The following is a 144179-nucleotide window of genomic DNA, read 5'->3' as shown; positions in this document are numbered from 1 at the left end:
AAGGGTTTGGCCAGCTTAGGTTCCCACTCCCTATAAAAGGGGGCTTATTCACTCTTCTCAATCAGTACCTAGACACATTAAGTCCAGCCAATACCTGTCATACCAGCTGCTATGAGTTAGACTAGCCTGCCAATGCTTAGGTAGGGCACATTGTCCTCACATCAACGTGTGGCTGTTTACTTATTATCTTCTTTATTCACAGATAAAAGCCATCGGCCAGCCCGAGCTGAATGCCAGTAACCCAGAGGAGGTATTGCAGCTGGCTGCACAGAGGAGGAAAAAGACATTTCTTCAAGCAATGGCAAAACTGTATTTTTAAATCCAGACCCAAGAACCTGTCTATCTAGATTTATCTACACAAAAGTAAATAGCAACAGTTTATTTTGTACATATTTACACAATTTGTACAAACATTTTTTTTCCAAGATGAAAAATATACATTTCATAACATATTTACAAATGTACAAGTTATCTTTTGTCCTAAAACATACAGTGGTGGAAAGGCCTGAAATTGCAGGTTTTATGCAGGTTTGAGAGTTATTGATACCTAGATGTTAAAATAAAAAAAGTCACTTACTACTAAGACTACCTAGCAGCATAACATTTCATAACAGCACTGTGGGAGAAGTTTCACAGTATAGGAGAGAGGCACAACGAGGATTGGTGAAATTAAAGAGAGGTATTTAAATACCAAAACCCAGCCAGAGTTTTAGAACATATCCGAGAGTAGTATGGAGATTTGTTAAAACCTTTAAAAAGTTCTTCAATGTGGTCCCAATTTAAAATGTGCAACTACACTTTCATAGTACAGGCTATAAGCAGAGACAGTTTACCAGGATGTCTGGCTATGACTAATCAATCACCTCATCCTGTTATAACATTAAAGAGTAAAACACGTTTATGAAATAGAATGTTAGCTTTAGTTTTGGAGATCTTGCCCTGCACAGTATAAAACATCCACAGATTGTGGTTGGTCTTGCAGTTGTGTTCTAGAGGAAACTGATCCTCACCTTCAATATAAGCAGCAACTTAACACTGAAGGTCACCAAAGGGCATTACATATTCCTATTATAGGTGCGTTAGATTTGTGTATACACCAGAGTACATGACCCATCTTAAAACTCCCACGAAGAATAAATATATAATACTAAACGATTGATACAACTCATCGACACTTCTTCCTAGAAATGCTGTCCTGGCAGTTATTTATGATATAGTAACTTTAGTAAAAACACTAAGTGACTGTAAAACAGTTCTACATCCAGAGTCCCATCACACTGAGGAAGGGGTAATAAATAAGTTAGTAAACTACATACAAAAGCACTTAGGCACAGTGCAGGAAAGTGGGAGGGAAATTAAAGGATTGTTTCAGCTTTTTTTTTTTTATTTCCTTCCTCCAAGCACCGAAAATATTTCTCCATCTTCAGAGCACACAGCTCATGTAAGCTGCCAGGGTGGCACACTGCGTAATGGTCTCTTTACAGATGTCCAGTTATAACTGAGGCTTCTCTGTACTTTTGGGAGGAGTTAGGATACCACCAACAGAAACTGGAGATTGTCCTTCCAGCGGAACTGCATCCTAAGAAACAAAAGGAAAAAACAACATTTCATATTAGGGGAACAAGACATTTTTAAAGAGAGGATGTGCGTTTTAACAGTTAAGTTACAGAAGCCTGATGCATCTAAACTGCTTGTTCATGGATCCCAGTGTCTGCACATCGCTACTGTTCACACATTACAGCAAGATGCTGATAAGTAGAATCCACAGGTTATTCAATTTTTGAGCCCAGGTTTATTCCACCACCCCCAGCATGAGCAGCAGAGGTGAGCAGACACTAGAGACAATGCTGGTCATGCAGTAACTAACAGGTTTCTTCCCATCTGTTCCATTTATCCAATCTCTTCTGATCAAGCTTTAAGGCTTGGATACATTTGGTCTACTTTTACAAGGGACCTTGGTAGCTGCAGGTACTGTTATTGTAAACTAGAACACACTTATAATAAGCACATTCAGGCAGAAGACTGCTCTGACCCCTTATAGAGTCAGCCATCGCTATACGTACCAGCATGTCCAAGTAGTTTATGTGAGTCTGAATGTTGTGCAGCCCTTCTGCTGGGACTTTTTTAAACACTTTGAGTTTTAAAGGAGGATTTCTTTGCACCACTTTTGCAAAAGGAGTCATCCAGTGCACACATTTGGAAATGCTTCCCAAATCCAGACCTGTGTAAAAAAAAAAAAAAAAAATAAAGAATAATCAATTTACTCCATATAGACAAGACCTAAGCGAAAACTCACAAATGTAAAGGTCCAGGACGTTTTATGGCAAGAAGTAGAGATGTTGTTCAGCAATGTTAAAAACCTGCAATAATGCTAAAGTGCACGGACCAAGTCTGCACATAAGCTACATTGATCATCTTACTGTAGGGGGTTTGTAATACAGGTCATCCAATGATCAACCTATAACTATCCCATCAGGTCCTTGTACAGCTCACTGGTGCTGACTAGCATCTAACTTACATAGTTCAGCCTCAAGCAAACAGACTCAATAGCTTTAAGCCTGTAACATCTAGTCTGTATAGTAATAGGGGTATAGATCTTACCTGTAGCTTTTGTGACTACTTCCATTGAAGTATAGTGGTATAATGCTGCAGCTGCCAACATTCTGTACTGGAAATCCAGGGAGGTAATGTGTAGAGTGCACAAGTCCAGAAGCTGTAACAAAAAGATTTGAGTCTCATCAGCATTTAGACCCGCACATCCTGCAGCGTTTCTCCAACGTCCACGTAGTGTGTTTATAAACGCTACCGTGTGTGTGTGTGTGTGTGTGTGTGTGTGTGTGTGTGTGTGTGTGTGTGTGTGTGTGTGTGTGTGTGTGTGTGTGTGTGTGTGTGTGTGTGTATATATATATATATATATATATGCAAGAATACAACAAACAAACGTTGTTCTGAAGCCATAAATATAAAGCAGGAAGAGGGGCAGACTAGATGGGCCTGTATGTTTTGGGGGGTTTTCTTCTGCTGTCAAATTCTGTTTCTATGCTTGAGAGCTCAGGACAGTGTAAACATATCCCATCTGCTGTACTTACCTGAGCGATTTGGATGAACTGTTCCTGGGAATACTGAGGTAGAAGTAGTTTGGGGGAATCTTTCAGAGAAGAAACTTGGAGATAAAGATTTAACCAGGCAATCGCTGTCACTGGACTCAGGTCCCATTTCAATGCCTAAAAGGGTATAGGATAGAATTATTTGTGGTTAAAACAAAAGATAAAAATTAAAGCGCCACAATAAGACGGAAACAGTGTACTTTAATAGTTGGTTATATACCTTTAGTATGACCAATTCCATGTCAATGATCTCATCCTCACTGCATGCACCATCCGTGACATAGGCAAACTCATGAAGTTTAGGGGGATAGATTTCCTAAAGAAAAATGAAAAAGTGTTTGTGTTAAATCTGCTGCAGCACGACCACTGCAAAGGAAACAATATAAACTGGTTGTTCTGTGTAATATAAGAATCCTCCAATGTTACATATGAAAATTAATACTCCAAACAGTTGTCTCCTCTAAGAGTAACTAAATTGTGTGGAAAACGTCCCTGAACAATCCTTTATACAGTTTTATGCTATAAAACTAGTTTTCGGTGTACAGAAGAAGCACCACAAGGCCATAGGAGTATTTTATACAGGTCATACAGGTGACTGTACCCCCTTGCTTCAATTATGGATATTTAACAATGTTCCTTATAAATACAGACATAAAGGAGCGTATTCAATTGTTTGCCGTGACCGCCGAAAAACGAGCGCGTTAAAACTATTACCGTTTATATGGTAATTACTCACTCAATTTTAGCTCGCAGCTCCCTGAGCAGCGAGCTGAAATTGAGCAAGTAAATTACCGTATGAACGGTAATTACGCGCAATATTACCGTATAAACGGTAAGTTTGAGCGCTCGTTTTTCGGCGGTCACAGCAAACAATTGAATACGCCCCAAAGACTGCTTTTGCAGTGCCAGGTCTCCCACCCTCACTGATTTGGGTAGCTATACGGCTGACATCAGCGAGGATAGCTCAGGAGTATGGCACTGCTGCTCATAGGGTCATGTGACCTGTATCAGCAGATACTATGGTAAAGAGGACCAGTTTGGATGGATATATAATCAGCGTGTTCTAAAAGAATAACCAGATTATACAATTAGTTACATAAAGTTTCCATTGATGTATAAATGACAGCAAAGGATAATGCGTTTCAGGTAGTAATTGTACAACCCACCACGGTAGGAAGGCATACATACCTCTAATTTAGAAGCAATAAATAGGGTTGTGACGCCTATTAGTTGAAGCATACTTTTGCCAACAGACTTTTGTGTTAACATAAATCGATCAAAGAAGTCTTGAGCTAAGTAGAAGGTTTCTCTGTGGAGAGAGTAAACTTCAGACACCTGCAGGGGGAAGAATAAAAACGTTACACCACGGCAATGTGCACAATCCCCAGATTATATAATGAACCAATGCGGCAATTCATACAGGATGCAAATTCTACAATTTGCCGAAGACTATCAAAATGGAACTGTTGTGTTTCGGCTATCTTTGGCTGCTTTAATAAAGCAGCTGCAGAGCTCCGGAGTGCCAGAAAAAAATGGTCCAAGAGCCACGTCTGGCACGGGTGCCGGGGGTTGCCTACCCCTGATATATTAGCTTTAAAAAGTTTTCCTCTACATACTTTCTTGGCTTGTAAAGACCATAATAAGAGCTTGGATGTTATCCCTATGGTAGGGGATGAGAAAACCACCATAGGTGAACTTTAGAAGAGAAGACTCACCTCTAATAGCCAATCCAACAAAATAGTGCGCATGTCGGCATTTAATGAGGGGTGCTGTTGAAGTACACGACTCGTGTGAACATATTTGGTCTCTTTGCTCAACATTTTCAGCCACACATCTTTTGAACTGCCCCAACTGGAAAAAGAAAGCTATTGTTACATAGATGTAGAGGGGAAAACAATTAATATATTTCTACTTAGCCGAGTTTGTCTGTTTAACAAGCTGATGTGTGATTATGGCCATACAGTGGATGGGACTGCGACAGTACTGACAATGGCAATTCTAAATCAAAATCCTTCTGAGCGAAGTTCTGTCCTATTCATGTTTGGGGGAATATTCAATTAGGTTTCCGGTCCGCAGGAATGCGCCGCAAAGTCAATTCACGGTACCACAACAACGTACCATAGGGTTGCGTAGGAAAAGCTGCGGTTTTTACGGTACCGTATTACCAGCAATACTGCGCAGGTTCCACGGTAATACGCGTTACCGTGAATGGAAACCTAATTGAATATGCCCCTTAGAGTCATATGAGGTTAAACCATTACTCAATTTTTATTTTTAGTTTGGAACATAATATTCAAATGCCTCCCCAGGGTTTCAAAACTGGACAAGAACATAAGTGTCCCTTTGGATAACTTTTCTTCTTAAAGGTGAAGTATTCCACGCCACTTAAAACTCTTTCAATAACAAAGGAGAGATGGGCCCGACAGAAAATGGGTAGAACAGTTTGATGGTCCATACACACCTGAGGCCTGGTAGAGGAGATGGGCTTATGAAGAGATTCTGGAACCGGTATCGCGAGAACCTTGATACATCGGGAGACACCGATAATTCCTTTTGTGGAGTTTCAATTAGAACACAAGGGGTAACTGCTCCACCCGTTATCTGTGACCAGCAGCCCTAAACAGAATAAAGTGAACATTTAAGCATTGTGCATTATGACCAGTGTCGATGAAGTCTACCCCAATGAACAAAGCAATCAGCAGGAAGAAACATCCATAAAACCCAGGGACCAGCATCTTAAGCATATGGAAAAAAATTTATATTATCCACATCAGTAAACTAGCACGTTTTTATGGAAGTTAGAAACATATAATGGCGTTTATACAGGGAAACACTCAAAATAGTACAAATGGATAATATTAGTGTAAAGTTGTCAACTATTTTTTTTTTTTTTTTTAGAATAAGTTTAACCAAGAGGCTAATGGCTAATTGGGAACACCATTCCCCCCTGAAGAAACCCAAATGGCCTTAAGATTCAGCTTCACGTTGAAGAAATGGTAAGAACAGCCTGCACACTTACTTGGATCTCATAGTTGTGTCGTTTTGTGTCCTGTTGATGGTCATGTGTAAACTAGAAAATAAAAATAAATAAAATTGGCTTCATCAGTCACAAAATGCAGGGCAAAAGCAGTTTGTTCTGTTATCAACTTGAGTGCTGAGACCCTCAAGTCCTAAAAAGGCTGTTAATGGAGCACTGACTAACCTAAACTAGGGACGATTGATGTCTATGACAAACCTTGAGTGAACTCACCACCACGTTTTCCAAACCAGTGTGTATGATGAGTGTTCACAAAGTATAAAAACAAATACCCATGCTTAGATTAATGCACAGTTCACCAACCTCTACAGGGGTTGCTGTGAAAATGTTTGTGTGCCCAACTCAGTAGATACACAAGGCCAGATGAATATATTAATCCCTTTGTGACCGGAGAGGTCATAAAGGGATTAATTGCAATGCATTCAGTTACCAGGGACTAACGTGACTGAGCGAATTTAAATATTTTTGCTTTCTTTTTGGAATAAACTGGGCCCTGATTTGATATTTAAATACAAGGTATTATGAAATCCAGTTTGCCTGGATGTATTTGTGTAGGCTGACAGAGGCCCAATTGAGGCATTTGTTTTTGCCCTTCCATAGCCTGTCTGTCACCGTGAGGTTATACTACTCACAGGAGCTCCCTTCAAATGCTGACATGCCCAGCACTTCACATTAATAAAACATACAGCATTCAGTTTTTAGCACTGTGTACTGGGATTAAGAGACCGGAAATCGGGCAAGATGGGTTCTTATCCCAAGACTGGACCCCCAAGCAGTCATCAACAATCAGCTAAGCAGCATACTCAGCCACTTCATAAACACCCATTCTAGTAATGTCATATTGTGAACGTCCACTGTAAAGTTGTAACAGCACAGGTCAAGATTCTACTTACGTCAGCTTTCCTTTTCATTGCTGCAACTGTAGAAGGACATTCATTTTCAGAGTCGGCTTTTTCATGTCTTGCTTGTAGACGACCACTGTAGTTACAGAAAATTAAACATTTAATATGTTTCATTTTCAAACATCTGAAAGAATTAGAAATGATCTATCTATCAAGCATCAGGTCAGGAGATGGCCAGTCTTTTACAGGTATGACCATATGGACAATCAATCATGGCGGGTTGCTGTATGGAAAAGGAGTACTATCATTTCAGAAACTCCTGGATGGTGGGCACACCCAAACATATACAAGCACATTAATCTGTATTGCTTCACGCAACTGTACAAAAATATTGCACCATACTAAATGCAAACGACACCCCTTTAAGAAAAGTCCAGGACATATGCTAGTCCTGCGAACATAGCATTAATTTTTATTCAGAGAACAGGCGGAATTAACGCAATATTGCAAATAAACTGGTATTTAGTGCAGTGCTCCAAATCCACACAGAAGTAGTAAGTGGCCCTTTTATGCATTAGAAGTTGCATGGATGCGTTCTTGAAACCAAAACATAAAATCCTCAATAGTGTTGCCAATGTTAATGAAATTAAAGCCACCTGGCATACAAGCAACTTACCTTTTTCTTGACATTATTCAGGAATAAGGAAATTTCAATCTGCAAAAAAAGAGAAAAATAAAAATATATGAATTAGGAAAAACAATTATAGGAAAAAATAAAATGTATTGTTTCTGTCAAACTCAAAAGGACATCTTCCATAAATATAAATTTTCACTCGCACATCTTACAACAAGAATAAAAATATGTATATATATATATATATATATATATATATATATATATTCAACACAGAGAGACTCCCAAATGTTACTTTCATATGGCAAGGTCAGACATAAACAGGAGCAGGATGCAGAAGTGTAGCCACTAGTGGCAGTGTGTAGTACAACTCTCTTTACACAGCCAAGAAGAAAAACATCCAATAAAACACCGATATTAATAAAAGATGAGGGAAAGTTATTGATATATTACACACAGGACCCCCTATGATAGGGTGCAGGGCTGGGCAAGCAGCAGACCCCCATGGGACATCAGATCACCAGACTCCCGCCAAGCTCAGACACTGAACCCCCTTTGCCACAGGGGAGGAGGGGGCAGAATGCCCAGGTGTTGAGGGGGGGGGGTGTAGTGATCACCCCGATGTGTACACAGGGGGTGCCCTGGGCCCGGGCTGAGCGGGGTTTCTCCTACACAGGACGTTCCGCGCCAATTTATAGAAAGCGGCTGCACAGACCAGGCTGCCTTCCCTCCAAAGCCTGGGGTGGGGGTGGGTAACACACCCGGATCACTTGCTTACACCCTAAGCCTGGCAGATGGCGTTTACCCGCCACATCGTCACATTTCCTGATCAGTAATATAGTGGTGAGCCGGGCACAGAGAGGGGGAGCAGTGCAGGCTGGATCAGCCAGTCTCCCTCCAAAACACACATAGGGGCACCATCTGCATGCAGGGGGGGTCCCTGGGACCAGCAGGTGACCCATCCCCGGGACCCCAACTCTATACAACATATACAGGGGTCCAACCCTAACTCTAGGGGGGCCATTAACCCTCTCATTGCCAGCTCACACAGGAGTGCAAGGAAACCGCTCAATCCACATCGCCGGATTACATATAGAGAATACAGATGGGACCAGCCGTGTGCCCCCCTCTATCTGTGCCCCCCACCCCCCGAACCGAGAGAGGTAACCCGGTACAATGAGCGGGATCCAGACAGTCCTATCATAATGTCTAATGAATGAACGTGGCTCTCGGGTTCTCCTTCCTGCTGACATACATCGGATCAGAACCGATCCAGTACTATACCCTCAGTACAGTACTATACCCTCAGTACATTACTATACCCTCGGTACAGTACTGTGCCCCGTACTCACCAGAGATACACTCGCAGTCACTACACCAGCCCGGTTCTCAGCTGATCAGCTGGCGCCAAGCCTCTTTATACCAGCGAGGAGGGACTGCGCATGCGCTCAGGAGCTAGTCCTGCTCCCACTACAGGTTGCCCCCCACTGCACAGTACTGGGGGAGGGCTGGCAGGTCATTGTGACCTCACCTTACAGTATCCCTGTCCAGGGAGAAGTACAGTCACGTAAGGTGATAGATAGTGGGGGAGGGATAGGAAGAGAGACGGCTCATTATATAGATGGGGGGTGTAAAGAGGGCTAAGGTGACGGCTCAGCAAGACTTGGGAACTGGTAATACAGCGTTGTATACAGTCCAAAAAACTATATATCCGTCAGACAATTACAATTGGATCATAAGTACAAACCAGATTTGCATCCTGAGTGCTATAGTGCTGACACCTCAATTCTAACAGCCTCACTGTGGACATGGATTAGTGCAGATGTTTAGAACACTGAGGTTTAATTCAAGTATTTATTACCATGGAAACAATAAATCTACATGTACACGTCACAATTGTTTTCTGCAGGGAAACAGTTACCAGTTTTATGCTAAACACAACTGTATGTGCCTTTTATTGCATAGTGTGATACAATACATGCCACATTGCACAACGTGTATTATTTTATAGCGACTATAGTGCATATTATTGACAATAGGGTTAAACACACAGAGCATGTTTTCACTGTATTTTTTTATAAGCAGATTTGTATAATGTTCCATAAGGCTGTCAGGTTATAGACGTTTTGTGTGAGAGGTGCCATGATCTAGCATGTCACAAACTGTTTGCCCCCTCCCCTATTGTGCCCCTGCACCACTGCAGACATACAGAGCTGTAACTTCCCCCCAAATATTCTTCTTGTCTGCACTGGGCGGGCTGAAAGGTCACCACACTTCCCTTAGTTATATTATAAATCCTCCCGCATGCAGATGATCACACGAAGGGGATCCTAGCCCCAGTGGGGACCGTGGATCAGGATTCCTCCCCGCCGCCGCCTAGAACCTCTTTGTTACTGGGCTGAGCGCCGGCGCCCGCAGGGTAACCCGCTCTTTTCTGCAGCCCGACACGTTTTTAAATTTCCCGCTGGATTTTGCAGCTACTTTGAATAGACACGCCCCCTAGTGAGGCTCGCCGGCAGCCTCCGCCAATAGGGAGAGAGAAAGTCAGAACAACGTGGCCAGCTGGAGAATGTAAACACTGGGTGGAGGGAGCACGTGGCTGTCAGATGCTGGAGGACTCGCTGTCTGGCTGAGCGCTGCCTGCTCTGTACTGAGCCGCTGGCAGACTGGATGGGGGACGGGGCAGGGGCTTGGTTTACACTTAGGATAGCTCTGTGAGCATAATATACATGAGATCAGTGCAACATTTTTATTTAGGATTATAACGTGCTCATTTCTTATTAGTGTTTGGCTTCACAGGTAGAGAGAATATGCAAGATATTCTTCTGATCAGCTGTTCAAACATGGAATTCACCTTGAGTTGGGTCATTAGCCTACAGGTTTTTTTTTGTTTTTTTTTTAATTGTTCCTAATAGGCTGCTGAGCCAAGTCCACCACCAACAGCCCCCCCCCCCCCCAACGGCTAAAATTTGACAGTCAGCCCCTGATGGAATTATATGGACTATACATGGATAAAGCATGAGGACAAGCTTTTACTAACACACAAGTATGTCATCTGGGTTGTACATTGCTGATCCTCTCTGAAGAACAATTTTAGGAAAGCAACAATAAAGGGTTGTGTAATATAAAATATATATACAATGAGTTTAGGTAGCTCCAACACTACCGGATATACTTCTACAAGTTATGTATATTTAGTTCTGTTGTTTTGCAGAAGAGAATATATTCTTGTCTTTCAGAAAGTCATTCCAACGTTGCTCATTGCCATATTTTGTTTGAAAGTTTGCCTCACATTCCTAGTCACTGACGTTAGTTGTCAACAGTACAGTATACATTGCTTACAGCTAATTTTACATTAAAGAATATATCAGAATACTTCCATAATTACATGGTTTTTTTTCCTCTCATCAACTGTACCATAGCACTGCCCCCTTTGAGGCCTATTACTGAAGTGTTTTAACCGTGTTTAACACGGTTATCAAATTTGTTTGTTATGTGTATTTATAGCTCATCATAAGCTTCCCAATAGCTTTACATTCAGTAGATGCAAAATGGAATAAGCAGAGTCCCAAAACAAACACTACTGCAATGCATGCAATACACCAATGGATATGGCAACACCAGAAACAAAGCTTTCTATTGTAAGAGCCATTTACATGTGTTAAAACCATATGTAAAATGCATTTAAATGAGACCAATGGGCAGGAGGCCTAAGACATTCTCATGCAGAGCTGGGATTATTTATTCTATTATATTAGTAGTCAAAATGTGTAAAGAAAACCTAGCCAGTAGGAGAAGACAAACAAGCAACTAATGGAGATGTATATATAAAAATTTGTCATGTACACAGTTTCCAGGGAAGATCCCTGTAGATTGTCATGTTCAATAGTTACCAGCTGGTTAGTACCAGTTCTCATGCTGCTGTTGCCAGTATTCTTAGCAAGTGTTCTTGTACAATATAGAGCCACAGCTGTACAGCAATCTGCAAATAAGAGAGTTATATGATTAATCTCACGAGAGTGCCAGCTAGAACCATCCATGCATCAACCAACAATTAGCTTTCTTTTATGTCACACTATCTTCCATTTATTATATCCCAATGCACTGTACATTTGACGACATGCACACCTTATACATCTCACACGTTTGCATTCCAAGTAACTATTTGTAGCAGCAGGGGTGCACTATCATAACTCAGGAACATCCAAACATCAAATATACAAAGTGAACAGGCACTAACCATACTTGAAGATCTTACAAATATATCAGAGGATTCAATTATTCTGCAATCTTGGAATTTTTTACACTGAACCACAGACGGCCTGCGATTTATTTTCGTAATGAGCAAATGTTGTGACTATGCACACTGTGTATTATATTGAGGTTAGACATGGAATTCTTTTTTGATTACAGTTTCATACTATTTTAGCAGTTTTGCTAATGTTTTACAGTAATCGCTACCTATGCTGCTCTACAACTTTGACACTCTACCATATAGGGAACTGGGTGGGGTTTTTGGTTTGTTTTTTAGTGGTTTGTTTGTTGTTTGCCTTTTTTCCCATAGTGCATCCTGGTGCCATCTCTTTTCCAGGTAAACGATGCACACGCACCCGGCCATCCACATGATGTAAAAGAAAATGTGATTCATCAGACCAGGCCACCTTCTTCTATTGCTCCATGGTCCAGTTCTGGTGCTTATGTGCCCATTGTAGGCTCTTTCAGCGGTGGACATGTCAGCATGGGCACTCTGACCGGTCTGCGGCTACACAGCAAATTAGGATGCACTGTGTATTCTGACGCATTTTATCATAGCTGTCAAAGTCGCTCAGATACTTACGCTTGGCCATTTTTCCTGCTTCCAACACATCAACTTCAAGAACTTCTGTACACTTGCTGCATAATACATCCCACCTCTTGACACGTGCCATCGTAATGAGATAAGCAATGTTATTCACTTCACTTGACAGTGATTGTAAAATTGTGGCTGATCGGTGTACACACTCAGAAGCTGAAGCTGTTGTGTGTGTACCAGCTGCCTCTTATTTACGATTTTATCATGTTCTTGCAGAAAATGTATTACTTTCATGTTTTCCTGAGCGATGCATCTTGATTGCATATCACAAAGTGATCATCTAGCTATGACTAAACTGCAACTTATTGTTTATTTAATGCTGCCATAAAAAGTAATCAGGAGCTTCGTTTCAGACGATCTACCAGCGACCCTTACAAATTCAGTCGACAAATGTCAGCAGACAACACCACAAGGAGACAGATGGCAGACTTAACCAGACCAATATGCAGTAAAGCTAGAATAAAATCTCATCTTACCTGTGTATTTTTGGGAATATATATCAGTTACTGTGTTCTAGGCCTAAATTTAGGATCTAATAGTTATGGGCTAAGCCAAACCTTCAGTTCAGATACATGTTTCTTCATCCCATTCTCCCTAGCCTCGTATCATCCCTATTCCCTCTCTCGACTGTCCTATTACAAGTTCTCCCCAATTTTCCATCCCACTTAGTTGTCCAGTTTGGTTTGCTCTTGTACTCCTTTGTTTGCTACATCAGCATTCAGTTTGACATTCCTGACATTTTCCTTTTGGTGGAGTCATATTGTGACCTCAAATGTAAGATTGTCTTTCGTGCAAAAACTCAAGAAAATTGAGAATTATACTCACCGTTAATTTCCTTTTCTTGAAATACTCCATGGCAGCCCTTACAATGGGTTAATCCCTAATCAGCTAGTGTAGACAGGAAGAAATTTGTCCCACCTGGCCCCTATAAAAGGCAGCTCCTCCTCTTCCTCAGTGTCTTTCGTAACTTCCCTAGCCGTCCTATACATAACGGTCAGAACAAGGGTGGGAAAATATAGGGATGCCATGGAGTATTTCAAGGAAAGGAAATGAACGGCGAGTATAATTCTCAATTTTCCTTTCCCTACTCCATGGCAGCCCTTACAATGGGATATACCAAAGCAGTACAATAATTAGGAGGGCAATAAAACCAACACCTTAATAAAGTCAAACAGAAAATTTATTCACAGTGCTTGTTGGAGAATCTTTCTCCCAAACTGTGTTTCTTTAGAGACTGAAACGTCAAGAAGATAATAGCTAGAAAAAGTGTGCACAGACGACCATCCGGCTGCCTTACAGATGTCTGTTGCCGATGCATGTGTTCTATGTGCCCCGGAGGTTGTTACCACCCTAGTTGAATGTGCTTTCAGTCTTTTAGGTACCTCCTGCCCTTTCCGCCTGTAGGCCTGTGCAATCACTTCTCTGATCCACTTTGCCAATGTGGGTTTGGATGGGGCCTGTCCTTTGCGAAGACCTTCTGGAAGCACAAATAGTTGCTTTGTTTTCCTCAGATTTTTTGTTCTGATGATGTACGTAGATATAGCCCTTACTAGGTCTAGGATGTGGAGACGTGTTTCGTCATTATTAGCGGGATGAGGACAGAGAGATGGCAGAATCAGCTCCTAATTGATGTGGAATGAAGATACCACCTTGGGTAAATAATCCGGATTCGTCTTCAGAACCACTCTATCTTCATAGATATTCAGAAAGGGTTCTTCACACCATAAAGCATGTATGTCCCCTATTCGATGAGCCGAAGTGATAGCCACCAAAATGAGTACCTTTAGAGTGAGGCATCTAAAAGATATGTCTTGTAACGGTTCAAACGGATCGGCTGTTAAGGCATCCAAAACAATATTAAGAATGGTTTCCGTTTTGGGCGTAACCTCTTTAGTGCTTGAAAAAACTAGAAGATAAGACTCTGAGACGCCAGTTTGATATCAAGAAGGATGCTAAGGGCTGATACTTGTACCTTCAGCGTAGCATGTGCTAGTCCTTTAACAAAACCATCTTTGAGAAATTCTAACACCGGGCACACTGGCAGACATGGGATCCTTCGCCATGTCTCCTGCCCAACAGAATTTTTTTCCAGATTCTGTAATAAATAACAGAGGAGATTTTCTTCCTGGCGTGAATTAGAATGTCTAATTACTTCATCCGAAACTCCTTTGGATTTTAGTAATTGCCTCTCAGTCCCCATGCCATCAAACTCAGGGAGTTTGGATTTGGATGTAAAACTGGACCCTGATGTATGAGGTCTGGCCTGATCAGTAACGGCCATGGATGTTCCAGCACCATTCTCTGTGCTACAGCGAACCAGGGACACCTTGGCCCCGCCGGGAGGATCGCTATCCCCTAAACTTTCTCTTTCCTTATTTTTCTGAGTATCTGAGGGATGAGTGGAAAGGGAGAAAACACATACCCCAGTTTGAAGTTCCACTGTATTGATAGGGCATCTATCCCTAGGGCTCTGATGTCTCTGTGACGGGAGTAGAAGAGGGGTACCTTGGTATTGCTTCCTTTGGCCATAAGGTCTATTTCTGGTGTTATAAATCTGCATTGTACCAGCTGAAAGACTTCTTCATGCAGCTCCCACTTACCTGGGTGAACTTTGTGTCTGCTCAAGTAATCCACCACTACGTTGTCTTTGCCTGCTACGTGAAGGGCTGAGAGAGATCTCAGATTTGCCTCTGCCCACGCCATCAGAGCGGTTATTTTTGCCAACATTGTTCTGCTCTTGGTACCACAGTCCTGTTGTCGGAGAAGACTCGTAGATGCTTGTTTCGTAGATAGGGCTGGAAGTATTGAACCGCCCACCAGACTGCTCTCATCTCCAAGACGTTCGCCTGAAGAATTCTCTCTTCATCTCGCCAAGTGCGCTGCGTGACCATACTTTGCATGTGAGCACCCCAACCTTGTGCACTGGCGCCTGTGGTAAGGATATACCAGTCTGGTAACGAAAGGGTCACGCTTTGTTTTCTCAGGCCCAGGAACTGCCACCAATATAAGGACTGCCTGGCTGACCTTGAGAGATTGATTTTGGAGTCTAGGGACCCCACTGTATGATCCCACTGCGCAGAGAGGTTTGCTTGAAGAACTCTCATATGCCACCTCGCCCATGGGAGTATTCCTATTGTTGAGGAAAACATTCCTAGGAGGCGCAGACATGTTCTCGCTGACACACGAGGTTGGATTTGAATCAGGTGTGCCAACGACTGGATCTTGCCGGCCTTTTGTTGAGAGAGGCAGACTTTGTCCATACGTGTATTTATTTGCACTCCTAGAAATACAAGCTGTTGTGATGGTATCAACTGGCTTTTTTTCTATATTGACTAACCAACCGTGTTGTTGCAGAAACTGGATCACTTGAGATGTAGTTCCCCAGGCTGTTTCTTCTGATTTTGCCAAAACTAGAATATCTTCCAGATATGGACACAAGGTCACTCCTCTTTCCTTGAGCACCGCCATTAGCACTACAAGGACCTTGGTGAATGTTCTTGGAGACGTGGAAAGGCCAAACGGAAGACAAGTGAACTGGAAGTGATGCCCTAGAATGCAAAACCTTAGTAACTGTTGGTGATGGGATGTGACCGGAATATGGAAATATGCATCTTTTAAGTCTATTGCCGTTAGAAAATCTCCTGTTTCTAGTGCTTTGAATTGTGTTGACAGATTCCATCCTGAAATGTTTTGCTCGCACATAGCAGTTGAGAGCCCTTAAATCTAGCATCATCCTGAAGGCACATTCTGGTTTCTGGACAAGGAACCGTCTGGAGTAGAACCCTTTTCTCTCGTGGCGACGGTACTGATACAATAGCTCATTTTCACCAGGCCTCTGAGACTTTCCTCCAATGCCTGCCATTATAGGGAAGACGAGGTACTTCTTGCTTGAATGCATTTGTTGTCTACAGGGTATGTATGGAAGTCTATAGCATATCCCTTGGTGACTATCTCCTGGATCATTTGTCTTGTGTGGTCTGAATCCAAGCTTTTGCAAAGCGTGATATCCTGCCACCCACTGGAGTTCGTGGGGACTGGATTCGTAGATAGTCATTGGGGTCTTTGCTGTCCTTGCTTCCCCCTTCTTGGTCTGAAGGCCCAAAAGGACTGTCTTACCATACTATCCTGTTGTCTAGAATATCGTCTCCCTGACCTGTAGGTACGGGCTGTTTTGGAGAATAAGAAAAGAAACGTCTCACCTTTCTGTCCTGTGGTAACCCCTTAGCATTGCCACTTTCCACCTCTGCATAAGGTTGTCCAGTTTTCGCCAAGCAGAAAACTGCCTTCATATGGAAGCGTTGTCAGACGGCTTTTAGATTGGTGATCTGCCACCCACGGACGTAGCCAGAGCGCCCTTCTCGCTACTGCTGCTGAAGTCATGCTGCTAGAAGAAAACACAATTGTATCCAACGCAGCTTCACACAAGAAATAAACTTTTTACAGTCTATTTATCTTATCCTAAATATCCGTATATAGAGTATTGGCCCATAGTCTCAGGGCTCTAGCTACCGAAGCCATGGCTACCCCAGATTTTAGGGTTTATGCATGAAGAGATAATTTCCTGAAGGAAGTCTCCATTTTCCTATCCATAGCATTTTTTAATGGACTCACATCATCCCATGGGAGAGTGGTCCTTGAGGATAAGCCAGCTATAGCTGAATCCACTTTAGGCACTGAACACCATTTCAGCATCTTCATCCTGAAAAGGGTACATGCGATTTAGCCTTCCCATGTTAGGATTACTTTTGTCTAGAGCCTGACATTATAGTAATCAAATCTTCAACTACTTTATGCATATGGAACACTCCAGACTTTCCTCGGTGCTCTGCAAACACTGCATCCTGCGGTTTGATTGGTACTGCTGGCTCTTTAAAATGCTTCAGTATAATATTTATAGTATCCAAATTAAACATTCTGAGCTCCTCTTTCACCTCAATCTCACTATCGGAGTCCGAATCCCATTCCTGAGTAGATCTGAATGTTTTGGAGGACGGCCCTGGCCTTATTTCCTCCATATCTTCCATTGTAGGGACCCTGACCCTTGTAGCTCTTTGTTCTGGGGCCTGAAACTCCTGCATTGCTTTAGCCATCCATTGAAAAAAAACTGCCTGAATTGTTCAGGGGGGGGGGGGGGGGGGATGGGCAGGCTCCTCTACAGTTTCCGGGGTGCATGATACACATAATGGGTCAGTACAATCCTTCGGCAGCCTGCCATCACAGGCTGCACACACCCGTTTGTTCACTTTACATTTCCTTTTTCCCTGCACAAGCTCCACAGAGGTACTGTAAACACATATAAAAGAAACTAAGTAACCTATCCTTAGGAATAAAAAGGACCCCTTACTAATGGCTTACCTTGGGGTGTTCTTCTGCTTTTTTGGGGCGGGTTCTTGGTCCATAGTGCACTAATAGCTGCCAAGTCCTGCAGCTTCCAAAACTAAGCAAAAGACTGAACCTCATTGATAATGGGCTACAGCTGCTAACATGGTGCCTGCTCTCGACATCATCATAGTGAGTCTTAGCATACTTATCACCTGATTCTTTCCACAGGTGAGTGGCCAGAGAATCAGCGCTGCTGGCAACGTATAGCGAGTGCGCGCGCACTGTCCTCCATGCGCCTTGTCCTCCGGGCGCTCCTGTGTGCACAACCCTGGGAGTCTCATAAGATTCAATCAAAGAGAACACCCGTGCCCAGCTGAAACTGCCCTGCAGCCAGCCCAGAGGAAAAAGACAAAACCTCAGGTAAGCCCTCTCGAATAACATAACAAACAAAAATAACAAACACTCACTACACTATCCTGTCCTAACACTGCTAAGACAGGAAGAAAAGACACAGTGGAAGAGGAGGAGCTGCCTTATATAGGGGCCAGGTGGGACAAATTTCTTCCTGTCTACACTAGCTGATCAGGGATTAACCCATTGTAAGGGCTGCCATGGAGTAGGGAAAGGAATGAAAGTTTAAACAAAACAGGAGTTTGGCGAACATCCTAGGAAATGTGGAGAGCCCGAAAGCTAGGAAGATTAGGAACCAATGATGCTTTTCTGATAGGAATATGTAGGTCGGTGTCCTGCAGATAACCCCCTTTGCCCTATAGCCTTGAGGATTCAATTTACTGACCACATATGAGAAATACCTTGTCTGTACATGTCTGTTGATTCTTAGATGCAGGATTGTCTTGAACCTGCCCAATTGTTTTTTCACCATAAAAGTTTGGTATAATATCCGGAGCCTTGATGGTTGGTAGGGATAGGTGAAATTACTCTCTTCAACAGTATCTGTAGAATGTTGCACAAAGCCTCAAGATGCATTGGGGAGGTTGGGTACTTGGATTCCACAACAATGTTTCCTCTTGGAGCCTCTCTATAAAATATATTCTGTAATCTCTCGTCAGAACATTCAACACCCACTTTTCTTGATTTGTGAGTGTCCAAGTTTCTAGGTATCCTGAAGTTCTGCCCCCTATTGTATCTTCTGGAAGTTGTGCTGTTTCCGAGTCACTATGTACTTTTAGATCCAAGATTTCCTTGTCTGGATGCGTTGTGCCCAAAATGTCTTGTATTTTCAGGTTTCCTCAAAAGCAGTGAAAGGAGGAAGAGGATACAGAGCATTGGATGTCTTGTGGCAGAAATTAGGATTTACCACCTGCTATCTTCTGAATAATTAGAACAAGTTCGTCTCACAGTAATGAACCTTCTTAAAGAGTAGTTAATCTGTTCCTAGATTATAGATTTCCCGCCCAAGGCTTTAACTCTTCTGCCTATTGCTTTGGTTGCCATACTTCTAGCTAAAAATCATGGTAGCTAAATACATACAAAAACAAAATAGAATATATGGATATCATGAGATAAATTACCTTTGAGTGGCAGACTGGTGCTTACCTTTTTTTTTTTTTTTAACCCACTCAGAGCCATTATAAAACTGTGCATGTTTTACCCCAAAAGGAGCAAAAACAGACTCTCACTGCTGGTACTTACTTTTGACACACTGTGCAATGTCCTCTGACTTCTCCTTATAGAGAAACAGTATACCCCTCGCATTCCCTACTTTTGTACGAGCAGATAGTGGCCCAGAGAACCACCCCCGACTCGGCTAACATCCCAGGAGTGGTGAAGCACAGACATTCTAGGGTCCTTCCCATTAAAGTCCCTTAGAAAATAAACCTCTCTGCACTAGCATCTGCCTTGTTCAGCTGGAACGACAGGAAAATACATGTTCTGTACCTGGTGAGAGTAATATACGTTTTCCTGTCTGTTCAGCTGAACAAGGAGGTAGCCTACTCATGAGGGCGGCTAGGGAGTCTGAGGAGGATCATTTCTTATAAACCCTGTTGTAGCATGTTGAAGTATTTTCCAGGCCTGCAGAAGTGTATTAATAATCCTCACTGGAAAATCTTTTTTTCCGTAGGTTTAACCCCAGACACAGACTGAGGGGTTCAGGTGGCAAGTTAGAGCCTGCCATGTTTAATGCTTGAGGAAACAAGACCCTCCTTAGTCAGAAGGGTAGTACTACTATGATCGCTGCCTTCTCCCGCTTGATCTTCCCTAGTAATTATAACAATAGCGGTAGCTGATGGAATACATACCCAGGCTGAAATTCCATGGCCCTGTTACAGTATCTATTCTGTCACTTTATGCCTCTTTATACAGAGCAGAGACATCTTTGCATTCTCCTTTGAAGCCATGATGTCCATCTGTTGGTCTTTATATTTGTCCACAATTAACTAATATTTCCATTTTCTCTGGCCACATGAATTGCCAAAATTGAAGGACTTTCCTTGTATCTCATAATGGCCAAATGTTTTGTGCCCCCCTGATGGTTGAGGAAGGACATTACGGTTCTGTTTGACCAAGCCTTCCAGCTGCCCCTATTTTAAGGAGTCCTTCTGTTGTTTTTTGGAGCCCATACTATTGTTTTACTCTGTCCTTCCTGATACTATATGCTGTATCCTTTGCCTGGCTTTATAGTTCTTGCCTCTATGAAACCAGGCCTAAGAGCAAACTGCACATAGCCTCTCCTGCTCCTACTGTCCTGTGGCAATAGGTGTGCCTTGCCTCCTAACAGTTCCTGGATCATAGCATTCAGATTTCCTTTTTATGGGCATTAACTCTTTGGAGGCAGAGTTGGGAGTTGGTTCTTTGACTGAATATCCATAAAACTCTTCTCATAACTACAGCAGGTATGGTTCTGGATGAAAGAATGTTAGCGTCAAAGGATACTGTACACAGATACTCTTCTCTGATTGTTTTCCACTGCCTTCTAAAACAGTGTGTGCCTGACACCCTTCTGTACGTCTATTTCAAGGGTGTTTACCCAAATTCTCAGGCTACATAGGCAGTAGAAATGGCTGGTGTCAGTGTTGCACTGTAGTAGTGTGTATTTTCCTGAAACTGCTGCCCAGTTTTCAATCCATTGGGTCTTTTAGCGGATACCCATCTTCCAGAGGGATTGTTGTTTTATGGGAAGGCCTGAAAATGCAGCAATCATCTTTGGTACTATATTACAAATTATTTATTTTTCTTTAAAACTGTAAATTTTCTCCAGATGCCTTGTATTTGCCAATTGTTGACGATAAAGTAATATAAGCTTATATTGACCATCAATATAAGGGGGAGGGGGTATCTACCCAAGACATTCACCACACATTGTTTTTGGGTATAGCACCTGAATCGCTCTCCATCCAGTCTGTGTTGATCCAGCTTCAACCAACGCAGCTGTATGATTATATAAGCACTAGGGTGCTTGTCACACTCAAATTTTATACCACCTAGTAAGGCGGCATGCCCCTGCTCTGTACGTACCGATATCTAGGCAGTACCTCCTAAGACCAGTGTTATAAGGTGCTAGTGAATGCGTTCACATTGCCCCACTGCTCTGACTTCTCCTTGGGTCATTTGCAACTCCACCCCGGCAGTCATCCATTCATCGGGGCTCCCCTGGTTGGAACTTTGGATTTCCAGGTAAGTCCCTTTGGTAAAAACAAAAATCCTAGTTAGGGAAAACCTGCCTACTTTCAGCTAGACAGGAAAGAAAGATACCAGATTAAAAGGGAGTACCTGGTTTTATATGCTTACAGCATAGATGTTCCCTCCTTTGTTGGCCTTCAGCTAAACTGAGGGTTAACTCATTGGTGTCTGTCCATCATGGAGGGAGAGGAGAAACTGTACTTTGCTCACTTTCTCAGGATTGCAAAGTAACTCATAACACAATATCCCCACCCTGCTTTCTTGTAAACCTGACAAGTTAAACAGAGACCAACTCCCTAGTCACTGGCCAACTTGTTCAGCATTGGTCACACTGCAAAATGAACTCAGGCTTAAATACTTTACACTCCTCCCACAGCCCTAGCTTGATGGACAGGTGATACTCCCACCTCATCTTTATAGAGGTTTTCTTCAGGTGTTCTGCTTGATTAGCCTCACTGCAGACTCACCCTGTGCTGTGGCAAAAGATACCTCAAATCCACTTCAAAATATGCAAGTTAAATCACACTTTTTACTGTACTATTATTTTGTCACACATGTCCTGCACTTGTATATTTTTAAACTAGGTGTCTTGGATCAGGGGGTTGGAGGGGGGAGTGGAGATGAGCTGTGCTTCCACAGAAGCCCCCTGCTGGGACGCAGACAAAATGTCCGGACTAGTCCTATGTAGAACAGTTGATACTAATTGGCTTCCCCACCGCCAAAGATAAGGTAGCAGTCAGCCCCTCCTAAAACTAACTCCTTACACTACTTTGTGATATCACAGGGTCCCCAGCTGTTCCATGCTTCCTGTAGAGGAAGGAGGATGGGGGGGGGGGGGGGAATTAATGCAGCTCCAGCCCCCTCACCTGTATCCTAGACAGCACCTGATCCTTACCCATAACCCATCCGGCTTCACTTTTACAACAATGAACAACCACCTCACTTCCACATCATCAATATACATATTTACAATGAGCTACAATGTTTCCTTATCCATATGTCAGGAGACACTACAGTGGTATTCTGTTGAGCTGGGGAACAAAAGTACATGCTACAATCCACATTATGTGACAAACAGGATGGTTACAGTTATCACACTCGTTTCGTCACAGGCTGGTCCACTCAACAGTGGATTTCTCAATCATGTCCAGCGGGACCATCTTCGCAATCTCCTCTCTCACCTGAGTCCATCAGGTTTTGGGAATGAGATACGGCTTCCGCTTCACAACAACTCAGTGAGAGTGTTGTGTTTGATTAAAGTAGTGTGCCCAGGAATGGGAGAAAAGACATCCCTGGTTCGGGATATCATTTCCTCAGTCTGCTGGTTTTGCCGAACAGCTGTCTCTTTGCGAACTGCAGGCTTTTTAATGACTGTACTTGCTAATCGAAGAGAGGAGTGCTCACCATACCAAGGTTTAAGGAGATTGATTTGGTATATTTGTTCCTCCCTTCTCCTCCCCAATTGACGGATCATGTATTTAACAGGGCCAACAGGCTCTAGAACTTCATACGGACCTTGCTAGAGGGTGAAAACTTTGCTTTCCTGGTTTAGGATCAGGACCTTGTCCCCGGGATTGACAGATCAAACTAAAAAGTAGTTTTAGCAGAACTTATCTTTTGCCATTCCTGAGCCTCTTTTAGCTGTTGTAAAATGGGCCCTATCTTTCCCAACATAACATACATTTGTGACCCAAATTATTTGACTGTGTCCTTGATGCTCCAACCCTTATTTAAACACATCCAAGCCCCCTTAGCTGTCCCCACAACAGCTAAAAAGGATCAAACCCTGTTGAGGCACCTCACAGATTGCAGACAATAGATATGGGATAAGAGTGGCCCCAAGCTTCTTCCCCCCCCCCTTCCTCTTGCGCCATGACTTTCCTTATCATCTACTTTAATGTACGGTTAAAGTGCTCCACCAGGCCATCCATTTGTGGAAGGTACCTGAAGGTATGAAGAGCAGTCACACCAAATAGACGATACATGTCTTTCATTAACTTGGACTTCGCTATGGTGCTGGACTTTATATTCTAGACAAATATATTCCCACAAGCGAGTTCTCCAGTGGCCCCACAAGGTCCATACCTATATGTTCAAAGGAGACCTGAAATATAGGTATTGGTGGGAGCGTTGCCCTATACATGGGTTTGGGACAGGATCTCTGACAAATGGGACAAGACCAGCAAAACCCTTTAAATGCCATATGTACACCGAGCCAGTCTGTATCCTCACAGAGAGGCGGGGAGGGCTCATCCATGACAACACCAGTCAGCGCTGCTTTAGATTGTCCTGGCTTCCCCAAATAGTTACTTTCATGGAAGCCCTGTTGTGACCCCTAGGATAGCATTCTGGGTTGGTGCTTCCCAAAGATCAGGATACTGTGTTTTCTTGGGCAAATCCTTTAACACCAGACTTCCAACCATTAAATGTCATCAACATGTCCGGCCGGACGCTCACAGAGCACCTCTTTAAACAGTGGGAAGTTTCTCCCCAGAATAAGCGGATACAGCAGCTTAGATGCTGTGGCAGCCACCACCATAACAGTTTGGTTTTTAACTCCGCCTGGTAGAAGAGTGTCCTCATATTCCTCAATCATCCCATATATGCAAAGGACTGTCACCTTGGGGAAGCAAGTACTTTTCAGGCTGGACAGAGCTGTAAACCAATGACAGCTCACTCCCAGAGTAATTTAAAGCTAGGACTATATTTTGGATGCTAAGCTCAGTCACTCGGCCCAAACGTTTCCTGACTCTCCACATTCAAACTACTTTGGATTAGACATCTTTATAACTGGCCCTCTGCCAATAGCAGTTTTACCATTGGGTCGCATGGCTATGATTGTTAAACCTGGCTTTTGATGTAGCATCAGTTTTGGCATGAACACAGGTGTTTGATTATTTGCTGTAAAAGCACAAAACCTCTCTATCACGGTGTCAAGTTCTTCATAAGTCTGTGGGTTCGACTGCAGCACCCATCCTTGCAGACCACGGTCTAGCCCCGGATGCAGTGATCTATCGCCTAAACTTAAATAATTCGAGTTTGCAAAATCGTCTCTGGCTGCCGCCATTTTTAAAAAACTTTGGAAAGCTCAGACAGTTGTGCTGTGTCTTTTTTTTTTTGTCATAAAAACCCAATACGAGCCAATATCTCAGACTTTAAAGCACAAATAATTAGAGGACCGGTTCTCAACCAGATCCATATAAACTCGCCGAGCAAGCCTCCCAACCCAAACTTCAGGGGGGCAATTTGCCCTTTTTGTAACTCTCTCAAAAGATACCAGATAGACTTCTATGTCATCAGCTGGGGACATTTTATGCAGAACCAGACAGGTGGGACATTTCGGTCATGCCTCACCTGTGCCAACTCTTCCTGTAAGAGCCTGGTGTTTTCCTCATGTGCCTCTGCAACTCGTAGCACCTGAGCCCTGCTGCTCTTGTTGTGCAACGACCACATTCACGAGGGCTCTCAAAACTTCTTCAATGTTAATGCCTACGCAGGTTAGGAAGCGGAAACTTGCCTCCCTAAGAATTCCACTTCTAACACCACTTAAGACACAAGCACCCTTCCATGCACACATGACAACTCCTTGCTTGTAGTTTGCCTTTATGGTCAGGATGGTAAAGTAGTTCAACATACCACGCGCTTTCTTATAACTCTGATGCGAAGTTGAACAGAGACCAACTCCCTAGTCACTGGCCAACTTGTTCAGCATCGGGCACACTGGATAAAACTCAGGCTTAAATACTTTACACTCCTCCCACAGCCCTAGCTTGATGGACAGGAGACTCCCACCTGGTCTTCATAAAGGACTTCTCTTCAGGTGCTCTGCTTGATTAGCCTCACTGCAGAGATACCCCGTCAGCTGCTGTTGTCTATAGAAAAAGATACCTCTAAACCACTTCAAAATGTGCAAGTTATATCAAACTCTAAAACAGAGAGTACTCCAAGACGCATAGGGAAATGGAGAGTAGTTTGTAGGATATAAATATGAATGTAGCAAGAGAAAATTATATAACTTAGTTTAATTACACAAATACTTCAAAAAATATGGTAAATTCTGGCCAGAATATATAAATACAGTGTACACAAATTATATACCTAACTGATAACAATAAATAAGCATAAATTGCACAGTCCAATGACCCAGTAATGTAAGGTATATCAGTAAACAGCTCACATATAGAATCCATACAGTAAAAAGTAATAAATCTGCAAAACCAGTCACTTCGGTACGCGGCCATTGCGCTCTGCACATTGCCAGCAATTACAGTAAGAATCTCTGCTCATTCTTCCTCTGACATCTATGGGGTGCGAGGGAAAAATGAGCAGAGATTTCAGCCATAACAGCGGCACAAGGGGTCTCCGTGGATGATCCAGAAACACCTCATACCAAATGGAGTCTCCTCCTTAGTATAAATGTGAAAAAACCTATTTCTAAAAATGGACAATGAGAGTTAAAAAAAAAAAAAAAAAAATTGATTCAAAAACTAAAAAAGAAATTATATGGTCTTAGCAGAAATGAAAAAAACAATAACATTCTTAAATAGAAAAAATATAATAACCTGTCTGCCGGTGTCCGATATCTGTCCGTTACCCTTCTCATGTCTCCAGTGTGGTTGAGAGGAGGCTCTTGTGCCTATGGTGGGGTTCCATTTATCAGATGGTGCCTGAAGATAGTGGGCAGTAAGCTTATACTGAGTGGACTTCAGAAGAGCAGGCAAGTCAAATAATGGTAATCTTAGTTCTTATGTAGTACACGATATGGGGATGAGGTGGTATGCAGATAGCCAGCTTGCATCAGGGTCTCTTCTTAGAAGTACCACTGCTTCCTGGTATGCCAGATCATTCACCCGCATCTAGTCCACAGCTTGTGCACATAGCTGGGTAATGACTATTAGAAATAATATGAGGGTAATAAAGTGTTCATTCTCCTTTAGTAGAATGTAGTAAGATGGCAAATAGATCACTTAAGTAGAAAGTCCAGATGCAGCGGTCTGGCATGTAGGAAGGCATGCAGACAGCTGTCAGCATGCCACTGCATGGCCGGTAAAGCTGCATGTAAAAGTGAGATTAAGACAGTGTGTGGAACATCGCAAAAATACATACAACATATGCAGCTGGAATGGTAGAACTGAAAACTTGCATGTGCAAGAGGCAAATAAACCATTTATAACAAGACCTGTATCCTATATAAAAAGGAAAAGATAAAAAAAAAAAAAAAAACCCAAAAAAACCCCCCAAAAAAAAACAACCTATAAATGTTATAATTCACGGATCTAATACGTGAAGGATATAGTAATATTGAATGCTGCACAAGGAGGAGAGATGTGGACATATGTGTTTTCAGAAGTAGTGCAACACAATAGGAAAGTACAAACATAATATCTATCCTGAGTGTGGGCACTAAACAAAATGGAGATAAGTTAATGGACAGGAGATAATGATGAAATTCAGGGTCAGAAGTAGCTCAACAATTACTTAGGAATGTGCAGAGGTTAAAATCTAGATTCAACCCTTTGGGTGTAAGGGTCTGTAGGTCATAAATGCAGAGGGCCTCCTCTCTGGATACACGTTTAATGTAGTCACCGCCTCCACACTGGGGACAGTCTTAATGCTCATAAATTTTAAAAAGTAGTCTGATGCTGCCCATGATATTTAGAACAATGGTCAGAGGCACCGTTTGCCCTTTAATGGAGACTCCGACGTGTAGGCTAACTGGGGGTTTGCATAACACCCCAGGTAGACCTATTGAAACAAGCATAGGATCCAACATATCCCAGTACATCGACCAATTACGACAACCACTGGTAATACAGCAGAAGAGTTACCTGAAGGGCACTTCTGATATCTTCAGAATGGAGAAAGCTTCGCCTATCTTTTTGGAAGATTTTAAGGACTTCTTCATTCCATATATGCACTGTAGCACATATGATTGTTTGACACAGTGTAAATCATATCTTTCAGAATGAAACGGAGACAAGTTTAGGTAAAAACTGGGGATTGGTCCTTGGGAAAACCTTATCACAGATTAATGTTCACGTAAGGCTCCCGACACCATAATGTTCTCAAATCCTCCTGGCAAATGGAACTCCTATCAGGAAGAACTTGAAGAGATGCCCATCTAAGGGAAACTTTCTGAAGAGGTTCAAAAAAAGACCTTTAACTAAACCACTTGGCATACTGGTACGTTAATTGGTTATCGACAAAATAGACCCAAGTGTCTGTGTGGTAGAGAATGTGATTAAGCTTTAAGGGGCAAGAACTGCTATGAATAATTAAATATCTGTGAATAACTGCGTAATATGGCGGCACTATATAAAAAGAAACTATACATTTTGTTTATTTATGAAGCACTACCATATTACACAGCATTTTACATAATATACACATGTATGTAGCAGAATTACTACCTGTTAATTTAATAACCATGATTCCTTCCTTGACAGCTAGATACTAAAAAGGCAAACTTTGCATAGGAAGCATATAAAAGGTCTAATGTTACCCTCTTGTGGTATCTTCTGAGTGTTCTCTAGTATTACAAACAAGATCAGAAAGAGGGGTCAAAAAAAAAAAAAAAACTTGCAAAAAACTCAAAATGGGTATAAGCTAGACTGCCGTGGAGGGGGGGGGGGGGGGGGGGAAATAGGCAATATGTAATATTTCTTCTTTTCACTGCTCCTCCTCCGTGGCAGCTAGATACTAATGGGCGAGTACCCAAGCAGTTAATTCATGCCTATGTTGCTGTAACTAAAGCATGCAGCACTTTTTTCCCCATATTAGACTTATGCAGAGTCAGTTACATAAAGTCTGTAAAGTTTAGAAAAAAATGTGAAGCTAGCGATTACCACCACTTTACATAATTCCTCTGTAGCGGATTGTGCTTTGCCTGCCCATAATATATATATATGGCTCTGGTTGAGTGGGACTTCAAAATACTCAACGTCTCCTTCCCTTTTGCTTTGTATGAGCTTATGATGCCATTCCTTTTCAACCTTGCTAATGTATCTTTACTTGGGGGCTTGTCATTTGGGAGTCCCAGCTGTCAAAACAAAAAACAGCCTTTTAGAGTATAGTTATCCTGGGTCTGCAGAAAATGAGCCAAGAACTTATTTTGTCCATACATGCACTACATGGTCAAAAAGTATGTAGATACTCCTTAGCAATGGGTGTGGCTGAAATGTCCCATTATTTCAAATAATCAAGCATACAGCCATGTAATCTCCATAGTCAAACATTAGCACCACAGTGAGTCAGTCATACTGAAGAGCTCAGCAACATTCATAGAGTCATAAGAGGTCAGCTTTCCAACAAATCGGTTTGTCAAATTTCTACTCTGCTTGAACTGTCTCCGTCAATTGTAAGTGCTGTTATTGTGAAGTGGAAATGTATAGGGGTAACAACAGCTCAGCCACAAAGTGGTAGGGAACACATGCTCACAGAAGGGGCCCCAGAATACGTAAAAATATGTCCAAGGTTGCAACATTCACAGAGTTCAAAAATACCTCTGGAAGCAACATCAGCACAAGACCTGTTTATCAGAAGCTTCGTGGATTAGGTTCCCACGGTCAACCAGCCACACACATACCTCGCATTACCATGTGGAATGCCAAAGTCAACTGGGAATGGTGTAAAGCACAGTGCCATTGGACTAGAGTAGTGGAAACGCATTCTCTGCAGTGACATCACCATCTAGCAGCCCGGACAGATCTAAGTTTGTTGAATGCTAGGAGAACGCTTCCTACCCAAATGAGTACTGTCAACTGTAAATTTGGTGGAGGAATAATGGCCTGGGCCCCTTAGTTCCAGTGAAGGGAAAACTTCATGCTACAGCATACAATGACATTGTAGAGAATTGTGTGCTTCCAACTTTTTGGTAACAGTTTTGGTTAAGCCAATCAAAAAATGAGCTGCTAAGTTTGTTAGGTTCTGGACTCTGTGTGGGCCAGTCAAGTTATATCACACCAACCACCTTTGGATGAATTGGAATGCTTAGCCAGGCCTTACCACCCAACATCATTACCCGACCTGTGATGCTTGTGACTGAATGGATTTGAATCCCCATAGCAATGTTCCCAAATCTATCAACGGTATGGCGGTATCAACTCCATATTAATTCCCTGTGAAAGAAGATCTTCAACAAGCACATTTGGCTGTGATGTTCGGGTATCCATATACTTTTGGCCATGTAGAATAGTTTATTGCTGCAACTTAAAATTTGAGCAAGTTGAAATCCTGACTTTTCTCTAATCCCTCTTGTAGAAATTCTACAATTAGTACCATCGGAACCGATCTAGGACTTTTGCCCCTTTTGAAGGTGCCAGAGGGAAACATTTCTAAATTCTATTGTAGTATGCAGAAGTGTTTGGCTAACTATGCTATTTGGAAAACTTTTTACCCGTAAAATTTAGCCTTTTAACCTCCTCAGGCACAAACTGAAGTGTTTTGGTGACATAGTTGACCCTAGAACAGCAGATATCTGTGTGGTGACTGCCATATATCTTTACCAGCATGCTGTGCTTGAAAAACACATGCTCTGCTTGGTCAGAATGATACTGCTATGACCTCTGGTTTCACCAGTTTAGTTTTTCCCAGTAATTTTGATGCAAGAAGAGGGAGAGGGAAGACATACCCCAGTGTGAAATGTCATGGTCCCATCAGTACACCCATTCTATCTAAACACAGATTTCTTGAGGAAAAAGCGAGGTACCTTTGCACTCACGTTTTTGGCTTCCAATATGTGTTCACTGAAAAACCTCCCTGTTTGCCATTGTAGGACTTTGGCTCCCTCATCATGGTCCAAGTCTAGCTCCCTGATGATTGGTGGAAGGACAATATGATCTATTTGATCGTCATGGAATATGAACCTTCCAGTCACACATTCTTCATGGCTATCAAAGTACAGAGGGCCTTCATTCCCAACAAGTTTCAACAGACACATTTCTCACTCGCTTCCAATCTCCTTGAGCAAATCCTTTGCCTAGGTGTGCGCCCAACGTATTTTTTGTTTACATTGGTGTATAAGCAGAGATTATCTGTTTTCTTCAGACTCCCTGCTTGTTTAGGTTTGAGGATTGCCATCATAGATTGTCTTGCTGCAGGCATTAGGCAAATTCACTAGTGTCGCTTACCCTTTTTCCAGGTTGCATTATGAAATTAAGTTCTTCTGCATTTCTCTTTTGTGCAATTGGGCCCAATGTAATACATTTATAGTCCAAAAGAACAACCAAAGAACCACTAAACATGACCTGAGAACCACTTACTTTCATTATTCTCTGTTGCCTTGAATCTATTATCAATTCCAGAAACCTTCTTGTAGCATATAGGATAATCATCCCCCAATTGATTATTCATAACTGAAGGTTGCAATCAATTCCACTGTGTGTTCCTGAACCGATAGATGCATTTTGACTTTTACAAGGATATTGACGGAAGATTATAGTCTTCCTGCATTCAAGTGTGCTCAGGGCCGGATTAAGGGGATGGAGGCCCCTGGGCTAAGGGGGCCTCCATTCCCCCGTGAGGGCCCCCCCCCCCAGCACTTACCTCCTTCTCCGGCACGCTGTACTCTCTTTACTGAGGAGATCTTGTTAGAGTGAGACTCACGAGATCTCCTCAGTAAGGAGACTACAGCGCGCTGGAGAAGGACTGCAGGGAAAGTGCTCAGCAGTACTGATAGCGCGGGGGGCAACCCTGCCTCCGACCGATCAATACTGCTGCAGGGCACTTTCAAGGGCCCCCTGGATGCCATAGGCCCCTGGGCTGTAGCCCAGTTAGCCCTATGGTTAATCCGGCCCTGAGTGTGCTACCACCAGAAACTTTGTAAAACTGCAGGGAGCCGATGATAATCCAAAGGGGTGGTTTGTAAACTGGAAATTCTGATCCAGGAAATGTGAGGAATCTCAGGTGGGCCCTCAAAATCAGAATATGAACGTAACATCTTTCAAACCTACTGAAGTTATAAAATATCAGTTCTATGGCCACAAGGTACTCCATACACAATCTCTTACTTTGAAGAAAAAAAAACCTGTACATACCAGAGGTCTAATACAGCTCCTGTGTTTTTATTTGCAAGAAATAAAATGTGAAAATATAACTGTTCCTTTCTGGAAGAGGGACTTCTGCATTGATCTTGTTCCTCAGCAGCACTCAGAGTGCTGCCTGCTTGTCCCCTTCTAACTATGGTCAGAGAGGGACTAAATACATGCACGTTCAGTACCATTTTGAATTGCAATGAATAACCTTATGGTGGTCTTCTGCTTCCCTGGGGAAGCATGGACAGATCTCTAGCCACCCCTCTAGAGATGTTCTGACCCTCTGTGTCCACATTGCTTCATTGTGAGGCATATGAAGTTTGCCGAGTCTGATCTCCCAATCTCTGAAACCAGGCCTAGGTGGCAGGTTGCTGATAATTATTCCTGCTCTTACCTTGTGGTAGTAGTGACTTACCTGCTGACAATATTTGGATCATGTCATCCGGGTTCTGGCCAAAAAGTTAATTCCCTTCATAAGGAATAGTGAGAAGAGTCTGACTGATTCTGCAGCCCAGGGTCTAAGTCATAATACTCTCCTTACAATTACTACTAATGAAGTGGCTCCAACTGCAAGGTTAGTAGCATATACTTAGGCCATGCAGAGGTATTCTACTCCTCTCTGCGTAACCTCATGATTTGCAACCCAAATTATCCTCTACCCTGCACCCAGAGATCTGCAACAGAACCTGTTTGGTCCTTTCTTTTTTTGTTTTTTTTTGTGTGTAATTTTTAGAAAAATTAACACACATACACAATATTTATCTCATCACCACAGTGATCAATAGAGCAAAGTAGTTACAATACTTAAATGCTGGATGAAACAGTTGTATACTGAACACAGCATACACTTATGTAAAGTCAAAACTATGCGAGGCCGCCATATTAAACAAGTGCAAATTCCAGGTTCAAATCTGAAACCTGCCACCGCGATATATCCTTGATGGGCCAATGACACCAGACACAGGTGGAAATGCTTGCATTAACAAGCATGCTCCAAATTTAGATGTGTTTAGTTAGCATTGCAAATGGCTTGCTTTCATGTTGGGGTATTTCAATAAATCCAATAAATTTATTTTTTTAGAATTCCAAATTTGTTCTTAAATAAACTTTAAACAATAACCGTTGCTTTCTCACACTGGAGATAGAAACAAAAGTCCCACAAAATTGTTATGTTGTCATTAGTTCCAAATTAATGAATGTCTGTCAAAAGTATGGGGTCAGCCCATATAAAACTACCTTTTGTGTTGACCGCAGGCATATACAAATCACATGAAGTCTGAAAAGCTAAACATATAAAATACATAAATATACACACACACAGTTTAAGAAACATCAGCATGATATTTAATAGAAATGGTTTGTGTCCCAGTAAACAGCATGAACTCAATACAGGATCTAGTAATCCCACCAACTTACCTGACCCAAACAGTCCTGTGTAAATAAAACAAGAGGTATACAGATTTGTTCACTCCAGGGGGTATATTTACTAAACTGCAGGTTTAAAGAAGTGGAGATGTTGCCATAGCAACCAGATTCTAGCTGTCATTTTGTAAAATTAGAATCTGATTGGTTGCTATAGGCAACATCTCCACTTTTTTTTTAAACCCGCAGTTTAGTAAACATACCCCCAGATCTTACAATGTCTAGAAGTACATGCTAAGTGGTGAATACAGAACATGCAAATAAATACAGAAGAATCTGTATAGAAAATCGTTAAATTTCCTTATAGCAAGCTAGGATTAGTATTGGTATTTCTACATACTCCTAGAAAATGCAGCGATGATAAAACCCCCAAATGTTTCTTACAGGAGAAGACAATACAAGCTATGGACTCAAAAAAACACAATTACTCCAGATACAAGTATGTATTTAAAGAGAGATCGAAACAGTGAAGTTTTTGCTTTGGATTCTATTCACCGTTTATAGCACCTAAAAGCCTCCCATCTTATTTGAATAAAAAGTGCCTTCAACATAGTTAATTTAAATCTCTAAAAATCAGCAGCATTCTGCAAAGGCAGACTCCAGCTTTTGGCACCACAAACCAGGTGAAACAAAAAACAAGGAGAGGACTTTGGAATGATCAAATAAAAATGGAGAACACTGAATAGATTTTCCTCTCTCCAATGCCAATAGCTCCATTGACTTCAATGATCGTATTTTCCCCGTCTGCAACAATAGACAACACCGGGCCAGAGGAGACAAAAAATTCTGTATTGATCATGTTTAAATAATAGGATTCAAAATAATATACAAACTTTTCAGAGGCAAAACATTCCCCCCATAATAGATTGGGTAGTGTCCCAATTAAGGACTCCAATTTCTAAAATCGGGAAACAATGCAATATATATTTGAGGGAAAAGTGTGTGTAAACAAATATTTTGCATCTTCTAAGTGTTTGGTTTTTGTTTTTTTTGACACATCTGAGCTTAAGAATGATATCCTTTCCTTAACCTTGTTATGCAAATATATTTGTTGTCATATAGCTGTATATATGTCAAAAGTTTCGTGGGACACTTTACTGATGGGAGGTTCATTATCTGTAAGAACAGACTCCACCCTCAAATACAAAATCCATTGCACACATATACTTTGGGTATTCACCATGATTGAACATCTGCCGCTATGGACATGCCATGGATCAGTTTGAAGTTGCCTGCTGGTACACGTTATTTTAAGTTCAAAACCCAAGCTGTACACAGTCAACAACTGTGCATCATCTACAAATAAGTTCTAGTTTTAAAAAAAAAAAACACAAGTTAATGTAATCTGATATACAATCTTAATGTTAGGTCTGATAGAAAACATGTAAAAAGAAGACAAAACCAACTGAAAACTGTCATACAATACTTTATTTTGAGAAGAATGTTACATGAAAAAAAATAACACTCAGCAAGTTTAACACAACAAATTCAACATACATTAATTTGTGTTAGTTTAAATCATGCTACACACTTTTTTTTTTTTTGGCAAAGTGCTGTATTTTTTTATATAGATATTTTTAATTTTTTTTATACTCACTGAAACATACACAACCAATCTACACAAACAGAAATTCACTCAACTTGTGGAAAACACAACCTATTAACTGTTTCATAAGAGGATGTGGCTCATAAAAGAAGCTGCCGTCTGTGCATAGATACATATAGATTTCTTTTACATTGTACTGGAAATGTCCCTTTTAAATCTTCAAGTTCTTTACAGACAAAAACAATTGTGAATATAAAAACACAGACACACTCTCGCTTCTGGTTAAAAACAAAACTCACAGTCAAAAAAAACTGAATAAAAACACACAGGATCACACAACAGTATTTCCATTTATTTATTTACTAACCATCTGTACCAAACAAACCTCAAGATCTCTCATATGTGAAGCTGGCCATACACATTGTAATCCAGCAGCTGATAGCCGATTGACAGGATCACAGGCCACCGTGGACAGCACACGGCTGTCCAAACGGGACGGGATTCCGCACTTAACACGAGTGGTCGACCACTCCCTGTGTCAGTGGGGTTGGAAGATAAGTGTGCACACAGGCAGATAGCGGCATCTTTCAACCACGTTTACCAATATGTCCAATAATGATTTGGCTGAAATAGGATCATTATCAGTCATTGTGGTTGTTATGAGGACACACCTGCAGTCATACTGCAGAGGCTGTGGCCAACTTTAGTAATGCCATTTACAATTCACTTAATGGTAGCTTCCATTTCATGAGAGAGACCGCCACGGTAGTTTGTGTTTCCCCAATATAAAACCTTTTTTTTTTTTTTTTTTTTTAATTTAAAAAGACGGAGGGGGATAAATAAATGAAAAACTCTTCAATTGAACCAGTTTCAATATTGGACGGCCACAAATGGATGAAGCAGTGCTAACCAGATAAAGGTAGTCACACATGGCCAAACTTGTTGAAACCCAAATGGGTCAAATCTAGCCAGTCATACAGTGAGATTGAGTGTATAAAAGGATGATCTTAAGTTATATTTTGCATATCAACAAGCTCCCAGTCCACAGTAAAATAAAATACATGAAACTAGGTTTTCCACAAATATTTCTACAAAACCGAGAATTTTTTTTTTTCCTTCTTCTGACAAGTACGAAAAGAGTTCTTATTTTGAAACATGTCAACAGATGTAATGTATTAAGAAGCCACAAAGACCTACAGCTCAGGGAGGTGAATTACATAGAACACATGAACCCAGTAAGCAGTCACATGACAGCTGCGGCTGTAAGATAAATGCTCGCGCCATGTTTGTCTCCCTGTTGGCTGGAGAAAAGAGAGGCTGCCCAGGACTCCAGGTAGTAAAGCTGGGTACTGCAGCATCATACAAAGTAAGGCTTAGGTTTCCCTGTAATACTGCAACATACCTGATACTAACATTGTGTCTTAACCGACATCTGTCGCTAACTCTTGGTTCTCAGTAAGCAGTTTCTAATATGGCTGACTTATTATAGTCCTAAAAGAAACAAACAAAAAAAAACAAAACCAAAAAAACAACCCATAATAAAACCATTAGAAATAAACTACAGGATTCAGTAGAAAAAAAACTCCTTATTTCATTATTAATATAGGAACAAAGAAAACAATGTATAATCACACAACCACTACATTTCTCAATCATTTTACCTTCCATTCCATTTTTTTTTTATCAAAATGCTACAAAACATGTTGAAGTATAAATATTAGAAACAAAACTCTTATAATGCTATTTTCTGTACGAAGTGTGTACAATAGAATTTTGGATGTCAACATATTCCATATAGTTTTATGCATATGATTTGCATATTCAACCTGAGACTTATAGAAAATGCCAAGGAATCTATTTAGGATGTGGTCTTTATTACTTTGAAGAGTTCTTTAGTAATGGTTAAATAATAGCTATGACAATGCCACTGAAAAGAGCTACTACTGGGGTAATCAAGCTGCGGGTTTGAAAAAAAGTGGGGATGTTGCCTATAGCAACCAATCAGATTCTAGCTGTCATTTTGTAAAATGTACTAAATAAATGACAACTCTAATCTGGTTGCTATAGGGAACATCTCCAGTTTTTCAAACACGCAGCTTGATAAATTTACCCCCTGATGTTTTGCAGATTCCAGGTCCATATTTAACGCATGCGCTGTGACTCAATTGTGCATCTCCTTACCCACACATGTAGGATGACAATATGCATCGTGCACAGCATTCATATTCTCCACATAATCAGTTCTTGAAATGTTATATATAAATCAGCAATAAATGTATTGAAGATTCCCCATCTTCAAGACACATTTATTGTCTGCTCTCCTGTACACAGCTTTATCATTCTGACATTTGGTACAGGTTTAGTTATCTTTACCCTTGTATATGACAACTGCTTTCTGAGTAAAATTTTACCAGACGTAAAACGCATGTCGCAGGGTAATAGGAACAAAAAAAAAAATAAAAAAAAAAAAGCCCCTTCATATATGTACATAGCTATAAAAGCACAGACATACATTAGAAAGAAAAAGCTGTATGCTAAATAAAAAGTTGTAATAGGACATGTACTAAGTAATAAAGTAATCTGACGGTGGGAAATCTATTTAGAATGGCTTATGGGCAATTTTGAACACTTAGCTTAGTACTTGTAAACGTGTAAGGGGGAACCTTGTTCCCTGGCACTGTATTGTGAGGGGAGCACATTTTACATTTGGAAGCCAGAAACAGCCAGGGAACTTGCGGTGTTCAAAAAGGCTTCTGTGCTATGGCACTTGAGGTCAGACTGTTACTCCTCTATGAAAAGCAGTCACAGCAAGGGTCCAACATATCTACTTACATTTTCACACAGACAGAGGACAATGCAGCAAACATATGTAGTTGTCAAAACACACTGTAAAGGAGGTTTTCAATTACAACTACTATGACCTGGACCATAGGCTGTTGATTGCATAATATGGTACTGCTTCTCACTTAAAGTGCAGAGCCAACATGTATCCATTCCATGGTACATAATCTTATTTGTAACTCCAACAACACTAGAATGTTTATTATATTCTATTTTCCAAGTTGGTGGCATAAAAGTTCACAAGTTTCCACAAATAAAATGCGACTGCCATGGCAACCACAGTCTCATGATGCTTTGGAACACCCCTCTGAGCTCTGCCTGCACTATAAAATCCCCTCACCCCCCTGCCTTGAAAAGGACATGCTGACAGCTGCGAGTGCGTTACTGGCAGCCACACATGTCTGCACTTCGGAGGAATCTTGAAAGGGAGATAATGAATTGTAGGACAATAAAAATGACAATCAAATGCAGAAAACAAATCTACCTAACTTGATATTTACAGGAAAAAAAAAAAAGTGGGATTTCCGCTTTAAGCAGGATACAAGTGGGACACTTAAAGGCGGCATGAAAACCTTGTGCTACATACTCTTGCTGTAAGGGATGTACCCAACTAGGAAACTGCTTAAATAGAAAAGGGTTGCACTAGCAAAACAATATAAGTGATAGCATTCTGAAACTAGTCTATCCAAAATACGCATGGTGAGTATTTCAGGTCAATAAAAATAAAAATTAGAAAGCACACACACACACACACACACACACACACACAAATAAAAACCCTTTATATTTTATAATATCTCTATCTCAAATCATGTATATTGCTATAAGTCATTTACCAAAAATAATAGAGTACTCATCACAGAAGGGTAATGTAGGTGTGTAGTCTCCTTGGTAAAAGAGCAGATAGTACATGTAAGGTCACAGGGTCATAGCCAACGTAGCAGACATGCAATACTTTGCCAGCCTAGCCCCCCCCCCCCCCCCCTTCCCCCTCCCATATCAGCCATTGTATAAGAGCTGTGTAGGCATCTTACCATCTGCAGTAAGAGGGCAGAATTTTTTTTAAAGAAAGAAAAAGAAAAAAAAAAAAAAAAAAAAATACATTGGAAGGCTAAAAGGCAAGCTCTAACAAACTGCATTTACCTTCATATGTGAAAGTTCAATATTTCTGGGTTGTCTTAACCTGTATTGATCGTTGTGAGACAAATACAATAGTATTCATGTCTTCCAGTAATAAAAAAAAAACCAACAAACAAAAGTGGGTGGAAAGGGGTCTATGAACTTCACAAAATTTTGCCAAATCATTTTCTTGCATTTAGCCCTGTTTTTGCGGTAAATTAATCTCTAGGGGATACAAGAGGTCTGGTTGTAAAGCGGATGATAATTATTCCTGGGCCTAGTTTCACCACACAGGAGCAGACAAAGAAAGGAAGATGGGACTTCTATCTATGCTGCAGTTATGTCTGTATGGGCATTTACTGTCAACAGTTCCTCTACCTTCCACACATCCCACTAACAGGCGAAAAGTTCTCAAACAATATAAAACAGACAAGTACTGCAGACGGTAGAATAGTAGATGCACTGTGTGGCTCAGACACCCGTCAGTGCCTCCAGATCAAGCCGCCTCTGCCGATTAACAATGCAGGAGACATCCATCCTTTATGGCAACTTGACAGGTGTTAAACACAACTGAGCAAAAGATTTGGCAAAAACAACAAAAAAAACAAAAAAAAAAAAACAGCTCAAGATAACATGCCCTGGATGGGGTAGTTATTGTTAATTCTGCTGGAGATATCAATATATGGTCTAGTGAGAGATTAAAGCTCTCAGAGTATTGACAAGGCATGTCAACTAGAAATGAACAGTGAAACAAGATGCAATCTGGGTAATCCATCTCAATCTAGTTGGATTTTAAGTAAGGAGACTGTTCTAACAAAGTCTTAATAGAAAGATTTTGGGAAGACAAGATTTAGGAAGGCTGGTTCATTGATCAATAAAACCTGATCACATCACCAAGACAGTGGCCTAACATTTTTAGCCATCAAGCAATACGCCTGCTGATAAACAAGTCTAATTTTAGGACAGTGATGTCTATGTTAAAACAGTCATTTCAAACCCTCGGTTTCGGTGCAGATGTCTCTTCTTCTACTCCATGCCATCTGCTTGGAAATGTACGTTGAACAGGCTGCTCTATAGAATTACTCTCCATTCATAGAGAGGCGGGTTTATATAGGACATTCAGAGGAGGATCCAAATACCCCACTGTGACTCTGGACGGTTTTACATATCATTAATAAAGCATTATCCTCATAGATCACAACAAGGTCAGCTTTGCAGAAATTTAACATCCCTTTCATTGTGGTCATGTTTTCATTCTCAAATTCAGATTAAACCTAGGAGATATTATTCACTCATGTTAATAGAAATAAAAATTGTTTAACAATTTTGCTTAGACAAACCAAACACTGGTATTACAAAATTGCTAGAAACTTATATTTCTATTACAAGGTGGAGAATATCCTCATTTACAGTGTGTATGGATGTATCATATTTACTGACGGAAACAATTTAAATATAAAAAAGGTTTCTCATTACACTGGAACAGTCATGCAGTAGGACAATACAGTGACTTAGTAAATTAATTATACACTTACTTGATAAGCCACCTGCTGACATTGGAACTAATTGGCTTTAAAAACATTTACACAAACTTGTTAAATAGTGATACATATTTTTTTGTGTTCTTTAGCTTAGAAATTAAAGGAGCACCACCCAGCACACAAGAGCACAGGTCCAACACGGACTTCAGAGAGGTTTAAGGAACAGTTATTAGATGCCTATATGAAGGTAGATGCACATCACAGCTACTGTATTAATGACATCTATTGGATACATAGCATCTAATTCTTGGTTACAAATGAAGTATATCAGATAAACCCAGTAAGCCATGACAGATGTACTATATTTATAGATCACATTTATGTCAAACAGACAATAAAAATGTAACCAGTTTGATGTTTTTCTATGCACTTATTGATCATATATAACCATACGCTGAAAAATCACTAAGGACCGACAGGTTACATAGCTTCACCCGATGCTTCTGTGTTATAGCATCGAGTTACTCATATATTGATTAAAAGGCACTGCAGTGTCAAGGCTTCAGAACAGCACCATTCAGTGACCAGCTCTCCTATAAGTGGTATCAAACAGTGGTTTACCTACAGCTTAACTCATGAAGTTTAAGGTTTATATTGGTTATAGTTAATGTATGACAACCACTGTTATTATTCTATGTGCACTCAGAAAAGTCTACTAATAGAAAACAATTGCTATAAGAAACAAATACTCATTTTATTTTTACATAACAATGGTAAAATGTACAGGAAACATTTAGTACATGTTGCTGTGCAATAAGACCCATCTGAAATAACAATAATCTGTAAATTCAAGTATATATGGGTTGCAAAGAGACATCTTTGCCAGAAGATACATTTGGCACAGCACGATACATGTAATAAAAGAACAAACCCACACACAAATAAAAGAATCAGTAATTAATCAAACAGTCCATCTACAGCATAAACAGAGATTTCACCACTGCTCAAACACCTACACAGGCTTCATCCAAACAGTGTTTACGATAGGGGTTTATCCTGCTTAGAATTCCATGTAAGAGAATGGATATATATCTAATGCCTTTGAGCATTCAGACGTGGAAAATAGGGACTTCTTTAAAAGGACCAAAAAAAATTAGCCTGGATATAGCCTTAAAGTGAAGCTGAAATATACGGTAACCAGTAATACAAAACAGAAATAAAAATACACAAGCACCACACCGCTCAGAAGTATTTAATATATTGTAGCCTTAAGTACGAAGTTATTTAAATGTTTGTCTGAATTGTGATAACCCTGAGAATAACTGTTTATACAACGTCCGTAGAGACATAGAAAATGGTGGCACAGATATGGCAATAGGAAGTACTGGGAGATATAATCTACCACTGAGACAACAGTACTGTATGTTTTATCAAAGCCAAAGACCAGTTAGATAAACCAACTAATCCCTGAAATGAGGTTTATACTGCGAAACAAAGAGGACATTTGGAACGAAGGTTATCCTTTTTGTGGCGTCATTGTGACGCTTCCTGCGGTCCTTAGCCTGGCTCTAGCCATTGCATATTAAACAAGTTAAACCACATTAAAAAGCTTTTCCTTCATACTATTAAAAATAAATTGTTAAAAACCAAAACAAACACAACAAATAGCTACGTGCCTGTTCATTGAATGCATTGTTGCTGCAATCACACATTTATGGTGTACAACTGGCAATCATGAGCTGCTAGTACTTCAACCTGAACCTTTTGGCAACCCGATAGGTAACTGTACACAGGGCCCCAGTCAGGGACTAGTAAATTTATCTCAGTCAAGAAAAAGGATCCAGCCTTTTTAATTAATCCTTAACATTAATGTACCCTGTGGCATACTGTATAAAGGTTCCAACATGCCCTAGTCCTGCTTTTCTCTTGTCAAAGGGAAAAGTGTGTGTAATATAAACACTTTTTTTATTTTTATTTATTGTGGTTTTTATTTTTTTTAGTTTCTAGATAGCAACTTGTTACTTATTTCTGTAAGTATATTGTTCACAGTAAAAAGGTGTCTTGTGTATGCCACACCACAGCAGTCACTGTGTATGTCCAAGTTAAACCCAGTCCCAAAGTAAATCTTCCAGTGATCAGCAGGATGACTGCTATTGTACACTAGGGGTACAGTCATTCTACAGATTCAGCCCCTCCATACATGTGGTCCCAGTGTTTCCCCTTTATCCTTTTAGTCCCGCTCCCAGACTCAGTAACAGTGGGGAACTCCTAGAACAGCAGGTTAGGCATAGAGTCTTGAGGACATCCTTATAACAAGGGTGCCCCACTGGTGGCCATCCTCTGAAATCTGAGCCTAGCTCTACTGGGGGTGGATGGGAAAAATGCCCCCATATAAATGCACTGCCACAGGAGACACAAGAGAGATTCCACTGTGGTGCTATGTGCGGCTTGTTCCTGAAGATCACTAGGATAGCATGAGCCCAGAAAGACATAATGGTGCCTTAAATCAGCTCAAGCTTAATGTCGGATACCTGGGCTTGGATACTGCCTGGTTGGCAGGGGAACAAAGTAGGCTCAAACCCCTGAAACACAGGAGGCAGAGGACTGGAAGAAACTGCCTTTTGCTATTCAGGAGCCCCAGTACATCTGCTCACTTATAGTAATTTACTTATAGTTTTGTTGAGGGCAGTTGCTACAACAGTAAACTAGTCAAGAACTGGAACAGTTTTCTCCCCTTTTATTAAACCGTGAGATTTATATTATGCTGCACAAAATATCATTAGGACAAAGCTGCAAATAAGGCGATCTGCAGAGTCGGGATGGAAACAAACGAGATGACAGTAGAAATGCTCTATGTTGTGTCCAGAGCTTCCACAATAAAGCTGCATTGTAGGATTGGAGTGTGTGAAACAGGAGTGCACAGTGCAGAAAGATATTTAAAGGGGAACTATGTTCAGTCAACATTTTCTTCCAGGAAAATTTGTTTGTGTGTAGAAAAAAAATAAAAAAATAAATAAATATTGTATTGAATTCACAATAGTCAACAGCAAAAAACAAAAATCGGTGATGGCTACAGGTGGTGTTCCCCTTTATGTACATCATGCTAAAAAAGTATTCTTGATGCAATAAGCCTCTATGACGATTTCACACTCAAATTATAAAATGGTTATGCTTATCCAACTACGTAATGTCTATCCTATTCACGACGAGGGGAACATGGTGAAATGTATGATTTTTAGGATAGCTGGAATAACAGAATTAAATACTAGAGAATATAATTCTAACAGTCAACGTAAGCACAAGGTTCTCACAATTTCCCTTTCCTCAACAGCACCAGATTATAAGATACTATGGCTCAAGGGTCATGGGAACACGTGAAGAGCAGGGAGTCTAGGTACAGAGCAGGATAACAGGTATCTACACACAGCAAAGTATAATATACATGGGGCCCTGTCTATTAGGTCTCTGTGCCCCCCCCCCCCCCCCAAGATTACAGCAATAGCGACACTGTCCTTACATAGCTTTTCGAATGACCACCAAGAACTTAGAGATTTCCCATCTTTGCACCAAGACAGTTGGATACAAGAGAGAATGCAAGCAGCCCATGCCAGGGCAGAATGGAAACTTCTAACAGTATTAAAAAGTAATTCATTGTACAGAACTATGATTATACTCCTTTTAGTTAAGGCTACATGTCAAACACTCTTATATCAGCCAAACATCAGCACAATAAGTATACCCTGATGTGAATTACAATCTTCAAAGCCCACACTATGTGATATCAAATCCTATATTGTTTGATGCACAGCCTGGAGTTCTTTACATTCATTCCCTGACACAGAAGACATTGTTCACTCTGTACTGAATGTTTGCTGGATCATTCGTTACTTGTTTTGAAGAGAATCAATGTTGATGACGAGGTCATTTTGGCCAATTCAGAATGTAATTTTAATATGCATTATATGCACATTTAATCCATCCAAATACAAACATAAGATATAAAGGCCACTTATTGCCAGTGAATAGCATTCACTTATGGACACGGATATCCCTCTCTCTCACTAGAGAGTACATTTGTGTGTAAGCATGGATGAATGCAGCACACATCATGAAATATGCATCTATATGGAGATACATGGCAAGGAATGAATATACAGCTACAGTATAGTACAAGTATATACACACACAGACTTGTTGAAAACATAACGTTTACACTTCAGTCCGTCAGTAAGATCTACACTACTATTAATCAAGAATATTGGGTAATGGATACATTACTTCTAGCAGTGCTTTGTGGAGAAGAACTGCAGAGATCAGAGAGTTCTTTTTTAGGTTTTCTTAGATTACAGTGACCACCACCTTCTAAGGGTAGCCACACACTGACATTGGCTCCTACTGGACAGGGGTCTATCCACTGTATTCAGCCATTCAGTAACCAGGCCCCATGAAGCACAATCAGATGACGACACGCCGGATTAGTTCAGAGATTGCTGGTTTATCTGGGCCTATACACTCTGTAATATGTGGCCACATTAGGTCTACAACCTAAGTTACCACCCAGCTAATAGCGTGTATGTACACCTGAGCACTAATGGAATGCCTTTGGACTCTCTTCGTTCCCATTTGCATGTGATGCCAATGATAAAGCAGGGAGGTGACAGATGCGTTCACATATTATAATAAGGTTTTTGTTTTTTTAAATTTCTGATTTAAGGACAAATTCAATTCGAAGCGAGGGGTCTCTGGAACAGCCCACGGAGACGGGATGTCAAGAGTTTTTATAGAATATCCGCTCATTTTTCCCCTCACTTCCCATAGAGGGGTGCAGAGAAAATGAGCAGAAATGTATTGCTGTAATAGCCGGCAGTAGGCGCAAATTGAATCTTCCCAAATCTTAGGGGCATATTCAATTAGCTTTCCGATTCGCGGTAACACGCGTTACCGCGAAAAGTGCGCGTTCTTGCCGGTATTACGGTACCGTATTAACGCAGATTTTCGCACGCAACCCTATGGGCTGCGAACGAAAATCCATGTTATTGCGGTAACGTGTATTACGTTTCGCGGCTGTTCCGGCGCGTTACCGCGATTTGGAAAGCTAATTGAATATGCCCCTTAGTATTTAATTGAAGAAAACTACTTATTTACTTTAAAAGTACAGTATATACCTATACAAAATCATAGAGACAGATTGCATGACTTTTCAAAGTTTACAACTTAAGTGTTTCCCTAGAATTTTCTTTGAACGGAAGCAGTTGGTATAAAATGGTCATATAGTGATAAGAGTGACATTCTTGAAATATAAAGACTACAAATATAATGCATTTTATTCATTAAGCTTTTAAGGTAATGATAAAAGACGCCTTGCGCAAAAAAAAAACAACAAAAAAACAAAAAAAACAACAAACACTAAAATTGACCAAGCAATTTTGTTTCAATACAAATATTATACTACAGTTGATAGAAAATAAAATTAGGTTCTCATTTTCATGAAGAAAAAAAAAAAAAACACAACCCAAAAACAAAGACATTTGTTTTAAACCAATAATGTTCTCCCCACAATAATGTTCTCCCCAGCACCTATTTCCCGGGTGCTCCAGCCGGCTGTTTTTACTTGCCACCCGGCTCTTGGAGCCCAACAAAGTCCTATTATAATAGAATAAACAATTGTTGTTTCTACCATTATAACAGGCACTGTGTAAGAACTACAGCCAGCAGTGTGTGTTAAGACCTCTGACCAGTCCTGGCAGGTGTGGGCAGGGCCGGATTAACCCGAGGTCTAACTGGGCTATAGCCCAGGAGCCTCGGGCATCCAGGGGGCCCTTTAAAGTTCTCAGCAGCATTATTGATCGGTCCGGGGGCAGGGGCGCCCCCGGCCCGATCAATGCTGCTGAGCACCGTCAGTGCAGTCATCCATCCCCGGCGCCGCTCAGTAATCTGCTTACTGAGGAGCTCTCGCGAGAACTCCTCAGTAAGAAGCTTACAGCGCGCCGCGGAAGGAGGACTGCACTGACAGGTAAGCGCTTGGGGGGCCTCACGGGGGGCGGCTCACATTGGGGGCTTCACGGGGGAATGGAGGGCCCCTTAGCCCAGGGGCCTCCATTCCCTTAATCCGGCCCTGGGTGTGGGCATTAACCTCCAACATTTTTCAATATTATTGCAAAGTTTTACAACTGCCCCCACCCAGCTGACAACGTTTTCTGGGGAGAACACTGCCCATTGCGTGCACTTTAAAAATAAACTGACCCTATATTTTTAAATAAAGATCCCTCTGTATCTGTCTAATGTAAAGGATGACTATATGAAATATATATGATGCTGGTTAATTTGTTTGCCAAAGCCACCATTCAGTACAGCTGCCATTGTGTAGCTTCTCCCAGAGCTTTCCCGACAACCCTACTGAGGTGTGAATCCTCTTACAACAGCTCAGGAGTAGGGCCTTGTGTAAAGGAATATGAACAAAGTCATTGTGGCATTGTGCACAGATAGATAACAGTACTATGTGCTGTACACATACATTCTCATGTGCTAGGCACCACTAAGAAGAGCCATACTGAAAGGTCACGGTACCTTTTAAGAGAGTTTACTATCTGCTTCCCCTAAATGTTTAAAGGCAGGAAATTCCTATCAGGGGTTATCAGAGTGATTAACCAGACTGGCACAACAGTGAAGAGTTCCAAACAGATTGTTAGAATATTAGCCAAATATTGTATCTTAGATATTGCATAAACATTGGCTATATACATATTTATATACAATGCCCAAAAGGTAAAATGCCTGCATTTTATATATAAACAAGTTCTGAGATGGAAACAAACCCAGCTAGTCTGAGGATGGTACCAAACAGTGGTCGCCAGTGAAAGCTTTAGAATATTATGTGCTGGTAATCAAAACAATTGCTACAGGTCTTTTTAAAATAAAACAAAACAAAAAAAAAAAAAAATAAATAAAAAAAAAAATTCATTTATATCTCAGCAACAAGATGTTACACAGCCCTTTTCCCCTCCCTCAAGCATGGATATTATGAAGTTATTTAAAAACATTTTAAATGAAAAAAAAAAAAAAAAAAACAAACAAATGCACCCTCTAGTTTTTGGTTTCTGAATGACCAGACAGTGTTTGCCAAAACCTTTATCATGGATTAGAAGGTCCGGTGTATTCTTCTAGTTACATAATGGACTTGGAAAGTCACAGTTTTTATTGTTGCTCAACAGTGGCGGTTTGGCCACTACAACATTCAAAACACTGGCTAGTTAGCTCAAGACTCTGCTCGATAACTGCATTAAGAAACCGTGAGTACAAAATGAGATACACACTCTGTAAAAATGTATTTAGCACTTTCCATGCCAAGATGGCTTGTGCCAGTTGCCAAAAGCGTTTTAAAACAGTTATATTTTAGAAACCGTTCTCAACCTGCTGGTGAGCTTTAACAGCTCAATTGTATCCATTACATGTATGCATAAAATGAAGTTACACATCAACTACATAATTTTGTTTTGAAATGCAAGACATATCTAGGGCAGAAAGATATTGCATTGAACCAACTCGTTTTGGAAAAAAAACAAACAAAAAAAAACAATCATCTCGCTCAGGCATTCACTCAATAATTGTACCGACGCTGGCAAGGTTGGTGGACAAGGAGCCCACTGTGCTTGATCTGATGTGAATGGCGACCTCGAATGAGATTTTGGCGTCTAAGGCTCTTTCGGTTGAGAAGAGGTTTTTCCAAATGCCGTTTTGATAACTTAGTGCAGTGAAAAGTCTTGGTCTGGTCCAGACAGTTTGTGCGAGTGGCAAGAGATGCAACATAACAATGAACATGTGGACCCACTTTATGCTCCGAATTCAGCCTGAAAAAAATAAATAAAATAAAAATTTATTAAAATAGTACCAAAGCCCTGCGCTGTCTGAGCAGGAAAGAGCACAGAGAGGCAACGGCGGTATCATCATGCAATATGGTGGGGGCAATAACAGATTCCCTCTTGAGAATGACAACAATGCCCTTAGTGTTAGACCTAAGACAGTGGGGACCCTAAAGTGCCCCCTCCATACTTTAACCCAACTCTGCCCGCAGATGCCCTCACAAGCACATATTGTCCAGTGCAGGCTACAGTACTTTGAGCAGATGTAAAAAAAAAAATAGGGAAAATTGCATGATATAGTAGATTTAATCTAATATTTTTTTATATTCCATTAAATAAGAAGTTTACATTTAAGGAAGTTACAGATGTATATACATATTTGCTGTTTAGTTTCATTTTAAATGTGGCAAATATATACTGTATAACCAGTTACAAAATAAAAATTCTAGATCAGCAATGGGCAACCGGTGGGGTGGGGGCAGAATTAATCTCAGTAAGAAGTTAACTACATCTTGTAATAACATAACAGGCATTTTATACATGTGTTACGTAAAGCAGCAAGAGCTGGGAGCCACAGGTGAAGGCACGCAGGGGCCGCCTGTTGGCCCATAACCGCTCTAGACGTAACTTACCCTAAGCTGCTGGGGCTGCGAAAGTCTGAGTCACATGTAGCTGCCTGCTTACTGCAAACATTGCGAACAGCATAAACGGACATGCTCGGGTGTTCAATGAGAAGGTTTTCCAAAGGGCTGGTCTCCACCTCAATAGTGGTCAACTCTCCAGCAGTGAAACAAGGAGGTGGGGTAACAAACCAGCTCTCTTCCAGAGGACATGGATCGAAATGGACAAAGAAAGAGTCACTAGGATTTCCAAACCGTTCAAAGGCACCTGTTGTGTAGGACAAAAGCGGATTTTCATCAATATAATCGATTTCTTCAAATGTAGAGGCTTCTTCTGGTGTTCTAGGGCAGGTATCCACTTTGATGGCCAAGAAAGAAGAAAGCAAGAATTAAGAGGAGAGAGAGGGGGGGGGGTGTCACAAAAAAAAAAAAAAAAAGACATACATACGCTTAATAAGGAAAATAAAAAAACAAACATGCTATGTATCATTACAAATAAAATAAAGAGGGACTGTCCTATAAGAAATGGAAGTCATCACATTCTTTCAATAATGGACCACTTCCTGCAGGACATGTCCCCTTTACTCTACTATATTTAATTTTTTTCACCTCAAATTTCTAACATGTCGATAGTGCCCATAGAATGAACACGCTATATGCCAATGTATGCCCCCTATCCTGTTTCCACCAAGGTCAAACCTGCCACCCCCCAATCACACACACACGTTTCTGCAGGACATTTCGATAAACAATATATAATATTTATTTCCAGCATTTAATTTTTGACAGTATTGTAATGACAAATAGCATTTATTCCATTACCCTTAACATAGCAAAGTTTTTCCCTTATATTGCTTCACCCATTTAGTATCAGGGGTGTCAAGAGTGGGGGAGCAGGTACACAAGGTATTGGGGCCAAGGCCTGCTTGTGTAGTGGCCCAGGCCCTTAGTGGCTATGGAAAAGTCAGAACATTTCTCTTGATGGTCCTCTTTGGTATACAGCTATATATTCAGTATTTTTCTTTGACTTATTTCACTACTAGAAATATCAGAAAATTTCAAGCCACAGGCGAGATAATGATTTACACATTTTATATTTTCCAAATTTGGCATTGTAAAGGGACATACAAAAACCTGACCTAAATGTATCTCTCACCTGGCAGATGCAGCATTAGAATCCCTCTGGGAACCATTTATATGAAGTGGTAAATACACACACAGAATTAACCATCAAAAATTAATCCAATAAGGACTTTAACTACATAATAAAAACATTTGAGACGGCAAAAGTCATATTATATATAAGCTTGGGTATTTGGAGAGTGTGGGTTGTGTGTAGTTGAAGTGTGATAGCCATGGGACAAATTACCCCATTTATGTATTCCATAATCAATCCATACCGTCCTTTAGCATAAATGGAAAACTTTCAAGAGGATAACTGCTACAACATGGTAGTTCTGTGCTTGCATCAATATACATATCCCATTAACTAATACCTGCATGTTTTTGGGTTTTTTTTATGGGGGGGGAGGGGGCTTACAGGCTGTTCTTGGCTAGCGCCAGGCACACAGTTAATTGTAGACATGTTCCATTTTTGTCTAAGTGCACACTATACCCTGTAAAACAAGAGCAGCCTCGCAATTTGAGTACTACATAGATCTAGAGCAGTGTTTCCCAACCCTAGTCCTCATGTACCCCTAACAGTGCAATTTTTCCAGTTGACCAGTGATATAATTATACCACCTGTGGATCAAAATGTGTCAGTCAGTAAAGATTACACCTGTGCTCCAGCAAAGAGATATGGAAAACATGCACTGCTAGGGGTACTTTAGGACTAGGGTTGGGAAACACTGATCTAGAGCTTGGCTTACCCCCAGTACAGACCAGGGCGCTACTTAGTCTCCATATTGCTTCCCATTTCACATATTGCTCATGTATTTATGAATTAGGTGCTATTTACGATTAAAGTGCAAAAAGCCAATGTGGTGGTGGTCTCCATTTGTATGAGCCTTGTCGCAATGCACTGATCTACACAACGAGGTGCACAATCTGATCAATAAGAGACTCCTACTAAACACAGATTTAAATTCTCACCTATAAAGTCAACCAGGATCCATTCGTCATCTTCTTTTTCACTGAGCTCTGGATCTTTGCTCGAGTTATTATTAGCATCTCCCATAAACATACTGTTGAGCCTTTGGAACATTACAGAATATATAGTGTCTCCGCGATACAGTCCTTCAGACGTCACAGTGATGGCTCAGGGTTAGCCAGGTGGCACAGACAGCGATAAAGTGCATCAATTATGTCTCAGCTCAGGAGGTACACGAGAAGCATCACAACTTTATTTAACACCTGAAAAAGATGACAATATTAGGGTTATGATCAGTTTCCGCTTGTAAACCAATTATGCATCTTATTTGCAATTTTAAGATTAAGCAAAGCTTTTAGACTTGAAAAGTTATTGTACTGAGGTAAAGACAGACAACAACACTGTCCTACATAGCCATATCACAAATAAAATTAGTCTTGCTTTATATGTAGCTTTTATTTTATTGATGACTGCTGAATTATCATTATGTCAGTGGAACTTGAAACAAATAAAATTATATCACTTTTAGAACTTGGCTAAAGACAATGGAATCTGATCAGGACTGTGGCGACTTCCCCATGGTTCGCAACTTAAGGAGCAACCACTCCTGCCCCCACAATACAAGGTGCACGATTCTACACCCCGATGAAGACTTCTTTATGGGGGCATAGCCATATGCATTGCAGAAATTAGATACATGTGCAATGACGTCATTATGTGTACACAGATGTGTGGAGTACGGCCACGTGAGCAAGAGGATTTCATCTCACCCAATCCCAGCACTCATCTCAATCACATCATCCCCTTGGCAATGAGCAACTTTTTCTGCTGCCCTACACACAGAAAGGCTGCACACAGAAAGAGGAAAGTAACTACAGGTTGAAGTAATCAAGGTCAGAATAAACATGAATTTTGGTTCTATCTTGGGTAAGAAAATGCAATATTTAAAAAGGGGCGGCAACTGAAATGCAAGAGAGAATGGGAGAAAGGAGCAAAGCAGAGGCCAGAGGCAAGTGCGACAACAAGGCAGCGAGCCTGGGAGACGGAGGAAATTGTGGTGGTGTTGACTGCAAAGAAAATTTTAGGAGAAGTGGTGACTCTGGGAGGAGGAAAGATTAGCTTATTTTGGACATGTTAAGCTTTAGTTACTGTTCAAACATAAATATGGAAATATCAGACAGAGTTGGCCAAACAAGATAGTAGAGAATAGGTAAATTTGGGTGTTATCTGATGTAGAGGTGGTACAAGATGTCGAATGAGCAAATTAGTTCATCAATATAAAAGCATACATGAATACTGAGGGAAGGAACATTCTAATTAAAAGGAAGTAGAGCTGACATAAGAGGAATGTGTGGGGCTCAGAGTGGAGATGGAAACAGTTGTGAGGCTGTTCTAGTGTAGGAGGAAGTAGGGTAAACTAATAAAGAGTTGAGTTTTCAGACAGTCTTGAAATAATTGAAGGCTGTGGGAGAGAAGAAGGGAGAAAGTAGAATGCCTACTCTACCAACTTGTCTGTTCAGGTCTGGATGTGTGGATAAGGGAGAGTGCCCCTTAGGAGAGGGCTGCAGGAGAGGTGTCAGAGGGGACAAGCCAGGTTGCTGTAGTGGCAAGCAGGAAAGCAGGACGAGGGATTTTGAAGAGAATAGATTATGGATAGATGAGAGTTTGTTATAAATAGATCAAATATAACAAGTATTGGTGTGCACAGCAAAGTACAGTGTGGGTTTTGTGCATTAAGTGGTATAAAAATACACACTAGCCATGCAACATGATACGATACACATGTTTGTGCGAAATTGCATCCCCAGTTAGAAGCACTTACTACAGTCAAATAAGTATTAATTTAACCGTTTAGGGGACGCCTTCAATGAAAAATAAAATTGATGAACAATTCTTATACGTTGTTGTAGTTTTGACGTCCGTTAGCTGGACAGACACAGGGAGCAGTTTACTCACCAGGATAAAATCCCTAATTTTTTTTTAAGGTTTTGAGAGGCAATGTAATGTCTATGGCAGAGCATTGTAAATATATTATGTTTTAAAGAGGCTGTAACATAGTTTTACTTACTGTAAGTTTAATATGACATTAAGTCGGCTATAATACAAAGTTTCTATACAAAAGTATAGTGCTTTTCAAAAACTCTCCTGTTCCCCGGAGTCATTTTACCATGTATTGGTATTGGATCTTACACAATCATATTTTCTGAACTTTTTAGCAGGATGAATTATGTGCCCTTCATAGTAATTTCAATAAAACTGGCCATAAGGTAACTAAGGATACAGCAGCCCCAATCAGGCGAACATTTCATATTTTGGAAAGTTCCTTCATGACTTTCTACAAGGTTATATTGAGAATCTGACTACACCCTTTTATAAATAGAGTGTTAAAAATAAATAAAAATTCCATATGCCATTGAAAGAGTAAAAACTATGGACACGCACATCATTAAGTGACGGATATAATATTTCCCTGTGACTCTTGAAGCTTTCAAAAATAGTTTGATGCTTTTTTTGTAATAAAACATTAATAGGCAGATTTAAATCAATTCATCATGGGATCAGGATTGCAAACCCTTGATAATATTTTTACTAACAATATTCTAAAGAGTTTTTTTTAACCAACATTTATGCAATATGAAAGTAAAAACAAACAGTGTAGAGAATATGGGGCACATGTTCATCTATTAATATAGCGCCACTAATTCTGCAGCTCTGTACAGAGACCTCATTCACACCAGTCCCTGCCCCCTGCTCACAATCTAAATCGCCTAACACACACACACACACACAAACACAGTCTAAGGAGCAATTTAATAGCAACCAATTCACCTACCAGTATGTTTTTAGAGTGTGGGAGGAAACCGGAGCACCCGGAGAAAACCCACGCAAACACGGAGAGAACATACAAACAGGGGCAGATCTAGAATATTGTTTTAGGGGGGGGGGGGGGGGGGGGGAACGATTTAGTCCCAGACCCCTTTTTTGCACACTGTCTCTGCCGAACGAACCTGCACACAGTGTGCAGCCACAGGCAGCAAGCCCCTGCTAGGGGGGCGATTGACCCAAACCCAATCACCCCCCCCTGGATCCGCCAGTGCATACAAACTACACACAGATAAAGCCATGGTCTGGAATCGAACACATGACCCCAGTGCTTGGAAAGAAGCGGTTGATCATGTTAAACCACTGATGTGCTGAATACTAGGTAAGGTTTAAAAATGCCCACATCTAGTTCACGCATAGCTGACAACGCTTCCTCATTCCTGGGTCAACCCCAAGTTTAAAAAATGTGTCCCTACTTTTCAATAATTGCCAACTGTATAATGCAATTTTTATGCTGTATATGGGACAATTCTTATTACCTATGTTTTATAAGTTATTAAATGGGTATTGAAAATAAAATATATTAAAACCAAGTTTGGAAGAGTATGAATGACCACCTAGACAGTACCATTTATAAGAACCCTAATTGCTTCAGCTTATGGGCAAAAACACCAAACTTATTTTAACCAACGTTCCAGCTTTCACCCAAGCCCAGTTCACCATATATAGAACACAACTGACCTAGGACAAAAGAAATATGGATGCGTACTCTCACCACGTGAGGACTTAAATCTGCACTTACTCTATTTGTAAGGCTTTAGTTTAAAAAAAAAAAAAAAAAATTAAAACCCAAAAGGTCAAGTTTAAAAAAGTACCTACAATTATGAACTCATCATACCCATTATCAGCTGAAAAGCCAAAGAATCTCCAGAAGAGGTTGACAACTCCAGTTGTTGTGGAACTAGGAGTCCCAGATACTGGCAAGAGACAAGGAAACTCACAGTGCCGCAAGTTGCAATACGCAATGCAAAAGTCTATGACTCTACAAGACCATGAAAAAACCTAGAAAACTACAAACCAGGAGACAGCAGCCAAAGCACTGGATTGTATGTATACAAATATGAAAAAGCAGCCCTACAAGTTTGGAATCTAGGTCAGAAGAAACACAAACAAGTATAAGTGTTTACAATAAAACCAGAAGGTTTTCACATATTTTGTATTTACGCCACTAACCTCAGGTGCAAAAACAATTTCTTGTGGTGGCTCACAAACTTGTTCGAAGCAACTATTCTGACAATCAATCAATATGAGAAATGGTCCAACAGTTGCAAATGTTAACACAGAGATTTTTCTTTTTATTCTAATAAACATCCAACTCCTAAAACATGCTCACTAAAAAAATGGTCAGAACCCAACGCTCATTGGCTGTCATTCTGGCTAAACCACCTGCTTTCTATATGCAAACTGAAATTATGTGAATTAGATTTTATTTTTTTTTAATGCTTAGATTTCTGTAATATGCTTTGGGGGTCATTCAATTCTCAGATGAGCAGCCAGATATCACAACTATGTCTGGCAGGACTCATTACAAGGTACTATCATACCCAAACATCAATCATTTCTCTGCACACTTCTATGGGGTGCAAAGAAAAATCGGTGAAGATAAGACCACATATTTTGCCAAAATGCAGGTGGAATAATTGTGAAAATTATGAAATGAACACAGCCAGAATGTGTTGGCTTATGACAGGGAATTGAATTATCCCCATAATTTTACAAAAACCTAAGAAAAAAAAGAAAAGAAAGTACACCCAACTTGGTGATAACACAATACAGGGCCGTAACTAGGGCTGTGCGATAGGGGCAACCGCCCAGGGCGCAAAGCTGAAGGGGGGCACAGTTTAGGAATATTTTAGGTTCATTTGGTTAAAATTCAGGGCTAGGGGGGCGGCATCAGCCTTTCTCGCCCCAGGCGCTAGAGTTCTAAGTTACGGCTCTGACACAATCACAAGCAAATATTTATCAGAAGACAGGCACAAATGCAGTTTTGTTTCCTTTCTTTCAGAACTCATGTCAGAGAACATAGATTATAGCTAGATAGTAGAAGTTTCAAAGAAATGTTGTTATTTTAGGTAACCAGTGGTTTACATGCCTGAGAGAATCTGGCATGTTTTATAACTTTCCTAGGAACACTGCCAGAGAAATAGATCATCCGTTTGCCTACCTAGTGCCAGGAAAACAAGTGCTATTATTGCTTTCCGATGTAATTAGACACAGTGAAAATGGTTTACTGTGGGACAGACTGAGTAACCTGTGCCATCCACCTGTTGAGGAACTACAAGTCCAAGCAAGTCTGAGTGGCTGTCTTTGAATGGCAGGACCTACTAAACGTTGTAGTCCCACTGTAACTTGAGCTACAACTTACCTAGCTCAAAGCAAAAACAAATTAACCATTCTGTGAAAGGTTGTAATAGAGAAGAGACCCAACATTTCTTTCAGCTCCCCTATAAAATGCTGAATAAACCTGTTATCTACAGCAATGCACTGGGATCACCTAGGTAGAAGAGGGACTGAGGTGTGGACGTCACGTTAACAGTCCATTGCGTCACCAGTTTGAGAACGCACCATAGGCAGGGACAATGGGCGGAGACCTGTTTGAGTTCACTCAATCCAAAAAAAAACGTCATCAATGTCACACAAAGGAAGGGGGCAGCTACTACAGAAAACAACAGCACGGGCCGAGCGCTGTGAGCTCTAGGAGGATACTGCTCTACCAAGCGTCACTACGCGCGTCTACCTATAGCAACGGGTAAAAAAAACCTCTTTAATAAAAACGCTAACGTTCGAAAACGCTCCCTCTGCGGCGTACGGCAAGAAACGCCCAATACAACCGTTTATCCCCTACATTCTGCCTGCACACAGGTAACTGAGAGGTTAAAAAAAAAAGTTTCCCGCACACAACTGTTCAGACACAACTTACAACGGTCACAACCGGACCACGGCTACAAGAAACTAGTGTAACTAGACAGTTACTTACTCGTCCTTGGTTACTTTGGATTGAATGCCTGGTTTAGTAGTTTCCTTGGCGTTACTGAGGTAGATATAAGCACCCGTCTGCGGCAGCTAATGGCAATAGCTACAGGTGCGGCTGTGACAACACAAAGCGGGTCGCTGCTTCTCCGTTTGCTTCTCACCTCCCAACTGAAGCTTTTGTTGTTGTACAACTGGAGTTTGGAAACAGCTGATCGGGGGCCGTGACGTCACGAACACCCGCTGACCAATCGGAGTCCGCGGGCGGGCTGTCGTTAACGCACGTGACTCCGGCGACCAGGCTAATACACAAGGAGGGCTGTCAATCAAGAGAGAGTGGGGAGGACAAGTCCAGGCAGAGCTCAGAGTCACAGGCACTACAGTACCTTTATCTGGTGCACCAGATGGAGTGTGGACGGGTTTACCAAGGTAGCTAACACATGGGAAATTATTGCAGTATAACATTTTCTAATATAAATGGTTGTAAGCCTTTCTGCTGGGTTCTAACAACTGGCAGGAAACTTACTCAGTGTTGGGAAATATCCCCCTGCTCTTACCCCCCCCGCTCTTATCTCATACATTTTCCATACTGATAACCTACTCAAACTCCTATATAAATATTTGTAGTTATTATTAGTAGCTGTATGTAAAGTAACTTGTATTTTTGGTTGTGCTCCTAAAAGTGAGCCTGTAATTTGTCTAAATTATAAATGATGGGTTTGCTCATAATTTATTTTAAGCTATGTTTTAAATATATCAAAATGTGTAGCAAAAAATATTTTTTTTATTATTATTGCAGTACCGTGTTAGCCAGAAAAATCTATGGGATGTTAAATACATTCGTGTGTCCTTGCTTAGGATCTGGAAGAAATTGTTTTGTGTTCTGTATTTTAGTTAGTCTGGATAAATGACCAAATTTATCAAACTTGTACACTTTGTGGTCCCGTCCTAAACATTCAAAATCCATTCGGACCTGATTTGAACTGGCAAGATGGAAAATCTTGTGGATGTGTGTGAGGTTATTAGCTGGCCCTTACATAGTAGGTTCAAGTGGAGCCAATTTCCATTGCATTCCAATTGTAATGTTACTGGATTTTTATAATTATCCAATCAGATCACAGAGTAATGTGTGTGTCCAGCCTTGGAGCACTAATTTGACTTGTGGATTTAAATAACAAAAGTAACATGCTATAATGTGAAAAAAAACAGAGGAAGATTTATAATCTAATTAAATCAGAATTTTAAAATCTATACTTTAATGTTAACAAAACTTCCCCAACCTGCAACTCTTTCTTTGGCTCAAATATTTCTTAACTGGATTCTTCCAAGATCTGTGCATCTTATCTACACTCATTACCTGCTCCCATTCCTGGTTTCAGGACTCCAAACCTTCAAGCGTTCTACTCCACATTCTATTATACCCATTGTCCTTCTATACTCAATCATCTCTCAGACCCACAAATCATCATTGCTGTGTAACTGGATCACATAGTTCAAGAAAGCACTTTTCCCTTTACAATGTAGCTAGATCGGCGGTTCCCAAAGTGTGCGCCGCGGCTCCCAGGGGTGCCACGGCGCTGTCACTGGGCTGCCCCGCGCCAGCCATAGAAAAAAGAAAGAACACAAAAACTTACCAATCCGCGCGGCGCAAGGACCCAGCAGCCTCCTCTCTCCCGCAGCTGTCACTGAATATCGACGTCAGTGACAGCTGCGGGAGAGAGGAGGCTGCTGGGTCCCGACGCCGTGCGGATTGGTAAGTTTTTATGCAGAGTGAGAAGGATCGTGACAGCGGGGCAGCAGAGGGGGGCAGAGTGAGAAGGATCGTGACAGCGGAGGGGGGCAGAGGGGGACGGGGGCAGCATGGCAGAGGGGGGCAGCGTGACAGAGGGGGCAGCGTGACAGAGGGCTGCAGAGGGGGCAGCGTGACAGAGGGCTGCAGAGGGGGCAGAGTGCCTGGATGCAGAGGGGGCATTTTTGCATCCAAATAAGTATTTCTGTCCTGACCTAAATACTTATTACAATTTTTTGACCCAAGTACTTCTAAAACAGGACTGTTCAGTAATTATTTTGGAGGGGTGCCTTGAAAAAATTTGGAGACTCTAAGGGTGCCGCGAACTGCAAAAGTTTGGGAACCACTGAGCTAGATCAATGTGCAATCTGTGGATCGATGGTAGTCATTACAGCGTCTACCAAAACGCTGACAAGACATACCCCGACATGATGAGTGTGATGCTGTCATTACTGACAGAGTGTTAATCCCGACTGTCGAAAATGAGATGTGAAACAATTGCGACCAATGAAGATCCCGGCAGGGCAAAATTACATTACTTTCAAGCCCAACACTATCATTTGTGCTGTTAAAATAGTAATGTAAAGAACCGACGGCTGTACAATGTTTTTTACAAAATTTTCTACCTTGTAAGCCGGCGCCTCTTTGCATTATCATCTTAACAGCACGAATGATAATGTCGCCCATGAAAGTGACGTAATTTTGCCCTGCCAGGATCTTCATCTTCAATTGGTCGCAATTGTTCACGTCTCTTTTTCAAACAGTCGGGATTAATACTCTGTCGCTAATGACAGCATTGCGCTCATCATGTAGGGGTATCTCTTGGCGTTTTGGTAGACGCAATTAAATACCCAACTCCTGTGGATATCTTGTATCAAATTCCAATTTTCCAATAGATTTTAAGTATGCGTGCAGGGTCTGCTTCCCTCTTGGTCTGTCTGTTAATACCTAGTTTGTATACCTATTGTATTTATTCCTAACTGTAAAACACTGCAGAGTATGTCAGTGCTGCATAAATGATAATAATAATATGAATATTAAAGATTTTTGGGTGCAAATATTGTGTGCTTAGAGTCTTGCACTGGCTCTAACACTAGCATATCTATTAGAGCTCATGCAGGCAAAAGTCACATGGACTCTATGGGGTTGATTTAGGATGTGGGCAGCATGGTGGTGTAGTGGTTAGCACTTCTGCCTTACAGCACTGGGGTCATGAGTTCAATTCCCGTCCATGGCCTTATCTGTGAGGAGTTAGTATGTTCTCTCCGTGTTTGCGTGGGTTTCCTCCGGGTGCTCCGGTTTCCTCCCACACTCCAAAAAACATACTGGTACGTTAATTGGCTGCTAACAAATTGATCCTAGTCTGTGTGTGTGTGTTTGGGCTCAAGATATCGGAGTAAGTCTTGTCGGGGTACTCAGCACCGATATGCCGTACCCCACCCCTTCTATGTACCCTTAGCTGGGAAATGTCAGATAACAGAGGACAATAGCTTGCACTGAACTGCATAGATAATGGTAATACAGTGACAAATATCTAAGAGAACCTGTCATCAGATTCTGAATTGTTCTTTTATTTACTTGTTAAGCAAAAAGAGAACATAATCTATCGCCGAGCCCTCAGCTAATAGGTCCACAGCCGTGTCTTGCTGTCAGAACACTCAATGCTTTCTCACAGGCCGGCTTTCTCTGTACCTCATAGCTCTCTCCTTCATCATCATCATCATCATCAACATTTATTTATATATCGCCAGCAAAATCTGTAGCACTTTACAATTGGGTCTTATTGTGAGGTATCGAGGATACTGGTCCGGGACAACATAAAGCAATAATCCATGCATGCTTGTGTGTTCTTCTATTCTATGTAAGTACTTACTCATAAATAATGCATGTTTGACTCACTTGTGGCACAGCTAATCACACCCAAGTTAATAAAATCTGACAAAAAAGTTGCAGTCTCTAAATGTTGATAGGTTAATATTTGGCAAGTGCTAATGAATTCCTTGTCCTGCCTCTATAGCTGGTATTATTACTGCTGTGAAAACCAAACAATAGCAGTTGGTAATTTACGAGTGAAACTGAGAATACATATGTCTTGTGTTTGTCAATGCCCCTCCTTGTTTTGCACTTGTAGTTTTCTTTTGCAGTCTCCTTTGAGCCCTGTGGCAGCTGTGTAATAGGACAGTTCCCCAGGGTGCCTGGACAAGAAGAGATGCAAGTTTGAATGCATACTTTATTGCCAAGTAATAACCAGAGGCTTTGTGAGATAAATTATGGGCAGGCGTTTCTCCACACAGTTTTCTGTTCATAGCCACAGTGACTACTTGCAGTTGGAAATTAGTAGCAATTTTCTTTGGTTACTATGGAGTAAAAACTACCCTAAATGCCCGGCAAGGGCTGACAACATCTTCCCCTGCGGATTAGCACAAGTTATAGGCCCACAGTACAGCACCTTCAGAATTACTAACATCTTGCCGCTAAGGAAAGGGATGCAGGAGTAGCATACCTCCCATCTTTGGAGCTCTTCAAAATCAGGACAGTCTGTAGAAGGGGGGGGGGGGGCATGGCTACACCCTGGGAGTATGACCAGGGCTTCTGCATCTCTAAGCTGATCCTTACCCTCCCTCCTTCAAAACACTTGCACATTCATTGCCGCTATTTTCCACTATTACTCTTCATAGACAAACTTCATAACATTCTGATCCTTGGATCGAACGCCGGGAGAGAGTCCTTGAATTGGGACTGTCCCATCCAAAGTCGGGAGATGTGGAATAGTATGGCATTATGGCTCAGCAGTATAGTTGTGAATAATTCCTTCCTTAAAAAATCTGATGTGGGATTGATGTTCTGGCCAGTGAGAGCAAGTTAATAACTCGGCAGAAGTTTTATGTACAAAGGAAGCCTCATCCTTACCTCGGGACAATTGCCCACATGCTCCACGCTGAAAGACATAGATTGTACTTGCTGTCTGTGTGTTTGTTTCCCCTAAGAAGCTGTTTGTACTAAGATGAAAATTGTATAATTAATATAGCTGCAACTTGCATTAAAGACATCTGCACATCGACAACACTTTGCTGCATGAATTCATTCTCTATTTCAACATTTACAATGCTAGGTCCATAACAATAGCGAAAGACCCTTGGGCCCTGATGGAGGGGCTGACCAGAGCCCAGTTGTATAACCCTGCACCCTCACTCGGTAAGTGAAAAGAATATATCTAGGCTATCTTATAGATATTTAGACAAAGTGGTTGATGTCATTTCTTGTGTGGTTCTGCACTAGTGTACATGGGTTCAGCATTCTTGTCCAGTAGGCAGGTGAACCAGTCAAGGAGCTTTCTGTTTGGCAGGACTTGGCCTCCTCAGTAAGGTTAAATACTCAGGATTCTTGCCAATGTAAAGGACAGTCTGCTGAGCTTAAGTCTGGGTTCCTGCTCATGAAAAAAGCTGTGTAACTATAGTCTATATTCCCGGGAAAGTCTGCAATTCTCCCAGATGGAGAAGAGAGGGTGGATGAGGGCTGTATGAAGCAACTCACATCATTATAGCCCATCCAAAGCTGAGTGATTATGCCAAAGTGTCATTGCGTAGCAGTTGAGGCCTGTGGTTACATATATGATGTCATTACGCGCTTCGCCCTCTGATGCCACAATATCAGGCGGTGAGCACCATGACCTGCCTACTCTGACTATGTAGAGCACCATACTGTGTCTTCCACAGGGGAGTTCTACATGGTTAAGAAGGATACCCCTGAGGAAGTCAGCCACAGACTGTCGAAACGCATTGGAACTTACCAATATATCACATATATTATTCTAAGTAGCACATTTGCAAAATGTTTTTTTTTTTGCACCTAAGAGGCTCCCACACCTCTCGGGAATACAAATAGTGAGTGGAATTGTGAGCACGTGGGGCAGACTCTTTGCCTTACCATTACACTCAGTGCATAGAGCCAGGAGAGACTAAAAGCGCTATTGGCATCTCCAAAACTCTACATCTACAACTTACATGTGAGTGTGACTATTGCTTTTACTTCATGGAAATAAACTGCTTTTACTGAAAGAAAACTTTGTCAATTGTTAACATAACCACCAAGGGCGGACTGCCCAAGATTAAACTCTGATTGGCACCCACTCAAAACTGCATCCAGATGATAATCTCATGAAAATCATTCTATTTTAATGCACATTTTATTTTTTTATATACTTTGAACCTGCAAAGGGATTTTGTTTGTACTACTGCACTTTGTGCACTATACAATCGTTAATTTTGATCTACTGTACCCTGAATATTTGCTATAGCCACATTCAGTACAACCAGGGCCGTCATTCCGACTGGGCACGATGGGCAATTGCCCGGGGGCCCAGCGGGCAAGCGGGCCCAAGACAGGACTCTTAGAGGAAAGAAAAAAAAAACTTACCTTTTGCGGTCATCCGACCGTGCAGGTCAGTTGGCGATCCGGCTCCCTTCCTGGTCCCCTCTTCCGCACTGCGCTCGCAGTGAATGTCGGGTGTGATGTCATCACGCCCGACATTCACTGCGAGCACAACTCAACCTGCTGGATGCCCCGGCTGTGCAGTGTCTTCAGAAAAAGGCCCTTGCTGTCTGCTGCAAGAGACAACTCACAGGTTAGTGGTTTGGATCTAGCTACACCTCACAGGTCTTCCTGCATTGCTCACTAGGCGGCCAGGCGCTGCACCCGAGCAAAGCCTCCGCCCACTGTCAGAACTCCAGAGTTTGGCCCCACTCTCCTTTCCTCCACCCCACCTCTACTCTGAAGGTTCGGATTATATATATAGATATATATATATATATATATATATATATATATATATATATATATATATATATATATATATATATATATAATCACTTTTTTTTCTTTTTTTTTAACATATATATATATATATATATATATATATATATATGGGCCCCGGTGCACTGCTTTGCCCAGGGGGCCCATAATGTTGTTAAGATGGCCCTGAGTACAAGAATGCTAAGACCTTTTACTGTAGGTGTACAGGTTTTGTTTTTGCTTTTTTCTCCTCTTCTTTATCCCTCTCTTACACTCCATTATCACATCTTTTTGCACCATAATTTTGCATAAACCGGCACTCCCACATACACCCATATTTTACAAAACCACTATGCTTATACTTAATTATTCAGTCACTTCGCAAATGTGATCACTACTTACTTGCCTACGCTAGAGGAATGTCTGGGAGACTCCGACTTTTGGGGAGTCGTCCTGTAATAGTAAGCCACTCACTGACCTCACCCGACCTTCTTACAAAATGGGCGGGACCATGATGACTCATTGCACAGCGGGGGCAGGGCCATGATGACACAAAACTTGTCACATCCCATGCACTTGCTTCTTGGGAAGTAGGCAAATATGACATCACTAGTGGTATTCAGAATTACAGAATTTTGTAAATGCAATTCATTTACCTTTATCAATCAAGTAATAGGTCTTATAAAGTCACATGGTGTAACGGTCTGAGTCCTTACAGGTGCAGTACTGCATTTTCACCACCAGTGGCCACTAAGGGGATCATGTGCTCTAGAAGCAGCTGAGCTGCCTCCCTCAGCTCTAGCTGTTAATTCTGATGACTACCTTTCACAACCAGACTTTGTTGGATTATTGCAGTGCTTGGTTCCCAGTTCTTGTATGCTATCTAGCAATACTCACCTTGTTATACCTAGCTTTCGACTTCGGCTCATCCTGATCACGCTCCTGAATTCTGGCACCCTGACCCGCCTTCCTGCATCTCTGGAATCCTCACCCTAACAAGGAATTTCTGTTACCTGCCTTGCCTGGCCCTTCAGCCACTGAGATCCAATCCTGCTTGTTGTAAACAATAAATATCACCTTAGTTCACCTTAACCATTGTTTCAGCTCGTTAATACATTGTGGACACAAGAGAGCCTTGACATATGGACACAACTGACTAAATCACTGCTGTAAGATGTTTGTTGCACACAGTATACCTGGCACTTTTCCAGGAAGCGAGAAGCAGGAAGCACTGTTAACAGTACTTCCTGTTTCTGCAATGTGTTTGTTTCCCAGTACATTGATGTAAACAGTCCTTGAGTAATTCAAGTCACATTGGGGCTCATGTAGAAATGGATATACATCTAACTTTTGTGTAATCTACAAATTTCTTCTCACGCATGCCAAAATAATATGTATCCAGATTTTGGTGCATCTTATAATTACGAGTACTTAAATCTGGAGTGAGAGCGGGGAATGGCAAGCGCAGGCCGAGGAAAGTTCCGTATTTTTCGCTCCATAAGACGCACCTGACTATAAGACGCACCTAGTTTTTAGAGGAGGAAAACATACACTGGCCCCTTCACTCACACAAAATACACTGGTCCCCACTCACTCACCAACACACACACACACACACACACACACACACACACACACTATATTTTGCAGATGTATATGTCTACAAAATAGCTTGCACATGACAAAATACATTGCTCTTCTCTCCCTCCTCTGTATATTCATTGCTCTTCTCTCTCTCTCCTACTCCAGCGCACACACACACACAATATTGATAACTTACCTTATTCCCTCTGCGCGCGATGTCTTCAGCACTTTGGATCCTCCTGATCGTCCGTCCCTCCGCCTATCTGTGAGGACCTAGCTATCACATGGGATGTGCACCACATGACAGATGCCGTCCCATGTGATAGCTAGGTCCTCACAGATAGGCGGAGGGACGGACGATCAGGAGGAACTGCAGCCTGGCCGGGACTCGCTTCTCCAAGCTGGAAATGTAAGGTTTTTTTTTTCTTTCTTGCCAGCAGTATTCGCTCCATAAGACGCACACACTTTTTCCCCCACTTTTTTGGGGGGAAAAAGTGCGTCTTATGGAGCGAAAAATACGGTAAGTGTGTTTTCGCGTAATTGTGACTAAAGTATTGTTGCACCTGGATGTAGATACACCTGGTCCAAGATACACAATGAGGATGATGGCTATCAGCAACAATGGCTAGCTGCTTGTGATTGACCTCCCCAGCAAAGGGTACTCTAGTGTTGCAACTATTATAGGCTGATTATTTGCATTATTTAATTGACATATCCATGTGGACTAGTGCAGGAAAGAAGTTTGCCTTTTGATTTTTTAAAAAGGGAGACCACAGATGTCTGTATCTCGTTCATTTTGTGTTTGTATGTAATTACATATATCGAAAATGTGACTTTAGCATTTATTAACTGTCCAGACACATTTACTGCTGACACTGTTAAGCTATATCTCTATGCTATCTTGTAGGGTCTAAGTATACACACTTATACCTCTTACATACGCTTGGCACAAATGCTACTGTTGTATTGAACATATGAATGTAAATGTTTGTTTGTTTTTTGCATGAGTCTTTTCCTATGTACATTCAAGGCACAAGTGATTCCAACTCTACATGAGTCTGTACAACTTACCAGGGTGACTATTTGTCACAAAGTAAACCACGTCCATCCATGTTTAGAAATATGGATGCGTGTCATACATTGTATTAAAAACGCCCCTGTGGTAGCTGCTTTTGGATTCTATGAGAATGATTTACAGAGCTACAAATATACTGACATGCCGTTCAAGCACTTCTTTGTTTCTGTGCGATTGTGCTCGTTTCAATGGTAAAGAGCGCAGATCAGCACGTCAACATGGGGACCGCGGGACGCAACTTTTGTTCCATCTGATAGAAGCAGCTGGATAGGTTGAGACGCCTGTTGCTATATATGGGCTAGTCACAGTTTTGCATTTCCTATTGCATCCAAAAGTACGATTTTGTGTTGCAGAATGAGGTTCAGTGAGCTTCAAAGAATGAAGACTGTGTGTTTACAATGACGTTTTCTCTATAGTTAATGTCTTCAGAGACTTTTGAACACCGTACAACCACTTTCCCAAACCTTCACAGGTCCCGAGATTGGTTGTCAGACATTACAATTAATGGCCAAAAGTATGTGCACACCCATTTTAATTAGTGTGTTTAGCCATGTCAGCCACGCTCGTTGCTAACAGGTACATAAAAGCAAGCATACAGCCATGCAATCTCTAGTCAAACATTGCACCAGGATGGGCCGTACTGAAGAGTTCAGTGACGTTCAATGTCACATTGTCATAGGATGTCACCTTTCCAACAAGTTAATTTGTCAAATTTCTGCCCTGCTAAAGCTGCCTCTATCCACTGTAAGTGCTGTCATTGTGAAGTGGAATCATTTAGGAGGAAACACAGCTGAGCTGTGAAGCAGTAGGCCACATCCAGTGCTGAAACTTGTAGCAAATAAAAGCATCTGTCCTAGGTTGTAACACTCATTATAGTGTTCCAAACTGCCTTCGTTCCAGTGATGGGAAATCTTAATGTTACAGCATACAATGACATTCTACAGAACTGTGTGCTTACAACTTTGTGGCAACAGTTTGGGGAAGGCCCTTTTTCTGTTTCAACATGACAGTGCCCCAGTGCACAAAGCAGAGTCCATCAAACAATGGTTTTACCTATGTGGAAGGACTTGACTGGCCTCCGCAAAGCCCTGGCCTCAAACCAGGGCCGTCTTTCCGACTGGGCACGATGGGCAGGTGCCCAGTGGACAAGGGGGCCCGAGGCAGAACTCCTGTAAAAAACAAAACAAAAAAACCTCACCTTTTGCAGTCACCTGACCGTTCAGGTCAGGGGGTGATCCGGCTCCCTCCATGGTCCCCTCTTCCGTGCTGTGCTCGCAGTGAATGTCGGGCGTGATGATATTATCATGCCCGACATTCACTGCGAGCACGGAGGAGCGCAGGACAGTGATGAAGAGAAGGGGATCGGACTCTGAGAACAAGGCGATTGAAAGATAAGTTAAGGGGGATTTGAAAAAAAAAGTGATATAAATGGAGGAACAGAAGCATCGATTTCGCGATGGTGTATCCTTCCACCCAGACACAACAAAAATTACAGCTATCCTGAAACCAAAAAGGGATCTGTCTAACTTCATAAACTATCACCCATCACTCCATAAAGCAGACCTAAAGATCTTCACAAAAGTCTTGGAGACTAGGCTTATCCCTTGTGCATATTGATAAACCAGTTGATTGCGGTGTTTGTATGGGGACGGCTGCCCGAGACTAAGAAGTACTGCGTACTGCACTCGCTGGTTTACCGGTTCCTGACACACGGACCGAAGCTGAGATTCCCTCTTGGAGACCCTAATACAGATAAGCTAATTTTGCACTACCTTCTGGTACGCTTCCGCCTATTACACTGTTATTTGGTGAACTGTGATATTCTGCACACCTATCTCCTTCCCTCAGCTGTCATATTATTGGAAAACGTTGTGGGCTGTGTTGTACTGGTTCAGCCAGCTCTGTTTGAACATTTATTGCATATGCATATTGGGACATTAGAGTTGATTCTCTATACACTAAGTCTGTTATGGTTATCCATCCTGTCTAGCATTTGGATTTAAGAACTGGATTCATTTATAGAGTGTTGGACACCAACCCAGAGACCTAGATTTGATCCTTGTGCTTATTTCAATTGATCCCACTTGTTTAGCCTTATTCTGCTAAACCTCACCAGTGCGCCATCCTTCAGTTGTACCTATCTATTTTATTCCCGGCCCTACCAGCCAGAGTTTTGTAGGAAGGCAGCCTCCTTACGTGGAAGAGGTGGTTATGTGGGTATAGACTTATCTATCTATACAATACTGTTTTGAGCGCCAGTGTTTATATTTTGCATATATATATATATAATATATATATATATATATATATATATATATATATATATATATATATATATATATATATATATATGGGCCCCGGTTCACTGCTATGCCCAGGGGGGGGGGCATAATCTTGTTAAGATGACCCTGCCTCAAACTCATTGAACATCAATGGAATGAATTAGAATGCCGACTACGAGCCAGGCCTTATCTGCCTGACCTCACTAACGCTCTTGTGGCTGAATGTATGCGAATCAAAGCAGCCATGTTCTAAAATCTAATGAAAAGCCTTCCCAGAACAGTGGAGGCTGTTGTAGCAGCAAAGGGGGAGCCAACTCCATATTAATGGCCATGGTTTTGGAATGATATGGTCAACAAGCACATATGGATGTTATGTTCTGGTTACCACATACTTTTGGCCACGTAGTGTAAGCTATGATTACTAACAAATAGGGTTCAACCAAGGACGACCAACCAGCTTTCTGCTTTTCTTTATTGCATACCTCCTAGCCGTCCAATCAAAACAATTGTGACAAGAACTGGTTAAACCCAAAGCTTCAGAATCATGCCTCTAATTGGTTGGCCACTAAAAATTGTGACTGTTGACTATTTGGTATTGTAGCATGTTTACTACAGTGCTACTGAATAAGCTTTATAGCACTTCATAATATGAACACAGTATATATATATATATATATATATATATATATATATATATTTATTTTTATTTTTTCTTTCAATAACCCAAATAGCCCAGACCTCTTCCTGCTTTGGGCAACAATAGCTTTATTTTTTAGAAGTGGAACACATTTGGATAGGGGTTGGTCTTCCATCTCTGCAGCTACTATATATTCCTTGCCATGAATATTTACTTTACCTTCAATTAAAACATTGAGGTCCAAAGTTTGACCACCTTTCTCTACTCCCAATATACAGACAGGCAGAGACAGGTAAGGAGGTTTAGGGGTCTCCCAACTTCAGCTAATTCCTGGTCAAAACATTTCAAGCTACCAAAAGTGTATCTCAACATTTAAACATAAGGGAGACATTCCATTAAGTGCTAATTCATTGGTCTTATATCCCAACCAATGTCCATATATTTTTCTCACCTCCTGGCCACTCTGCTATTGAGACTGTCGGCAGATAGGCGACTAAAAATATATTTGGCGGTGCTGTTCAATAGCAGATTATCCTGGAAAAAGTAAGAGCCCCTTAATCGTTAACTAAATGATAACAGACCTCTGACACCTTTGTCTGTCCTCCTCAATGAACCTATTAAGGAGATTCGTAGCTGCCCGGTCTCAAATACGTGTCATTGTTTCTGACAAATTCCTTACATCTTTAATTTACAAGAACAGAAAACCCTTAATGTTTACTTCTAAGACACTCCTTTATTTGTCCTATATTAAAATAGTAAAAAGTAAAACATTTATTATGAACATGTAAATATGATGTTTCCTAGCTACCTTTGAACACAAGCGAAATGAACAAAGATCCGGATCACTGTCTCATAGAAACATACTTTCTTCTAATATGTTTAAAGCACATTTCATATAAAAAAAATCCTACGGTATAAATGAATGTTGCGCTTGTAGTTATGTTTCCGTGTCTGTCGTCTGGTATAGATTTCGGAGTCTGTGAAACTTTGAACCCCATTCACAAAGGTATTCGTAACCAAAGTCTTCATCGACATTGGAAGAGTATAGAGAACTGAGGCTCCCAGCTATTGAACCATTGCCTTCAGTAGAGTAAGTATGAAGCACATCTGGTGGGTGGCTTATCGTATCATTATCCATGGCCCAAACCATTTGGGACATGTACTGTTGAAAGTTGGGGACACTGGTCTTAGTGTGAGCCTCTTCGGGATGCACTGGTCCTCTTGATTTATCTGCATTGAGTAAATGGCCAAAACTATGACACAACTTTGAAGTTCTGGGCTCATTTGAGGTAGAACAGAGCTGGTGGGTATTTGCTCTGATTGGTTTTTTTAGTTTCTGTAGGTCATATCCATTCTGAAAAGAGAAACACATGGGATCAGTTATATCAGATTGTTATGATTATATTTATCATTTTCTTGTTATGCTCCTCCGTTAGGTTGAAGAGATCAGTTACACATTTAAAGCAACATATTAAAAAGGTACAGCAGCCAAAATCAGTGAAAGGGTATATTTACTAAACTGCAGGTTTGGAAAAGGTAGAGTTGTTGCCTATAGCAAAAGTGCATTCTACAAAATGACAGCTAGAATCTGATTGGTTGCTATAGGCAACATCTCCACTTTTTCAAACCCGCAGTTTAGTAAATATACCCCCATTTCAGTTAATGACCCCAACAGTAATTGGCAACCTTGCTGTTTTTCGTCAGTTGGGGCTGTACAAGAATGACGACAAACAAATAATTACAGAATACTGAGAAGTTGATTGGGAAAAATAAGAGAATTTAGGAAGATTGCTGGTTATTATTTCAGAATTCCTTCAACATTCCAGGGGTTCCAGATCTTCTCATAAATAACGATGTGCTTATTGAATGCTACAGTTTCACAGCAATAGTTGAAAGGCTCACAAAACCTAAAATACAAGTTGTCCAATATTAAAGATCCTCTATCTGTAATAATTTCAGTAGCTGATCAGATTGTGAGCATAGATGTGTTTTCCTAAGAACACCAGACTTCTCAGCTGTAACCCTACTGAAGGACACTGCATGACCTCTGAGTCTCAGATCACAGTCAACAACATCTCCAGTTCAGCCATTATTGTTGGATATTTACCTGGAAATGTTACAAGGCGCCCTTTCGCAATATATATTCAAATTCACAAAACTGATGTTCGCTAAAAATGCAGACGGTTTTCTTTGGGGGGGGGGGGGGCACAAATGCTGTTCACAATATGAATGACACATTCAAAAACAATCCTAAAAGTGGTCATGGCTGTGTTAATGGTAGAATTTGGGAATATGTCCTAACGTGGGTGGAAACACCTGGGCACAATGTATTATTTATCCCTACTGTCACTGCAGCAGCTGGGTGCTCCTGGCAGAAGAAAACATCCCAGGATTGGATGTGAGCACCACATCATTGGTTTCCATCCCCCTTTAAAGATGATTTTCAAGATTTTAAATAGTAAAAATATATGACATTAGGGAAACAGAGAGAGGTACTTACTGTATATAAAACCAGAATCCACAATTTATAATATACAGGGTCTTATTTACAAAGCGCAAACTAAGAGTGTGCTTAGGCTCACAGGGACCTGGAAAATCTAAATAGGAGCAAGGTGCACCTTCTCCACCTGCCACTGCCCAAATGGTGTCACTAAAACTATGGGATAAGAGTCAATCTCCGTCAACTCAGAGCTGGTAACAAAAAACAAAAACGTCAAGGTTTTTTTGCCGGGTGAGAACTGCTGTATGTTCTTTTGCAAACCATGGAACACCTTAAAATTACTCCCACTTCAACCCTTTATCTAATTTTTTGAAAACCGGGCACATCTCGTTCCTCCCAGCTCCTCTTATCGACCAAAAACACCAACATCTTACACCACATAACCATGCGCTTTGGTAGAAATCCAGGTCCACCTGCGCAAACTGAGGAGCACAGGACCGCCAAAGAAGATTTTGGATAATGCCTTGGAACGCCATATATAAACACATATGTGTGTGCATGTATGTATATGTGCAAAAACTTACTAAATCTGTTACTAAAACAGTAGTAAACAGTCCTTATTTTAATAGCTGCTATGTAATCAGATGGATCTGATCTAATGTACATTATTCATGAAAAATTATCAAAGAAAGCGTGGACAAATTATAAAAGTTATTTGTAAATATTTCTCTACATTTATACTAATGTGAAACAGGTCAACTATTTTAAAAACAAATATTTGGACCACTAGCAAAATCACTTTTGTGAATTTGAATACTAGGGGCCTGATTCATTAAGGAACTTAAATAAGAAACTTCTTAATTTAAGTTCCTTAATGAATCAGGCCCTAGTTGTACACACTTCCCTGGTGGCACATGTATAGATCATCATCACCATTTATTTATATAGCGCCACTAATTCCGCAGCACTGTACAGAGAACTCATTCACATCAGTCCCTGCTCCATTGGGGCTTACAGTCTAAATTCCCTAACACACGTGCAGACTAGGGTCAAATTGTTAGCCAATTAACCTACCAGTAGGTTTTTGGAGAGTGGGAGGAAACCGGAGCACCCGTGCTGAGAGGCAGAAGTGCTAACCACTTACCCACTGTGCTGACCATATAGATCCTTCCCAATGAGGGTTACTTATTAATAAAGTATGCAGAAACCAAGTAGAAATGCACTTAGATTGATATAGTGCATATGTCTGATTAAATGCTGGCCATGAAGCTTTCTGAATCTTTCTCCCTCCGTCTTGCCTTACATCATCATAGGGCTAAAATAACCATATGGTTCCGCTACTATTGTACCACTCTATTTCATGCAATTGTAGTAAGTGCTGAATACGCCAGTCTCTGCCAGCTATCATTTATCATGTGCCCTGAGTTTACTCCACCCACGCCTGTGCACTCTCTATCATGTTCATAGTTGGCCGTGTGCTCACCTGGTCACTCAGATCATGCAACTCAGGGTTGGCCGACTGTCAAGGGGCGGAGTCACAGCAAAGACATGAAAAATGGCTGCCTGCAGAGACCGGCAAGCTTGCATTTTCAGCAGGTATTTTGGGAAAACTGCTCCCCTGAAACATAAAATAAAGCCACAGCCTGGTTGTTTCATGAGGTGCAATCAAACAAACAGATTTTTCTTTAGGTAGAAATAATTTAAAGCAAATAAATATTCAGGTAGAGATGAGGCAGTGTCTACTTACAGTAACTCTTGTGTTATGGTTGGTTACTGCTCCACTTAGTCTGTCTGCTTTCTTCCAGCGCTGAAAATAACAGCAAAGTGTCCATTGCTCCTCTGTGATTTTTCACTTGTTAAAGTTAAAGGGCAGCTGTCATCTGTGCACAGTGGTGGCAGCTATTGTGAGTTACACCAATACTTATCATCATTATCATGATGCAGCCTATTTATTTACGAGGAACCCATAGCTTCTTGCTGAGCTGCATTCTGATGACTAGTAGTTCAGATAACAAAATAGCTGCCGTGATGGGTTCATTAATGGCATTAGTATATTGACACTGCGCAATATAAATATATGCATCATGCTTTTTATTCTTGGTGTACAAGGATAATTACTCATTACAGAAAGCAGCTGTATTATGGTCCATACCTGGTCATGTTCTCCTCCCCTCTCTTCATTATACTTTAGGACATTTGCCCTCATGTCCTCCCACCTCTCATGCTCTGCGGGTATGTGGTAAACCCCTCCTTTGCGAAATTTCGACCTTCCCCATTGACTCCATACTGTGTAGGAGACCAACAAGGCTGCAATGACAGGAACATAATTTACCGTTGGTGAAGGACGTTTCAGTGTTTTGCACATTTGGGTGAAATGAAACTGCAGGGAACTTAATTCCTGAAAATAATTGTTATTTATGTTGCATATACATAGAACTTTATATAACAATTAAAATATAGTGAGATCAGGAGCTGGCAGATAATACATGACACAGGAGGTGAGAGGCCCCTGTTCTTATCAATTTACAGTCTACGTGGAAGAGATGGCACACAGAGACTAGAAAGGGGTATACTCTTGTCCAGTGAGGTGCAGGAGTTTACACAAACCCTCTATTCTATGATCCATTGAACAGGTACAAAAGGAGACAAGTGATCTCACTTCTCATCAGGGCATGTGCGGAGAGCCTGAAGCAACAAATATGAATGACAACAGGATTCAGTGCTGTTGTTTGTTTATATGGGTGGCATGCGTTTGACGTCTAGACAGTTACTTGGTAGACTTTCAGAAAATCGACAACATTAGATCGACAATTCAAATGTTGATAGTATTATATTGTTAGGGTTAGGGATAGTATTGTCAACCTAATAATTCTGTCTGCTTTTCAAATGTCGACCTTCTAATACTGTTGATGTCATTTTTGTAGACTTTCCAACCCTGCCTATATTATGTTGTCGACCATATAATGTCGACCATGTAACTGTCGAACATATGAAACGAACATTTCCCACAGTAAAGTTCACATAAATACTCTCATTTTCATGGCTAATTAGTCAGTGTTTAGACCAGGGTTTCCCAAACCCAGTCCTCAGGGCTCCCCAACAGTGCAGGTTTTCTGGATCACATCTGACATAATTAGAACCACCTGTGGATCTGTTACAATGTGTCAGTCAGTAATGATTACACCTGTGCTCCAGCAAGGAGATATGGAAAACCTGCACTGTTGGGGAGCCCTGAGGACTGGGTTTGGGAAACCCTGGTTTAGACTAATCAACATGTGATGGGGAACAGATTATAGTTGGGACAGATAGTAAATTTATTCAGACAATGATGGTATTTGACCGTGCTAATGGCGCCCTGTGTGTATGGACCGATCTGCCCATGTATGCATAGTGACTAACAAACTGTGTAGTACAGCTGTATGGAATGACTGGCATCTCACCTATGAAGATCAGGAGACACATGCTGATGGCTAAGATGGATCCTGAGCTCAGACCGACAGTCCTCCCTGTCCTGGCCTGGTTGTTCTCGCAGGTACGCCCCTTGTATCCATTCTTGCACTGGCAGACATATTTGTATTGGGAATGCACCACACAAGTGCCCCCGTTCCTGCAGCTCCATGTTGTGCAAGGTGATGGGTGACACTGCTTCTGTCCTGTCACGTTATTCATCACTTCAACTTTGTCTGTTGGGCATCTGAGGAATTCAAGTTACCAGCACAATGTTGGATAAAATGGCTTTGTCACCAGGAGTCAACATTTCAACTAAGGTCTCGCCCACACACAGCAGAGGCAGCCATATTGTGGGCTGAATCAGCAGTTAGTCAATAACTCTCTCTGAACTAGTGACCTCATTGAGCTATGAGGTATAGAGTGCCTCATGTCTTAGTGATGTCACCAGTTCCTACTGATTTAATAGAGCGCATTCTCATGAACATAGTTTCAGCCCACAAAATGGCTTCCTCCACATGTTGGCAACAGATAGACTTTAAAACATACTTGCCTACTCTCCAGAATTTCCCGGGAGGTTCCCGAGACTCCCGGAAGAGTAGGCAAATCTCCCACATTCGCATTGAATGGAGGGGGCGGGGATTAACGGCGTCATGAAGCCCCGCCCTCGCTATTCAATGCCGTGAATTTTGGCATTTTATAGTGGGGGCAAGGCTATGGTGTCTTAAAAGTTGGCAAGTATGCTTTAAAACAAGAGGATTTTGTCCAACTACTAACATACAGTGGTTACTGTACATACACTGCCAGCAGACTTATATAAAAGTGTAACCTGCTATACAAGATGTAGTGTAGGTTAACCCAAAACTTACATATACTAATCAGAGTAAAGTGCTGGTCCTATTATAAATGTGTGTGTGGGGGGGCGATGCGTCTACCTATTGACACTATCTATCACAATTATAAACAGAAGTAATATCAACATTTTAAATATTGCTTAAAAACAATAATATACATAAATGGTCATACTCATGTGACATTAAATAACAGATGCACCAATCACACTGGATTAAATATGGAATTAGCTTTTTACATCTATATGTGGGATACTAGGGTAAGTAAATATACTCTGCATGTATAGTAACATGCTTAAGTACTGCAACACTGGAAGTGATTTATGAAGCTTAAGACGGTGAAGGAGCAGCCCATGATCCTGCCTAGTGTGGGTGTGTCCAGATTTCCACCAAGCGCTAGGGTTTGCGAGCAAGATGACGGCATATTTGAATTGCTATGTATAGAGTATGTCCATCAATGCTTCTAGGTTTACAGAGCACTGCAAAAATGAGACTCAGTTTTGCGGATTACTAAAATGTGATGAGAGGTGAGAGCACAACTGTAGGTACAGCCTTTGCGGAGGAACACAACCATATTCACTCTGCAAAAACACTTGAATTTTGAACCAGGGTGGAGATTGGCCCTCGTCCTATACTTCTAGCTGCACTATGACGGAGAAGACATTTTCTATGTGCACTTTGCCCAATCTCCTCTCCTTCCCCAGTCCAGGTTTGTTGTACTCCCCCCCCCCCCCCCCCCCCAGTCCAAGTTTGCACCCCCCCTTCCCCAGTCCAAATTGATAGGAGTTATAGTAGCGGAGGGAGCAGGAGATTAGTGTTAGTGGTGTGAAAAAATAAGTATGTTCTCCCCGTGTTTGTGTGGCTTTCCTCCGGGTGCTGCGGTTTCCTCCCACACTCCAAAAACATACTGTGTGTGTATGTTGGGAATTTAGACTGTAAGCTCCAATGGGGCAGGAACTGATGTGAATGAGTTCTCTTTACAGCGCTGCGGAATTAGTGGCGCTATATAAATAACTGATGATATTGATGATAACATTGCAACAAACAACTTTAAAACATTTTTGTTGGCGCAATGTACCTGCATTCATGTTTTCTCCATAAATCGATGCAGATGAGATGAGATGGACAAGGCTGGCTCCTGCACACGTCAGTGTGACATCCACTGCTGATCCCCTGCCAGCTGACCACTGAGCCGTACTCATTCTCCTCTCCACCTAGTGGCAGCACGTACCCATTGACCCGTAGGTCGCGCAGGCAACCTGTTCATACAAACGACAATCTCAGAACTTTCACTCTCTTGGATTGTGAAATACAAACACTCACCCAGCGAAGATCACTGCTGTTGTTGCTCCAGTCTGCAGCCCAGGAACATTATATTCCCAGCCTGTTCCAAGACTGATGAAATGTAAATAAACACTTCTGGGTATAGCATTGTTTGCACACACCTAAAAGCAAAGTTCAGCCAGTATTTTTGGAAGGTAAATTAATAACATACACTTTATTAACTGGGAGTCAACACAAATAAGGATTACCCAGTAAGCCATTTGAAACAGACACATAAAATATTGTATAATGTAAAATACAGGAGTAATATGTGTCCAATAACCCCCCCTCCACCTCCACACACACAATATGGTGGTTTGCTGAGCTGTAAGTATTGTACAACACATGCGACTCATTCTACATAAAATAAGCTGAATGAAGATACGTTTAAAGCGTATTATACAGTTTAACAGGATCATGTGGTAGATGATGAAGGCCGGCGTGATAATGATTTTATTTTAAAAATAAATAATTTTAACAAAAAAAGAAAAAGCCCTGCTCATAGCCTATGCTTGTAGAGGTAATTTCAGGGGATGAACAGTGTGGGCTCCCATGAACAAGCAGCTACCGGCACTAGTGTAACAGTGAGTCCCCTCTATCATAATGTCCGAACTAGCCCATTCAACATGGGCTAGTTCAGACACAAAAATGTGCCACCTCTAGGAAAAAACCGGCCAGTGCTGAAAGACTTAGGGCTCTTACCACGCCACTGGAACGGTGGATGTGGGGTAATTGACATTAATGTGTTGTTTTTTTTGCTATACACTACTGGCCCTTGCGCCTTGACAGCCCGAAAACTGCTTGAGTAGAACTACAAGTACCAGCATTGATAAAATGTATAAATGAACTACATTGTATAAATGTAACTCATTGTGGTTAGTGGCGAGGCGTTACATGGGGTCATACCACTACTAGCCAATACAGAGCGGCTTTCCTACTCTCTGACCAATCACAGAGGAGCCTGTGTGTATTTAATAGAAGCTGACAGGCAGTTCTGTTTGCCATTCATGTTGCAGCTCCGGAAGAAGCAGTTCCTCATCAATGTGTTTTTTTTTTAATCAGGTGGATTACAGCTGGAAGAAAGAAGAGGACTCCCCATGGATTTAGGTAATAAATGGTTAAAAGACGGTATGTGTGGAAGTGTCTGTGTTTATTTCAGTGTATCTTTTACAGGTGCACTACAGGTCTCAACGGGCATGCTGGTGCTTGTAGTTCTACAAGTGCCAGCTTGCTCTGGCAGCCATGGGCATGTTGGCACTTGTAGTGCACCTGTAAAAAATAGACTGTGGCCAGTTCTTGCTGGGACCATTTGTGCACCAGCAAAAAAATACATTACCATCAACTATCTCGTTATTACCCCACATCCACCCTCCCAGGAGAGTGGAAAGAGCCTTAGGGGTATATTTAATAAACTGCAGGTTTGAAAAAGTGGAGATCTTGCCTATAGCAACCAATCAGATTCTAGTTATCATTTGTTTAGTACATTCTAAAAAATGATAGCTAGAATCTGATTGGTTGATAAAGGCAACATCTCCACTTTTTGAAACCCACAGTTTAGTAAATAAACCCCTTAGTGTTTTCTGCACTGGGTTCTTTTCCTTAGACAGGTGACCAATCAGAAGCCAGCTGTTCTTTGAGTCAGTGTGTTCCATCCATATTACAATGCTCCACTGTACCACTTACCCTGAAAATCATTCTCTGCTTGTTGCGGCACGCTGTTTCCTAGCAAAACACTTGATGGGTCAGCATCAAAAAGTCTGTTTTTTCCCATAACAGATGTTACTTCGCGAACACCTCCCCCTCTGTCAATACGTAACGTAAACACATTGCCATAACGCTCCAGGATCAGAAGCGTCCATTGCCCATGATCTATTCGCAGATCCGGCAGTCTAATCACATGATTCCGCTCACCGAAGTTGAAGTAAACAGCAAAATGCCCTCCAGCAACCTGCAGGAGACAAAAACACATAGACAATATAATGTTATATGCAAATATCAGCTACACTAGTTTCAATGTCAAATAGTAAAATGACACGTGAATAATATAATACACATTGAATAATGTACAGCGCATGAGTGGTGTGAATCCTTGTATAAACAGCTGTAAAAGATATCCTTATTTTTAAAAACCTCTGACATCACATCATAAAGATATTGGACCTGATTCATTAATGACATATACTAAGCGCAATGTAAGTGCGTTTTAAAAGGCAAGTAGATCGGATATATACGTATGCTCGAATTCAACAAAGAGTGAATATGAAGAAGTTACGTGCATTGATGAATACGGGTGTAGCTCTGCTCTTCTAGACAAGACTGCAAAATATGCACAAACATATGTAGAATATAAAATCACAAAAGAACGCACAGAAGAAAAAAAAAACCTATTCAACTAATGTCACCTGTTAATAATATAGGCATTAATGATAAAATATTAAAAATTGTAAAAAAAAAGTTGAGGCCGGGGGGTTATTTTTTCTCCCAATGAAACACAGTTATTAGGATGTTCTGACTGTCTACTCTACATAAAATAATTTTTTACAGTCACTCCTGATTGCAAACACGGCTGTCATCACTAATAATCAGCACTTAGACTAGACCTGGAGCTGGAGCAAGAGATACGACTGAAAAACAAGTACCTGAGAGACGCCGAGAGCTTGAATCAGATGCTGCTGCGTGCGGTCATTGGATTGGAACGCTCTTACTGTACATTGACTAAATGCCACTTTCCCACCATGTTCCCTCCCTGAAATCGTAGGCTGTAGTAAGTGTTCTTTGCGCTCGAAGATGAATTAAACATGGCTGTGTTCTATGGTGTATGATCCGGTTCTGGACATGCGCAGAGTAATTGTACGGATTATAAGTAAAAATTTGACGTTTAGATCCCTTGAATCGGGCTCAATATGTTTTAATGTAGTGGTCATGTTAGGACATTTCTTGTCCATGCTAGAAGACACTGACAGACATAATATACTTCACATTTGTTCATGTGCTGTCTTTGAACAATACAGCTCTTCTCCTTCATGCATGTTTTTGATATTTAGCTCAGTCAGACGTTACACTGACCACACATACACCCACCATCTGCCCTACACTTGGCTCCGCCCCAGCCCTGCACATGGCCCTGCCCCAGCCCTTCACCTGGCCCTGCCCCAGCCCTGCACCTGGCCCCGCCCCAGCTCTGCACCTGGCCCCGCCCCAGCTCTGCACCTGGCCCCACCTCAGCCCCTCCCTCACGCTGTCTAGGCTGTTGAAAGCCTTATTTATCAATAAAGCCACAATACAAATAATTCTGTGAACGTAAATTCAGACTTTTACATGTATTCTCCACCATACTCTACTTAGGGATGAACCAAGACTGGTCTCCCTACACCAGCGCATCTAGGGCTCAGTGGAGTCTCTCAACGAGAATGGAGGCCAATGTTCAAGAGATCTAATTCATATGAGTTAGGGTTCTCTGCCATTCTTGGGGTTACCTGTTACATTGGCTCAGTTATTTCCAGGAGGAATTGGCCTCCCTTCCATAATGTGGTTGTACACAAAGATCAACCTGGGAATGAGTAGACAGCCGATAGGTCATATGACCCAGGGTACTTCCCTGACGTTTTGAGCGAACACACTCTGTGATAGCATTGGGAGATGGCAACTAAACCTTGCAGATCTCCCTGGGAGGATGCCTCTGCTAGGATATATAATGATCCATAATAATTTTGGAGGGCTTCCTTGATTCTCTCCGGGTTCATAGTGATCACGTCCTCAGGGGTTTTAAGGCAAAAGACATTGTTGGCAAAGAGTTGCGGCTAAAAGCTTATTAGCCTACTAGCTAGGTGGAAAAATATTATTCATCCACGTAAGCACCCTCGCAGTAGCTGGAGAAAGAGCCAATAAAAGTTAATATCTTCTATTAGCCAGTGGTGCAGCCTGATTTCTTGTTTCAGTCTATCCATATTCTCCTGTAACTAAGCTTGCTGTTTATTGTAGGAGTTTTATATGTAGAAGATAATTTTATCAAGGGGCACCTCATATGCCTTATGGATGATTTACATGTATGAAGGTCTCAGGATGGTGTTGAAAAGAAAGATTCCATCTCTGATCTTAGACCCATAACATCGAAAATCCATCAAAAGTGACTCATTGAAATACCAATGTGAAGCATTTGAGTAAGAGGGATGAGGTTTACTATGACTAGACCCTGAACCAACCAAGTGCTGGTATATTTTACAAAGTTTCAGATAAGGGGCTTTATTGATTAAATCTCCTAAAAGGAAAAGTGGTGGTTTTGCCCAAAGCAACCAATCAGTCTCTGGCAACATTTAACTCAAAATTATTGTTCCCAAAAATACAGTGATATGTGATTATTTATATCAATATAGGCTGAGGGGGGTGGGGACGGCGGTAGACTGGACCCCTCAGATGCCTACTAACAAAGTGAAAATACACAGTTACCAACAGCAACCAATCAGCAATTGACTTTGAATGTTCTAATGCAGAAAAATATATGAGGACATGGAGATTCCAAATGTAAATGATGATATTATTAATGCGGACATATATAAACAACATTAACTAATCTAAAATAGCAGGTGTGAAATCCCATTATGACCATTAGGAATAAAGGGGTTTGTGTTTCAAGCTTGATGCCCTTCACTAGTTTTCCAGTCAATCATCAAAATTAGATAAAGCACATATTCACAATTTGCCTCCGGCTGCGCTGCAGCATCTTCTCTGTGGATGCTGATTTGCCTTCTCCAGATCCTGCCTGCAAGGGGTTTACTTCTCATCGTTGAACTTGGATTCTAATCACCTGTATCCGGCCCTTGTAAGACTGCCTCTTCCAGCAAACTGTACCAGTTCATCATTTGTCTCTGCTGCTGGTCTCTCTGAGAAATCCCTGTAATCTGATCCTGTTTGTTCCCTGGTATCTGACTTCTGCCTATTCCATCATCCTGCACCGTTTCTTGTAAACCAGACCCTGGCTTCATTTGACCTTGCTCTTGTCTACTCCCTGTCATTGTTGTGGATCTTCCTGCTTCTGACCCTGGCTTGTCTGACCTTCCTTCTGTCTGATTCTCTATCACAGATTAAGATACTGGAATGTACCTGCTGGCGTTGGCACGGCTCTAGTGGGAGTCTAATGTGCCTCTGGTCTTCTCCAGGAACCCCCGCAAGGAGGTATGGGTTTCACTGTAGAGACACGCAGGTCACGGCCCTCCCACAGAGCCGCCATCGAGATACGGAGAATAAAGGGTGGTCAGTCTACCCAGGTCGGCAACATGTGAACAGCAGGGATACACAGGGGTATCCAGAAGGAGAAGTCGCAAACTAACCGGGTCGGTAATGTGAAAACATTAGAAGTACACAAGGAGGATCCAGAAGAGTGTTCAGGTAACAGGTAGAGAACAAATACCAGGTGAGTCAAACGAAGGAGAGATCAGGAGAGTAGTAAGGAAACAGCTGAGGTCATATGCAGGAAATCAAATAAGCAGGATGCAACTGGAACGCTGGAGCTGGGGGACCCAATACTCTGGCACCAGTACGGTGCCAGAGGCAGCTTTAAATAGATAGGAGCACCAATGATTGCCATCGGTGGTGCAGCGTCATCGGCTGCCGTCGGAGCTTCCAATAGAGTCCTGTTGCCTAGCAATGGGACGCTCATGTGCGGAAAAGCCCGCACAAGAGCCGGAAGTATTGCGTCTGGTTGCCCGGCAATCAGACACAGCAGGCTCACTGACAGAAGAGAAGAGTCTGACATTCTCCCATGGATCATCCAGTATTTCCTGCTCCAGTGACTAAACCTGGTAATCCCGTCTCCTTGTACCTGCACTTCATCTACTATACCTAGACACCAACATTCCCTGCTCCAGTGGATAAACCTGGTAATCCTGGTATCCTGTGACTGCAGTCTTCCTATTTGTACCCAGTCTGCAGCTTCCCAGCTAACCTGGTAATACTTCTACTCCTATGGACTTTGCTCGCTGTTTAACCATTGACTGCACCTAGTTTTACCTGTGTAACCCTTGTTTATGATAAAGTCACTCTGTTTTCAAGTACAACGACTCTCTGTGGAATTTTTACTGGGAATCCAGACACACATGAATGTAAATGTTATGGAGAAAAAATGCCAAAGCGTCAAGAGGAACCTAACTGGCGGGTTCCACATGTCTCACCTCCAGCCGCAAGAAAGAAGATCTGTCTTTTGAAGCCAAGTGGAGAATAGTAGAAGAAGACACTCGAGTACGAACCATGAGTTGTATGTAAGTATTGTGTGGGCTGAGAGAACGATGGATTACAAAATGAGCCCAACTTCCTCTCTCAAAGGTCCATTCCTGTAGAGCTGACAAAAACGTGACACCATTATAATCGAATAGTATAGACAAGGGCCACCTATTTTTAAAAAGGTTTCTACAATTTATTTATTGTTATGGAAGAAGTTAGTATCTTCTTATACCCAGCAAGTGATGTTAAAGAACAAGTAAAGCCATGTTTGTATATTAGCATATAGAAAAGCCTGTGTATTAATGTGCTAAATAATACTCCTGAAGTAACGCGTGCATTTATATTTCACTAGATCTATCCAGCATACTCTTGTCCTATCCCTTGGAGAAAGCAGCCATTTTCAAACAGGTACTTATTCCCATGCAACATTTCAGAGACTAAAGTTTGTTTGAATGACTTCACGGTCTCCTCATTCACAGCTATGTTCCAATAGTATCACAGCAAAACTGACACGCTATGTTTTATGATTTTAACTATTTCTCCCTTATTAACAGCACTGTGTCCTTGATTTGATGTGGGTGGAAATAGATAAAGGATAATTTCACCTTATAAAGTTTCTCTATTTCAAATATGTATAACCTAGCTGTCAAAATTAGCTTTTAGAGGCACAAATATTACATGTAGAATGGTCCTTTATATAAACCTTACTTTTTTTTGCATATTCTATATTTTTAAAGGTATTAAAAAGAAGTAAGGCAAACAGTTGGGGGATAAATTAGATAACAGGATGTTGGGAAAATCTGCAAGTGGAGAATGGTTTTCAGGTCTCCACATTACTTATTCTAATATATAAAGTAAGACATGTTTCATAAAAAAAAACTTACCAACACTACAATGGAAAGTCATAATAAAACTGCACAATTTTTTTCTTTTTCCATATATGAAAGTTTTGCTTTCAAGGTCTTGTTGGTAATATAGATTGATTAAATAAAATGTTTACAGATTAGTTCATAACATTCAAAAAACAATGCCACAAGATGGTAGTCATTATATTTTGAAAACTATAATATGAGAGGGAAATTTTTATTTAAAATAAGCTGCTAATTAATCATTCCCATGAATGGAAATTTGCTAAGCTGTAAAAATGCTGAAATTGTGGTCATGTATGACCCGGCTAGACATGTTTAAAGGGATGTAGCTAAAGAAGTGCTGAAACTATGAGGGAACATAGTCTCTATATATTCTTATGTGTATTTGACATTTCCTTACCTGAATCACAGTGTTCCCCATAGTAACCTGGATGACAGTCACATTTAGCAGAATTCCATTCACTTATACAGAATCCATGACCTCCACAAGGGGGCGATCCAGTGATGCTGCACAGCTCATCAGTTATAGCACAGCCTGAGGCACTGTGCACTGACTCCACAGGCTGCTCCAAGTCACAGACCTCAGGAAAAAAAGCAAACAGCGCGAATTGTTTGAGTTTGTTAACAAATTATTACATTTAACACTGAATTCAATATATATTAACACCAATACAAACAAAAACGATTACCTATATATCATACTCATCTAGATTATCATACATCATTAATTAGTGGGAATTCAGGCAACGGCTAGGCACTAACTAGTCTCTGCACAGACTGGTCTACATATAGCATCTTACCTTGCTATCAACCTGCAGATTGCTGATGCAGCCTGTAAAGCCCTTCAGATGGATGGAAGGATGAATACTTGCTGGGAATGTCTTCACGCCGCCAAGCTGCAGAGGCTGGTAAACATTAAGGAACCTAGGTAAACGACAAAGCCAAGCACAAGAGTAAAGCTTATTTATGTATATACTAATATAACAGTGTATAATATTAGATTATATATTATACTGTATGGAATACTATTATGTTATAATGTGTTTTTATGGGACCTGCTGTCAATCATCATCATCAACATTTATTCATATAGCTCCAGCCAATTCCGTAGCGCTTTACAATTGGGAACAAACAGTAATAAAACAATACTGGGTAATAGATACAGACAGAAAGGTAAAAGGGCCCTGCTTGCAAGCTTACAATCTATGGGACAATGGGAGTTTGATACACAAGGGCATGTGCTACATCATGCAAAGGTAAAAAGTATTGAGTGGGTGTATGATCAGTCATACAGCAATGTTGGTCAAAAGGTTGTTGTCTTGTGTTAGCTGTGTAGAGGGTGGTAATAGGGTAATGAGATTAAGATGGTGGTTGAGGAATATTATAAGCTTGTCTGAAGAGGTGGGTTTTCAGAGAACACTTGACGGTTTGAAGACTAGAGGAAAGTCTTGTAACTGGGAATGGGAGGAAGTGATGAGAGTGGAAGAGAGACGCAAAGGAAAGTCTTATTATGCAAGGGAGGAAATTCCACAAAGTGGGTGCAACCTGAAAAAAGTCCTGTAACCAGGAATTGGAGGATGTGATGAGAGTGGAAAAGAGACGCAGATATCGTGCAGAATGGAGGTGTCGAGTTGGAAGATATTTTGAGACAAGTGAGGATATGTATGTTGGTGCAATTTTGTTGATGGCCTTGTATGTTAGTAGAAGAATTTTATATTGGATTCGTTGAAAAATAGGCAACCAATGTAGAGACTGACAGAGTGACTCGGCAGAACCAGCTTTGACCATCTATATCGGCACTGAGGAAACAGGATGTGTTCTGGGTACTGTTTAACTATTAAAGTGCAGCTCTCAGATATAGGTGATTGCTATTTTAATATCATTTATGTGAAATGTGGGGACATTACTTTTCAAAGAATAAAGTACATCACTGGGCTGGAGTTGTGGGTAACTGATGATGTGCTGTATTACCCAAAATTAAACCTATTCTTCCTTTCAAATATCTCATGGGGCCTGTTGGTGTGACTTCCACAAGATTATATCTTAGTATTTATACCATCACAATGTTCTAACAAAGCACTTAGTGCTGACTAAAAAAAGCTCAGCTTTGTACAGTCTAACTGATCCCTATCTCTTTTTTGTACCCTCATATCTCATGTTGTTGTGGAAAATAAAAAGATAAAAAAAGAAGCTCAAGTTTAGTAATATAAATAATAATATAAAGCTGAATATGTTTTAATCAGAAGCTCAGATTCTTCAAAAACTAGTTACAGTTGGCGTTAATGTTTATGGAAACATCACACGTAATTCAGCAAGAAAAGCTGCTTCATTAGAGCATAGCAGTGAACGCCTACGAGTATAACTACTACATTGATCATAACATGCATGTGCCCCTACTGCAGATGAAGTGATATTACAAAAGTTTAATTACTTGTTTACTCACATATTCTTATGTGAATCAGGTTAACAGATTCAGGTTAACCAATCTTCTATTTGTACAAATTATGACAGTATAATTTTTTGTTATTCTATTAAAATACATTAATATGAACACAAGTGTGTACTTATATAATCCGCTATGAAAGACATAATTTACTCTGTTACTCTCTAAAATCACTAGTCAAATATAATAGTATAATTCAATATGATGTTCATGTTATGACATTCCTCATATGCTATGTTTGAACAATACTAACACCTTCCCTTCTTTATACCTCTATTTCAGACAGACATTACACTGCATAAAACCACTCCATCTAACCCCTAACCCAAACCCTAATCCCTAACCTTAACCCTAATCCCTAACCCCAAACCCAAACGCTACATCTTCCCCTGCAGCAACATGTCACAGAATCCTCTGAAAAAACACAACTGTGACATTCTAAGAAGTTTCCCTTCTCTTCTAAAAAACAAAATACATCATTAAACAAAATGAGTATACAAAAGCATAGCTTCATAAATCATAATGTAAATATTAAAATGTTTTTATTTGTTTGTCATAAAACTACAACTCCTACTGATAAATATAAGGAAGTTGACTTGCATATCTCTATCTCAATTATTATGTAATACTGGTAATCCAATATTCATTTCATACTTCATAGGCACTCTCAATCTCTAGGACTGATTGTGGGTTACTGTGTGAGTTAAATACTGAGATCTAGCTCTGCTTGTAACACCTAACACTATGTAGATTAATTGCACTTTTTTCCCTGTATAATCGTTTTCATCACCTTTTGCTCCCAGGAGTTTCTCCAGAAACTTCACACATTGATCGATCTGCAGGTGTCCCTTGAAAACCAACCTCTTCATTCTCCAGGACACTGGAACAGTGATCAATGGTCATCTTCACTTCCTAATGCAAAATGTAGAATAATGAATAAGCAGTCATGTTAAAATGAAAGAAAATATCTTTATGTCAAAAGCTGTAAACGGTCTGAAACAATAGTGGGACAGCTGTCACATCTTAACATTAACGGGAGTTTGGATTATCAGAATATGTTTTGCCATTGACGGCAGCACATAAATACAAGGCATGTGGAGTGTTCACACAGTAACACCTATAAACAATAAATGATTACTGGCAGGGAGAGGTATAAAGTAGGTGACTGCTGCATGGAATACAGAGGAAAGTAGCAAACAATCAGAGATTGTTTTTCATTGGCTAGCTTGAACTTGATAAATCAAAGCAAATTGCTGATTGGTTGTTACGAGTTAATAAACCTAGGCTCCAATAGTAAATAACTTACAGTATGTACAATGAGAACATTATCCAATAATGCGGCCGCCTTAGAGTTAACAGCTCAACCAAATCCTACAATCTCTTGTCTGATATACATTCTGCAAACACTAAACCCCACATACATTGTCCTTCACCCAACTAAAAACACTGCTCATATTTAAGGATAAAATCAAGATAAGCATTGTATCCTCTGGGACGTATTAAATATTATCGTACCTTTCCATTGCTTATGATCATTAAGTTGTGCCAACGCCGGTCTGACACATTCAGTTTCGTAGCAAACTCCAGTAACATTGATCCGGAACCATGGTTAATAGCCAAGCAAGGAGATCCATTCTGGATCTCTAAATAAAAGAAACACACATATATATATATATATATACATATCTAATATATAAATGCTTAGTGGCGTCTGTCTGTCTGTGTGTGTGTGTGGAAAAAAACAAAACAAGTTGCAGCGCCACACTGACCTACTAAATTCTTAGTGTGTGTGGGAAAAAATATTCAAAAAGGGCTGAAATTTGGTAGGGCTCAAACTCATTTTCGTGAGGTAATTTTACCTCATGAACACACATGTGTAGAGGCGTGCGTTAGTGTGTGTGTGTGGAAAAAACTATTTTCTCAGAAAGGGCTCATCCAATTGACCTGAAATTTGGTATACTGACATTATTTGACAAAAAAATTTGAATAGTCAAGTCAGTTAACTTCCATCATCCCCCCTTCCCCCCGTGGGAGGGGTAGTAAAGGCTAAATTTACGAGTTGAGGGGTCAAACTCATTTTCGTGAGGTAATTTTACCTCATGAACACACATTAAAAAGGCCGCTTGCGTCGGGAACTAACGCTCTTCCCCTGAGGAGGCCTGGGCTAGGTCCAAATGCATGACAAGAACCTTTTTAAGACCTTAAGTAGCTTGATTTGACTAGAATGCATGAGTATCATGCACGGGTTAACTTGTATATTATATATATATATATATATATATATATATATATATACATATATATATATATATCTATGTGTTATAATAGTGCATTTATCTTGTATGGTGCTCAGTACAATATAGCACAAAATAACCAGGTTAATGTCTTTTATATTTACTCAAAATGCTTCACTTACTTTCAGGAAAATAGCTTCAAACTGAATTGTTTAAATAAGTAGTGAATAATCATCAACGTATTTACTGGAAAGTCACCAGTAGCTGGAATTAATTATGTGGTGCCCCAAATAACAAGTTTACGCCAATCTCACCCTGCACTATTGCTCTGCATGTCTTAGGGCTTGTACTGCACATGTGGGGAAATCTCATCCCACAAATTTGCTGGTTGGGTAATCAGAGCCTGCTCACAGTGGGAGCACAGGATACACCTGGTCTTATTGTAGAGCTGTATCATGAGAAGGGGGAGATTAAGCCAAATATACAGAGCTGAGAGCTACCAGTGACAACAACTGGGTTAAAGTTGGGGGTCTGTCTGTGAGTGGGGTTACATTAAGTGGGTGATAGGGTATGGGGTGGGGCCATATATGTCTGGTGATAGTGTTACAATTATTGGGACCACCACACACAGTTCCTCCTGTTTACACACACTCCATGGAGTAGGATAGCCACGTGAGTATGTGTACTGCACACTGGTGGGGATCTTAATGACTTTGAGGTGGCCTATTAGAACTCACATCTACCACTAGCATTCCAGTGGGTCCACATCAACAGACAGCAAAGTCTGCTCAGGTCATGGACCCATCGATGTCCCTTTACTGATTTCAGACATGATAGATCTCTAGAGTAGAGAAACAGGTCTACATCATATAATGCCTTCAAGAATAGTCTACATGCCATGGACGGGCTTCAGACATCGACTGCTACCGGTATCGCAGTTTCTAATTCTAGTTCTGTTCCGGCACTTGTCATGCATGCACTTGTACCAACAATCTCTTCCCTCCGGATTTACTCGCCACCTTGCTACAGTGGGAACCTTCAGTTTTGGACCTTCATCTTAGAGCATGCCAAGGTGGCATATGTCATTAGCAGCCACCTTCACGCAAGGTCTCTCTTGGACAAAATCAAATATGAGTTGGCAGGTCTTGATTAAGCATCTCTTGATGACCACATCACCCATTGTAATAAAAGTACTATTCGTTTCTGTGAACGGCTCAAGAAAAGGAATGCACTCAAATATAGCTGTCCTCCCGGTTGGCACCAAACTTGTAGAGACTTACCTATGCAGGTATACTGGTTTAACATTCATGTAAAAGAAAGCTCTCGCAGGTGATCTTAGTATTTTTATATACTGTGGCACAAAGGGCCATTCTGTCAGCCAATTCCAATTGAAATCAGGTGGGTCCACAGAGGTTATTAATATTCTTTTAAAAACAATATAAAACTGTTTGAAACCATAGGCCTGAAAGCTACACAATGTTTTCTGGGATTTAATAAATACCATCAGCCATTCATCAAAATATATTCTCCCATCACTATTCCATTTCCATCTCTAGCCACAAAAGGGGCAAATTCTCAATTATGGTCAACAGAATTGAGAATTTCTTCTTTTAGGTAGATGCTCCCTCTCATTGTAGGGACAGCCCCATCCCAAGACAATGTTTCAGGAGCAGTGTTTTATATTGTGCTATGGTCACAGAATTTCAAGTAACGACTCATCGATAACCTCACCTAGAGCAATGAAATCCTCTGATTCTCCACGATTGCTGGTCGCCATGGGACCATTGTAAAGCAGGAGCCCATCCCCTACTTCAGTGATGAAATCCAAGGAGATCTGGCTTTCAAAGCAGAGCAACATGGGAGAAAACCAGGCGTAGCCTTGCCCTGTAAATGTGCGTTTTGTTTGCTGACATTCAGGTCCATCATAAATAGAGGAACATTCGCACCTGGTAAGACAAATCAGAATTGCTAGTACAGTAGCTCAAGGCAATAATTGCACCATTAATTATACATAGTAAATAAAATAAATAAATATAAAATAACATTCTGGAACATTAAAATAAATAAATGAGAATCCTATGTCCATTGTTTTAATATTGTACATAACTATTTAGTCTATATTATTTGTCAATTAACAGTTAGATATATACAATTAATGCAATAATATTTAGCTCAGTGGTCAGGGAACAGGGGTAAATTACCCCAAATGGGGTAAAAATGAAATTCCTGGGGGTAATGCTGCCGATTCACATGCTGTCAGTTGGATTGTAGACCCTTTTAAATGTGAAATTGCTGTTATACCAGAAGAGCCTCAAGAGTTGGCAGAGGCACTTCTGGAGCTTCGATGCAATAATGAAGCACGTATTGCATTTGAAAACAAATCAGATCTGTCATATTTTTGGATGTCAACAGCTGCAAAGGCATTCAAAATTGCACATGAGGAGGCAGTCAAAATGTTGCTGCCTTTTGCAACAACCTACTTTTGCGAACAAGGATTCTCCACTCTAACGAACATAAAAACAAAGCAGAGAAATCGATTGGACGCTGAAGACTATCCAAATTGCTCTGACATCAAAATGCATCAATATTGATGCTTTCGTATCAAAAATGAAGCAACATCATTTCCCCAAAACCTGAAGTTTTGAAATTGAAGCTTTCAAAGAAATTTTGAATAGATTCAATAAAATTTGTACTTCCAATAATTAATAATATATGATTTCCTTCATTTTGAAATCAAGGGGGTAACGTTGGCGTATCTAAATATATTTGGGGGTAAAATGTAAAAAAGTTCCCTGACCCCTGATCTAGCTGATTTCTTCGGAAAAACTGTTCTTATTGTTTCAAGAGTCTTTGGATGAACATCTGAAATAAACAAATGTTTTGTTTTTGCTTTTAACGTAAAGTATCTTGGTGCACTACATGCATATGATAATCCAACAGGGGCAGAAAAGGAATTGGACTGTAGAAGATAAAGAAATAAAATGCTATAATATTGTTCGTCTTTTGTATATCTTCATTTGCAAAAAGTTATAATTTATTTTTAAAGTACAACAGAGCTGTACCAAGAATGGCATATATTTATAGATTGACACAATGTCACATAAGAGGGTCTTATGGAGGATAGGAGACAGAGGAGATACTGGTCATGGGGAGAGACAATTCACTCGCAGGATTCCTGGACAACACTGGGACGTGACAAGTGGACCTCACCAGAAAGGTGCTGTAGATCACAGAAAGGAAGACTATATAAGAAAATGCACCCCCTACTGTAAATTATAACGTTATAAGACGTCATCAAGTGGAGCTGTGACCAAGTGAAGGCACAAGGCCTCAGGCCAAGTGCTTTAATTGAGGCCATGGAAATCCGAGATGATTTATAATATCTGTTATAATGTATCTCTATTAGGTTCATAAAGATATTTGGAAGCGCATTTGTGCTGCGTAACTATGTGGCTTGTGTAAAAGTTATTGCACTAATATTTTGAGCTGCACATCTCTAACACTAGCAGAAGCGGATCAGGGGCGTTCACGCGTAACCGCAGTACAGTAAGGACACGTAGAAGTAAGTTACGCGTGCTCCTTTGAGGAGGGTCTTATTTTGGGTCCCATATAAGGAGACATAAGTGTGAAGATTCATAATTGTTTATACACACACACAAGTATCTAACCCCCTTTAGTCTTCAGAGTCCATGCAAAAGATTTATTTATCACATGGAAATTGTGAGTAACATTTATACTAGAAGTTAAGGTATTATTGCATTGATGTATAATGTTGCTGCATAATAAGGGATGGGCTGTATTAAATTCTAGAATTGTAGAATTCTATAGCGTTTATTACATCAGATGCTTATTGCACCGGTTGTGTGTGTACATACATACATATATATATATATACATACATATATACATATACATATATACATACATATATACATACATTCATACATACATACATACATACATACATACATATATACATACATATATACATACATACATACATACATACATTACCTGTATCCCAGATCAGTGTCTATACAGGTGCCGCCATTAAGACATGGATTGGTTGGATAGGAGGAGCAGGAGAAGTGACGCTGCTCTCGAGAGGCGCAGGAACAATGAACCTGAGTCACAACAGTCACTGATCCAAAGGAGACGCCGGCAGCTCTGACCATGGTGGGTAGATGTTTATTTGTATGTTCAATGACACATCCAGTCTTGTGGCTGCACTGCGCAGTCTCACACTCCTGGTCTCCAATCCCAGTCACCAGAACACCTAGTGCAGATTCTAACTGTGGAGAACGAGGGCTGCTTGTTAATACTGGAGTTATATCACTTTACATAGATTCAGCACATGCTATTAACTATGGAATTAAAGTGAATTAGGGAAGAATTTACCAAAAATGTTTTAAAGAAGATAGAGTTAGACTGAAAAATTTCAATTTCCATATTTGAAACAAAAATTAACAATTCAGTGCTGTTCTGACTCTCCACTGCAACACTATTAAAAGTAAAGTTTAGTTTAGTATTTCTTACTACATTCTTCAGAAACGGCAAAAGGCACACTACAATTACAAAACTTAAGGGGGATTTGGTATAGGACAAAAGGTGTTACTGGCAAAGCATAGCATGCCAGTAGTGCTTAATCTGACATAACTGGACCCACCTCCACCCTGTGTATGTGTACAAGACTCTGTGAGCAGAAAGTGACTTATGTATAGAATGGTATTCACAACTGCTTCCTCTGCTCTCTCCTGGAGGAGCTATTGAACTTAAAATAAATAAAAACAAATGATGCATTAGGCCTGATTCAGCTTGATACGTGCTCCCATTTGAGTAGCGTAACATGCGTTTTTTGTCACTGTGAATGCTCAGAAAGTGAACGTACGCAACTACAGCCATTTGGACCTGCAACTTTTTGTCATAAAACCTTACACCTGAAAATGCAAAACGTTAGAACACCTCCCTCTAACGTGGGCAATGTACAGTGAGGGCGTGTTCCAGCAATCGTGTAAAAATGAGTGGTTCACATGTGCAAAGGCGGTACAGACCAAAACTAGGCTCACATCTGCAAATACTTGTCTGTGTTTGTTTCTCAATTGCAATTTGTTTTAGATTAGATTTAGAGGGTATATTTACTAAACTGTGCAGACCAACCAATCAGATTATAATTGTTATTTTGTAGAATGTACTAAATAAATGATAACTAGAATCTGATTGGTTGCTATAGGCAACATCTCCACTTTTTCAAAACCTCAGTTTAGTAAATATACCCCTTAGAGTTAATTGTTTCCTTTTTTTAATTGTCATTACAGAGTATTTTGTGCAACTCCAAATGCATTTGGAATCCATGAGAACATAAAATATGAAACATGGCAAAGTGGGGTGATTACTTTTTATAGCCACTGTAAATCACTTTCTGCCTGTCAGCCTATAGAACCTCCCTCTAGAAAACTTCACTCATCCAACCCACATGAACATGTAAACCTGGCTATGTAGCAAAAACAAGCACAACCAATAATATAAATTGTCACTGATCATTTTAAAACTATTCTTCCTTCTCCTGGTCTGTCAGGATTTCCCATCTTTCCAATACACAGTCAAATTATGAGAGCCAGACTTCAGCTATCAGTCATTATATTATTTTACGGTGCAATTGTACTATAGTATTGCTGCATATGTTTCAGGTCATCCTATAGAAAATGCTGTGGAGTGTTGAAAGTAAATAAAGTAATGCACTATATATAATAAACTTGGATACCAGATACAATCTACTAAATAGTAAGCTCTCTCACAAGTGGAGTCCTGCCTACTCTTTGCTTTCATGCTTTTATTTTGTAATATGTCCTATTGTATCTCTGGTTTGTTTTAGCCAATGTCCGGCGTTACGGAGCAAAAATCAATAATATACAATATTATATAAATATAATAATATATATAATAATATATATAATAATAATAATAATCAATAATAACAATAATATTAATAATAATATTAAAGGGGGTTTACATCTGACCTTGTCTTGGTGGGAAGCCACGATGCCATTCAGTTGTTTAGCTTGATGATGTAGCGGTCCGGAGACTGAAAACCAAATGTCTGTAGAGTTGGAGAGATCAGGAACGTTCAATACGCTGAACAGGTGAACGTTATCTCGTACACAGGAAATGATTTCTGATAGGATATCCCTCATCTGGTCATATTTACTAATGGTCCCCTGTTTCTGGGCTATGAATTCTTCTGCTGTGATTCCTGGATCCAGAAAAAAAGATTTTTACATGAAAAAAATACTTTAATTCCAATTATATGCATACAATTAAATGGGTTTCCACCTTCACATGACTTTCATTTATTGTTTTCTCTCCTGCAACATTACTAAATATATAGCTTTTTCTTTATATCTCCCTCCTGCACCTTTTAGCCATGTATTTATATAATTATCCACTGTCCTTGGACACCACATAAAGCCATTCTCTGGGCAGCACAGTGGCTTAGTGGCTAGCGCTTCTGCCTCACAGCACTGGGGTCATGAGTTCGATTCCCGACCATGGTCTTATCTGTGTGGAGTTTGTATGTTCTCCCCGTGTTTGCGTGGGTTTCCTCCGGGTGCTCCGGTTTCCTCCCACACTCCAAAAATATACTGGTAGGTTAATTGGCTGCTATTAAATTGACCTTAGTCTCTGTCGGTCTGTGTGTGTGTGTGTGTGTGTGTGTGTGTATATGTTAGGGGATTTAGACTGTAAGCTCCAATGCGGCAGGGACTGATGTGATTGAGTTCTCTGTACAGCGCTGCGGAATTAGTGGCGCTATATAAATAAATAGATGATGATACCATTGTATCAGATACAGCGAATGCAGCAAAGTCTAGTAACCATCTGTAGGGCAATGAAAATAAAAACCAATAAAAAAAACCTGATGACATAAATGATATATAGTAGTTAAATATAACACAGAAGGAAGCTAAAATGAAAAGCAATTGGCCTCATTTACAAAGCACAAGATCCTTTTTGGTGGCACTGCACTTCTCAATTTGTGCAACTGCGCCTAGGTTTTAGCCAAACAACATGGGTTTAAAAAACAAGATGGCGGAATTTGCGGAGGAGTGGAAATTTACACCGATCAGTGGGAGGAGCTAGATGGAGTGAGCGGGTTCCTTGCAAAGTATTGATTAGGCGAACTGGTTGCCTAGTTTTGGGAAGCAGTGCAAAAACAAGATCTTATTTTGTGATATTATGCAAATAAGAGAAAGGGATGGAGAAGAGCCATTGTTTGGGGTGTTCCATGCTCAGCCTTAGTGAACGAGACCACCCAACATTGTCAGGACAAACGGAAAAGGGACAGTTGAGAGGTATGCATTTGGTAATAGACACATCCTTAGAGGACCATGACTTGCCCCAGCATGATGCTAACTAGTCGCTAAAGTATTACAGGACTATAGAGGAATTACGTCTCACCTTGTAATCTCAGGGCTACAGCATTACCAGCATCTTCTTCAGTGATGTCAGTCAGTACAACCCTCACAGTACAGATCACATCCGGCCACACCCCATCTGTCACTCTCACCCTTAGTTTATAAACGCCAGGCATGGCGCCTTCTCTTATAGTCAGCAAACCGGAGACATCGTGGAGCGAGAAGAGCCTGTTGGGGTGAAAGTGAACACTTTAACGACAGTTCATCATTTTCTTAGACTTACATGGAATAATGGTGTCACACAAGATATGAGACTCCAGTCCATTTGATCAAACAAGGGGGAAATGGACACAAAAGTCAGAACTACAACTCCAATATCTCATGGGGTATCCCAAGACTGTCCTGATTTTTTTCCACTGGAAATCTGGATAACTATTTTTCAAGAATTAGGGAGCGGAGCTAACTTTTGGCTAGAGGGCAACTACAAGTAATTAATAATGATAATAATAATCATCATAAATAAAATGCAATCAAACATTCCTAAAGTGTTATTATTTTGTAGAGGTAGGCGAATTAAACTATCTCATCATTTATTTCCAGAACAGTAAATCATTCAGAAGTTGCCCACTATAAGCAGACGTATTTCTAGTAAAAGTATAAAAATTTCTTTTTAAAGTATATCTCACATCACAAGTCACTGATATGGATGAATAAGCAATATTGCAATTACCTTGATTTAGTTTCCAGGTAATACATTTTGTGTTCCCAGTCATCTAGGTCCGGTGCTAGTACTTTTCCGAGGACAACTGTTGGAAGTATCCCTGTTAAAAGATTACATACTAAATCACCATATGCATCCGAATCTTTGTCATAGTCATAAAGTGGAGACTTTTAATCCATGTGCAAAATGATAAGTGTTATCTACGGATAGCAGGGGCAGGAATTGGCCCAAAGGAATATAAGCGCCTAGGTTGTAAAAGATAAAGAAAACTTGAACCAGGCAATAGTTATTTATACAGGGTTTTTGTTATGGCTTACCAGCCAATCAGGAAGATTGTTTGGGGATGGCCTGAGCTGGGGATAGGATAGGATTGGCTAGTTTTAATCTCTTACCACTGGAAAATTCCCGCCCAGACCTTAATTTTATTGTGATGATTGCATTGTTGTTTGCTGTGGCGGGTGGCAGTGGGGCACTCTCCCTTAATAGGAAGGTTTTGTAGTAACACTCCCCCTTAGAGAGTTTTGGGACACTGTCTTTTCCAATAATGTTAAAGAACTAAGGGATATAATACCAGAGCACAAAGGAAATTTCATAAACATCCCTGTGTAAGGGAACGCTAAAAATGTTGATGGTTAGAGAGTAGTTTGTTTGAGGCAGTCTATACAGATTCAGCGCAGAGAGGTTTCAGATGATAGGCGTAGGTCTTTAGCTAACCAGATAGCAGGGGTAGGGAGGCAAATGGATAAGAGAGGATGCAGCATTGTGGATGGCTTTGTAGATAAGAAGATATGGGTGTAATGTCTGGCAGAGAGATGCAGTATTGGTAAAACTATTAGGATTTAAATGGCACTTGTTTGATTAACAGATGGCCAGTTAGTAAGGGGTTATAGTAGTCATGACCATGAATGAATGCTTTAGTTGTGTCATTTGTGCCGAGAATAGGCTGCTAGGCATATTAAAAATTAATGGTTGAGCACGCTTGGCATCCCCTCTCACACAGAACTGTGTTATGTATTGTTGCATAGGAAGCATGTGTGCCAAAGTGGGTTCTTTAGGTACTACTAGATTCTCCATCATGCCCCCCTAGAAGAGCTATCTTCATCTGGACTTATTAGGGCACTGAAGCACACATAGGCACTGGAGAAAAGGTAACAGCTAAAGACTTTGCAGGATTTCGTCCACTAGCGGTCGACCATGTTAAGCCAGAAGTGCTGGTCAGCTGAGGAACCACTATTGTCCAAAAAGACAGTCATGGGTTAATTCATGAATGGGACATGGACTTAAGTGAGTTATCTATTCTAACCAAACAAATGGGTGCTCTTTGTTCTTCTCCAACTTCAGCCAGACTTCCCAGAGTCCCTTCTTTGCAGACTGCCTGATGCAACACAAGGACTTGGGGAGGCTACCCTCCATTATGCAGGTTCCCAATCCAGTGAGGAATTGTTGTCTGAGACCAGTCGCAACAACCATGGGAACTGGACCAGGCTTTATAGAGGAAGCCCAGCCGACTGGCCCATTTTCTGCTTTCTACTTCTGATAGGCTGACTATGAGTTACAACTTCTATTGGACTGGTTCAAGGTACCTGTTAGATATCCAAGTCTCATTGGACTATGCTGCTTTGTGAACCTGCCAACAGCAAGAGGACTTTGAGCCTGGTTCCATCCCGTTGTCAGAAGAGTGACCGTGACAGTGCTTCAGAGGAAACGTTTTGCCTAAATGATTCAGAACTCATGGAGATACCCTCAGCTAGCACATAAGGCAGCTTTTAGGCTGGAGTGGAAAGGGCATAAGAACTGAACATATACCCGGTATCCTGACATAATTAATCAAATAAAAGCAAATCCAGTTATTTTGTAGATGAAGGCGACATGATTTAACAAGGTATAGAATGTGTGGAATGAGATGATGTGTTTCATGTGCCAAAATTGCCACTGTCAATGCCGGGAGCAAGAGTGGAGAACAGTGGAAGGAGTTACTTGGTCTTAATAGATCATGTGGAGGAGAATTACGGTTTGTTTACATGAGTGTTTCTTAGTTTTTTTCCTCAATATTAAATTTGCATGTAAAATGTACTTGGGTTTTTTACCATTTTGGTGCATTTTGTAACCTGTGTTTGTCAATCTATTGCTTTTTATCTGCATCCACAACAAAGCAAACAGGATAATGTAGGTTTTTTATTTTTGCTTCTTTTTCCTAAAAATTGGCTATTTGTTTTTCACTTGATTTTTTGTTGGTTGCAAGATCACATTAAAGGTGGATAAAGGTCTGACATGATTTATCTTGATTTCAGATTTTTCATCACAAACAATTGCAATTTCAATAAGGATATGTAGACTGTAGTTAAGTACATCTCCAGCCAGACCGGCAATGCTACCGGAAGTCAGAGCCGACAGATTGTTGGTTTGCTTTTTATCTGCTTATGGTGACAATTTATTATGGAAATCATTTTTTTAAAACTCATTTTACATGTAAATAAAACATGCAAATGTAACTGAAATATGTTGTTTAAAATCAAATATAATTTTACTGTCTGTTTAATTGTAAAAGTAAAAGTTATTATATTTATTGCTGTAGGATTTACTTTCTCTTTAGTACTTTGGCAAGGCTGTTACTTATTGTCTATAATCCCCGGCTCTGCATCATGACACTTGTTCTTGTACAAAATGCTAATAAACAGCTCTGATGCAGCAGCTGTCAATTTTCAGAAGCGGCAACTCTTGCAGTAACCACTCCTTCTACCCATATATATCTATGATGGAAGAGCTTAAAATTATCCTAAATCTTATACATATTGTGATTGAGTTGACTCTATATAGCTTCAGATGCTGAACAGGAATCCTCTACCCTAGATTGATAAGCACCAAACAAGTGGTACAGTATAATTTTATTCTGGGCAAAGTTTTTCCTTGACCTAAATATCACAAATGTAGCTGTAGCTATCGTGAAGGAAGAAGAGAGCATAAAAGTTGCCCTGAACACTGTATGGCCTGATTCACAAAGGAAAGTAAAGCAAGAAAATGAGTAACTTTGAACCTTTGCAAAACCATGCTACAATGCAAGTGGTGCAAATGAGTTTATAATTTTGCACCAAAGTTAAATACTGGCTGTTTATTCATGTAGGACGCAAATACTTGATAGCTTTATTTTTAAACTGACATTTAAAGTTGATCTAGGACATGCTCTACCCAAATTATAAATCTGTCCTCACATTTTAAATTTACCTGCCAAGGTCCAAAGTTACTATTTTTTTTGCTTTACCTTATACATATACCTTACCTTAATGAATTAGGCTCTGTATGTGTCTAAATGAAGAGGTAATAAAAACTGAAATTCTATCGACAGATTCAAGTATTTAGATTTGTTACCCTTATACGTGTACACAGTACAATCCATGTGTCCAGATGAATGAGGATGATCATTTCTGTCTCCAATGAGGATCGTTAAGGTATTTGTTGATGTCATAGCAGGACTTCCACTGTCCGCAATTAAAATTGGTAAATAAAACACTTTATGCAATTCTCTGTCGAAGCTACGCAGTGCAGTGACCATCGCACTTCCGTTGTGAAAGTCTTTTAAACTGAAGTAACTGGTGCCCAGTGGATCGTTCAATAAATGGAAAGCAAACGGAGGGCCATTTGCTGTTGTATCATTGTCTTTAGCGTATAACAGTGTCGATGTTTTGTTTATTTGTATAATATGCGGATACTCTGTATTTTCCCAAATCATGGGACTATACTGAGCTTCAAATTCTGGAGCATTGTCATTGATATCTGCAAGACTGAAGAGGATGGTTGCACTTCCAGTGAGCGCTGGCTCACCCATGTCTGTAGCTAAAACCACCAGCTGGTGATGTGGAGATGTCTCCCTGTCTAATGGACTGAAGATCACAACATGGCCATCACCAACCACTGAGAATTGGCTACTGGGATCTGAAGAATTTAGAACGTGATAAGAGAACATTCCATTCAGTCCTGAATCTAAATCTATTGCAGATACCTGGACCACTGTCGTGCCAACGGGGACATCTTCTGACAATGGGGCAACCTCATAAAAATGTGGATAGAACATTGGAGCCTGATCATTCGAGTCTTGAACATGGATGATGCAGTAGGCAGTACTGAAGAAGTCCATGTCTTCTACTTTTATTGTCAAATTAAATGATCTTTCATAGGGTTTTTCATAGTCCATCCTTTTCCTAAGACGGATGATGCCACGTTTCTGAATTTTATCTGTCTCTATAAAGAATTTGCGGTCGTTGTCTCCTCCAATGATACTGAAAGTCATCATTGCATTTTCCCCTTCATCTCCGTCCCAGGCATGTAAAACGGCCACTTCGCTGTTAATGCCTGAACTTTCAGGAACAAAGGATGTATAAATCTTCTGTGTAAAAACTGGCGCATGGTCATTCACATCAGATACTAGGATGGTGGCAGTTCCGGTCCCAATAAGTCCTCCTCCGTCTTTTGCTTCTACAACAATCAAGTACCTGTCCTCTTTCTCTCTATCCAGACAACCCAGCATGGTATATATGGAACCAGTAGAGGGGTTAATTGCAAATAAATTAAGGTTTATCTCGTTTTGGACATTTTGGACAATTCTGTATGTCAAAACAGCATTCTTTCCAGATTTTGGGTCATCCAAGTCCACGGCTGTCATCTCCATCACTGTAGTATCAGCTGGGGAGTTCTCTGGGATGTACCCCATGAAGCACCCGTCAGAGGTGCACAGGAACATGGGTGGGTTGTCATTGACATCTTTAATATCAATGACCACATCGGCAAAGCCTGTCAACCCTTCCCCTTTCTCATCGGTAGCAAGGACAAGGAAGCGCCACCGGGAGCGCTGTTCTCGATCTAGCTTTCTCTGCACGTATATTTTTCCGTTGAGCTGGTCAATGATGAACTCGCTGTTGGCTCCTTGTCCATGCAGAGAATATTGGAGAGCAGTTTGGTCTGCTTCTTGATCAGGATCGGTAGCTGAAACCTACATAGAATGTAAAAAAACTGGTTAATAGTTTATTAGCAATAAGCAAATGTAGCAACTTTAGTGTATATACAGGAAATAACCTGGGGCCTGAATCCTTAAGGATCTTAACTTGAGAAACTTCTTATTTCAGTCTCCTGGACAAAACCATGTTACAATGCAAGGGGTGCAAATTAGTATTCTGTTTTGCACATAAGTTAAATACTGACTGTTTTTTCATGTAGCACACAAATATCAATTTTAAATGTCAGTGTACAAATAAGCTATCAAGTATTTGTGTGCTACATGAAAAAACAGACAGTATTTAACTTATGTGCAAAACAGAATACTCATTTGCACCCCTTGCATTGTAACATGGTTTTGTCCAGGAGACTGAAATAAGAAGTTTCTCAAGTTAAGATCCTTAATGAATCAGGCCCCTGGTCTTTAACAGTAAACTCTAGTTCAGAATAGTGAGTTTGATGATTGGTTCCTTAGTTTAGTATTAGACATAGATTTTGAACAGATGTTTCCGAATATATGTCTGTTGTTTTTGCTCATGCAGATACTTAATTATACTTTATGCTGTAATTAGTAGCCCAAGATTGTTAAGTCAGAGAAATCCTGGTCTTCACCCCCATTTTCTTTCTTTACCTTATCTTATTATTACCTTTTTTTGTTCTGTTTGTATTTATTATGTTGATGGTTACCTGTAATACAAGCACAGGAAGATCTGTCAGTTCCTCCAGAATAATGTCATGATATTCGCCCTGTGTGAAGACCGGGGCTTCGTCATTTAGGTTGATCACACTGATAACCACGAGAGTGTGGTTCTCCCACTTTCCATCGGAAGCCACCAGCCGGAGCTCAAACTGCACATCCTGCTCGTAGTTCAGACTCTGGGTAAGAAATATTCTCCCAATCTCAGGCTCCACATCAAATATCCCCTTGGCATTTCCACTGGTAATCTGGTATCTTAGTTTGGCATTGGCACCTGTACTGAAGAGCATTATATTCATCACAGATCTTTAACAACTTAAATATCATATAACATTGTTATAAAGAAGCATACCTTTAAATTTGCTGTGATTTTGGGAAGATAAAAGCTTAAAAAAAAATATGTGTGATATACAACAAAATACGGCACCTTGCAACTATGAAAAAAATCTCTGCTTATCTGAACAATAAATCCCATAAACTCACCCAAACCTTGAGACAATGGTATTACTACAACACCAACATTCCCCCACTTGTAGGCTTTCAAACCTTATCTGATAATTGAAATATATTCAATGTAATTTCCATTTGCTGAATTTGACAGTGTCTTTTTTCTTTTTCATTGAATTTAACTTTTTGGGGGGCTTATATGTACCCTGAGAGGTTGACCTCAATTCCCCGCCCCCTCTCCCTTCTTCCTTATTATCACATTTTATAATGTATTTTAATAATACATAGACATTATCTCGTTTGGGTTTTTATGATTCACGTCTATAAATTAACTTTGTTGGTAGCAATGATTGTGTTGCTTATTTTATGTGTAATTGTTACCTTCATGTATGTATAACATGCCTATGATGGATGTTTTTTGTTACATTAGGTCATTAAGAAAAATTGTGCGTGAGTATGAAGTATACTGCATGCAGTTTAGAAATTCTGATGGAAACTTGTGTTTACATCTCTGTAACTTGTTAATTTTTGATTGTAGAGATGCGTTGTAACTGTGAAGAAGCACTAAACTTCCAAGAACTATATAAGCACAACAATGTATATCTTGTTAATTGTGCGTGCGTGTGTTTAATAAGTTTTTTTTTTTTGACAAATGAACTTGATACTGGCCTAGATTTAAGCTTTAAGTTCCACTGCACACGCAAGCCAGCTTACACATACACACAACTAGGGAGACTAGCCTGGCAAGTGATTAACGCTTACCGTTCCGGGCCAGTATCACCTGGATCAGCTGAGTAACGTTCAGGCAATAAGTGCACAGTTTATCAGAGATGTCTCCTGCGTTAGGAAAGCTGACTCAGAATACCTCAGTCCACAAAATTTTCAATGGGCGCTGCGATCCGGAACAATTAATTAAACTCTGAAAAACCCGATAGTTAACGCTATCTAAGAATGTCGTTAGCAGCTGTAGCCTATAAGCCAATGTAGCCTATATGAATGTATCATCGGAGAAGGGTCTTCGGATCCCTCCCGGTAGGCTGGACTGAGCGCAAGTCCAAGTGTGCGAAGTTGAGAGAGGCTTATTCAAAAAGACGCACTGCTATAATAGCAAAAGTGGTTCCATAAAGTATTAGTTTATGGGGTGTGTATACTTATGCAACACATGTATTGTAGGTTTTTTTTCCACTTCTTTTTCTAAAATTTGTCTACTTGTATTTCATTCAAATTTTATTGGTTGCAAGGTCACATTAAAGGTAGAAAAGGTCTGACATGATGTATCTTGATTTCAGGCTTTACATCACAAACACCTGTAACCTCAGTAAGTGTGTAGACTCTATCCATTGTAGATCAGATATATGCATACATTACACCCAATGGTTTCTAGAGTTGTGCAGAGATTGCTGAGTTGATATTGTAGATATGATGAAGATTCCGTATAGCGGAATGCCCATCATGTGAATATGTCATGTGATCAGGAAATACTGTGCATTCTATTACCCATAATATATGTTATATGTGACTGAGACAATGTTTCCAATTGCTATAAAAGCTGTGAAATAAAACACACGAAAAAGTTTACTTTACCTTCATCTTCATCAATAGCACTTACAGTCATTACAACATAACCCACATCCTTATCCTCCTCCACACTGGCCTCATATCTCTGCTGTGGGAACACTGGAGTGTTGTCATTCACATCACTTACAAGAATCCTCACATAGGCTGTGTCTAAGGAGAAAACACATCATATTGACAGATATGTGACCACTGCTTGGGGATTACCTGTCCCGTTACGGACTACATCAATTTGCTCCCCCCCTCATTAATTTACAATGGAAACAGCCACTTTGTGGGTTGTACCATTTTTCAAGGGAATCATGTTACAGAGAAATTGTGACACCAACTGTATGTAGAAGACGGGCACTCTAATGCTGAAATCCTGTTCTAAGAAAGATTTGCCATTGACAATGTGTGTTGTGCTCACCACATCTGTCTGTCTGCCTGTACGCACTCAGAAAACAGCATCCGCCTTATTAAAATGGAGTTAATGTTGCAAGAGTATAAATTCACTCTACAGATAAACATGCTTTGAATGCTTGATTAAAGGCTTTTAATTTAATTTTGTCATAAACTGTAATGTGAAAGGATAATTCACTAATCTTTATTTATCAATATAATTATACAGACTTATGCTGTCCAGCCTCCTTGTAAATGCTGATTGTATGGGGAAGAGGCCATGCTAACCTGTGTTCGGATGTCCTTGCATTCCTGGGCGTGCGGATTCTGAGGAGTCCTGAGACTGGACCTCTATGAGGTAAGATACTTGTCTCTCCCTGTCGAATAAAACCGTTGTGTATATAACTCCTGTCTCAGGATTAATCGTAAAATGTCCATAGTCTTCATTAACATCTCTCAGTATCACATACTGAACCTGCACACAACAAAAAGTTATTTTATTGCATCAATGTAGACAAACTTATGAAAGTATTGTAGCTGCCCTTTATCTCAGTAAATTCAGTAGATTTTGTGTCAATTAATCAATATGTCTAAAATGCAGAAATCATCATCATCATCACCATTTATTTATATAGCGCCACTGATTCCGCAGCGCTGTACAGAGAACTCACTCACATCAGTCCCTGCCCCATTGGAGCTTACAGTCTAAATTACCTAACATACACACAGACAGACAGAGAGAGACTAGGTTCAATTTTGATAGCAGCCAATTAACCTACCAGTAAGTTTTTGGAGTGTGGGAGGAAACCGGAGCACCCGGAGGAAACCCACACAAACACGGGGAGAAAATACAAACTCCACACAGATAAGGCCATGGTCGGGAATTGAACTCATGACCCCAGCGCTGTGAGGCAGAAGTGCTAACCACTTAGCCACCGTATTAAGTAAATATCACTTAATTGACATGGGTCAGGACCAAACTTGTATGTCTCAGAACAATGTTCACTAATGCTATAAAGGGTTCCCAATAATTTATGTTGCCTCAAGCATTGTTCAGGAGTACAAGCCCCAAAAGATACTTTCTGCCTATAGGAAGTGTACAGTCTAATGGAGTGTTAAGAAGAGAGACTCACATATAAGAGACTCTCACATATAGATGTGCCTGCAACGTTCAACAATCTACTACAAGTTTTGTGAATAAATTCCATTTTAAATGACCCTGTATTAATGTTAAACCAGCAACTCACTTCTATAAAACAAATTTCTGTACATTGTAAGAACAGCTACAGACCTTTCCATGCAGGCCGGAGTCTTGATCCGTAGCTATAACTTGTGCTATTGATGAGCCAATCTCTGCTCCTTCCGGTAAAGTCACTTCATAGGTGGAAGATGTGAAGAATGGAACATTGTCATTTACATCTATAAAAGATAGATCGATAGATAGATTACATCTATAATGCCATGAGCAATTATACAAAACAGGATGATCTTTGCGACACTCACGCATTGACCAAGAGCCTAGGTGCAAATTTTGGTTGTGCCAACACTGTCTCTTGTGTATATCAAACCCTATGTCTGAAACAGTATAATGTTTTTTTTAACACTGTCTTTATTTAATGTTTTATATATTGCTTTATATCTTATTTATCCAAAGGAGACCTTTCAGTCAGCACTCTAATACAGTGAAGGGCAACAGGCGAGTCTAGGACCACATGTGGCCCTCCAAACATTCTCTGTGGCCCCCAGCTCCTTCCTGCTTTATTGTCCTGCTTTGGTTTGTTTGTTAAAGCTGCTAACATTTGTGTAAAATGCTGATCATATGTTATTACAGAGAGGTCTGTCTTTCTTTGATTTAATGTATTGTTTAAGCTTATTGCTGAGATTAATCATACTTGCCTACCTTTGGCAAGTTGTATCCGAGAAAGCGGCGTGTGTAGGGGGCGGGGCATGGTGAATTGCGTCATTTTGCCCCCCTCCCGTGTCAAATATGCCGTTTGTCGCGGGGGCAGGTCCAAAAGGATGCGATTCACCGCGAATCGCGTCATTTTAGCCCCGCAATTGCGGGATGCGGGAGATTTGCCAGCTCTTCCGGGAGTCCGTGAGAACGACCCGAATTTCGGGAGTCTCCTGGACATTCCGGGAGAGTTGGCAAGTATGAGATTAATGCGGCCCTTTTGAAGGTTAGAGGGACATCTATGCGGTTCCTGAAGTGTACCAGGTTTAGTATCGCTGCCCTAAAAGGTCTTTCCCATCGCCAGCACTGATAAATCTAATTAAACCTGGATCTATAGTAACTAACAAGTTATGTCCTATTAAATCCATTTCTCACTGATCTACTGGTGCTGCCTGGCAAGGGAGAGCTGAATTAACCATCCATTACTTCTGTCTGGGCTTACCTGCACATAGGCACTGCCTAATATAGCCAGGCACCAGACACCTGACACTAGGCTGCCAGGCTGTCACTGCCAGCAAAGTGCGACTCTGTGCTTACATGGCGTCCTGGCTTCTTCATAGATGTACACCTGCACTTTCTTCCCTTTTGTCTGACATCAGAACCACACATCAGGGTCACACCTGTGCTGCCTATCCTGATCTCTGTCCCTGACTACAATTGTGTACCGTGGGATTCTGAAGCAAGCATTTACGGAGGAGATGACTGTTTGCACCGGCTGAGAAGGAGATGAGCGGATTAGGTGCACATGTGCATCGCTTTGCAGAGCAGACCATATATGAGATTTCCTTTTGCAGCGCAAGATTTTTTAAATGAGTTGAAGGGCACCTTTTTAGGGGTGTTCTTTGCTAAGGAGCACATTGCCATTTCCACTCCACCACAAAGAATTTTGCACCAGCTCAGAGATTGCAGTCTTCAAATCTCAAACCATACTCTTAATATGACCAATTTTGAACCTCAGTGTTGAATTTTGGCAGTGAAGCTAATTCCTAAGTGCATGCAGAGCAACTTAATAAATAGCTGTGCACTATTTTAGGGGCAAAAACTGAAAAGTTTATTTTTAATAAAAAGGAGTTTTAACAAAGCAGTAGGAGGTTCTTCTTTAATTTGACGTTTACACTTCTGCACAATGCTCCTTCAGAAATTTTCGCCTCTACGCACACCTTCTGCACCCCTGAGCGTACCTTATAAATTTGGCTCACTATTGCTAATGAGAACCCCATCAAACAACAGTACAATGCCTTACTTTATCCGTACCTGTCCATAATTCTAAGCAATCCAGCCTATGAAGTTCTTGCCTAGAATATACTTGGTGCCCCTCAGTACACAAGGTATCTCTATTTGTAGGTCTATTACACTTACTGTATTAAGTGCATTTTGTTCTTCCTTGGCTTAAACAGGAACGATATTCTTTATATTTTTTACTACCTACCTCAGAAATTAACAAAGCGTTGGTGCTTTCTGTCCCACCATAGAGCCACTCACCTGTCACATTGACATAAACAGTTGTGAAAGATGCCAAAGGGACTGTGGCCACATTCTGGGCTCTGATCTTCAAGGTGAAGAACTTGGTCCCCTCATAATCCAGAGGTTCAGATACCAGTATGGATGCTGAGCCATCAGCTCTGTTAGGCTTCAGATAGAACCGAATAGGGTTATTTGCCTCTGGAATGAGCCCTTCTTCCATGTTGTACGTGACGCGTGGGTCGCCAAGCAGAGATATGGCTTTCACGGTCTACAAAACAGAAGAGATTGCATAAACATTATGAAGAATACAGACGCAAAATTCACTAGCAGTCAGTGACATCACAGAGATACAACGTTATGGTGGGGTCAATTGAGACAAGTGTGGATTATATTGAGCAGAAGCCAAATTGACAGGAATCCAGAATGGATCTAGAAGAAAGGCAGTGTCAGTCTCTTGTCAAGTCAACACTCAAGCATTTTGGAAACCAGTGGGTAAAAATGGACTCAGATGGGGATCTAGATTTAGAAAATGGTACAAATCAAGTTTGATTTGTAGAACCTGGATAATTATAGTCAGTTTGCAGGCAGGGGAATATGCCAGTGGAGACATATCTTGAATATAGAATATTTATTTTAGTGTGCGCAGCAGACTGAGTGCTCCGGAGATTTGACTGAATGGGATCAAGAAGGTGGGTGGTGAGATGAGCAGATGAGAGAAGGCAATCTTAATAATAATAATAATAATAATAATAATAATAATAATAATAATCTTCTTATTGACAGAACAGAAGGAGATAAGGCCTGGGGTTCAGAAGAATGTAATGTTCATAAGCTATTGGCAAAACACTTAGTAACTACTTATTAATGTATATGAAGACCACTTTATACTTCACTCAAAGACAACCAGTATCACATTCACCGATTCTACATAAACACAAGATTATGTCATTAGTAGGGAGTCATAGCAAACACCAGTCAGCTCACTACATACCACAATCTTTGAATCACGTGTAATGTTTTCAGGGATGGAGGCCCAATATCTTGCCTGTTCCCACTGTGGAGGCTGGTTGAGAACATTAGTGATGGTCACTATTAGTTCCACACTAGTGCTCCGGTTTCCTCCATCTGTGGCAATGATGTGCCGGGTTATACGAGAGGTCTAATAAAAATCAGAAAGTACAGAGCGGGTTAAACATTATTTATGGAGATATCTTTCTGGTTAACGATAATAAATACATAAAAAATAGCAAATGCAGACAAGGACATATAATTGTGCTACCAAGGATATATTCCTGATATGAAATGAACCAGATACGTTATAAATAATGAATTATAATTAACTTGAAATTGTCTTTCGGTTATTTTGAGGTGCACTACACTGTGGTGTGAGCGCCTACTGTAATCATTTTTGGGATGTATGAGGTTTGATGTGTGTGTGTGTGTGTGTGTGTGTAAAACCAAATTTAAAAAAATGTTAAGTGTGTTGGGGGAGGAATTAAAATGAGGGAATAGGTGTGTGTGCATGTATGTGTGTGTGTGAGGGGGGTATTAATATTATGTTTTGGCTGGCGGGGGCTATTACAGTTACGGGGCTTTTGAAGGCTATTAAACTACGTTGGGGTTGGTGGTATCTATAAATATATTGTAAGGGCTATTAATAAAATGTGGATCTGTAATAAATGGGGCCAGGCTAATTACTTAATGTTGGGTCCTATTGGGGGCAATAGCACCATATATATATATAATGTGAATGCAATTAATTTAATTTCCCGGTCAGTTGCTATTGATTCACTGTTGGGACTGCTTGGGGTGAAGATAGTTCATTCATTGTTCTGTTTTCTATGTCCTCTCTCTTTTCTCATGCATCACCCCACCTCATACCCATTTGACCCTGCCTACTAATAATTTGGGCCTACAACATGAGCCACCTTCACAATATTTTTCTGGGCCACTTTAGGTCCTTAATCCACCACTGTAGGCCACATCTACACTTTATTTCGTGGCAAAACTTTATTTTCAGCAATGCACAGGAAAAAAAACAAATACAAATGAAAGAGGAAACAAAGAGAAAAGTCTAACACAGTGAAAAGAGTGTTGGTCATGTACACAGTACTCTCACACATCCTTATACTCCCGTAATCCCTAGTGCCTCTTTCCTATAGACCAATCCCTACTCTGAAGCTTCTATACTGACTCCATGTAACCTTCAATACATCACCCTTATAAAGTAATGTAGAACATGGTAGAGGAAACTTTTACCTGGGATATGGGATAGTTGACATAAACCCATCCAGTGCTGGGGTGTATCTGGAAATATTCTGGGTGCTGTGCTAAAATTGTGTAGGTGATGGCGGCATTAACTCCTTGGTCATCATCAACAGCAGCGACACAAAGGAAACTTGTTCCAACCACTGTGTCCTCCCGCAGGAAATCTGGATTTCAAGAAAGACAACCAGTTATCTGAAAAAATATAAAGGAAACGCTTGGAGAAGATACAGGAGGATGTGCTGGAAGAGCTTAGTTCCTCTGCTAATAGCTGAAGATGCCTATGTCAGTAAAAGCAATACGGTCCTTCAATTTGCCAATCTGAAACTTGAGGTCCACTCACTTACATTGGTAACGACTGTTCTCAAATTTGGGGTCATTATCATTGACATCAGCAATAAAGATGGTTACTTGGCAGATGCCAATGAGGGGCTCCTGAGCTTGGTCCGTAGCGGTCACAGACATGGTGTACTCTCGTTGCTTCTCCCTGTCGAAGCTCTGAACCGTGGTGATCACACCTACAGACACAGAGAAATCATCATCATTTATTTATAAAGCACCAACATATTCCGTAGCGCTTTACAATTGGGGACAAACACAGTAAACTAATAAACAAACTGGGTAAAACAGACAAAGAGGTGAGAAGGCCCTGCTCGCAAGCTTACAATCTATGGGACAATGGGAGTTTGATACATGAGGTTAAGTCTACAATTTTGCATTTCGGTCCAGCCAGACTGCAAAGGTGAAAGTGACTCATAAGCTAAATGATCCTGTCACACAACAATGTTGGTCATGGGGTAGTTGTCTTGTGTGAAATTGTGTAACGGATGGTAATAGGGTAATGTAGTGAGGTTAAGAGGGTGGTTGAGGAATATTATAAGCTTGTCTGAAGAGGTGGGTTTTCAGAGAACGCTTGAAAGTTTGTAGACCAGAGGAGAGTCTTATTGTGCCAGGGAGAGAATTCCATAGAGTGGGTGCAGCCCGAAAAAAGTCCTGTAACCGGGAATGGGAGGATGTAATGAGGGTGGATGAGAGACGCAGATCTTCTACAGAACGGAGTTGCCGAGTTTTGAGACAAGAGAGGAGACGTATGTTGGTGCAGCTTTGTTGATGGCCTTGTAGGTCAGTAAAATTATTTTATATTGGATTATGTAGAAAACAGGCAACCAGTGTAGAGACATACAGAGTGATTCAGCAGAGGAATAACGATTTGCAAGGAAAATCAATTTTGCCGCTGCGTGCAAAATAGATTGTAGGGGTTTGAGTCTGTTTTGGGGAAGACCAGTAAAGAGGAAATTGCAATAGTCAGTGTGGGAGATGATAAGTGCATGAATTAAGGTTTTTGCAGTGTCTTGTGTGAGATATGTGCGAATTCTGGAAATGTTTTATAGATGTATATAACTTGTTAGCTGGGGAGATTTAAGAAGTCAAGCTAACAAGAAAAACTAGTATAAGTATAATGCATTTTATTCCTTGTGCAAATGACATAAAATAAAAATAGAGTTAAGAATCACAATTGACCAACATAAAATCATTGTCATTTCCCTTGCTACGCTTGGGAGTAAATGTATCAAGCTGAGAGTTTCCGCCAAGTTCGAAAAGTGGAGATATTGCCTATAGCAACCAATCAGATTCTAGTTATTATTTATTTAATACATTCTACAAAATGACAGCTAGAATTTGATTGGTTGCTATAGGCAACATTTCTGCTTTTCAAACCTGCCAGGAAACTCTCAGCTTGATACATTTACCCCCTGGTCTGATCAAGCCAAGGGTATATGTATTTTCACTCTTGCCCTGGTTTTCCCCCATATTTTCTTTTATTTATTTTACAGAACATTTAATTTATATGATTTGAAACATGTTTATCTACATAATGATTTACACAATCATGTTTCCTCATTTAAGTCAAGCAATACCTTGATATTCTTTTTCGTGTGACTATATATTAGCCAGATATACTGTAATTGTCATAAGAATTATTTTGTAGATACATTTTTAAGTCGAAGGAAGTCTACTTTCCAATACCTGTATTTGTATCAATGGTAAATGCTAGACTTGCTCCTTCTCGATGCATTATTCCATATTTCACTTCTCCATTCAAGCCGGTGTCTGCATCAATAGCTTCTACTTGTAGGACATAGGTGCCTGGAGGCTGGTTCTCCAAAACCCACGTGTTCTCGCTGTACTGGAGACACTATGGATAGGGAACTATGTCAGCTGCTGAAAATGGCTTTGGTTGGAAGCTGATCGGACGATCCAAGTGTCAGGAATAAGTATCTCACAAGATGGAGTTGGAGACGTTAATGGTGGGTAAAGAAGAATATTTATACATTTCTCATTGTTCTCTCCTTTAACTAGACAGTTGCATTGAGCCTTACTGGAGTTTGGCTGGGAGCGCTCTACACTATGGAAGCCAGGATTTATAATAAGTGTGGAGATCATTTTAAACATCACCTCATAATAGGTTTAACGAAACAAGTGATGTTTCTCCATGAATATGCAAAGCCGGCATGCTTAGCTCACCTCGCTGAAGATAGGCTTGTTGTTATTTACGTCGTTTACTCCCACAATCACTTGAGTAAAGCTGCTTAAAGATGAAGGTCCACCCGACGAATTATCATCCAATGCAGAGACATTTAATATATACTGAGCTTTCATCAACCTTGGCAGAGGTGTTCTACGGAGCTTTAAGATACCTTCAGGGTGAATTAATAAAAAGTGTTATAAATATTAATGGTTTCAAGTGATATTTATTTTTTGTTTTATTCAGGACCTGTCCAGGTCTTTACCTTTCTGTCTGTCCAGCTCAAAGTTTCCCTCTTCATTCCCTTCCACAATGAAGTATGAGACCCCGTCCCCATCAGGATCTTTGGCGTAGACGGTCGCCACCAAGGTGTTTGGTCCAGCATCTTCTGACAGGAAAGTGTTATATCTAGAAATGATGACAAAAACCAGTCCATGTGATTATCTTTTATATCATGTTTAGTAAGTTAGACAAATGTAAGGTCACTCTGAACATTAGGGGGTATATTTACTAAACTGCGGGTTTGAAAAAGTGGAGATGTTGCCTATAGCAACCAATCAGATTCTAGCTGTCATTTTGTAGAATGTACTAAGAATCTGATTGGTTGCTATAGGCAACACCTGCACTTTTTCAAACCCGCAGTTTAGTAAATATACCCCTAGATCTCTTTTCACTTCAGGGACACCCTACTATTAACACTTGCTATTCATATGGTTTAGGTGTTGCCAAGTGCCAAATGTCTGTAGTTTTACTGTAACTTAAGTCCCATACACACATGTTAACACAATACCATTCTTATCTTCTGTGAATTTTATGGACAACAAGTGCCAGGCGTCTAGCAACAAGTGCCAGGCGTCTAGTAACAAGTGCCAGGCGTCTAGAAACAAGTGCCAGGTGTCTAGTAACAAGTGCCAGGCGTCTAGAAACAAGTGCTAGGCACAGTGGCACTGTGGTTGTTGTCTCACAGCACTGATGTTGTAGGTTCTACTCTGACCACAGCACTATCTGTGTGAAATTTATACGTTCTCCTCGGGTTCCCCGGCACTCCAAAAACATGCTGGTAGATCAGTGTGTGTTGGTGTGGTAGAGAATTTAGACAGTAAGCTCCATAGGGCAGGGAGAGATGTGAATGATTAAACATTCTTTGTGAAACACTGCATAATTACGTGGTACTGTATCAAATAAGGTGATTAATAATTCAAGAAATCATTTATCCTGATTCAAACTAATGTACCAAATTAATTTTTTTCCCTTTTTTTTTTTTACAAAACAGCGGAGGGGCAGGGTGAGAAATGATTAAGCCTGCAGATATTTTAATATAACTGTGTTATTCTGAGGGTATGATGATTGCGGGTAAATGTTATCAGATTTGTTCTGTGAATACATATGAAACATTGAAATGGACAAAATCTGACAAATTAAAAAAGATAATGAATCATTTTGCTCTCCTTTAATTTCCGCTTGTTATTGTAACTTGAAAGCTCTGAGTAGTGGTTAACGAGTAATTGTCAAAGAACGGCCTCAGCGACTAATGCCATTTGTTTATGTTGAGTTTAAATTATGTCAAATTATAGTAATAAAGCTGGTTTGACCATTCTACTCTAACGTCACACAATGGGTGTCTATGTCTTGTTATATTAATGTTCTTACACAGTTTGGGAGAAAATCGGGGCTTCGTCGTTGATATTGGCCATGCGTAAGCGCACAGACGCTGTTCCTGTACGAGGGAAGTTTCCTTTGTCCACAGCTACTACCACAAACTCATACATGTGGTTGGCTCGCTCGTAATTGAGTCTCTGGCTGGAATGAATGACTCCTTGTGATGTGATGGAGAATTCCGAGCTTTGGGTGAAGTAGGAAATCTCTGCGTTGGTTCCGGAGTCACAGTCCTGTGCGGTAACTAATATACAAAACACCATGACTACAATAGGCATAGACATACACAGACGTCTGCAGAAACCCACGGCAACCAATCAAATAGTTGCTTTCATTGTTTTTCTTACTAGATGAGAGCTAATTGCTAATTGGCTGCTTTGGATTATTGCAAACTTGTACTTTGTGAATAAATATATCAATAATGAATGATCATTATACTAAAAAATCAATTATATAAAGAACTGGGGTGTTTTGTAGATGTTTACTTGTTGAAAAAAAATGGGATAATCCTTTAGATTCTTAGCTTAAAACATATCATTTAGTAAAAACTAAGCAAGTATCTTACAATTTCCCAACATAGTTTGGCTACTGGGTCACTGTTCATTGGAGTTATTTATTTCTTTTGTAAAGACACACAAAATGCACCCATTATTACAGGGTGGTGCAGTTGGGCGGAGACTGTTCCTTGCTAGGTGTGAAGTAGGTGCTCACATGGCCTAGTTTAACCATTAAGTAGAAAAACAAGTTTTCATTTTGCCTAAAGAGATTTTAAATGAGTTGAGGGAGATGGAGAACACATATTTACAGAGGCCTACCAGGGGCAAACGCAGGATTTGTAGAGGGGGGTCTCCACACTACGCCGCCAGTGGGCATGACCAACATGCATGGGGGCATAGCTATAATTTTAGACAGTGTTTGGCTGCTCTCCAACTCCTCCTATCCCCATAATATACATGGGCAATGCACGCAGCTCTCCCTTTTCAAGCAGAGCCGCGTGAAGCTGGGGCAGGGTCCAGCCACCTCAATTATACAGTGCCTCAGGCTCAGGTGCCCCCCTCCCCCCCTCGGTTTGCCTATGCCTACCCTAGCTTTCCTTCCCATAACAGAACCTGAATTCTCCGGCTGGTTGAAGGTGTCGTGCACCCAACCTGATCCCTATGTGGGACACATTTTGCATAGTACAGTTACACTTTTGCGGAAAAGCTTATTTTAGTAAAATCCTTAAAGCTCAAAAAAGTCACACATGTAATATGGACGGTGCCAATGTCCACTCACTCTCATCATTTATTTAAACCATTCGATTAAAACTGAGAAGTATTTTAGGAGAAAAAAAGGAAAAGATGAAAGTAATGAAGGAAGTGGTCCTAACGTGACAGTAGGTTGGGCTTTGACGTGACTTTTGCCGTTTCCACCAAGAGTGTTGCCAAAGACCTTTAAATTCACTAGTTCTACTAATATAGGCGTACTTGCACAAATAATGTGTGATGCATGTTTCGCAGTCCATACCAGAAGCTGGGTACACACTACACAGTTTTCATCCAATAATCGGCTAAATTAGCCGACATACGACCGCTCGTTCAAAAGTCGGGTCGGTGTGTGTAGTGACACGATGGTCGAAAGTCTGCCCAAATGGACGATTGTCGTCTCATTTGGTTGGTCGTACCGTTTAATATTTTCGTTCCAATCTCGTTTCCGTTGTGTAGTGTGTATTAACTTCCGACCGATCCACAACAGTGAGTACGAAATTACAGTCATTGCTCACGAAAACATGGCTGTAAAAAGTCGCTAAAGGGACGTCCGCTCTTCCCTTTATCATCCTAAACAAGGCTAGTGTGTATGCAGTCCATGGATCGAGCGATCGGAACATCGATCGCATGTAAAGTCGCTCTGCATAAAAAGTTGGTTGAAATTTCTGTAGTGTGTGCGCAGCTTGAGACTGACTTTTCCTTATCTATAAATGAACATTTATGAACAAACTAGTAAAACCAATATATTACTTAAAAACTTTCAGATACATATGATCAATAAAATTAATAAAAGGGATTGTACGCTTGACCTTCTGTACGCATTGACCTGTGCTTCACAGGGATTGGCTGCAGAGCTTTAAAAACTGGTCGTGAACCACTTAACAATCGTATGTTCCTCTCTGCGATACTGAACGTATCCTCCCGGTTTCAAAGCTCAGCCTTCAATCCTTGTAAAAAGTAAGGATTACAATTTAAAGGTATTTAACATGAGTCATTGACAACACTACAATTTGGAAATGACAAATAATGAGTTCTGTGAAACTTATATTTTTTCGACATGTCTTTATTTGGCATTTTTTGCTTCCACTAATACCTATCCCTGTAAATATTTAAAAACAAGAAGAAAGAGCTACTTTACAGAGAATGCAGCAGACATTGCAAATACTTTAAAAAATAGAATGGATCTTTAAGAATTTGTACATACGACAAGGGTAGGAAGAGCCAATCTATACACAGAAAATAAAAGTCAATACCTTGTAACAAGGATGTGCCCACAGAGATATTCTCTAAAATATTGTCTTGGATGTAAATAGACCTTAGAAACTCAGGAGAGCAGTCATTATCATCAGTGATGTGAATCATGACCTGAAAAATTAAATAATTAAGTAATGGGAGACAATTAAAAAAATGACAATGTGCAAAAACTCACAAAAAACAATTATACATTTCTTGTCATTGTCTGCTACTAGCACAAAAAAACCCAAATTGTTTGCTACTGATTATTGCAAAGTTTTCTTTTGAACTTTTGTTAGCAATTAACCCCCAAATGAATGATGTTGCACAAGAATTGGCTTGTATTTATGTATTGTTGTTGGCTCCGCTGTCAGATAATTAATTAGCTAGTTGCACACTGGTAACTAGATTAATTAGACTTAGCTTATTACACAACACCTCTGCAGAAGCCGTGGATTGTGATGAAACGTGCAAGGTGTTTAATGGCTACTACTACAAATGACGGTTTCATTAAAGCACGTCTGGAGGGGTGAGTTACTTGAGATATACAGTATATCTGTTACAACTCTATCTCTGAAAATGATTGGCGCTTGTAATCCAAGAGGTCTTATATATTACTATTTCATTCCAGATTGCTATATTAGTACATATGAGACACAGAAGATCCTCAGCAGTTTCATGTGGTTTATAAATAAATACATTTTTATTTAAATTTATAAATAAATAAAATAAAAAACACAGTTACTTCAGCTGGATCACTCCAAACCGCTTTAATTTAAACCGTTTTACTATAAGGATTTCACGTGTTTTAAAACCCTTAATGATAAGGATTATATAATTATTACATTTTCTTATATGTTTATAGTTTTTAAAAGCAGTAATTTGATATTTGTTATACCTTTGTTTTAGAACAGATGTTTTGTTAAATGCGTGCACTGATCCACGCATGCACTGATTTTAACGTTACAATAAATTCTAATTGTTTTTAACAAGCCAATTTTAAATTTTGCTTTCATACAGCAAATCTGAAATAAATTAACATAAACTCCTTATTAACATTTAAATTCTCACTACATATTGTGGAATACTTAGCACTGTTTGTTGTTGGTGATTCTCCGTAATGTTTTTCATAATATGTTGGCGCCATATGAACAAAGGATAATAATATTATTATTAATAATAATAATAAATAATAATAATATGTGATTTTTAAAAAATCTTTCAATATTTATAACTGTTGCTGGTTTGTGTTGTGATTTGTTTGCAGTATTACAGAATAAATCTTTCTGAGCATACAGTTTGTGTGTCTTTTTGCTACTGTTATTTAATGGAAGTGAAGCTAAGTATAGAACGATGCTTCAAACACAGACAATAGATTTCCTGAACGTTTTTCTTTGTTTTTTCTATGTCTCAAGCACTGATAGTTCCCATTCATTTGCAGGGACCTGTACCTCGGTGACGCTGCTAAATCCACTCTCGGCCTCCAGAGCCTTCACCAGCAAATGATAAATGTGATGATCAGTCTCGTAATCCACAGCATGTGTCAGGCTCAGCTCTCCGCTTTTCTGGTTAATGGTGAACAGGCCACTGGGATTCATCAGTAAGGTATAAATGAGCGGTTTTCCCTGGAAGGACACAGCTTCTACAACTGCTATCCTACAGGGAGAAAAGGACAATAGTGAAGCTGGTGTCTCCCTTTATACATTACTCATTTCCCTGCTCATGATAATAAAATAAGAGGGAGGGGCTGTAGAACAAACAGGTGAGCGAGTGCACAAGAATTATTTATTATACAAAAGATTGGCAAAAAGTGGATAGCTTGTAGTATATAACTGAATGGGGGGGGGGGGGGGTTTGCACAGTGGCTCAGTGGTTAGCACTTCTGCCTCACAGCACTGGTGGCGTGAGTTCGATTCCCGACCATGGCCTTATCTGTGTGGAGAGTGTATGTTCTCTCTGTGTTTGCGTGGGTTTCCTACGGGTGCTCCGATTTCTTCTCACACTCCAAAAACATACTGGTAGGTTAATTGACTGCTGACAAAATCAATCCTAATCTTTGTGTGTATGTTAGGAAATTTAGACTGTGAGCTCCAATGGGGCAGGGATGAACGTGAATGACAAATATTCTCTGTACAGCGCTGCGTAATTGGTGACGCTATATAAATAAATGGTGATGATGATAAATCAGGAACGCCTTCATTCTCAATTGCCACCGTGAAGTTCATTAGAACATCTGACCCCCCCCCTAATTACTTGTGTATACAAGCAGGTGTATTATTGCAGATGGACTGCATTTCATATGCAACCCTATCTGGCAAGTTTAGTTCAATAAGCAACGATGTTCTCATCTTGTACTTTTGATGTTCTCATCCTACTATCTACACCATCTTGTCACACTAAGTGGTGCATGGTCACATGAACCTAACCACTGTTGTGGAGAAACAGGCGCATGACCCCACAAAGCAGGAAAAAACAATACTTCATGTTGTGGATTCTTGCAGAGCACATTACAAGAAGGGAAAAGACTATCCTGATGTGCCTATAGCAGTAACACACACAGGTAGAATAAAACATTAGATGTGTTAATACTACTTTGATTTTTGCCAGGGGCCTAACGTGAATATAACACTTGTATACAGCATTGGTTCAGATGGGCTGTTTAGATTAGAATCTGTAGAACATGTCATTGAACAGCTGTACACCATCCACAACAATAACTTATATTGTATTTACTCTGAAATCCAATGCCTTAGTATTATTACCAGTAGCAATAAGTGCTGCCTAGGAGGACAGGATTTGTGATTTACGTGTAAATTAAGTAATTTTTATTTCTCCATGTAGTCATAGATCCATATTTCTACAGCCACCTGGAAATGTCGTGATTAAATTATGACTTGAAACTAACTTCAATCATCAGAACGTGGATGTGTGTTTTACAGAATGTTGAAGTCCGCAGCTGTCAGCTACACCTCTTGGTTTGAAGCAGATGGAGTTTCTAAATAGGGAGATGTATTGTGGTGCAACGGAGGGGACAGGTCCACTAGGCACAAACATAATAAACGTTACAGCCTCCCAAAACGACTGATAGTCTAATAATGTAGCCATTGATATGGAATATATGATCTTACTACAAAGCTGTGATGTGATTATAAGTGAGGTCTGTACTTACTTCTCCCCAATGTCGGTGCTTTCTGGGACAAGCAGACTGTAGGACATATTGGTAAACTGCGGAGGCCGTAATCCAACCAGGATAGAGATGGACGCATGGGGGCTCTTTTTTCCATGTCTGTCAATAGCCTGCACGGTGAGAGCATATTCCTTATTCCACGTCAATGGTAAGCCTGTCGTACTGATCACACCGGTGTCCTTATTGACCTGAAACCGCTGGTCAGCACCTTAAACCAATGTAACACGTTAGAATGACCACTGTGCTCCATATATAAATTACATAATATATAAAGTGAGTGAAGCTTTCACCAAAACCACAAATATGTTATCTAACAGGACTTCAAAATCCATTTCCTAACCCATGGGGAATGTATGTAGAGCTCCACGGCCTTACTGCCTTACAGTATGACAGCGGGGGGAACAGTGATTTCACTCTTCTGCATGTCTCTGGTGACATCAGCATCTTCATCTGTTCCTGCTTCCTACTCTGTCACATCAAGAAATATTTTCTGTAATAAATGTTACGTGTATCCAGGGGCGTAAAAACTAGTGGGTCAGAGGGGGCACTTGCCCCCCCATAATTTCTGTTGGGTGGGCAAAGACTGTGTTTTGATCCCCCATGAACTTCTACACAAAAGTCTTCATGCTACTTTCTGAAGTCATAGTATCTGTTCTAAACGTGTGAAACTTTTTTAAATGACAGATTGTCTTAGTATAACTACCAAATGTTATTTAGTATAGATTTAATAACGATTGATTGATTTGTTTATTTAAAAAACTCTAAAGGCTAGATTTACTAAGCTGCGGGTTTGAAAAAGTAGAGATGTTGCCTATAGCAACCAATAAGATTCTAGCTTTCATTTATTTAGTACCTTCTACAAAATGACAGCTAGAATCTGATTGGTTGCTATAGGCAACATCCCCACTTTTTCAAACCCGCAGCTTAGTAAATCTAGCCCTAAGTGTTGCGTTCATAAACATTTAATAAATAACCTGTATTGATGATGAACAACTTTTCACTTTACTTTTACTCTGAATTTCGTGTTCTGCGTCCAGTAACAAACATGAGATATAGCTACTTAAATCTATAGCACGTACCATAACCAGTGAGGCAGTGACTATAGTTTTAAAAATAGTCCCAATCAAATGAGATTAGGTTGTCAAAGAAATATAAATAAAAATTAGATTAATGACTATGAAAAATGTAACTTTTTAAGATGAACAATTAATTTTATCTAACGTTCTAAAAGCTGTTGTATTAATTGGTAATTAATATTAATATTTATTTAATAATGTATAAATCATTTTTGTGCCAAGCCCTGAAACACTGACAAAAATTAACATAGAGTTGTGAGTCTTTGTATATCTACAGTCACTGTTATAACTGTCGTAAAACGAGATACCAAATGAAAGAAAAAGGGACTCCAAGCCCTATTGTAGTTATTGGCCTTTTGCCCCCGACAAAAATTATCGTTCTTACGCCCCTGGGTGTATCTAAGGTGCAGGCGGAGTTGAGCAGCTCAGCTAGGAGTATAAATAGGTAGAAATGTGAGCAGTTCTTATATGAAATAAATTATCTTAATGCCCTATTGCTATTTTGGTCAGAGGAACATCTTTGTTAGGGTGAAATGTGCTCTCTTTATCATACAATTTTTTTGCAAATGATACTAATGAACAACAATGTCTATTGAGTACAGTATTAGGTCAGTTCAAAAATCAAAAGCCTAATGCTATACACCAGGGCTAAGCATCTTGTAGAACTATAAGTCCCAAAATGCCCTGCTAGTTAATCTCAAATAAAGCTCTCTCAGGACCTTTCCTTTTTCAAGTCATTAGGAGCAAAGTCAATTGCATGCAAACAAAATAAAAAAAATCCTCTGCCTGGCAGGGCATGCTGGTACTTGTAGTTTCACAATCGCTGACATCTGCAGGTTGTCTACTTCTGCTCTAACAGTTACATTTCAAGCCTTAGTGTGCAGGGTTTGTTCTGGTTTGTACTATTTAATGTTTATAATCCTCCGTCAAGTTGTACAGGGCTAAGAAACATATCGGTGCTTTATAAATCCTGGATAATAGTTAATAATAATAATTATTAATAAGTGAATGTATTTCTTGTGCATAGTCTTGTGCAACTTTTACTGAATACGCTGCGTTATCTCTGACTTCCTATTATGCTTTTCAAACATGTTTTTATATCATCAAGCAGAGTTATTTATTTTCACTGCTGTCTCTGGATTCCATTGTGTTCAATGCAGAGGACTTGATGCAGGCAGGAAAATTATGTACAAGTCATCTGGGGCCTGATTCATTAAGGATCTTAACTTGAGAAACTTCTTATTTTCAGTCTCCTGGACAAAACCATGTTAAAATGCAAGGGGTGCAAATTAGTATTCTGTTTTGCACATAAGTTAAATACTGACTGTTTTTTCATGTAGCACACAAATACTTGATAGCTTATTTGTACACTGAAATTTAAAGTTGATATTTGTGTGCTACATGAAAAAACAGTCAGTATTTAACTTATGTGCAAAACAAAATACTAATTTGCACCCCTTGCATTGTAACATGGTTTTGTCCAGAAGACTGAAATAAGAAGTTTCTGAAGTTAAGATCCTTAATGAATCAGGCCCCTGGACTTTAAGAATAATAATGTCAGTTTAAATATATATAACATATTAATATTTTAGTTCTTAAAGTAAATGTAATATAAAGAAGAAAAGTATAGCTAGCAGTGGTGGAAGTGGGCTGGTATATGGTGGTAAGCCATATGCCTCTTCTCCCACTGCTTTGATGGTAAAACTATCAAACTCCATTCACTTACATTTTTCATACCGCCGCTTCTACATTTCCACTTCGACCACTGATAGCAAGTTTAATAACTGCGCATGCCTCAATTATCAATATTTTAAGAAGACTCCATTCACCTTCCATGAGGTAGTAAGATATGCTACCCCCCGAGCTCTCTTCATTGTAGTAATGGGCCAGCAGCTGGTAGACAAAAGTGCCTTTTGGTGTTTCAGGGTCCACACAAGCCAGGTACGGGAATGGGTACATGGTCCACTCCAAGCTCTCCTCTCTGGGAACAACGATTGTTATGTGGCACAAGTACCAGTCGCTGTCTGCAAATATACAAGTGTAGATATCAAGAAGGGAACAGGTAAGATGTAACATCCATATCATATTAACTGTTCTGGAATGAAGTCTGTGTCTGTGGTGATAGTCCTGGATGCAGTGGGTTAAGTGAGCGAAGTTTATGACTTAAAAGACACAACTTACTCTACAAAGTATCAACTAACATAGTTATATCAGCACTCGGATGTCTGGTCAATGCCAAGAGGAACATCCATGGAAAGGTGGTAACTTATGAGGAACTTTAATTACATAGAAAACTTTATTCACCATATAAGAAAAATATAACAGGCTATGCCAACCGGTTCTGGTGGTGTGTCGTTTTATTACCATGACTATGGACAATGTCACACAGTCAAAAGCAATCATCACAGTTATTCCCTGAGCAGTTCTTTAAGTTAGAGATGTTCACTGACCCCCGTGAACTGGTTTTGGACAAGTGAGTGACAACTCTGAGATATACTGTGATGCACTGTGTATTATGTTTCCAACCTGCAAAGGGATTAAAGTACTGTGAATGCAATGTGAGATGGTCTGGCACCCATATAATCCATATTTGTGTATGTACTGCACTACTACATTTGTGTCACCTCAAGATTCAAAATTGATTATGTTTATGTGCATGGGGCACTTAATGCCCTCAGAGCCTGAGACAAAGGGAGAAACAGCTTAGCTGACCGGAGTAAATCCAGGGCCAGGAGTAGGTGACCTCCCCAATACTAAACCACCTGCGCCTCGTCACCTCAGTCTAAAAGGTGTTACATCAGGAATACTTATAATACCACACAATAGCTACTTCCACTGAGTGTAGGTAGCAGGTGCACATTAACAAATATTCTCAATATGTGTAATCTCCATTCTTGCTGTAAATAATGCGGATGAGCAGATTGGGCCTGAGAAGATGCAGATACGCACAGAAACTAAGATAAACCTGCTAAGGCTGTATCAATGGCGGGTACATTAGGGCTGGTGCAAATACACTCTGATGATGAGTATAGTTGCTCGCACTAGCTAGCTGCTTCTGATTGCAAATTCACCTCTAAAGATAATAGGAGTTTTCTACATAAACCGTGCCTATATTATAGGATTTTGTGGGAGTATTTTAAAAAAATATATATTTTCATTTGTACGATTGAAGTAGTATTATATCTGTTGTATGACATCAGACTTAATAGTGAAGTTGTTTTTGGATATCAAATTTTTTATTTAACAATCTTTTGTGCTTATGGCTAATGACACGTGGGTGTATGCGTATGTGGGTGTATATTTGCCTGATGTAAACCAATACATGCCAACTTTTAAGATTTCTAATATCTCAGTCATGTGACAAGGGGTAGGATGGGAGCGTGGTGACATCGTTGCATCACCATAGCCCCGCCCTCACTATAAAATGCCGAAATTCACGGCATTTAATAGCGGGGGCAGGGCTTAATGGTGCGATTAAGCCCTGCCCCCTACATTCAAAGCCGTGATTTTCAGGAGCTTTGCCTACTCTTCTGGGAGAACGGGAGGACTCCCTGAAATTTGGGAGCCTCCCGGGAATTCTGGGAGAGGCAAGTATGCGTAAACCAGGCGTGTATGCTACAGATGTCAAACTGGACGCATCTTCCCACATGGGCATAAATACTCTATATTTACAGGCGGCATATTTGAGTGTAAAGTACGGCCAACATGTGTTCAACTCGGCGACATTGTCTTCACTGGTTCAAAACTGATTTTTCTGAGCATTATGTTAATAGACCAAGTCACACAGTTACAGTTTAGTGTTAGTCATAAATGCAAAGATACTTTAAAAGAAATATTTAAAAATAATATATACCCACCAAAAACCCTCCTAAAATAAGGGCTTTGTGGGGGAAACAGCAGCATATCCCATTGTATTTTTATCACTGAACATCAAGTTCCAGCTTGCTTTTTGGATCAATAAATTCATAATGAAAAAATAAAACTAGACGTGCTTAGAGCAACGGAAACAAATGCCAAATGGTATCAAGCTTCTACGATTCTTAAAAATCTCTAGGTAGAAGACAATGAGACCAGCGCTATTTGTAAAGTATATTTTCTAATTAGATCAGTGGGACAAATAAATAGAGGTTTTGTTTAAGCCCTTTAAATGGTTGAAGTTCTATAGTGTCCAGGACATATGGGGGACTTGTATGAGAAAAGGTACCAACAAAAGCAACCGGACAGGGAAAATCTTGTTTAATCCCATAAAGCCTGAGCAGTCACAAAGTGAGAAGGATTAAAGACCCTCTATTCATTTAGGAAGGGTCTGTTCTCACCAGAGAAACACCGGACTGCAGTCTGGAGGGTCCTGGGATTAGTCAGCTCCAGGAGTTTAATATCAGACATTTTCAAGAACTGTTTAATCTCTTAAGCATGGTTGAATATTCCTTTAGAGTGACCACCAAAGCCTGTCCCCACCCCACTTGCTGCATTTTCCTGGCAATGGATCTTATTGAAAGCATAATTAAAAATCAGCTTTAGTTACCACATGTGAACTAAGTCACGTTCCGATGTTTATTCATGATCATGTGTTCACAATGGAGTTTGTCAGGTCAGTTATTGCCTCAAGATCTGAGGGATTTCGATAGACTTACATCATTTCATTGTCAGTTTCCTGACAACAGAGCTTACACTTACCTGCTGGACCACAAAGAAATAATGGACCCCTGCTAAGAATAGGTCTATCGTTTTTCTATGGCATTTCCAGGTAAATATTAGAGAGAAAGCTCTTACTGCGTTAAGGTAAATGAGTGACAGGTGAGTTCCAAAAAGAAATTTGCAGGAGATTAATTTTTACTATTTTTTTTGTACAACCAATTGCAAATAAAGGGAACAATTATGAATGATCACTTTGCTTTTCAGTTCATTTAACTTTTCAGACACGACTTTGTGTTCTGTGTGCCTCTGCGTAATGCCTCATAGTCCATAGTTGTGATCTTGGGTGCATAAACAACAAGAACAAAAGCAGTTACAATAATGTCCTAAATGGGTGATATAGAGCTACAATTATATACATTATATAATCTATTATATACATTTTCCATATGCTTTCTACAGTTTCTACTGTTGTACATATGGGGAAACACTGAAAATATTGTATTATTATCTGGCATTTATTGCTCAAGAACATGCTTCTTACCCTTGGCAGGGGGGCTGAGAGCAAAACGTAGGTCAACAGAATCCTCCTAGAACAGGGGAGGGAACTATATCACTATGCCTACATGAGGGGCAAGTTATAAAGAGTGGACATTCACTTTTTCTCTGTGGATCATAAACCACACCCTCACCCTGATAGGCAAACCGAGGGGGGGGGGTTCCTAGTGCCTGGAAACCCCCCTCCAAGCCTGGGGCACTGTATAATTGAGGTGGCTGGACCCTGCCCCCACTTCACACGGCTCTGCTTGAAAAGGGAAAGCTGCGTGCACCTAACAGTAGTGCACGCAGCATTGCCCATGTTTATTATGGGGATAGGAAAAGTTTGAGAGCAGCCAAGCACTGTCTAATTTTATAGCCACGCCCCCATGCATGCTGGTCACGCCCACTGGCGGCATGGTGTGGAAACCCCTCTCTACAAATCCTGCGTTTGCCCCTGACCCCCTCTCCTAAAAGAAAGAGAGGTAACCTGTACGGATGCTCTTTTTTTAAAACCTAATATACTAAGAAACAAATAGTCTAAAATTATTGATCATATCTAAATAAAACACTGTACATTTCTTTTAAAATGTTCCTACAAGGCTGCTGAGTTGAGTCTTGCCAACATTTGCCAGGCATCCCCTGTACATATAAATAATGTTCACATTTAACAAAAAAAATAATATTCTTAAATTGTAGCCAACTGTAAAATAATTAATAGGGAATTATTTTTTAATTTAAAACTGAATTACCTGGACATGGTTAAAAAAAAAAGTCTACTTCTGTATATTATAGGAATGCTGTTATAACGGATGGTATTACTAGGTAAAGTGATGCAACTCCTAGCAACCAAACCCATTCTGTAATTCACTAGTACAGTCTAGTAGGTGAAAGGCGATGTGTGGTTGCTATGGGTTACAGCTCATTTTATCTGTGCACCAGTGAGCAAATGTTACAATAGACAGTGTGCAAAATCAAGGGGGAAAAAACACCAAAAATTAACTATATTGGAACCAACTGGATACTCTCAGGCAGAGGAAAATCTACATCCTAGTATGAGAAAATTTCATCTTTTCCTTCATGGAAAAAACAAAGTGATTTAAGTGTTAATATGTTTCAGTAACAGTGATCCCCTCATGAACTGGCTTTACTCTTGTTGAAGATAAACAGCTCTGTATCTGTAAGACCCAAGCTGCAGTAAGATGACCGTTAATAATGACACAGACATAGCTAAACAGAACAAATACTAGTTCTAAATATAACTAATTTTATTTATTCCTATTTATAAACTAAATAGGTGCAGGTCAGGTAACTGGCCCAGTGTGAACCTTCAGATACCCAGATGTGACATATGGTGCGATTTAAAGTGTCCTGACAGTAACCACAGACCGTACAATGTAAACAAATTATGAGAAGTAATGAATGGGACAGGACTAATGACTAAATATTACTTATAAAGTTGCCATTTTAATGTTAATGTAAAGTGTTCTAACAAGAAATAGGACTGCAAGTATGACATAGACTGGTTAGTGCGGAGTTCCTGGTCTCCCATCGGTCGGCCCTCCCCACCAGGTGAATGCTTACCTAGGTATAGATTTACTAAACTGCGGGTTTGAAAAAGTGGGGATGTTGCCTATAGCAACCAATCAGATTCTAGCTGTCATTTTGTAGAAGGTACTAAATGAATGAAAGCTAGAATCTGATTGGTTGCTATAGGCAACATCCCCACTTTTTCAAACCCGCAGCTTAGTAAATCTAGCCCCAGATATGGTCAGGTACCAGTGAAATATAATACCTGCAGCTGCTGCCTTGTTGAATTTTGGGGTTGGCTCCTCAAAGTCTTGGGGAAGAAACCTGGATCAAAAATCAGGCCAGTAACTTGGTCTCAAGGTGGCACCACACAGGACACATGGGAGCTGTGGGCTAGTAATCTGCACTTGTTAAAAATAAACTACTACCGAAACAGAAGAGAAGTAAAGCCAGACGGATGCTTAGTTGGCAACCTCTGACGTGTAATGGACAATGAGGATTGGTATATGGAAATTGAGAACCCTGAGGGAACCAACCAAGATGAAGCAAGTGGTGAAGTATATTTAGCGATATAGACTAGACATCTTAGGCTGGAGTGAAGTAAAGTGGACAGACTTTGGCAAGTTTTCAATTGCGGAAGGCTTTATGCTCCAGTATTACGAACGAGCAGTTGATGACACCAAACACAGGGAAGGGGTAGGTCTTCTGCTGATTAGTCAGGCAAAAGGAGCCTAACCAAATGGAAACCTGTTTCGAAAAGACTCCTGATAGCACGTTTCCAAACCCAAATCCAGAATGTCACGATCATCAAGTGTTATGCCCCAAACGAGTCATCAGTTATCCAGAAGAAGAACAAATTCTACTGAGTTCTAAAGGAAACTATGAAGACGACAAATAGGAAAGACATTGTTATTCTAAAGGGGGTTCAAATGCCATGGTGGGCTCGTATAATGAGGGACTTGAACAGGTGATGGGAGCGCACAGCTTCGGATAAAGACATGAGAAAGGCAAGATGTTCACCATCTTCTACGCTAGTCATTACCTGGTGATTGGTGGGACCCTCTTCCTACACAAGCGATGCCATAAAGTCACACTTCACTGTCGTTTTAAACAGAGATAGGCCCATGAGAGAAGGAGAGGTGGACCAAGCTGACGATATGGAAAATGATTTGTCAGTCTGTGAGTCCCATTTAAAGCAGAAATTAAAATGGCTCTTAGACACCTGAGCAATGAAAAATCCCCTGGAATCTAAAACATTTCTCCCGAAATCTTGAAGGTAGACCTTAAAATATTAGCCCTTGCTTGAGAAAATCTGGGCAGGGAAAAGGTTCCCGAGGACCTGAGAAATGGCATAATTGTTAAGCTGACCAAGACACCTTCTACTGTAACAACTGGATAGGGATCACCCTCCTCTCTGTGGCTAGTAAGGTGCTAACAAGAGTCAGCTTAAACCATATGAAAGACTGTATCAAGGCTCAACTTCGGAAAGAGCAGATTGACCTCATCAACACACTCTGAATAATCCTGGAGCAGTCAGAGTCAACAGAAGACTCATGTGAGACACCATGAAATAACATGACATATCCTGTAAAATATGAACATCATCAGGGAAATGTATGTTGGCTATGAATGCCAGGTTCTTCACGAGGGAAAGCTCACCGAGGCCTTTGCCATAAAGTCAGGATGCATTCTTTCTCCAACCCTGTTTATACTACTACTGGACAGTCATGAAGAATGTTGTGGAGAGTAGGAAGAGAGATGTACAGTAGGGATTACATGAGTTTATTTCCCTGCTCTCTCAACGATATCGAGATATGGAGGAGAAGCTAGCTTGGTTGCAGAGAGAAAATGAGAAGACTGAGTTGGAAGTCAATGTCTGCAAAACAAAGGAGATGAGTGTCAGTCCTAACATTGGGAAAGTGGACTTCTTTGGTATTGAGGAAGTGGACTTCTTTGGTATTGAGAAAGTGGACTTCTTTGGTATTGAGAAAGTGGACTTCTTTGGTATTGAGAAAGTGGACTTCTTTGGTATTGAGAAAGAGGACTTCTTTGGTTATCTAGGGAGCATTGTCACGAAAGGAGGTGGGGCTGATGAGGATGAAAAGAGCCACATCCTCAAGGAAACTTGAGCTGTTGTACACTGAAATTCTGTCTGGAAAAAAGAAAAAAGAAAGCCAATGCTGTTTGCCAGTAATGTTAAGTCGATATTCCACTACGCTGTGAAACTTGGAAGGTCACAAAGCAGGTCGCCATCCAGCTGTAAGTATTCGTAAATCGGTGCCTCCATTGGATTATCAACATCCAGTGGCCCAAAGTAATATCAAACGGTGACTTGCTAAATATAACAGACCAACAACCGTTCAACATCTAGGTGAAACAATGAAAGTGAGGATAGAAAGGACACACTCTAAGGAAGCTGTGGAGAAGTTAACCTTGGAATGGAACCCTCAGCGAACTTGTGCCTGTGGTCATCTAAAGAAGACCTGGAATAAGACCATTGAGATGAAAGCACTGGCAACAGTGAAGATTTGGAAGGAAGTAAAAAGGCTTGCTAGCAACAGAACCTGATGGAAGTGCTTCTCAGAAACCCTTTGCTCCACATAGGAGGTTACAGGAGGAAGGATATTAAAATGTGCAAAGTTGGCACAAAAGATGTCCCAGAAAGTAGTAGCCAAGGTCCGATTACTGTCACTTTGCTAAGAAGGCTCTGCGAACTGTCACTAAATCAGGAACACTTCTAGATATGTGCAGCTTACACTCCATAAAGTCCAACAGAATAATCATTCCTGCAAATTATTGACTATGTGGAACAACCCACCTGCCCATGTCCACCCAGCTGCATCAGCCGTAAGAACCAAAAAAACTGTTTCCCTGCAAGCCACAGAATATTGCCACAATAATCCATACACATGTCCATTAAAACAGGTGCAGTGGCAGAGATCCCATCTGCATGACATTACAAATTTAGAAGAAGAAACTATAGTAAGTACTGTATCTCTAAATTTTCTCCATCTGACCATTAAAGTAGTTATTAAAAAAATCTCAAAAATGTAGTTCTCCACCTATGGCCAGAAAATGCATCTAGCCTGTAGGAATGTGCTATTAAACCAGTTTTTATAGCGCACATTATACGATTATTACATTTCAAGTAAACACTTTTTCATAAGTGGATAAATACTTAAATAAGGGTCAACAGCATGGTGGTTTAACAAGGGAAAGATCCAAATTTCGTGCTCTCTATTGACGTATGTTCATTCAGGAGTGCTAAGCTGCCCTCAAATCCCCCACCCTCTGGAAACACAATTGAATTGCTGGCATGGATATATGTAAAATATCTTGTAAAATAGATCCTTTCACTTTGTGCTGCAATCACTTATTTGGAGAGTGGTGATGTCACTCTTGTAAAATACGTTATACTTAGAGAGTTGTGATGTCACTTGTGTTATATGACTAATTATAAAAGTGTTCTATGATGGAATGTGTAACTGTCAGTAAATTTTAAATCGTAATATTCATACTTGAATATCAGGAACACCTCATACACCCGACTTAACTCTCTTCCAAATTCAAACTTGTGTATTATAAGGAAAAATATACATCCTACTATAAAAAAGGATTTTAGAAGTCACCTTGAAATTCCATGACTGTATAAAAGCTGTTATGTTTGGTCATGGAAATTCTAATATCTTTATATTTGACAGTGCTTTATTTGAATAGTAAATTATGTGCACTATGGTAGCAACACTAATATTTACTTGAAAAACCACCGGTCTAAAACACCATCACATTATAATAATTATGATGTGCAAACATTGGTCAGATTCCACCACGTCATGGGATGTTGTAGTTGTTTGTATCTTATTTACCATTTTATTTCATACAGAATAACCAGCTAATCTAGGAAAACTAACAGATTGACAAGTTTATTATTGAACTTGTTACTTCTAATCAAATACAGTCTCTGCTACTTCATGATTCTGAGAAACTCTGATTATTGTAATTCATCTGTATTATCTGATATTGGAATAATCCAATACTTGTGCCTTCTGGGGGTTAGTCCTCATAAAGCAACTGCGTTATAAATGGCTGCACAGATCAAATAACCTTGAACTACATTGTTCACTGACAGACCTTCCCTGAAGGCAAATCAGATGTCAATACTCTGTTATTAGAGCTCAGGATACATTTAGGAGGTTTGAAGCAATATAGCCACATGACTGACTGAATGGGCAAACAAAAAACATGTTAATGGTACATAATCCAATGGAAATACTCTGCAAGGTTTTAGTAATCCTCTATCCCCATCCACCACAGGAAATGGAAAAAAAATGAACCAGAAGAGGAAGAATAGTAACAATACCTTGAGATAGACAAATGCAACATGTGGCTTTCCAGTTGTTGTACAACTACAGATCCCACCAAGTTCTTCCAGCTGCATGCTGGGATTTATAGTTCCATAACAGCTGGAAGGAAACACGTTGATTAAAAAACTGTATCTCAATAAGAGCCTGTACATTATAACAGGAATAACATATTATCTTCTGTAGATTATAAAGACACAAATATCTGGTTGCACACCTTCAATAACTTAGGGGTATATTTATTTAACTGCAGGTTTGAAAAAATGGAGATGTTGCCTATAGCAACCAATCAGATTCTAGCTGTCATTTTGTAGAATGTGCTAAACAAATGATAACTACAATCTGAATGGTTGCTATAGGCAACATCTCCATTTTTTCAAACCTGCAGTTAAATAAATATACCCCTAAGTTATTGAAGGTGTGCAACCAGATATTTGTGGGCCCCATAACAACATTTTGTAAGGGTCCCTATCAGGCGCGGGCTGGCAAATCTCAGCCCGGGGGCCGCACAGGCGGCCGCATCACATGACACGCAATGCGGCCGCGTCATTGATGATCAGTCTGACACCCGAACAGGTGTCAGACTGAGCGGCCCGGGGGACCGATGCCCCCCTGCCCCCCGGCCCAGCCCGCCCCTGGTCCCCATACACACCAATCAAGGGTGAAAATCCCTCAATATATATATATATGTATATATATATATATATATATATATATATATATACACTTTAACAGATGAGACAGACCTCCTTCATCTGTGGACACCCGCTGCAAATATGTAGTTACACCTTTAGGATGACCATATAAAGGTACTAATCTGCAAGTTGAAGACCACACACTCTGTACCTGTAGAAAGAGGTGTCTCAATCCCAATGTATAAAATAGAAATGTTGACATTGTACACTGGACTTAAAAAGCAAAAATTGCCTTTATTAGATCAGCATTTCCAGTATGCACAGATCCCCTTTGTCAAGACCATATACTACAAAGCATTATTAACATTTTATATACCCTAAATACCACCCACATATAAAGCAGACTCCTCCCTTAATTTACAGGTTATCAATTACAGGTTGTAATGGACAACACCAGGAGCACTTACAAGAAAAACATGTACAAATAAAATCACATACAATTAATGGTTAAATAAAACCAGCATATGGAACACATTACCAAGAATTCCAATAATGTCCATTACTTGGTAAATTAATATGGTTAATGTGTTAATTTAATACCATTAATATTAGTAGATGTCATTGTAGTCACATAAATCAAGTCATTAATAAATCAAATATTTGCACATTTCTTATTACTAGAGTAATTATAACATTAAGGTTTATATGCTTTATGAATTGTGATGAATTAACAAGTGCTTTAACAATATATAGTTACTGAGTACTCAAAACATTATTATAATTATTGCCAATTTGTTGCATTCATAATATGCTATTTTTACATATGTTAAATTTGATTGAACCCTATGTCATCTGTCTATAAACTAATTGGAAATAGCCATGAGCAGGTTACCCCAAGTTTTTAAACAGGGGCTCAAGTTCTGTAAGAAAACACTGCTGTTTCTAAAGGGGCCTGATCATTAACTTGTCCAACAAACACATGTACTAATACTTGCGCGACCTATTTTTGTCATAAAATCAGGTAACGTTTGGATGATTTGTTAATAAACTGGGGCCTGATTCATTAAGGATCTTAACTTAAGAAACTTCTTATTTAAGTCTCCTGGACAAAACCATGTTACAATGCAAGGGGTGCAAATTAGTTTTCTGTTTTGCACATAAGTGAAATACTGACTGTTTTTTCATGTAGCACACAAATATCAACTTTAAATTTCAGTGTACAAATAAGCTATCAAGTATTTGTGTGCTACATGAAAAAACAGTCAGTATTTAATTTATGTGCAAAACAGAATACTAATTTGCACCCCTTGCATTGTAACATGGTTTTGTCCAGGAGACTTAAATAAGAAGTTTCTTAAGTTAAGATCCTTAATGAATCAGGCCCCTAGTTCCTAATCCTTATTTGTACTCTATGCAAACACTGGCATAGCCAAATATATAACCATTTACTTTCCTGCATGTAGATAGAAGAGCATTTATTCTATTAGCTATATCAGTTTTACCTACTGATTGTGTATAGTCTTTTCAGCAAATATAAATAGCATCACAGACTGTGTAATGCAATTGGTCCCTCTTTCTATCATCTATCTAATACCAGCCCTCAATACCACCAGGTATATTATTTCACCAATAGTACATTCAATATATTAATTTCCTCCCTCTCTATACCACCACTGTCTCTGTAATGCCAGTTTCATTCAGCTCCCTCATCATGTAGTACAATCAATGCAATTTGTACTTTTACCAAGAAACCCTCTTTAGCTTTAAATCCATAAAGGACACATTGCCCTGTGCTGTGTCCTCACCTTGGTCCAGGTTGTGCACTTTAACTTGTATCTCTGTCTGTCCTCCTTGCAGCTTGTGGGTCAGATACACCCGTCCAGAGCCGCTCTCTATCCTCACCGGGGGGTCGGGGGGCCAGCTGATCTCAAACCACTTGCCCCGGTATCTCCTGTCCGGGACGGTAAAAATGGTCTCCCCGAGGGCGCCCCCTGCATGGACCCTCACAGTGTAAGACGAGGATATGGTTTGGGGGAATAAGGAGCGGGCAGTTCTGTATCGGGCTGTGAGCCGGGGTAAAGCCTTGTGGGCTGGTACCGAGCGGGCAAGCGGGCTGGAGATGGGTATGGTCGGGAGAGATGTGGGGTCAGGTGGGGAGGTGGCAGTATGTCGGGTGGGGGTCACTGAGGATGCCCGGGGAACAGTGGTAGGTAGGACAGAATGGGTGCTCGGGGTAGGGTATGACACTGTATTGATGGGCAAGGTCAGGTCTGCCATTGTTAGGGTATAAAGTGACACGGTGGGTGCATTAGGTGCAGGGGCAATAGATAGAGAGGGCTGTAATTCAGGGGCAGACGGTGGCATCACTCCGGTGACACCCGGCAGGGCTGTATGTAAGTGCTTGTAGCCCCCCCGGGTAGTGATTTGAGACCCTGTTGTCCCATCATCCTGAAACTCCATCCTGGGTGAGTTGTCTGTCTCCAAAACCTCCTCCTGGTACCCCTGACCATCCTCTGGTCCTTTCAATGCTCTGTCAGGAGAACTGATTGGGTCCCCCGGACCATGTCCACCTAGTTCAGGAAGATCTTCTTCATCCATAGACGGTGGAGGTATCTGCGCCTGGCACCGAGTGGCAGCGAGCAGCAGGAGGGCAGTGGTGATCAAAATACAGTAACTTAGATGCCCAGTCCCGCAGCACATAGCGCCTGCACGCAGCATCACCCACCCACTGAGCACCAGCATGCAGCGGGCACAGGGAACCAGCCTGGCAAAGTTTATAGGGAGAGTTAGTATCAAGAGCAGCTCCAGCAGATCAGTGTGGAAGCTCAGAGATCCTCCTCCTGGTCCACAGGCTTTCAGTGTAGACCCCAGGACACGCCTCACAGTGATCACAGCCTGATACGCTGCAGTGGAGCAAGATAGTTATAGTCATGTTAAATGGCTACATGGCATCCCTAATATGGCAGACACACGTTGTGCCACTCATGTGGTATCATCAAGTAGCATCCTCCACCAGAATGTATAAGATCATGGGTGGCAATATGCACTAGATGTTATGTAGAGAAGGACATGTTGGCATTGTTCATAAATAGCTTCTATACAGATTTCAAATTATACAGTTAATATTTTAAGTGACAAATCTCACTGGAACCTAACTTGTCTATGTTACAGGATTATATTACAAAACTATTACAAGATCATCAATGGTCCACAAATGAAAATGCTCCCTTTCCTGCCTATTGTTCTATGCTAGATAGAGTATAGCCTATAGAGGAGAGATGGGGTTAATCAATCCCCACCACGTTTAAAAATAAGCTATATAAAATATGCCTGTCATTTAATTTATATATATATATATATATATATATATATATATATATATATATACACACATATATATATATATATATATATATATATATATATATATATATATATATATGTATATATATATATATATATATATATATATATATATATATATATATATATATATATATATATATATACACACACACACACATATATATATATATATATATATATATATATATATACACACATATATATATATATATATATATATATATACATATATATATATATATACATATATATATATATATATATATATATATATATATATATATATATATATATATACATATATATATATATATATATATATATATATATATATATATATATATATATATATGTATTGTGTACTTATTCATGCAACCTGCAAATTAATGTTTGCATTAAATACCAGAAGAGAAACTGTACATTTTATACTCAATGCTGTTTTGTGAGTTTTGTGTTCAATTTATTAGTAGTCAATATATTGTGTGGTTTTGTGATGTGGTTCTTCAGTACCAAATGTAACTGCTGTGTTCATGTACAATATAATATATGTAATGTAATGATTAACTCTGAAAACTGTATTTGCTTTAATAAAAAAAAACAACAACATGAACATTACTGCTTGTATGAGAGGCTCCCACTATGAACACTTATTAGAGGTGTAAACATTGACTCCATTGTCCTTGTAACTTGTCTGACAATAAAACATATCCACAGAAAATTCCAAGACCAGCTTTAAATGGCCTGCAGGCAAATGCCAAAAATAGGTTTCATCGAGCGTCAATTACATTCTGGAACTTAAAGCACCATTGTAACATCCGCCTCTTACTGTCGTGATCAGAAAAACACAAGTTTTCTGTCTAGAGGCTGCGATGTTTCTGTGTATGCTGTGTATATATATATATATATATATATATATATATATATATATATATATGTCACACCTATGTTCTTGTACACCTCGATGTCAGCATTTAAGCACTTGTTCCTGTGAGAGAATTGGGAGTCAGTACGTTTGGTCAGTGTGGTGTAAAAGAAAAAAATAGAACATTGCTATGGCAAAGACAGTTTTATTAATGTATATATCCTTGTAGCCAGTCTTTAATATTCCCTGAAACAGCCCTTATCTGGCATATAGAAGAAAGTACACAATGGCCTATGCCCACCACTGCAGGGGTTGAGGTCAGGGTTCTGTGAGGGCAAATCAAGTTCTTCCACACCGAACTCAACAAACCATGTCTTTGTAGTCCTTGCTTTGTGCACTGGGGCACAGTCATGTTTAAATAGAAAAGGGCCTTCCCCAAACTGCTGCCACAAAGTTGGAAGCATAGCATTGTCCAAAATGACTTGGTATGCTGAAGTTCCCGAACAGTCCGTCCCGGCCGTCACCATGACAACCGGGACATAATTTCCTCTTCAGTCCCGACAGTTGCCAGGACTCGCCCACTGAGCACCAGCATGCAGCGGGCACTGGGAACCAGCCTGGGAAAGTTGATAGGGAGAGTTAGTATCAGGTGCAGCTCCAGCGGTCGGGACGCTCTCTGTTAGCATCGCTGTGTCCCGGCACGTTCTGCAGCCGGGACACAGCAAAATATTTATTGTGCTCTGTGGCGCTGATTGGTTGTGCAGTTCTTTATATATATTTCAGGGTATGCCTATAACCCTGCCAGCCCTAAGTTGTAATTAATTGGCAGCCTCCTGAGGCTGATTTTCAACCTGTGCTCTCTCTTTACTGATTGGCCCATTATAGTGTTTAAGGCAGGGAGAGCTTAGCCTCCCTTCTGGTTATAGCATTCAGTTTCCTGGCTGCTGGCCTGCCCTTGTTCTCTTTTCCTGTACTTCTGGATAGATCCTTCTGTGTATGACCTCTGGCTTGTTTCTTGGACTGTGATTTATTGCTGGTGACCCTGACCTCTGCCTATGACTCGGATATCCTGTCTTTCTGTCGGCCCTGGTCTTTTGCCTGGACCTCACCTCGCTGCCTGTTTTTGCCCTGTGACCTGGGTCTGTTCTTGACTACGCTTATATCTAGCTATCATCCTCTTGCCTGCGCTCCTGTTATATCCATAAGCTTGTACTACGCTGAGTTTAATACCTGGGGGTACCTGAGTACCTGTGAGCATGACAAGCTCTACGGGAAAGGCAGCTGCTATAGGTGAAGACCTCTACCACCTGTTCTACAAGCTTATGACAATAGCCGTTAGCCTTGACATGAAGCATTAAGAGTGCCCTTCATTGGGCATACCCAAACACAGACTCACCGATCTGACTGTCAAACAGAGAAGCGTGATTCGTCACTCCACAGAACACGTCTCCACTGCTCCACAGTCCAGTGTTAGTGTGCTTTACACCACTCTATCCGACACTTGGCATTGGTCTTGGTGATGAGGCTTGCATGTAGCTGCTCGGCCATGGAAACCTATTCCAATAAGCACTGGCCGCACAGTTTTTGTGCTTATATTAATGCCACTGGAAGTTCGGAACTCTTCAGCTATGGAATCAGCAGAGCGTTGATGACTTTTACGCACCATGCGCCTTAACAGTCTTTGGCCCCCGATCTGTGATTTTACGTGGTCTTCCGCTTCATGGCTGAGTTGCTGTTGTTCCTAAACACCACTTTCTAATAATATCACATACAGTTGACCGTGGAATATCCAAGCAGGGATGACATTTCACGAACCTTCTTATTGGCATCCTATCACAGTACCACGCATCCTATCACAGTACCACGCATCCTATCACAGTACCAGGCATCCTATCACAGTACCACGCATCCTATCACAGTACCAGGCATCCTATCACAGTACCATGCATCCTATCACAGTACCACGCATCCTATCACAGTACCACGCATCCTATCACAGTACCAGGCACCCTATCACAGTACCACGCATCCTATCACAGTACCACGCATCCTATCACAGTACCACGCATCCTATCACAGTACCACGCATCCTATCACAGTACCAGGCACCCTATCACAGTACCACGCATCCTATTACAGTACCACGCATCCTATCACAGTACCAGGCACCCTATCACAGTACCACGCATCCTATCACAGTACCGCGCTTGAAGTCGCTGAGCTCTTCACAATGACCCATTTTGTATCACAAATGTTTGCAAATAGAGACTGCATAGCTAGTTGCTTGATTTTATACACCTCTGGAAATTAGTCTGATTAAAACACCTCAATTCAATAATTAACAAATATGGCCAAATACTTTTATCCAAATAGTGTGTATTTACACCTTTTGATGTATAATAAAGCGTTTTAAAAGATCAAACATGAGGAAGCTTCTAGATATAAGTTGTGTGCTGGTATCTAAACTGCTGTAATTAGTCTGCCCTTCTGCATACTTAATTGCAACTCATTGCTGATCCCTTTATAGCAGCCTTCAGAATATAGAAAAGCATTCTTTGTGCTGGTTTATTAACTTTTCTTTCTGTTTGTTTATAATTTGACTGTTTACATGTGTTTGATCTCTGGCTCTTGATCCCTGTCATTGGTTGTCAATCTCTCTGGCTCTGATCCCTGTCATTGGCTGGCAATCTCTATGGCTCTTGATCCCTGTCATTGGCTGGCAATCTCTCTGGCTCTTGATCCCTGTCATTGGTTGACTATCTCTCTGGCTCTGATCCCTGTCATTGGTTGACAATCTCTCTGGCTCGTGATCCCTGTCATTGGCTGACAATCTCTCTGGCTCTTGATCCCTGTCATTGGTTGACAATCTCTCTGGCTCTTGATCCCTGTCATTGGTTGACTATCTCTCTGGCTCTTGATCCCTGTCATTGGTTGTCAATCTCTCTGGCTCTTGATCCCTGTCATTAGCTGACAATCTCTCTGGCTCTGATCCCTGTCATTGGTTGACTATCTCTCTGGCTCTTGATCCCTATCATTGGTTGACTATCTCTCTGGCTCTTGATCCCTGTCATTGGTTGTCAATCTCTCTGGCTCTTGATCCCTGTCATTGGCTGACAATCTCTCTGGCTCTGATCCCTGTCATTGGTTGACTATCTCTCTGGCTCTTGATCCCTATCATTGGTTGACTATCTCTCTGGCTCTTGATCCCTGTCATTGGCTGACTATCTCTCTGGCTCTGATCCCTGTCATTGGTTGACTATCTCTCTGGCTCTTGATCCCTATCATTGGTTGACTATCTCTCTGGCTCTTGATCCCTGTCATTGGCTGACAATCTCTCTGACTCTTGATCCCCGGATTCACTTTGAATTATACTCTTGGTAGATATTTACACACACAGATCCTAGATATTACCCCAATCTATATAGATAATATCATCATCATCATTATTTATTTAGCACCAGCAAATTCCGTAGCGCTTTACAATTGGCGACAAACACAGTAATAAACAGTACTGGGTAAAACTGTTTAATTAAATTTTTCGTTCAAGACTTTTATTATATACGTATTTCTGCTACTGAAATCCACTCTCTGAATTATTGTCTGACTGTTACCAACTATTCAAGGCCTTAGGCCTACTCCCTACTCACACCTACCTGTACTAATCTCTGAATCTCTGGTCCACTGCAATTGCTGCCATTTCAAGTCGCCAATCCATGCAATTTGGCAGAAATCTGGTGCCCCAGTGTAAATAAAGGTGCGTGACATTCTGTTTGCACCTCAGCAGTTTTGCATGTCATGAATGTGAAGAAAGATACTAATTCAATCAGAATAGACTACAGACAGCAGTAAACATCCAGTCTCTACACTGTGGTAAGTGATGAAGTCCAGCTCAGAAATGAAAGGGTTACTGATAACACAGATCACATTGTTACAAAGAAATGGTAATATTCCGCTATACACACGTAATAACTGGCTCCTCAATTTGCTTCCATTATGGGGAACTGGATATGTGTTATTAAAATGAAATTAAATTCTCAGTTACCAAAAATAAGCTCATTATTTCAGACATACAGAGGAATTCAAACAGCTCATGTCTAGCAAATAGGATTATGAAGTTTATGACGAATGTCAGAAAGGCAGAGATGATGACAACAGGACACATTATTGAAATAAAACTAATGAATGAGCACATGAAAGCAAAGGTCATTAGTGTCTGAGAGATACTTTTCTAGCACTATTAGCTGGTAAGTGGTTAGCACTCAGTGTGGAATGCACTGGATCACAAATGGGTAGTACTACCATGCTCACCCCATTCATATAGATATATTAACAGTAATAAAATTGTATGCAAGATCTGTGTAATAACACCCCTTCTCCCACATCCCACCGCAGCTACTTCCTTTCTTCTCTTTCAGCTGAATAGATACAGCTGTCCATCATCTGGTGAGAATATCTACAACCCTCCTGAGCAGATGAATCAGCAGGGGTATTTGTCTACTTATGAAGGGTGCAAGACGTTGCAAATTACATCACTTTATTTAGGCCCTCCATACCGTGGGCAGGATCTGAGAGAAATGTCTGCTTTCCGGGGGTCCAGCACGTAAGTATGTATTATATGTGTGCAATTGCCTCATGTTTATTTCCCTCACTAACTGCCTTTTTCATTGTCCTATTGGTGGATCCTGCTAGCATATGATAGGAACAAATTGTGAAGTTAAGTGGATAATGTAGTTAAAATGAGAGCAAACATTTGGTATTGAATAGAAGGCTAATTTTAAGGCCTCACTTACACATACGCTGCAGAAAAATGGGTAAAGTGCATAATGTATGCTTTAGATGTGTTTTAGTGATGCATTTAAACATGTTTTCATTGTATTTTCACCATTACAATCTGCTGTACAGATAGCTCTCATTAATATAAAAAATAGGTTGTGCCATGGTCTATATCGGTGGCTCCCAAACTTTTTCAGTTTGCGGCACCCTTAGAGTCTCCATAATTTTTTTCAAGGCACCCCTTCAAAATAATTACCGAGCAGTCCCGCTTTTTAAGTATTTGAGTCAAAATAACGTAATAAGTGTTTAGATCAGGACAGAAATATTTAGTAAGATGTTTGCAAAAATAATATACATAAATCCAAGGGAAAAGAATATTTTTATAAGATCAAACAAAATAAAATGACATCATGTACGAAAATCATCACATGTGCCCCTTCACCTTTATACTGTGCCCTTCATCCACACACTGTTTGCCCCCTCTTCATCCTCACTCTGCCCCCTCCTTCATTCTTTTGCCCCTCCATTGCTGTTTCCTTTCACCTTCCCCTCCGTTTCTTTACTTACCATGCTTGGCCTTCTTTCTTCCGTCTTCTCTTCTATCTTCTTACCAATGCGGCAGTGCCCGCGACCCAGCATCCTGCCCTCTCCTGCGGCTTCTCACTGAATATGTCGGGCATGATGACGTCACACCCGACATTCAGTGAGAAGCAAGGAGGGTAGGAAGATGCTGGGTCCCGGGCGCCGCCGGATTGGTAAGTTGTTTTTTGTTTTTTTTTCTCCCCTGGCCGCGGCACCCCTGGGAACCGTTGGTCTATATCATTTACACATGGGAAATAGGTTGTGCCATATGTGAAGATACCAGGTTTTCTGGCCCAATTCTACCCACTTCACTCTGGCTGGCCACCCACAGGTGCCTTCCTAGGTCAGGGAATCCTACCCATTACCTTCTAAGATTCTTATTAGTCACTCAGGCAAATGCAGTTAGAAAAGTACAACAGTACATTTACTGTAACAAAAACAATCAGTAGAGTATTATGTACACACAGTAAATAAATGGCAGGCAGGTTCACCACATAATCTGTCCCTTACCCCACTAGCTTAAGGAGTTACAGTCGTTTGGCTGTCCAGACTTGACGTCCCATGGATCTGCCGATGTATTTCAATGGCAACTCAAAAACCAGCCAACCTGCAGCTTCCAGCCATCAATTCCCAGGATAAACATCACTTCCTCCCCTGGAGTGGCTCCTTACCTCTAGAGTCAAATTTCCCCAGTGTTTTCTCCTTCCTGTTCTGGGTTTCTCCCTGTCAAACATTGGTGAGACCTGGACAAGGGGGTTGGAGAGGGGAGTAGAGATGAGCTGTACTTCCACAGAAACTCCCCTGCCAGATTGTAGACCAAATGTCTGGACTAGTCTTGTGAGAACAATGGATACTAATTACCCTTCCCCCTTACCAGTATCTTGGAACCTGATCCCTACCCATAACCCACTTCACTTTAAGGACAATGAATAACAACCTCAGTGCCACATGAACAATTTACATATTTACTATGAGCTACAATGTCCCCTTATCCACATGTAATTAGACACTGCAGTTGTACTCTGTTGAGCAGTTGAACAAAAGCAAGGGCTATAAAAAGTACATACTATAATCCACATTTTGCGAGAAACGAGGGACAGGTTGGTAAGGGTGATATTAATACCTCGTTTCACCACACCATGGTCTATATCAGGGTTGTCCAACCCGTGGCCCAGCACGCCTGTAAATGTGGCCCAGAAGGAGTTTTGGTTGTGGCAAGGGGGCAGCGCTGTTAATGGAAAAAAAAATCCTGCAAAAAAAAAAAGAAAATACTTACCTTGCGGTAACGTCAGCTGGTACTCCGGCTCCCTCCCTTGTCTCCTCCTCCATGCGGTGCTCGCAGTGAATGTCGGGCGTGATATCATCATGCCCAACATTCATTGCGGAGCGCAGCACAGAGGAGACACCCGCACGAGAAGAACAATCAGCAGCACAGAATTGCAGAAGAGGACAGGAGAACAAGCCGATTAAAAGGTAAGTATAGGGGGATTTGAAAAAAAGTGATATATATATATATATATATATATATATATATATCACTTTTTTTCTCATATATATATATATATATATATATATATATATATATATATATATATATATATATATATATGTTAACTATGTTTTCAATGGTTTTTTGGATGATCAGCTATCGTTATTGTTAGTGTATCTTATGTGTGGCCCAAACCAACTCGTCATCTTCCAATGTGGCCCAGGGAAGCTAAAAGGTTGGACACCCCTGGTCTATATCATTAACAGAGAATTATGTTGGGCCAGTCTATGTCACTAACACATG

The 144179-nt window shown here is 40.5% G+C and overlaps 4 protein-coding genes and 1 long non-coding RNA gene across 12 annotated transcripts in view; 2 read left to right on the top strand and 3 right to left on the bottom strand.

Moving 5' to 3' along the window:
* INTS8 (integrator complex subunit 8) overlaps positions 1 to 579 on the top strand; it is a 60724-nt gene extending 60145 nt beyond the window's left edge. The window contains 1 exon segment of the mRNA XM_075213830.1: positions 203 to 579. Coding sequence (XP_075069931.1) covers positions 203 to 319 — 117 coding nt within the window. The 3' untranslated portion in view covers positions 320 to 579.
* On the bottom strand, positions 365 to 21356 carry CCNE2 (cyclin E2). Of its 2 annotated transcripts, XM_075213826.1 has the most exons (13): positions 21272 to 21356; positions 11514 to 11602; positions 7663 to 7701; positions 7038 to 7122; positions 6127 to 6177; positions 5569 to 5723; positions 4823 to 4958; positions 4296 to 4442; positions 3328 to 3423; positions 3090 to 3224; positions 2602 to 2713; positions 2064 to 2221; positions 365 to 1579 (listed from the first exon to the last, which is right to left on the bottom strand). In XM_075213826.1, exons 3-13 carry the CDS (start codon positions 7674 to 7676, stop codon positions 1493 to 1495), a joined length of 1176 nt encoding a protein of 391 aa, XP_075069927.1. In that variant the 5' UTR covers positions 7677 to 7701; positions 11514 to 11602; positions 21272 to 21356; the 3' UTR covers positions 365 to 1492. The 2 variants fall into 2 exon arrangements, with proteins under 2 accessions (XP_075069927.1, XP_075069926.1); XM_075213825.1 differs by lacking the exons at positions 11514 to 11602; positions 21272 to 21356 and adding an exon at positions 8973 to 9104.
* Positions 21357 to 46793: 25437 nt separating this feature from the next.
* TP53INP1 (tumor protein p53 inducible nuclear protein 1) lies at positions 46794 to 56483 on the bottom strand. Its single transcript, XM_075213823.1, has 4 exons — positions 56308 to 56483; positions 50450 to 50710; positions 48368 to 48713; positions 46794 to 47723 (listed from the first exon to the last, which is right to left on the bottom strand). Exons 2-4 carry the CDS (start codon positions 50559 to 50561, stop codon positions 47474 to 47476), a joined length of 708 nt encoding a protein of 235 aa, XP_075069924.1. The 5' UTR covers positions 50562 to 50710; positions 56308 to 56483; the 3' UTR covers positions 46794 to 47473.
* On the top strand, positions 56467 to 120748 carry LOC142159169 (uncharacterized). 7 transcript variants are annotated; one of them, XR_012692916.1, is made up of 7 exons: positions 56467 to 56729; positions 69426 to 69548; positions 77582 to 77626; positions 83088 to 83143; positions 84423 to 84532; positions 104727 to 104855; positions 119685 to 120748. It is a non-coding gene; the product is annotated as an uncharacterized LOC142159169 (long non-coding RNA). The 7 variants fall into 7 exon arrangements; XR_012692917.1 differs by lacking the exon at positions 119685 to 120748 and adding an exon at positions 118285 to 118348; XR_012692914.1 differs by lacking the exon at positions 119685 to 120748 and adding an exon at positions 106152 to 106291.
* On the bottom strand, positions 68563 to 135341 carry LOC142159168 (neural-cadherin-like). The gene is made up of 34 exons (XM_075213824.1): positions 134610 to 135341; positions 122936 to 123130; positions 120013 to 120238; positions 118295 to 118499; positions 116864 to 116975; positions 114358 to 114607; positions 112973 to 113115; positions 112707 to 112879; positions 112209 to 112377; positions 110528 to 110698; positions 110175 to 110347; positions 108907 to 109074; positions 107934 to 108183; positions 105789 to 105916; positions 104786 to 104972; positions 104126 to 104269; positions 102085 to 102368; positions 99778 to 101395; positions 96421 to 96511; positions 95734 to 95918; positions 94299 to 94531; positions 92296 to 92573; positions 90013 to 90227; positions 87563 to 87690; positions 86838 to 86959; positions 84405 to 84528; positions 84005 to 84185; positions 82687 to 82853; positions 78203 to 78467; positions 76275 to 76455; positions 74339 to 74592; positions 73051 to 73205; positions 72646 to 72705; positions 68563 to 69812 (listed from the first exon to the last, which is right to left on the bottom strand). The coding sequence occupies exons 1-34, from the start codon at positions 135262 to 135264 to the stop codon at positions 69396 to 69398; spliced, it is 8307 nt and encodes a 2768-aa protein (XP_075069925.1). The 5' UTR covers positions 135265 to 135341; the 3' UTR covers positions 68563 to 69395.
* Between the last annotated feature and the right edge of the window lie 8838 nt (positions 135342 to 144179).

This window comes from Mixophyes fleayi, chromosome 5 (assembly GCF_038048845.1).
Source record: "Mixophyes fleayi isolate aMixFle1 chromosome 5, aMixFle1.hap1, whole genome shotgun sequence".
Lineage (NCBI taxonomy): Eukaryota > Metazoa > Chordata > Amphibia > Anura > Limnodynastidae > Mixophyes > Mixophyes fleayi.
The sequence above is the reverse complement of the archived record's forward strand: the minus strand, read 5'-3'. Positions and strand labels throughout refer to the sequence as shown.

Bases quoted from the DNA above. Each gene is read 5' to 3' on its own strand.
- CCNE2 (XM_075213826.1), bottom strand. The intron at 3,424-4,295 runs GTATGTATGCCT...ATTTTTCTTTAG, and splicing joins TTATTGCTTCTAAATTAGAG to GAAATCTATCCCCCTAAACT. The intron at 2,222-2,601 runs GTAAGATCTATA...TTTTTTACACAG, and splicing joins AGTAGTCACAAAAGCTACAG to GTCTGGATTTGGGAAGCATT.
- TP53INP1 (XM_075213823.1), bottom strand. From the start codon at position 50,561: ATGTTCCAAAGGCTCAACAGTATGTTTATGGGAGATGCTAATAATAAC. The intron at 48,714-50,449 runs GTGAGAATTTAA...TGGCCATCAAAG, and splicing joins GATCCTGGTTGACTTTATAG to TGGATACCTGCCCTAGAACA. The intron at 47,724-48,367 runs GTAAGTTACGTC...TATTTTTTTCAG, and splicing joins CGCAGCCCCAGCAGCTTAGG to GCTGAATTCGGAGCATAAAG.
- LOC142159168 (XM_075213824.1), bottom strand. From the start codon at position 135,264: ATGGAGTTTCAGGATGATGGGACAACAGGGTCTCAAATCACTACCCGG. The intron at 114,608-116,863 runs GTATTGACTTTT...TTTGTATATTAG, and splicing joins GGGCACATCCTTGTTACAAG to TTACCGCACAGGACTGTGAC. The intron at 110,699-112,208 runs GTATTGGAAAGT...CTGTGTCTGTAG, and splicing joins TACCATTGATACAAATACAG to GTGTGATCACCACGGTTCAG.